The 144,179-nt window shown below is 42.7% G+C and overlaps 1 protein-coding gene across 11 annotated transcripts; it reads left to right on the forward strand.

Moving 5' to 3' along the window:
* Positions 1-24,194: 24,194 nt before the first annotated feature.
* LOC147623684 (uncharacterized) lies at positions 24,195-110,504 on the forward strand. Of its 11 annotated transcripts, XR_015269192.1 has the most exons (24): positions 24,195-24,454; positions 24,569-24,636; positions 24,769-25,049; positions 25,277-25,361; positions 25,671-25,881; positions 27,274-27,327; positions 27,459-27,566; positions 27,738-27,920; positions 73,605-73,676; positions 73,793-73,954; positions 74,097-74,225; positions 74,477-74,605; positions 74,719-74,784; positions 74,913-74,987; positions 75,460-75,554; positions 75,696-75,800; positions 76,085-76,202; positions 76,283-76,462; positions 76,563-76,720; positions 76,832-76,990; positions 77,144-77,300; positions 87,763-87,855; positions 109,867-110,051; positions 110,146-110,504. XR_015269192.1 is itself a non-coding variant. In XM_086820275.1 (22 exons), the coding sequence occupies exons 1-22, from the start codon at positions 24,395-24,397 to the stop codon at positions 109,987-109,989; spliced, it is 2,808 nt and encodes a 935-aa protein (XP_086676401.1). In that variant the 5' UTR covers positions 24,195-24,394; the 3' UTR covers positions 109,990-110,504. The 11 variants fall into 11 exon arrangements, 5 of the variants coding, with proteins under 5 accessions (XP_086676401.1, XP_086676402.1, XP_086676404.1 ...); XR_015269187.1 differs by lacking the exon at positions 24,569-24,636 and having other exon boundaries at positions 25,671-25,886; XR_015269189.1 differs by lacking the exon at positions 24,569-24,636 and having other exon boundaries at positions 25,671-25,886; positions 76,878-76,990.
* Positions 110,505-144,179: the final 33,675 nt, after the last annotated feature.

Consider the following 144,179-nt stretch of genomic DNA (forward strand, 5'->3'; position numbering starts at 1 on the left):
AAGATACTAGAATTCGTATATGGTGAGGCATTAATCTCCTTTGCTTGCAATAAGCAAACATGAAACTGAGGTCAATTGCTTATCTATGCAGGAGGGATATTACATAATGTCCACTCTTTAGCTAAACGGGGACGCTCGGATGCTAGTGTGTCATCCTAGTGAATTGGTATTGTGGGTAACCCCGCATTAAATATTGGTTACCTAGTGTTATTGTTATAGCTTGAGACCATACTTAATGGGTGTATGTTGTTGAGGTGTAACACATAGTGCCATGCTTGACGACTATATTGTGGTCAAAGTGAAACAAGTGGACTATGCTAGATAACTGCACACAATGGAAGCGTAACAAAACTGGTTTATGCAATTGATGTGCCATGCTAATTGAAATGTAACAAGTGGTAACACATGTCATGCTAGATAATGTGTATGATGATAATCTCATCATAGTGAAACAAGTGGTGAGTGTATGTTGTGTTTGTGCCTATCAATGTTTCATATATTGGGATTAATTGTAGAGAAGTCAATTAATTGGATCAACTAATGTGTTTATATTTGTGAGATAGATGAAGAGTAGTGCGCGTGTCGCACATGGAGGATCTTGTCTATATTATATCATCTCGGATTATTAATATTTTGTATTATTTTGTTAGCCACATGCCAAATGATTGTACAAATTATTTATGTACGCTTGTGCATGGCATTGCTATATTACTAGTACATATGTTAGAAGAATTTTGGTTATTTACGCTTACTGTGTGAACAAGCTCTAGTGCTTGAGCTATTTTTGTAAAAGTGGAAAGCAAGCCCAAATTTGTATGTGTAACAATTATTAGCTCCTTGGGCTATATATTGAATACAATTCTCAAAATACTCATGTCGTGGAAGTGAGAGCTACATGCATGAGGGGGGAGATTGCACCCAATAGTTTGTTGATGGCGGGTGATGTCTACTCTATCTCATGTTTTATTTTATGCTTAAACTTGTCAATTTGATTCAAGAATATGGTTTATTCCTTGATGTATTTGTGAATTTAATTAATTTCTTCAAGAAGTACATGAGGTCCTATGACACATGGACCCCCATTGAGTGTACTTGTACATCATGTTGCATGCATTTAAATCATAGGTCTAGGGGTGTCCACACATCTAGGCACTAATCCACTGTTGAGACCCATGCACTGAGAAGAAGCACAAAAACAAAAACAAAAACAAAGAAAAGATTCTAATTGTTAATCAAGAGGCTCAATCGGGCGATCCTACTCTTCAACTTATCATCGATCCCACTACTAAATCACCGATTCAATACCCCCATTGCCAATTGCCAAGATAGATCGCATGGCCTCCAATCATCAGCACATTCCACTTGTTAAATCGGATGACCAATCGTCGATCATGGTGGACATCAATCTTGTCAAAACTTCAATCCACTGATTGCCTTCTTAAGTCTAATAGTCAAATCTAACATGCAAGCATCTGATTACTAGTTAAGCTAAACGATCTTATCGTGTGACTTTAGAGTCTAATCGATAAGCAACCGAAAAACTTCAATCCACTGATTGCCTTCTTAAGTCTAATAGTCAAATCTAACATGCAAGCATTTGATTACTAGTTAAGCTAAACGATCTTATCGTGTGACTTTAGAGTCTAATCGATAAGCAACCGATTGTCTTCCAATCATCACGATTGCACAAACACTTATGCCATGTCATCAGCCAAGTATAAATACCCAAGCGCCAATTGCACAATCCTTTTTGTAATTAAAGTGATAAGAGAATGTAGAGAAGAGCTTCCCCAATCGTGACTGCATCATCGTTGCTAACATGTCGGGTAATTGTCGATTCTGTATACATTGAATCAACCTAAGGCATTGGTTAGATTTGTGTCTAGGCTATGTGCTATCCGAACATGGGAGCATGGATGCGATAGGGTCCTTATTTGTTGTTGTAGATATAGGGTGTAGGTATGGTTTTCTCAATGTGGTGCAGTATGCTCTAATTGAGGGATTTGATAGCATAGATTATGCCTAGTAAGGGGGGGAGCTCCTTCATTCTTTATTATCTTAATCTCTTCTTTATTCTTACATGCTTTCATGTTTATGTTATCATAAGAAATGGAATCTTTTTGAGTTGCTTGCTTACATGTGTGAATGCTTGAGTGTGAGTGTGAGTGTGTGTGTGTGTGTGTGTGTGTGCACGCGCGCTTGAGGTAAGATTACTTGATTCTTGCTTATGATTAACTAGGTGTGGAGTGGGATTGTGTGTGTGTGTGTGTGTGTGTGTGTGTGTGTGTGTGTGTGTGAGAGAGAGAGAGAGAGAGAGAGAGGAAGCTTTGTATCATCTTGCTCATGAGTAATAAGGTTACGAAGGTCCAAGAATTGGATTGATAGAGCTTGAGGGCTCGACCACCCGTGAGGTTTTCATTCAAAAAATATATTCTTGTTAAGAAAAAGTAGCGATTGGATCTAGAAGATAGGTTATCCCACAAGAAGAGGCAAAGACATGCTAGTGTCATGCATCTTCAAACTCCGATAGTGAACAAATTTAGAGAACCATGCAAACTACTCTTAGAGCTCAAGAGTCTATGAAAGAAAAGAAGATTAGCTGTGCAAAGATTTTACTTTAGGAAGATTAGCCGTGTAAAGATTTTACTTTTCATAATTTTGATGGCAAGCTTGGGGGGTTCACTCTAAAGAAACCCTAGGTATCGCATACGTTCAAGGGGTATTTAACAAATCCCTTACCTATGAATTTTTCATAAATAAAATGACCCCTTTTTCTTTGTAGACTTACGGGTTTTTTAAAAATCAATTTAAAAACCCCTTTTGTAAATTTACCTTCAAATTTTGAATTAAAAAACCCCTTCATTTAAACTCATGTGTTGTATTTATATATTTTTGGGTGAACCCCCTGAGATGGCAAGAAAGATGCTCACACAATACTTGCTTGGCTTATGCAACTTGATGATTACTTTTAAGGGGAGAAATTCTATAAGAATGGCAAAATCAAGTGTGCTACCAATCATTTGGTGGATAATGCAGCTTTATGGTGGAACATGATTAGAACCAGCAAGCACAAACCAAAATCTTGGAAGAGATTTAAGAAACTCATCTCAAGAATCTTACAAGTGGTGAGTGTATGTTATGTTTGTGCCTATCAATGTTTCATATATTGGGATTAATTGTAGAGAAGTCAATTGATTGGATCAACTAATGTGTTTACATTTGTGAGATAGATGAAGAGTAGTGCACATGTTGCACATGGAGGATCTTGTCTATATTATATCATCTCAGATTATTAATATTATTTTGTATTTTTTTGTTAGCCACGTGCCAAATGATTGTACAAATTATTTATGTTTGCTTGTGCGTGGCATTGCTATATTACTAGTACATATGTTAGAAGAATTTTGGTTATTTATGTCGCTTACTGCTCTAGTGCTTGAGCTATTTTTGTAAAAGTGGAAAAGCAAGTCCAAATTTGTATGTGTAACTATTATTAGCTCCTTGGGCTATATATTGAATACAATTCTCAAAATACTCATGTCGTGGAAGTGGGAGCTACACGCATAGGGGGAAGATTGCACCCAATAGTTTGTTGATGGTGGGTGATGTCTACTCTATCTCATGTTTTATTTTATGCTTAAACTTGTCAATTTGATTCAAGAATATGGTTTATTCCTTGATGTATTTGTGAATTTGATTAATTTCTTCAAGAAGTACATGAGGTCTTGTGACACATGGACCCCCATTGAGTGTACTTGTACATCATGTTGCATGCATTTAAATCATAGGTCTAGGGGTGTCCACACATCTAGGCACTAATCCACTGTTGAGACCCATGCACTGAGAAGAAGCACAAAAACAAAAACAAAAACAAAAACAAAGAAAAGAGTCTAATTGTTGATCGAGAGGCTCAATCGGGCGATCCTACTCTTCAACTTATCATCGATCCCACTACTAAATCATCGATTCAATACCCCCATTGCCAATTGCCAAGGTAGATCGCATGGCCTCCAATCATCAGCACATTCCACTTGTTAAATTGGATGACCAATCGTCGATCATGGTGGACATCAATCTTATCAAAACTTCAATCAACTGATTGCCTTCTTAAGCCTAATAGTCAAATCTAACATGCAAAAAGCTAAACGATCTTATCGTGTGACTTCAGAGTCCAATCGATAAGCAACCGATTGTCTTCCAATCATCACGATTGCACAAACACTTATGCCATGTCATCAGCAAAGTATAAATACCCAAGCCCCAATTGCACAATCCTTTTTGTAATTGAAGCGATAAGAGAATGTAGAGAAGAGCTTCCCCAATCACGACTGCATCATCATTGCTAACATGTCGGGTAATTGTTGATTCTGTATATATTGAATCAACCTAAGGCATTGGTTAGATTTGTGTATAGGCTATGTTCTATCCGAACATGGGAGCATGGATGCGATAGGGTCCTTATTTGTTGTTGTAGATATAGGGTGTAGGTATGGTTTTCTCAATGTGTGCACTATGCTCTAATTGAGGGATTTGATAGCACAAATTATGCCTAGTAAGGGGGGGAGCTCCTTTATTCTTTATTATCTTAATCTCTTCTTAATTCTTACATACTTTCATGTTTATGTTATCATAAGATATGGAATCTTTTTTGAGTTGCTTGCTTACATGTGTGAATGCTTGAGTGTGAGTGTGTGTGTGTGTGCGCGCACTTGAGGTAAGATTACTTGATTCTTGCTTATGATTAACTAGGTGTGGAGTGGGATTGTGTGTGTGTGTGTGTGTGTGTGTGTGTGTGTGTGAGAGAGAGAGAGAGAGAGAGAGAGAGAGAGAGAGAGGAAGCTTTCTATCATCTTGCTCATGATGATGAGAGAGAGAGAGAGAGAGAGAGAGAGAGAGAGAGAGGAAGCTTTCTATCATCTTGCTCATGATGATGAGCAATTGGGTTACTAAGGTCCAAGCATTAGATTGATAGAGCTTGAGGGCTCTACCATCCTTGAGGTTTTCATTCAAAAATCATATTCTTGTTGAGAAAAAGTAGCAATTGGATCTAGAAGATAGGTTATCTCGCAAGAAGAGGCAAAGACATGCTAGTGTCATGCATCTTCAAACTCTGATAGTGAACAAATTTAGAGAACCGTGCAAACTACTCTTAGAGCTCATGAGTCTATGAAAGAAAAGAAGATTTGCCGCGCAAAAATTTTACTTTTCATAATTTTGATGGCAAGCTTGGGGGGTTCACTCCTAAGAAACCCTAGGTATCGCATACGTTCAAGGGGTATTTAAAAAATCCCTTATCTATGAATTTTTCATAAATAAAATGATCCCTTTTTCTTTGTAGACTTACAGGTTTTTTAAAAATCAATTTAAAAACCCCTTTTGTAAATGTATTTTTGTAAATTTACCTTCAAATTTTGAATTAAAAAACCCCTTCATTTGAACTCATGTGTTGTACTTATATATTTTTAGGTGAACCCGCCGAGATGGCAAGAAAGATGCTCGCACAATATTTTCTTGGCTTATGCAACTTGATGATTACTTTTAGGGGGGAGAAATTCTATGAGAATGACAAAATCAAGTGTGCTACCAATCATTTGGTGGACAATGCAGCTTTATGGTGGAACATGATTAGAACCAGCAAGCACAAACCAAAATCTTGGAAGAGATTTAAGAAACTCATCAAGAATCTTACAAGTGGTGAGTGTATGTTATGTTTGTGCCTATCAATGTTTCATATATTGGGATTAATTGTAGAGAAGTCAATTAATTGGATCAACTAATGTGTTTACATTTGTGAGATAGATGAAGAGTAGTGCGCGTGTTGCACATGGAGGATCTTGTCTATATTATATCATCTCATATTATTAATATTTTGTATTATTTGTTAGCCACCACCTGCCAAATGATTGTATAAATTATTTATGTATGCTTGTGCGTGGCATTGCTATATTACTAGTACATATGTTAGAAGAATTTTGGTTATTTACGCCGCTTACTGTGTGAACAAGCTCTAGTGCTTGAGCTATTTTTGTAAAAGTGGAAAGCAAGCCCAAATTTGTATGTGTAACTATTATTAGCTCCTTGGGCTATATATTGAATACAATTCTCAAAATACTCATGTCGTGGAAGTGGGAGCTACACGCATGAGGGGGGAGATTGCACCCAATAGTTTGTTGATGGGTGATGTCTACTCTATCTCATGTTTTATTTTATGCTTAAACTTGTCAATTTGATTCAAGAACATGGTTTATTCCTTGATGTATTTGTGAGTTTAATTAATTTCTTCAAGAACATGGTTTATTCCTTGATGTATTTGTGAGTTTAATTAATTTCTTCAAGAAGTACATGAGGTCCTGTGACACATGGACCCCCATTGAGTGTACTTGTACATCATGTTGCATGCATTTAAATCATAGGTCTAGGGGTGTCCACACATCTAGGCACTAATCCACTGTTGAGACCCATGCACTGAGAAGAAGCACAAAAACAAAAACAAAAACAAAGAAAAGATTCTAATTGTTAATCAAGAGGCTCAATCGGGCGATCCTACTCTTCAACTTATCATCGATCCCACTACTAAATTACCGATTCAATACCCCCATTGCCAATTGCCAAGATAGATCGCATGGCCTCTAATCATCAGCACATTTCACTTGTTAAATTGGATGACCAATCGTCGATCATGGTGGACACTTCAATCTTGTCAAAACTTCAACTGATCGCCTTCTTAAGCCTAATAGGGTCAAATCTAACATGCAAGCATCTGATTACTAGTTAAGCTAAACGATCTTATCGTGTGACTTTAGAGTCCAATTGATAAGCAACCGATTGTCTTCCAATCATCAAACGATTGCACAAACACTTATGCCATGTCATCCGCCAAGTATAAATACCCAAGCCCCAATTGCACAATCCTTTTTGTAATTGAAGCGATAAGAGAATGTAGAGAAGAGCTTCCCCAATCACGACTGCATCATCGTTGCTAACATGTCGGGTAATTGTCGATTCTATATACATTGAATCAACCTAAGGCATTGGTTAGATTTGTGTCTAGGCTATGTGCTATCCGAACATGGGAGCATGGATGCGATAGGGTCCTTATTTGTTGTTGTAGATATAGGGTGTAGGTATGGTTTTCTCAATGTGTGCACTATGCTCTCATTGAGGGATTTGATAGCACAGATTATGCCCAGTAAGGGGGGGAGCTCCTTTATTCTTTATTATCTTAATCTCTTCTTAATTCTTACATGCTTTCATGTTTATGTTATCATAAGAAATGGAATCTTTTTGAGTTGCTTGCTTACATGTGTGAATGCTTGAGTGTGAGTGCGAGTGTGTGTGTGTGTGTGTGTGCGCGCGCGCGCGCACTTGAGGTAAGATTACTTGATTCTTGTTTATGATTAACTAGGTGTGGAGTGGGATTGTGTGTGTGTGTGTGTGTGTGTGTGTGTGTGTGTGTGTGTATGAGAGAGAGAGAGAGAGAGGGGGGAAGTTTTCTATCATCTTGCTCATGAGCAATTGGGTTATGAAGGTCCAAGCATTGGATTGATAGAGCTTGAGGGCTTAACCACCCTTGAGGTTTTCATTCACATGTTCAATGTGCTTTCATGCTCTAGATGGGTTGTACTTCCCTGAATAAGAGTTTCTTGCTTGTCTTAATCTCTTCTTAATTCTTGCATTAATGTTTATGTTATTAGTAGATATGGAATTTGGTTGATTTTCTTGCTTGAATGTGTGTGTGCTTGAGGTAAGCGCGCTTGATTCTTGCTTAGGATTAACTAGGTGTGGCGTGTGACTAAGAGAGAGAGAGAGAGAGAGAGGAAGTGAGAAGAGAGAAAGCTTGCTAGCTTCTCCCTCATGAGTGAATTTGGTTACGAAGGTCCACGCATTGGATCGGTAGAGCTTGAGGGCTTGACCTTTCTTGAGGTTTCCATTTCATAGATAAAAATTGACACAATAAAAAAATTAAAAAATGATCCACCAAGGCGTTACTTTCTCTTGAGTAGAAGCACCAATCCATAGCCTCATCCACATATATGGCAAGTTAAAGATATACTACAGAGTTTTCCCAAAAAAGATAAAAAATAGTGTAATGACGCAAACAACATGAGGTCCACATCATCGTCTCCTCAACTATCGAGGCATAACAAACTAAATTTTCTCAAAAAATAAAATGAAATTACCAAACCAAACCATGTCATTAATGACTCATCAGCCCTATCATCAATGTAGTGCAAATACTGCCTCTCCTTCTTAACAACATCAATGTAGTGCAAATACTGCCTCTCCTTCTTAACAACATCATAGTCAAAGAGACTAGGTTGCCACTCCATAAAAGAAGCCATGTCCTGAGCATAAGAGGGCATAAAACTGTAACCATCATGAGCACCATGATTATTAATTGAATGACACTTTCCAAAAAACACAAATAAGATATCCACAACCTCCTGTTAGTATGAGTACAACACAACAGCAACAACTCAAAAAAGAGGGAAAGTAGTAACTCACTAAGCAGCACAGACATGTTGTTCAAACCTCATCGCGATATCAAGATCAAGCACACTACAATGCGAGGAGGGAACCTCATCCAAATAAGCACCATCAGCCACTCCCTTAAGGTGGGAGTTAAATATCTTCTTCTTAGCCTCCACTACCAAGCAAGGACGTCCAGAGTGCAATGCCGCCCTCAAACATGGCCCCGTTCCTGCACCCAACTCCAAGATAGAACCATGTGCTGAACAAAATAACTCCATTAACATGAGCATAAATGATGCACTCTTCTCCATAGGCCCACACCAAGATCCACCTCCCCCCTTACGCTTAGAGTGAGAGTAAGTTGGCAAGTAATGTGTGATCAAGTAGTTGTCAAGCTGTATCTTGATGCCACAGCTTTTGTTGCATTCAAATAGTGAGGTGTAATCTCTCCTTGTCTCTTAAAAGCAAGGATATGAAAGGCACAAACCTATGACAAAACAATGGTTTCAAGTGTACTTGCATAGAGACACATATATGAAACACAAAGCATAGCATAAGTGTAACAGGAAGACTCACCCTCACACTAACTGAAAGGGGCCTACTATATCCAACCGTATCTGTGGTATGAGCAATCCACCTATAAGCCATGATGAATGTTTTTGGAAGCAAAAAAGTATTTTGCAATCTCTTCCTAGTCGGGTACAAGGAAAAAGCATGTATAATCTCAACAAAGAAAAAGAAAATTGAACATACCTGCGCACCACCTACAACATAGTGTGAGTAGCAATGTGCTCAACCAAGCCAATCTGGAGAGGGGAGGATAGAACTAAGGTCCACGTGGCATCATCTATGATGGCAAAGGTGATGTGGACAATGAGCTGGTGACATGACCATGATGAATGAGATTCCAAGAGGCGATACTAGAACTACCCACACAAGCACTCATAGGAAGGTCTACCACACAAAAGTCAACACTCCGTCCCACTACTTCCCATTACATTGTCTACTAGCTTGCTTGAGGTTAGAGAAGTACTCTTGCAGCTCCTTGAATCCCTCCCTGAGCTTGCTTGACATTATCTCTCTTCCCAAAGCAATGTAATCATACACCCAAACATTCACATGGTCTCGCAATGGTGGTCCCTTCTTGCACTGGCCCATGGATGCCAAGGGAGCCCAAACAAAGGTGAATGTTTGTGTCTTGGAGGTCTCTAATGTAGTGACAAAATCATTTAATCACACAAGTCAAAATAAGCCCACATACGAACAAAAATAGTAGAGATGTGACATGGGCACATACCTAAATCATTGATTTGTTGATTCTTTGGCCTGCCTATGCGGGATGGATCAGGTTTTCCAACAGCCGCGCTGCATGCTTGTCAGCTAGCTTCTTCTCTTTTTACTCCAAATTGTTTATTTGCTCTTAATCCACCATGGGAACTTCTATCTCTCCCACTTTGAAAGTACTATGGTGCCTTTTGTTGCCTTTCCCTCATGAAAAATTGAGCATGTGTACATGCAGAACTATTGATCTTTAAGCATTGTCCATGCTTTGCATATTTGTGCTAGATAGAGGATGTAAATACCTAGCCAAAAATGAGCCTATGCACATTTCTCTAAACTCGAACGACAAACACAACAAGCAAGAAAGTTGTCTCAAGACTAAAGAGTTAATTATCTATAAACTAGCCAACAACTCGCATTAATCAAATCCACTTGCTTTGAAGGTGGGGTCACCACTAAGAGAGATCCCTCGAATGGCTCATATGCATCTTTCCTATGTCTAACTATCACATCCTCATAATGCTCAGCCAATGTGGGAAGGTCGAGTAGCTGAAGAAGTGCATCACCAGTAGTTTTCTTCACTACCTATTGCAGCAACCTAGTAGCATCACCAAGTATCTAATCAATAAAAACTTCCACACACACACACACACACACACACTACTTCCACCCCTCTTTGTAGATCCATGCAACATGGTATGTATGATGACCTCACACACTTTTTTATATAGTAACAATGACTACACACACATGTGCGTGTGCTCACTTCGACACTACTTCCAACCCTCCTTATGGATCCATGCGGTATGATGACGAGTACAAGACCACTCTCTCTCTCTCTCTCTCTCTCTCTCTCTCTCTCTCTCTCTCTCTCTCTCTCTCTCTCTCTCTCTCTCTCTCTCTCTCTCTCTCTCTCTCTCTCTCTCTCTCTCTCTCACACACACACACACACACTCAAACACTACATCCAATGCTCCTTGTGGATCCATGCCTATAGTTGGTATGATGACGACTACAAGACCACAGTCGTACACACGGAAAGATGATGACATGGCACTATAGTTGATGGAGGCGCTCTGAAATTAGAGGGCAATGATAAAAAAACCCATGATTTGGTTCATAGATGATGATGAAGAAGATGATATCCACGCTTCAACAAAGATGGCAATGTGATGAAGAGATTCTTCTTCAACTTAATGCTCAAGAGAGGCTCGTGCTTCTTTTATACTTGGGAAAGCCTTGCTTTTTGCCAACAAACTGATGCTTTTGCCTTTTACTTTGCTCTTGGTATGTGTGAGAAATATGGGAAAGAGTTGAACTAGGACCCTATCTCATTTAATTATTTATTGGATTGTGTAAGAAAGTGTGGTCAGATTTTAAGTTAATGATATAGTTGTAGTTCAAAACGGCTATAATCCCTAGCTAAGTGGAGGATAAATAGTGAGAGTTATAGAGTGAATTAAAGGAAATTTGCTGAATATAAATTACATTTTTTATTGTGTTATAAGCGCCTACAAATTTTGAGTTTGATATGAGTTAATTCGACCATAGTTGCTTTGTAAATTTGCCTCATTTTGAGCATAGTGAAGGGCTAGTTAAAGTACCCTTGGGTGTATAAGTGTGATACAATGAGAGGGGTTTGTTGGTTATGCTTCTAAAGAGTATGTGTAGACCTTAGATGTTGAGAATAACTAAGGAGTGGTATTGGAACTCTTTAGAATATAGCATGAGTTAGACCAGGAGTGGTTTACTTAGGAGACTACAAGAACTAGTTAGACTACATTGGCCAGAGCCTTATTCCACCTTAACTCTTATATTGTGAGAATTTAAATACCACTTACGCAACATAATAGCCTAATACTTGGCTAGCTAGAAACCTGATTTATGGATATATTGAGGGAAGAGTATTCGTGGGTCATTTTTGGTGTGTTCGTCTCGGGAGATCTAGCAACGCTACAATAAGGGTAGAATAGATGACCGATATAGATTTGTTATGACTCGATGAGATCTTTCCCAAGGACATTAAGAGGAACATCATAGTAAAGCTTCTCAATGAAACAAATACAGATTGTTTTAAAAGTAAAGAGGAGGCAGCTCTACAAGCAAGCCTACAAAATGAGAGGGGGGAAGGGATCAGCCAAGAAAAGGAAAATAAAGAGCCCAATTGGACCTTGTGCATTGATGTTTTTGAGTTAGAATATGTGAATTATCATCACCCTAGTTATCTAGCAATACAACTAGCGACTTATTGGGTATTAGTGATGATAAGTTAGAATTTAAGACAATCAATTTTTCTAGTTGTTCAGGCTATTGGAGAGGACCTAGGCCCTCAGTATTAATTCCTAACTACGTGCACTTTGAGGACTTTAAGAAATACCTTCCCTTGTGTAGTGGTATGAAAGTAAAATTCTGTTCAAACACTAAAAAGTAACTAGAAGATCTAAAGCGTGTGTGGGAGGAGCAACCTTACTTAGAATAAAGGAAATTGTTTGAGTACTTAGGAGGGTTAAATTCCTGGACATATTACTAAAAGGGAATTTAGGTGGGTGTTATTTCCAATCAAAGAGGAAGGTGAGAGCAGTGCTAAAAAGAGTGAAAGTCGTGTCCACACTCATATTCCAAGTGTGCAAAAGAATCTTGGAAAATTATGGGATACCCTAGAATTTGGACTGAGAAAACTCTTTAAATTACCTAAAAGCAAGGCCTTAAACTTCCTTGATGAGGAAGACTTTAGTCTTAATCTTCTATTTTCAATGGCTTAACCTACACAAAGAATGACAGTACGTCTCATAGACTTTACTCAGTATAGTGGATTATGGGATGAGGATCCCGATGCTCATACGCAATGATTTGAAGTCACATGTGTGGCTAAAGAGGTCGTGGTGGATGATGATAGAAAGTTGCATATCTTCCTAGCTACATTAAAAGATGAAGCTGCTAGTTGGTATGGGAATCTTGACCTAGCTTTAAGAGCAACGTATCAAGACCTGATACATGCCTTCCTTATACAAAATTTAGAAGACAAGGTTTCCAAGATTGATTAGCACAACAATTAAACTATTTACTCCAAGGCATTAATGAGAGTATTGACCTTATATTGAGAAGATGGAGACAATTGTAAGGGAGATGGGAGTTAATGCCCCGAATAATGAGACACAAAAGCATCAATTCATAGATGGACTTAGAAATATAGAAGCCCAAACTCATGTGTGCCTTAAACATCCTGCGACATTAGTGGATGCTAAACAAGAAGCCAGATATTGGGAAGAAGTTCAACAAAGATGACAAGAATTATAGCAAGACCCTAGGTCACACAACCATCTTACATGGCACCGGTGAGGCCAGTGGAGCCATCACAATCTTATGGGATGCCTCAAAGGCCAGGAAATAGTATGCAAGGAAAAAGTATGATGAGTCTTCACCCATTAACGTATGTCCCATACAATCCTTATGTGTCAGCACCTACTTATATGGTTCAAACGAGCACATCTCAAGTATCTTTAAGTGAGGCTAAAGTCACTAAGATAGTGGCAAAATCATTAGAAAAGTTTAAAGAAGAGATTCTAAGTGCGGTATGCCCACAAGAGAAAGAGGTATATGTTGTAGCACCGTAGGGTACGAAAAATACTCAGAACCCACCTAGATCAAATATTTGGTGTGGGGAATGTCTTGGGTATGGTCATTTGGCAACGGAGTGTCCAACAACATCTAGGATTGTTCTAGACCAACCCTAAACCCTTTTTTGCAACACTACTGGTTGTGAAAAAATCACACTGAGGAATAATGTTATATAAAGCATAATCATCAGCAAACAACAAGCTCAAGGATTGCGAACTAACTATAACTTTATGGATAGATCAAATGCAACTCATGAGATAGGCCCGCCACCCCATGGCTGTTTATGCAAAGAGGATATCTTGTAGGGCAACCTCTGTTACCCACAGGACCTCAATGTTAGCATAACTCTTTTTCAATCATAAAATGAATTAATATGATTTTTCTTAATCATAAACAAGTTTAAAAGAATTAATCATTATTTTTATCTAGATTAAAATCATAAAAATACTTAATCTTCTTCTACAGCTTGTCAAGCCTAGAGTTTTGATTAAGATAATGAGATTAGCACTAAGTTCCATCCTTCTAACAAGGATCCATCCAAAAAGATTAGCACTAAGTTCCATCCTTCTAACAAGGATCCATCCAAAAAGATGATTAATCTTTCAAAAAGAGAGATTTACTAATCAAAAACATTAAATTGAAGCATAAAAGATTAGCATTAATCCAATTAAACATTATGAATCACTAAAAGCTTGATTTCAAGAAAAAACCATTTATTGAAAAGCTTCCCAAGCATTAGAGAAGTTGGGAAGAAGATAACCATTGAGAAAGGTAGAAAAAACACCATGGATTAAGGCTTACCGTTGGTTTTTGGCTTGATTCTTTTAAAAAGAAGTGAAGCCGACAAGGAAAGCTTAGCCACCAAGATGGGGAGGGTAATCTCCAAGGGAGGATGGAGATTTGTGAAGCTCTAAAGCTTCCCAAAGTAGAGGCAAAATAGAGGGATAATAAAATTACACTAAAATGAAGATAATACTGGCATGTAAATACACAAAGATGAAAATACAAAGGAATGAGGGTCTATTTAAAGGTGAGGGAGGCCACTAACCAAGTCCAATTGGGATCTAGAGGCTTCCAGCTTCAGTTTGATCCAATTATTTGGACAAGTTTTGGACCAGTTTGGCTCACTTTTTGATCCAATTTTGGACCAGCTTCAATTTGGACAAGTTTTGGACCAGTTTGGCTCACTTTTTGATCCAGTTTGGACAAGTTTTGGAGGACCAGTTTGGCTCACTTTTTGATCCAGTTTTGCAGGAGGAGAGAGGAGAGATGAAATATCTCAATTTTCTTGAATTAAAAATGCAAGTGATGATGTGAAATAGGAGCCTCCTTCATGAGCCCCTCCCTCACTGAGGTGTCAAAAATTTATTTTTTTACTAATAAACCTCATTTTTTAAACTGATAAACCTAGTACTTGGTCAACTCTTGATCTTATGTGAGCATTTACTCATTTTTTGGGGATTTTCTTTTATTCTTTGCATTTTTCTTATTGAAACACTTGGATTAATACTATTGGCCCTTTAGAACCTTATTTGGACCTTAATCAAATTTTTTTGAAAATGTGGACCCTTAAGCTAAGGTCTCTAATTCACATATTCAGTTAATTTCTAATGCACATTGGAAAATTCTTTTTGAACTTAGGTTTCAGGGGAATTCATCTTAAACATAAGAAAAAACTTTGTATCCAAAAATATCTCAAAATTAAATTATCTCTCACTAGAACATTATCTCTCTCCAGGTCAAAAATAATTGAAAATAATATTTTCTTGCATTGTGAAATAGGGGATGATTATAGGGGAGTGACAGGAGAGCTTATACATCTTTTAGGAGTTGAGGAGGAACCTTACATGTTCCCTAGATATGATGAGTTCATACACCTAGCAGAAGAGATTACTGAGCTCTGCTCTATATCTACGATGACAAGAGGAAGATTTACTTAGATGATAGTTTTTCTTTTCTTTTCATTATTAGCATTCTCTTAATTTTTATCTTGAAAAAAAACCTTAAAAAAGATTACTAAGCTCTGCTCTGTATTTACGATGACGGAGGAAGATTTACTTAGATGATGGAGGAAGATTTACTTAGATGATAGTTTTTCTTTTCTTTTCATGATTAGCATTCTCTTACTTTTTATCTTGAAAAAAAAACAACCTGAAAAAAAAACAAGCTAAAATTTAAAACAAACAAACAAAAAAACACTCGAAAAAAATTAAATTAGGACAATGCTATGTAGAGGTGGTGTTGTGGTTAGAACAAGTACCCCTAAGAATGACAATTGACTAGTGATGGAAGATTTGAGCGAGTGATGGATGAGAAGCAATGAAGACATGAGGGTGAAACTATTCAACCATTGATCAGGTGTATTCAAACCCTCTATAGTTACGTTAATTTGTTATTAAATGAAATCTATTCAAATTAAAAGGAAATGAACGAGTGAGATTAAATGAAGTGTAAAGAGTATAAAAGGGAGAAAAGACACTATGGGAGGATGATTGGTCTTATGATCCATATAGTTTTGCTATCTAGATGAGTCTTAAAGCTTTAACCTTGTTTAGAGGCTGGTGTTAGTCCCTTTATGTTTAGATATTCCTTGCATTGTGTTGATGGAGTATGCTGAGATACTTGTGCACTGTATTTTTAATGGACTATTTAAGATTATGTCCTAGCTTTATAAATATACTATGAGTGAAAGGGTGCACTAGAAATGTAGAAAAGGAAAGAAGGGAAAAATAAAGAGTTGGAGACTGAAAAAAAAAGGAATATAACTATTGCCCTGTGAGATTCTTGGTAGGTTTCTGTGACTTGACTTAGAGTTAAATGCTTACCTAATGGCATTCCTCTGCTATTGCTATACTTTAAGCAACGAGGTATTTAGCTTTGTTATCCGAGTTAAGGGTGTCTACATCATCTTAATGAGCTTGACTTCTACCCTGGTTAAGATTGGGTTTGTTTATGCTGGGACAATAATGAGCTTGACTTCTACCCAGGTTAAGATTGGGTTTGTTTGTGTTGGGACAGTATTGACACTATGTTTTTCAAAGGGTTCAATGGGTAGGGATGCTGGGATTTCATGTAGAGTTGAAGAAGGGGGTAGTTCTTGGATTTTCTTTTAAAGCTATTTCTACTCTTCCACAATCCACGCGTGCTCTATCTTAGCTTCCCCTTATCTTTCTTCTTGGGCATCCATACCTACTTTGGTGGTGTGACATGTCTATGCAAGGTCCTTGAGCATAATGATGATTTTGTTAACTTTCTTTTGTCACTCTAGGAGGGTTACATTTTCCTGTAAGAATGCTTTATCATAGTCATTGGCTAATGATACTATATACTTATGAGAACTTGGGACTTGAGGCAACTTAAGTTTCTTAACCAAGTAGATTGGGGTAATACGATTGCAAGTATTAGTTTACTGGCCTCTGGTTTCTCTTGTGGTGTCTCCTCAGTTTTTGATAAAGTTTTTCGTCTTTTGGTTGGACTTTTATCTCCTTGGCTTTTGGTTATACAAGGTTGACTGGACGAGGTTCTAAGTTTATGGATAATTGCACTTACCATCTCGATGGGGATTGCTTTTAATAGTGTTGTGACAACTTTTGGATCTCAATAGAGATCTGTCCTGGCTCATCTTCAGAGTGAGAAGAATATTTATTGCTCGTTGCACAAGCTTGATTGTGATTGTTCTCGTTGTCCAATTGCAGTCATGTTTGGCTATCCATCCCCTTCCAAGGACGATCTCTTTCGGCAGTATACTTGTAGTCATAACATAGAAGCTACCTTCCCACAGGGTAAGAATTGATGTGTGCATAGGCCTGATATTGTTTGTACCAGAGCGTGAGCAGGATTAAGGGTAGGTTTTCATAATGAGATCCAAAACTCATATGACATTAAGCTTCTTCCTACTTCTATATCCAATAAGGTAAGTTTGGATATTGGTTGTGTGTTTACGAGGAAGTGTACGGTCCGTCCCAAGCCATGTACGTGTCTCTTTTAATATAGATTTCAAGAAGGAAAGAGAGTGCACTTAGAGAAGAGTGAGACAATAAGGCTAGAAACATTAGGAAAGTGATAGAATAAAAATATTGGCTCCAAAAATCCTAAAAGAAATAAGAAGACAAGAATAGTTCTATTAAGAGATAAGTATCTCCAAAAATAGAAATTTGAATTTAGGTGATAGGAGGTCATATTAAGGGTAATTTTACATATTTAGAGCCCATGCATACTAAAAATGTGGAAAAGCAATGCATTTCTAAAGATGGTGCGTTTGTGGCTATATATAGACTTTTTCACCTATTCTACTCGCTTAGGCTTGTAAACCAGATGCGTTCCGGTTCTTTTCAGTGATTACATGACCATATTCTGAGTTTTTGTCAGAGAGTTATGGCTGAAACAATTCGCTGGTTCTATCAAGGTCTCTATACAGGGAAATTGTAAGAATGCAGCTACTAGTAGCCACAAGGTGATTCTATAGACCCTAATATGCATATATCCCTTCATTCTTATCTAATCCTTGAAAAAGAAAGCTAGCTTGCTATGGCCTTTATGAGGAAGAGACTACTACTCCATAGCTTTTCTTTTAATGAAAGAATAGTATGCCGTAGCCCTGCAAGAGAAGGCTACTTTGCCATAGACCTTCGAAAGACAGAAAAGTCAAAGTAAAAGTAAGAGGAGATAAAGCTTGGGGATGATCGGATGATTTCAATCGTAAGAGAAGGTATTAGAAGACTCTTTATTTTCATATATCAAGTTCTGAAACTCTTATTAACAAGCAAAGATAACGATAAACGATAAATTTCTATAAGGTATATATATATTTTTTGTTTTTCAATTATATATCATTATTAGGGGTTGAGGTATGGCCTCGGCTTCTCTATTAATTGTTTAATAATGATCTATTTGATTGATTTACTAGTTAAAGTTTTTATTCTTTTAAACAACGGCATATGCCTTAAATAAAGAATGTCTTATCGTCGCAATCTCAAGTTGAAATGTCAAAATCTTTGTGAAAGGGTTGTTTTCTTAAGAAGGTAACGTGGATTCTAATCCTATGGTTTAGTTGAGTAAATGGATTGTTATTTTGGTTAAATTAAGGTACAGGTACAACTTCTCCCTGCCTTGACGCTGCCTCGTTCTTGTGTTTGTGTAGCCGGACGGCGGAGACGTTAGTAAGGCTCGGAGTCGACCCATGGTATCCCTCATACCATTGGGAGAACGAGGTTCGCCGATTGAGGCACGTGATTGTGATGCTGTCTAGTTATGAGGGCCCAAGCTAGTGCGGTGAATAAGCCTACCCTAGCAAGTAAACATCCTTATGAGGAGCGGGAGGATCGAGTGAGACGGAGCCTGAGGGTGCAGCACGCCGGCTTGAGTCCTCGTACGCCAGCGATCGACTATGAGGTGTATGGCCCCGTAGGGTTTTACCTAGCATGTAGAGGCTGGAAGGCCAAATTCTAGATCATCGGCAGTATAAAGGAAAAGAAAAAGAGAGCCGGTTTGGCTTGTATGGATTTGATTCTTGTATAAACTTTTTTTCTATAAATCTTATCTTTGGCATTATTATATTGTGGAAAGAGGATGTTTTAAAACGAACCTTATGAAAGGGTATTATCTAAGGAACATGTTTATCTTTGGCATTATTATATTGTGGAAAGAGAATGTTTTTTAACGAACCTTGTGAAAGGGTATTATCTAAGGAACATGTTTATTTATGTCAAACAGTGTGGTAGGATTAATTAGAAAACAAATTATTATGTGAGTAGGGTGGAAAGTGGGAGGATGGAATGCCCCGATGGCACCATTCTACAGACGGGTGGATCCGATTAGTCGGGTAGCTTTCCGACAGATTAAGTGAAAGCCCTACGCTAGATAAATAGGTTCTCGAGCAACTCTATTCTAGAAGACTAGGTTAGTGGCTTTGTCTTGTATGGATGAGGAAAAAAGCGTTATCTCTACTAGGAATCAAGATTAGTAGTTACCCAAGTTATGATCAATTACCCTATGGATGATTTGATTTTTAGAAGACCATCCCCTTGTGGAATAGGACTAGGTCTTACCTACAAATCGTATCCTTTAATCTCTGCATGGTCAAGGTGTCGAGTAGGAAATTTTCTCCAAGTTAAGACTTAGTAGACTATCTTAAGTGTTTCCTCTATTTTGGAAGGGGGGAACCTTACAATTGGTATCAAAGCAAAGGCTAACTATCAAGGGATTAAAACAAGTGATTGTTTGTCATATGAGGATGAATCAATCATCTCTACTGGCCATAGAAATGGTTTGAATATCCTCACATGTTGAGTGAGACAATCATCCTATGAAATTGTGCTTGTATCTTGGGGGTGCACACTCAAGATATTTGTACAATAAATTTGAGAAATAAGATTGGGGAGGAAACCTTTTGAGGAAAAACATAAGGTGATCAAATTAAGAAACTAGTGAGAGACTGAATCACTAGAAGGATAGACATAAACTTTGTCTAAATAAATTTTCAGGATATATCTCATTAATTTGCATATTATAAATTATTAAGATCATAACTTCATTAAGGTTTGAATAGTTGATGTGTAAATGCCATCCATTGGATGCTTTACACTAGGACGATCATCCAAGATCTTGAATCCATCTCAGATAAACATGGGTCTAACTTCGGATATGTAATTTTTAGAAAACTAATCATCTCAGACGTGTTAATCTTGATAATCTTTGGATGTGTCAATCCCAAGGTACCAAATGTGTAATTCTAAAAAAATGAAGATCTCAGACGTATTAATCCTAAGTGCCTTCAGATGTGGTGCTATGATAAGTATTTGATAGTTTTTTGAACTTTTCATGGATACAATGAAAGAAGCAAGTTCACCGTTGCTTGTCTAAAAATCGTAAGAAATGCCGAATTAGTTGGAAGCACTATTGTCAATCCAACCACTGGAACCAGAATCAGTTATGGGATGCCATGAAAGTACACCTTCGTGAAAGGTTTTGTCCTCGAGGATTTCGAGAGAATAAAATGAATGAATTTTTGGAGCTAACCCAAGAAGGGAAGACCCTGGAAGAATACCACCAAAATCTTGCTAAACTTCTCCAATTAGCTCCAAAGATGGATGAGGTAACTCTTCTCCATCGATTCATTTGGAAGCTTAATCTACCTTTGAATAATCTCGTCAAGAATGCAAAACCATCCTCTATTTCAGAAGCCATAATTATAGCCAGAGACTATGATAAAGTTTTTTTTATATGGAAAGTGTCGAGAAGGACATGAGTCCTTCCATGTTAATCAAGAAGAGGTCCCCTAATTCTAGAGGAACATCAAGCCCACCCTTGGCTACAAGGGATCACGAGCTAGAGCAAAATTAGGTCAAGAAATGAGGATAGCAGGGTTAAATATAACCGAATTCAACAAGTATTTCTATGAGTAAATGAGGATAGCAGGGTTAAAGATAACCGAATTCAACAAGTATTTCTATGAGTAAATGAGGATAGCAGGGTTAAAGATAACCGAATTCAACAAGTATTTCTATGAGTAAATAGAAGAGGATTGGTGCAAGATTCATGTGAAGTAATGTACATGATGAATATAGGTATTCTAGAAGACGATACTAAGATTATGAAATTGCTATCACAGGTTAGATTACGTAAAGGATTGATTTCTTTACGTTTCTCCATGACAAATTGTTAAGTATTATATTACATGGGGGTATAGAATAAAGAATTCGTAAGGAAGGATTATATATTTTTTTTAAAGGGTTCATATCGTATGAGAGGTATATGGATGCATGAACTTAGGATAATAAGGCCAATTAAATTTAGAATAATGAAGATCTTTTGGGGGCAAAACAAAACGAGCCAAACACATGAAATAAGGGACTCTTTAGGAACAATGTGTAGATAAAAAAATATTTCTATCTAGTGGGGACACCACTTTGGAAGAGACAGGAGGATTTACTTAGATACTACCCCAGCTCGTGAGATGAGGACATCTCGAATCTTTTAAGTGGGGGAGACTGTAAGGTCTCTCCCAAGCCATGTATGTGTCTCTTTTAATATAGATTTCAAGAAGGAAAGAGAGTGCACTTAGAGAAGAGTGAGACAATAAGGCTAGAAACACTAGGAAAGAGAGTGCACTTAGAGAAGAGTGAGACAATAAGGCTAAAAACATTAGGAAAGTGATAGAATAAAAATATTAGCTCCAAAAATCCTAAAAGAAATAAGAAGTTCTATTAAGAGATAAGTATCTCCAAAAATAAAAATTCGAATTTAGGTGATAGGAGGTTATATTTAGAGTAATTTTACATATTTAGAGTCCATGCACACTAAAAATGTGGAAAAGCAACACGTTTCTAAAGCTGGCATGTTTACGGCTATATACAGACTTTTTCACCTATTCTACGCAAGCTTGTAGACCAGATGTGTTTCCGGTTCTTTTGAGTGGCTACATGATTATATTCTGAGTTTTTATCAGAGAGTTATAGCCAAAACAATTCGCTGGTTCTGTCAAGTTCTCTATACAAGGAAACTGTAAGAATGCAGCTAGTACCACAATGTGATTCTAGACCCTAAGATGCATATATCCCTTCATTCTTATCTAATCCCTTGGAAAAGAAAGCTAGCTTGCTATGACCTTTATGAGGAAGAGACTACTACTCCATAGCTTTTCTTTTAAAGAAAGAATAGTATGCCGTAGCCCTACAAGGGAAGGCTACTTTGCCATAGAGAAAAGTCAAAGTATGAGTAAGAGGAGATAAAGCTTGGGGATGATCAGATGATTTCAATTGTAAGAGAAGGTATTAGAAGACTCTGTATTCGCATATATCAAGTTCTGAAACTCTTATTAACGAGACGAGCAAAGATAACGATAAACGATAAATTTCTATAAGGTATATATATATTTTTTGTTTTTCAATTATATATCATTCTTAGGGGTTGAGGTATGGCCCCGGCTTCTATATTAATTGTTAATAATGATCTATTTGATTGATTTACTAGTTAAAGTTTTTATTCTTTTAAACAACAGCATATGCCTTAAATAAAGAATGTCTTATCGCAATCTCAAGTTGAAATGTCAAAATCTTTGTGAAAGGGTTGCTTTCTTAAGAAGGTAACGTGGATTCTTTAGTTGAGTAAATGGATTGTTATCTTGGTTAAATTAAGGTACAGGTACAACTTCTCCCTACCTTAACACTACCCCGTTGTTATGGTTGTGTAGCCAGACGGCAGAGACATTAGTAAGGCTCGAAGTTGACCCTCGGTACCCCTCATACCATTGGGAGAATGAGGTTCGCCGATTGAGGTGAGTGATTGTGATGCTGTCTAGTTTTGAGGGCCCATGCTAGTGCGGTGAATAAGCCCACCCTAGCGCATAGACATCCCTCTGAGGAGCGGGAGGATCGAGCGAGACGGAGCCTGAGGGGGCGACAGGCCGGCTTGAGTCCTCGCCACCACTAGCGAGACCGACGATGAGGTGTATGGTCCCGTAGGATTTTACCCAGCATGTAAAGGCTGGAAGGCCAAATTCTAGATCATCGTCAGTATAAAGGAAAAGAATAAGAGAGCCGGTTTGGCTTGTATGGAATTGATTCTTGTATAAACTTTTTTTCTATAAATCTTGTCTTTGGCATTATTATATTGTGGAAAGATGCTGTTTTAACTTGTGAAAGGATCTTAATTAAGGAACATGTTTATTTATTTCAAACAGTGTGGTAGGATTAATTAGAAAACAAATTGATGCGTGAGTAGGGTGGAACGTGGGAGGATGGAATGCCTTGACAGCACCATCCTAAGGACGGGTGGACCCGATTAGTTGGGTAGCTTTCCAACAGATTAAGTGAAAGCCCTACGCTAGATAAATAGGTTCTCGGGCAACTCTATTCTAGAAGCCCATCCAACGCAACTTTAATTTCCTTTTGTTTTTCTCGAGGTTATAATGTAAGACCAAGTTCGCTTCCTTGAACCTCTTGGTTTTGATGTTGGCATTAAACCAACTTTTTCTCGGCATACATGCCCACCGCTAAGTGTAGCTTTGCTTCATTAAGTTTCTCAAGTTCTACAAGTCGTTCTGACAACTTATTGCCTATTCATTTAATTTGTTTTGCTACCCTCAAAGTTGGGACCATGAATTCTATTGAGAGTTTAGCACCAAGTTAGAAGACTAGGTTATATGGAGTAGTCCTAGTTCGAAGACTAGGTTGTATGGAGTAGTCCCAGTTAAACTTTTGTAAGTGGTTCTATAAGCCCATAATGTGGATGAAAGCTTTTGCTCATAATCTATTTGATGCATTGACTGTCTTTGTAAGCACAGTGTGCATAGGGACCTTGTTTGTGGATAGTGACTTGTGGTGCACTACCATTAGTTCTTCTAAGAGAAACTCTACCATGCCACTTAAGAAATTGGTCCCTTGGTCGTTAATTAGCTCCAGAGGACATCCGAATCTAGTGATGATGTGCTCATAAATGAACTTCGCGGTCGTTCTGCATTAGTTATTACTGTGGCTTAGCCACACCCCACTTGGTCACATAATAAGTTGGGATGATGATGTATCACACTTGTGGTTCTTGTGGCAGGGCTAATGGGTCCCACAAAGTCAATGCGCCATTTAGCAAAAGGTCTTATGGACATGATTGGATGTAATTGCATTCTATCCTTTTGTTGGGGAATGGTGAAGTCATCGTAATGTCTGGCATATTCCATTGCATTATCAAAGCGCTAGCACTCATCGCAAAACGGGACATATTCAATTGCATAATCGAAGAGTGGCGACCACCATAGGCATGCGCACAAGACTTTTCTAGCAGTGATGTGTGCTCCGGAGTTGGGACATCAACGAAACATATGAAGAGAGAATGGGGTTTGAGAGAGAGAGAGAGAGAGATCTCCATGGCAGGAAGATATGTTAAAACAAAAACCTTTGGGAATACACTGGCTGCGGGGATGTTTTTAACGTTGTCCGGACAAGTACGACGAGCGGCCTTATGTCTTCCAACTGTAATTTCTTCCCATGGTTAAGAACGCTCACACGAGCAGTGGCGCTCTCACTTCACCATGGTTCGTATTTCAGAACAAAGCAAGCCTCAGCAAGCCCGCGACCACTCCAAGATCACCGTAAGTCCATCTCTCTCTCTCTCTCTCTCTCTCTCTCTCTCACACACACACACACACGAAGGTTGTTTTGTGATCTTGTTGTCTTATGGGTTTACGATGATTTTTCTATGGTAGGTCTTAATCATTTCTTGAGGGTTCCGTTCCCTCCCTCCTCCTCATGGGTCTTTCCTGTTTTATGACGAGTTTGTCTTCCTCTCTCATGGTCTTTGCTTGTTTTGTGATGGTCTTTCCGTTTTTTTTATGACGGGTCTTGCTTGTTTTGTTATGGGCTGTTATATGATGGGTCTTCCTTGGCCTGTGATGGGTTCTTTCAGCTCACAACAGAGAGATACAGAGCGACTTTGCACAAGGGAAGAATTGAATTGAAAAGCTTGCCTGAAGGCAAGGGCAAGATCTCCAACAATGGAGGGCAATCATCAATCACACACATATTTCCTGAGAAGAGCTACTCAGTGGCAGATGTAACCTGCATTGGCTTGACACCTCATTTTCTGGTTTATGGTAACAAAACCGGAAGCATTTTCTACTTCTCTCTTCAGGAGCAAGGTCCCCTCCCAGTCACAGAGTATTGCCATGTTCACTGTGGGATTTTAAGGTACATGCTGCACCGTTTGCCTTCACATCTCTTTCTTTTTGTGTTTGTGTATTATATATTTAGGTGTTGAGGATCAAAATCATGGCCCCTTGTGGGCAGCATGGCCCGATAGCTTATTGGGCAGTTGGTTGGGTATTGGCCCGCTGCATTTGTATTTCTATGAGAGTATATGTGAAGATGGACTGTAATTTTTTCAATCTGATGGTTCTCTTCAATTATCTTGACAGACTCTGGCTCAATTCATTTGGTTCCCGGTTGATTTTTGAAGATGATCGTCATTCTGTCTTTATTTACAACCCTTTGGATGATCAGGTGTGGCTATCTTGACATCATTGGTAATGATTCATGTTGTATACTACTTTTCACCAGCTCCATTGGTCTTTTCATGGCTGTCAACCTTAGTCTGACTCCTACACACTAGGCTGGTCACAAACCCTGGGTGGAGAAACACTTGGATTCATAGCCATGGGTGGGTTTAAGATGCTTTTTAGAGCGAGATTTGTGAGCATGAACGAGTATCGTACTCTTAGCCTGATTGTCTGTTTTCATTCATACTCAATAAAGATATCTTTGTTTTGGATAAAGTTATGAAGGTCATAGTAAGGAGCTTAGTATATGCAGGTACTGCTCATACCAGGGTTTACTGGAGCCTTGGAGGCGGCCCTTTGGGATGTAAATGACAACCAAATCTTCATTCTTGCAGAAAGCAGCCAAAACTTTGTGTATCTTTATTCTCACACAAACATATGGTGTCCAAGTGTGACTTTCTTGGGAGCATCTGCAAGACCCTTGGGCTTTCAAGCAATAGCTCTACACAATGGGGTACTCCACTGTAAGGCAGGCAATCTTGCTTTCAACATTAACTATGTATTTAGATGTGCTAACTCAAATCAACCCATAAAGATTGCTATTGTTTTAAATACCTTAAAAAAAAAGTAATGCTGGTATCATCTTAGTCTGTATCTGCATCCACAGCACCGAACACATGCATGCATGCACATAGAGAACATATGGAAAAAGCGGTTGATGGACTCACCAACCCAACCATAAGCGCAACAGCTTTGGACCACCCTCAAGCATTGGAAATTTAGATTAGCTGAATTGAGACTTGGGGTGTGAAATAAGACCAGACCATAAACCACCTTGTCACTGGATGCGTCCCATATCATACCCAACAACCACTTTAGAGTTTGACAGTCTACTATTAACCGCTAGGGCTAGACTGGATCTAGATCCAAACCCAATTGTCTCAACACTCAGTTATGAGCACGTCACTCATAGGTAGAGGCCCCAGGCACTATTAATAATCTTGCTCTTATGGGACTATTTGTTATGTCCCCGACCACCCTAGGGCTAGGGTAACCTGAGGTTAGGGGCATGTACTAACCTAGGATTAGGGTTAAGATTAATCCAGGATCAGGGTTAAGGATTTGCAGGGTGTGGGGTCCTAGAGGGTTCAAGCATAGGCTAAGGGCGCTAGCTGGATGAGGTTTGGATTGGCCGTGGGTCCTAGAGGGTTCACGCATAGGCTAAGGGCGCTAGCTGGATGAGGTTTGGATTGGCCGCGGGTCAATAAGTAATAACAAGGGGCTAGTTATAGCTAAAGGCTATAAATAAAGCAGGAAAGCTTATAAATAAAGCAAGGGCCAGTTATTGCTATATAAGTGACCTTGGGGACACTTGAGTTATTAAAGGTGTCCACAGGGTAGGTAGGAGAGCTGTGCGTGCAGGACTTAAGGCCATGGAGGTGCGAGGCTAAGCTTGGTGGTATGGGATGCTAGGTTGAGGTCATCTAGGCTTGGCAGGCTTGAGGCAATTAGACATTGGGCTTGGGGTTGCTTGAGGTACTGAACCAATAGTTGGGTGGTGTGTTGCTAGTAACAATCCATCACGGTCAGATGTGTACACGACGTCGGGTCTATGAAACCCCTGATAGGGTTTCTCAGGTATGTGGGTCTAAGCCTAATCCTCTGTGGTTCTATGTCAGATAATCCTTGGTTAGGTTTGTGTAGACCTTATATTTTTAACGAACTTTCCAATAGCCAATTGCTAACCCATGCTACACCTGGCATGACCCATAGGGTATTACCATATTCCATAGCCAATGCATGCCAAAGATGTAATACATACCAACTTGCCTTTTTTTTTCCACATGTAAGTTTCTCTATATACTTAGCTTTCTGGTTTCATTTTTGAGATCACCTTGTTGCCTCATACACAACAGGTGGAGACTAGCGAAACAAAGAACTTGATTCTTCCAACACATCAATGGAAACATGTAAGATCTATTGCAATGTTGTTCATGCGATCATGGTTCCTAATTTCCTTTGCATAGTAATGGACAGAGATGTTGCTTTTAGTTATTGCCTTGTTCAGGCAAGTACTAATAAGTTTATCCGTGAGTTTCAGAAAGGTGCTCAAGGTATAGAACAACTTATAGAAAGATTTAAAGAAAGTCTCACCCTACTCCATTTTAAAGAAGCTTGGAATGATGCCATTGTCTTGAAATCTACAGAGGTAATGGCAAACAAGTAGACAACAACCCTTTTGTTTTGTAAGAGAGTAACTTAGAAGTAGGTTTTAATGTACGCAAAGGTAGAAATACATGCACATTTAGGTGTATCATAAATAATGCCATAGACTTTTATTGAATGCACGTGATAATACCCGCTCTCATATATGAATTAGATTTGGGATAAGTTCACGCAAAAGGCTCTTGAGCACTTAGAAGTGGAAATAGCAATAAAGTCATGCCAGCAATCAAAGAACATCAAAATACTGCCATACCTTCATCACATAGAGCAAGTGGAGGACCGTGCTCTCCTCGCTGGACATATATTTATCCTTTTCGGTGATCATGATGTTGCTCAGGTTCTTTTCCTTCCTTTCTATTGAATTTTGACATTGTTTGAAATTCTTCTCTTGTCAGATACTTTAATGGTACACAATTGATTGCAATGCGCAAAGCACATTTAGAGTGATGATCGTAGTCACAAGAAACATTTCGTTCGTTTCGCCGTTTTGTCGTTTCTAAAGGTTTTTGTTTCATTTCGTTTTGTCTCTTTCTAAGAAACCGACAGGTTTCGAAGTGACACTTGTTATATAAGCATGCTTGTAACTGATACAAGTCACATTCAAGTCTATAACATAGAAAGAGAAACATTCAAGAAGACACATTCTCCACAAAATTTGCAAACGATACATTTTATGCTGAAAGTCCCATACTTGCTAATCCTCGCATATGTCATATTGATTAGGGGATTTGTGGAAAAGCATGATGAAAGAGAGGTTGGGATTTACAATGTGAGGTGAAAATTTGGGAAAGTAAGAAATTGGGCTCCTAGTGCAGAATTTCAATAGTTGGGTGTGCAATTGCTTGAAATTGAAAGCTAAATAAATAATATCAAGTGAAATCAGTTATTATTTGATTACAATTTTAAACATTTATATGTATCCATGTGTATGCAAGGTTCAAACCTAAGGTTTGGGGGAAAAAACCTTCAAAAAAAATTCTATATATGTATCTATGTGTATGCAAAGTTCAAACCTAAGGTTTGGGGGAAAAAACCTTTAACAAAAATGTAACCTAAAAAACGTTTTTTGGGCGAAACATCATTTTGGCCAAGAGGTTTTGTTCTATTTCGAGATGTTCCGTCATAAAAACATTTCGTCCCGAAGGAATGAAACATGTTTTCATGTGACTATGATTATGATTATTTCTGAGTTTGTCGAGGCATAAGTTGCCAGTGGACCGTTTATCAATCCTTAAATGACCGCCACCAAATTTGGAAGTCCTTAACTAATAGTGATGGTGTGATGATGATGGGGCCATCCTTACACACGATTCGGTGCTTAAAATTAAGTTTGGTGCATGTAACGGTGTCACTATAAATGCATGTTTATTTGTCTAGTGCATCTTGAGTTTAATACTATGTTCTTTTGAGTTTCTGTAACCACCTCTTAGAAAAGCATTTTCTAGATTGTGTACTTATTCTGGTAGTTAACTTGCCAGTCGTGAAACTGTGTTTGGGAACCACATAAATCTCCAAGTTACCTGAACGTTGTCACTAGCCATTAAAAATGAGTAAGCTTATATCTAGTTGTTGGAAATTAAATTGATGGATACATACCATGAAGGTCCACTGTATCTGGAAGTCCTTGACAAATAATGATGGGGTCGTACTCATGCACAAATTTCTTTTTATCCTTTTAGTTAAAAAGAAACATCTCCATAATGTAGATTAAAACCATCAATTAGAGGCAATAAGATACGAATGGTCCCTCATTGGAGGTGTTGAGAAACCCTAAGAGCATAGGAGGGAGGGGCTCTTTGTTGCATGCATGGAAGCCTTTGCTGTATTGATCCAAAGCCCTAAGCTTGATTAAGAACAAGGTGTTGATTTAAATTTTATACATGATTAAGACAGAGGAGAGAGGAGAAGAGAGAAATGAAATGAAACGTCTTCAAAAGGCCAAAGTGACCTATGAGACCAAAGTTACAACCATGTGACATCTGATACATTGTCTGGAAAAGAAAAGAAAGAATTGAAGGTAAGTATCTAGCCCTACAATACATCAGTAGGGAGCATCCGGAAGCAGCAACTAGGGAGAGTGGGAAGCTAATGTTACTAGTCAAAATGGGGTACATGAGTACATGGATACATGAAGACATGAATATGGGGGAGTATAAAAGTGACAGTGAGTACAACAGTATATGGCTGGAGTGGTAATCACCTCTAGCATGGGTCTCTGCCGGATGGCGTGGATATCTGCCATAGTGAGATGCTTGGTCGGACGAGGTCGATGCCTCGCAATGATGCTCTGAATCCTCCGGTGGAGGCTCCGTCTCCGATGTGAGGATCCGCGAGCCCTCGGGCGTCTGGATCTGCCCAACTGGATAGCTCTCTCAACTAGAGTCCCACAGGGTGCCCACTGTTGGGCTGTTGGCTGTGTCCCCTCCCGGGTAGTCCCTCTAAAGAAGTCAGTAATCTGTCTCTATGTGGACTCCCTGCCAGTCGGGCGTCCGCTCCTGATAATGGACTCTCTGGGCCTGCGGATCTCCAGGAGATAAAAACCCAAGCATCGTTGATCACAATAGTCCATGACTCTAGCCAGTGGTCCAAATCCCTCTCTGAAAAGGCAATGGTGTCAGGGTTTTTCTTTGTATTATATGGTACAAAAAGGTTGCATAAATGCTGTTGGCATGTTGTGTGGACAATAATTCACATAAAATGCTGAAATGCTGCGCTTTTGCCTTGTTGCTCTTGCCACACCTACTGCCCATTGTATGAGCACCTAGCCGCCTGCTGTAGAAGGTCCTGTTGCCAACCAACAGGCCCTGTGCTTTCCCATGATGTTGCTAATGATGCTGATGTTGATTTTGATGATGATGATGACACCTATATGCTTTCCTAAACTGTTGGATTAGTGAGGGATTAAGACTGTTCATGTAGATGATTAGCCATGGCACAAGCGTGCGCGTCACATCCGCTAAACTTGATGACAGGGTGGACACTCTGTCATCCTTCCTCCCTGGAGTGCTATTGACTTTGAATTGCTACTGACTTTGACCTTCTACTTTAACTGACTGATATTTTTGTCTGGACACCTTCACTCCTCATATCCACTTCCAAGTCTTGCTGAAGAACTGAGCATCTGTTCCACTGCTGTCCCCATGCTTGCTTTCCCTTACTCTTAACATAGAGGTGCTAGGCCTTTGGATTTGATCTGAGAGCTTAATGATGTACTAGCTCTACGTACATACCCTTAGGCAATACTTCCTTCGGCTTTGCCTGTTGTTGGCAGACCACTCCATCTACTATCCTGCTGCATCATTTTTGCTAGAATTGTGCACCTTCCTTGGGACTTTGCTTAGTTGGCTAAGCCTGAATGCTCTAATACCAATGTTGCATGCGCGGAAGCCTTTGCTGTACTGTATTGATCGACAGTCATCAGCCTGATTAAGAACAAGATGTTGATTTATACATGATTAAGACAGAGGAGAGAGGAGAAGAGAGAGATAGGTGTCAGGGTTCTTCTTTGTATTATATGGTACAAAAAGGTTGCATAAATGCTTGTACATGATGCAAGCCCTTGGTCACCCTGGAGGTATACATAACTTCTGCTAACGGATGAATGATGAGAATGACTTGATGGACTTGATGATTGCTAAATTATGGATTGGATACTTATATATATGCTTGGGATGTAGATAAGCCAATTGCTAATGCTGTCGGCTTGTTGTGTGGACAATAATTGACATAAAATACTGAAATGTTGCACTTTTTCCTTGTTCCTCTTGCCACACATGCTGCCCATTGTATGAGCACGTAGCCGCGCGTTGTAGAAGGTCTTGCTGCCAGCCGGCAGCAGGATCTGCCAGCCGGCAGGCGCCTGTGCTTTCCCATGATGTTGCTAATGATGATGTTGATTTTGATGTTAGTATACACTCAATGCCCGCCTCTTAGCATGTATCTCACTTTGATGTATAATGCACATTTGTTAGGCCCCCATTATGAGGAGTACCCATGGTGCATATATCTTTAGTGGGAACCCCGGCTTAGACACCGATGGGGTCATTATTGTAACCATTGACGGTGGTTAGGAGATGATCAGGGCACGAGCGTTAGCTGGGGTCTGGGAGGTCCCAGAGGGGCTAGCAGCCCCCCTAGCGGGGGTTCGGGGGCAGGAGTCTCCGAGGCGACGGTATGAGGAATATTTCCTCGGATACCAGGTCCATCATTAGTGGTCGGTGGTCGGTGGGCCGCGTTCTTGATATGCGGGCGGTGACCGTGTCTATGCAGTGTAATCGCCCTCGTTGTATACGCGTCTACCACACCATCTATAGTACTATATATGGACATGGTTGCCACGAGCTAAGGTATCCAATGCTTGTGAGTATCCTGTTAGAAGTTATCTCCTGTCTATACCTATACACCAGGGCCTCTGTTGTGGGTGTGCCCGCCCTTATTAGGTGTTTTCTCATTTTTCCCCACTCTTTGTATTTTTTTTCATTTTTTTCCTATTTTTCTATGGCTTGGGTGGTTGCCCTGTGGTGGCTAGAGTACACAGATGCTAGCCAACTGATGCTTCAGGTCGACGACTACACCTATGAGCTGGCCGACTGGGTGCTTTCAGCAAGTCGTGGAGATACAGGCCTTGTCGGCTGTCCTTGAAGCAGGCTGACTGCTTCTTTGGGGCTGCGTTCTTGATACGCGGGCGGTGACCATGTCTATGCAGAGTAATCGCCCTCGTTGTATACGCGTCTACCACATCGTCTATAGTACTATATATGGACATGGTTGCCACGAGCTAAGGTATCCAATGCTTGTGAGTATCCTGTTAGAAGTTATCTCCTGTCTATACCTATACACCAGGGCCTCTGTTGTGGGTGTGCCCGCCCTTATTAGATGTTTTCTCATTTTTCCCCACTCTCCGTATTTTTCCCCATTTTTTTCCTATTTTTCTATGGCTTGGGTGGTTGCCCTGTGGTGGCTAGAGTACACAGATGCTAGCCAACTGATGCTTCAGGTCGACGACTACACCTGTGAGCTGGCCGACTGGGTGCTTTCAGCAAGTCGTGGAGATACAGGCCTTGTCGGCTGTCCTTGAAGTAGGCTGACTGCTTCTTTGGGGCCATATAAAATGGCCCCATAGCCCCTTGTCATGTTCATCTCGTATTTTCCGGGATCTTGTGTATATAGAGCAGAGTTACACGCCTCTCTCTCTCCTTCTCTTGTGTTGTTTATTTTCTGCACTATTCTTGCTCTAGTGTTCTCAGATTTGGTTATCATCTCTGTTGCATATTTTGACATGGTATCAGAGCCCTAGACTCTTGATAGATCTTGGGAGTTGTGTGAGCAAGAGGGGGACTGTTGCGTTGCTGATTGGTGGACTGTTTGGGAAGAGGAGAAGCAAGAGGACGGTGGGCTGATTTGCTGGACAGCCACTTGCAGGTGTAAGTTTTTTTTCCCACCTAGCCACCCTTTTCAGTTACATCCCCGCAGTGGCAGATTTATTAGAGATGGCTGAGAAGCATGTGAAGATCCCAACACTCCCCACGTTCCCGGTGGACCGTCAGGTGGACGGAAACAACTATGGCATATGGAAAGTTATGATGGAATCTGTTCTGGAGTCATATGACCTTGTTGATTTCATCGTTGTTGGGGTTCCACGGCCGGAGGTAGAGGAAGGGGAGTTATTGTCGATTCGTAAAGGACTGGGAGGCACAGGCACAGTTGTGGGATCGTGTCAATGCCAGGGTCTGCTCGTTTATCTTCCTCAACTGCACACCGCAGGTAATCAATCATGTAAAGCATATGACGCTGGCCAGAGGTATATGGCAGCATTTGGCTTCTCTTTATAACAGGGTATCGCCCATGAAGAGGATTTCCTCGGAAGTATAGATGCGGGTTATGAGTCCTGCAAAGTCGTCGATGATGCAGGAGCACATTAATAAGCTGTAGGCTCTTCAGCAGGAAATTCTTCAGGCCGGGAAGGAGATATCATCAGAGGATATGGCCATAACATTGCTGTCGCATTTGCCCTCTCAGTACTCAGCATTTTACTCGTCTTTGATTACCAGTGGCAGGCTCAGCACCATCACGTGGGAGGAGCTTGTGCCCATGGTCTTGCACCAGGCGGAGGTTCAGAGGCCTTAACTGGCCAATGGTCGAAAGGCCTTAACAAGGGCAAAGGGAAGGCTTCACCGGAGAAGTCTTCTGAGAAGAAGTCTGACGTTGACCTCAAGAAACTAAAGGTAGAGAGGACCTGTAATGATTGTGGTGAGAAAGGCCACTATTGGAGGCAGTGTCCCAAGTGGAACACCGAGAAGGGTGAAGACTCCTCAACAGCAATCATGAAGACTAGCTTTTGTGCACCTGGAGGTGATGGACATAGATGTTTCGTTTTCTTCAAGCAGGGAGGAGGTTGGAGGACTCGCCGCTACGGATACTCGGGAGTGGATTCTAGACAGTGGTGCTTCCAGGCACATGACTCCTTCCCATTCAGATTTACAGGATCTCTATAGGTATTCTGGTCACATTCTTACTGGGGATATATCCACTATCCGAGTTTACAGTGAGGGCAGGTTGGAGATAGTTCCCGATGGCAGGGGGGGGAAGCATTCCTCCCAGGTGTTGTATATTCCCACACTTGGTTTTCAAGTGTTGCTAGTGCAAGACTGGCGTACGCGTGGAGTTTGATGAGCATTTTGTTGCTCTTTGGGACAAGGCAATAGGCCAGGTAGTTTGGGAAGGCGGAGTGGAGAATGGAGTTTACAAACTTTAAGCACTCTCTCTCCCAGGTCCTCAGTTTTGTGATGAGTGGCAGTCTGGTAATGACCGCTTAAGTGTGGATACGCTATAGATGCAGGTTTTCTGGGACCAGATGGTGGATAGCTTGCCAGTTGATGGCAGCAGTTGGCAGGAACTTTCCAGTACAGATGTTGGTAGTTCTGGTGATCGTCAGTCAGAGGAAACTTTACAGGTAACTTATGCTCTGATGTCTTGTAGTATTCGGGACAAAGAAACTCCTGTAGATGAGGAAGTTCTTTCCACGGGGACCTATTGGAAAGCCAGGCAAGTGGCAGTTGATTACTTGTAGAAGGAGGTGGATGTTGCACATTCTCCAGGCTTTGTGGCCTTGCCTGGTCTTCAGCAGGTTTCCAGGACTTGGTTTCCCACCGTAACAGGTATTGATCCTTGTGAGCAGTATGATGCCTCTTTGACTCGGAAGCAGAATGGTTCATTGATTTGGTTGATGGATACCAGATTGGACGGGAGCTTCCTGATGAGGCTGTTGAGCTCGTGTTTGCAGATGACTCTTTGGGAGGCAGGATTGCATATCTTGTGGTTTTTGCAGCATGCGAAGGATCATGGACTCTTTTACACAGGAGGGGGATTGATGGATGGAGTCCGACTCCAAGGTTGGAGTGACTCAGATTGAGGAGGAGATCCAGACACAAGGAGATCTACTTCACGTTACAGTTTTAACCTCGGCTCAAGAGCTGTTTCTTGGAGCAGTAAAAGGCAACCAACTATTGCCTTATCTTCGACAGAGGCAGAGTACCGGGCTGCTTGTGGTGCTGCTTGCGAGGTGGTGTGGCTACGGAGGTTGCTTGGCGAGATTGGGTTTCCATAGAAGGAGCCCACAGTCATCCAGTGCGATAACCAGAGTTGTATAGCTATTGCTTGGAACCCGGTCTTCCATGCCCGGACCAAGCACATAGAGATACAGTATCACTTTGTACGTGAGAAGATCTTGGCTGGTGACATCTTGCTACTTTGTTATTCGAAGGAGGACAATGCGGCGGACCTCTTCACGAAGTCTCTACCTCAGGCTATGCTCAGGCAGCACTCCAGCTCCCTGGGATTGGTTTCACAGCCAAGAGCTGAGAGGGGGTGTTAGAAGTCATCTCCTGTCTATACCTATACACCAGGGCCTCTGTTGTGGGTGTGCCCGCCCCTATTAGGTGTTTTCTCATTTTTCCCCACTCTCCGTATTCTTCCCCATTTTTTTCCTATTTTTCTATGGCTTGGGTGGCTGCCTTGTGGTGGCTGGAGTACACAGATGCTGGCCAACTGATGCTTCAGGTCCACGACTACACCTATGAGCTGGCTGACTGGGTGCTTTCAGCAAGTCGTGGAGATACAGGCCCTGTTGGCTGTCCCTGAAGCAGGCCGACTGCTTCTTTGGGGCCATATAAAATGGCCCCATAGCCCCTTGCCATATTCATCTTGTATTTTCTTGGATCTTGTGTATATAGAGCAGATTTACACGCCTCTCTCTCTCTCCTTCTCTTGTGATGTTTATTTTCTGCACTGTTCTTGCTCTAGTGCTCTCAGATTTGGTTATCATCTCCGCTGCATATTCTGACAAATTTATCCCCTTCTACACTTCGTACATACTCCATCCAGAGTCTCTCTAGATCGCCATCTAAGCTCTACTTGAGAGCGCACGGGTGGTGAGCACCATCACTTGTACCTCTTTGGTATAATCAGAATTTTAAATTCTCTCCATTGTGTATCTATTGTATTGTGTATTGTGCTTTGTCTTGCTCTCTCTTTTTGCTGTGCCATATTCTTATAGATGACACCTATATGTTGTCCTAAACTCTTGGATTAGTTAGGGATTAAGACTGTTCATGGAGATGATTAGCCATGGCACAGGTTTATATTGCGATCACACCATGCCTTTCTTTGTTTTTGCATAGCTGCTAAACTTTGAAGAGCTATCAACATGTCCTCATCTAATTTTACTAACTCCATTAGGCGGTCATTTAGTGAAGCATGGTCACCTAACTGCATTGCTAGAGCAACTCTTAAAGTTGGAATTTCTTGGTTAATAGGGAATATTGCATCTGTCCCATATACCAAATTAAATGGCATATTTTGTGTTGTAACTCTATAGGTTGTTCGATAAGCCCATAACACTTCATATAATCGGTCATCCCAATCTCGTCTGTTTTTTTTTTCCGGGAAAATGATCCTTCTATTAGTTAACAAGAAACCAGCCTCGAAGGGCTAAATACAACCACGAAGGGCTAGATACAAACTCGCCTCCATGTATGGGGCGGGGATCAAAGAATCAAAAGGTGGAGAAAGGTGGACTTCTCCTCTGGCTAGCTGCTCCATGAGGAGAAGGCTATCTCATGCAGGGGGAGGGGGAGGGGGAAGGAATAACCACACAAGTGGTCTGTATTGCTAAGTGGGATCACCACCTCTATCTGTGAGAAAAGGGCCAATGCCATGTGCAAGGCATGTGTAGGGCTGATTGCAAGGCTAATCCTGAAGGGAAACAAGTTAAAGATCTAGATTAGAATCAGATTCTGGAGCATATGTTGCTGATATTCGCAGGAAAGGATTGGTGGTGTACAAGAGAGGCTGTCGACCAGTGCATGTATGAGAAGACACCTGTTGGCTGCAGCAAATTCATTGGAATTTTTCCACGACCTGGCCGACCAGCAGTCGGCCAGTCCACTAGGATATTCCCAAGGCCTAAATAAGGCAAAGTTGCTCATTGTTTTTGGTATTCAGCCTCTCATAGGCTGGGTCATAGACTAGGGGTAGTTAGGTGATTTCTACCTTTTCCAAGACAACCTATGGCTTTAGGACTTGTACTTCCTTTTTGTACATTATAATATACTGAATACTGAGCTATCTCTTCTCTCTCTTCTTTCTCTTCTGTATGCGTTTTGCATCAAGGATGTACCATGATGGTGTTTAGGGCTGAAAGAAGACTCCTAGAGCTTCCGCATGTGATATTCATAGGGATGTCATGTGCAAGACATGTAGAGGGCTGATCCCAGGGCTAATCCTGAAGGGCAACAAGTTAAAAAACTAGATTAGAATCAGATTGTGGAGCATATGCTGCTGATATTGCCAGGGAAGGACTGGTGGTGGACAAGGGAGGCTGTCGGCCAGCGCATGCATGAGAAGACACATGTCGGCTACAGCAAATTCATTGGAATTTTGTCCAGGACCTGGCCGACCAGCAGTCGGCCAGTCCACTGGGATATTCCCAAAGCTTACATGATGCAAAGTTGCTCATCGTTTTTGGTATTCAGCCTCTCATAGGCTGGGTCATAGACTAGGGGTAGTTAGGTGATTTCTACCTTTTCCAAGATTGCCTATGGCTGTGGCACTTGTACTTCCTTTTTGTACATTATAATATACTGAATACTCAGCTCTCTCTCTCTCTCTCTTCTCTCTCTTCCGTATGCGTTTTGCATCAGGCATGTTCCACGATGGTGTTTAGGGTTGAAAGAAGGCTCCGAGAGCTTCCACATGTGACATTGGTATTAGAGCATCAGGTTTTCAGTGAAAAGGTTGCCAAGAAGGGAAGGATGACAGGTTGGGACTCCGTGAATAGACAATGAAATGATGACAGTCATCCAAGAACAGAGATTGGAATCCCGTCATCAAGTTTAGCAGAGGGGGATGTCATGTGCATGGCTTATCCTAGGGCTAATCCTGAAGGGCAACAAGTTAAAGAACTAGATTAGAATCAGATTCTAGAGCATATGTTGCTGATATTGGTAGGGAAGAACTGGTGGTGCACAAGAGAGGCTGTTGGCCAGCGCATGTATGAGAAGACACCTATCGTCTGCAGCAAATTCATTGGAATTTGTTGAGGACTTGGCTGACCAGCAGTTGGCCAGTCCACTAGGATATTCCCAAGGCCTATATAAGGCAAAGTTGCTCATCATTTTTGGTCTCTTCTCTCTCTTCTGTATGCATTTTGCATTAGGCATGTTCCACGATGGTGTTTAGGGCTGAAAGAAGACTCCTAGAGCTTCCGCATGTGACATTGGTATCAGAGAAGAGGGGGATGTCATGTGCAAGATATGTGCAGGGCTGATCCCAGGGCTAATCCTGAAGGGCATCAAATTAAAGAACTAGATTAGAATCAGATTTTGGAGTATATGTTGCTGATATTGGCAAGGAAGGGCTGGTGGTGGACAAGAGAGGCTGTCGGCCAGCGCATGTATGAGAAGACACCTTTCCGCTGCAGCAAGTTCATTGGATTTTGTCCAGGACCTCACCGACTAGCAGTCAGCCAATCCACTAGGATATTCCCAAGGCCTATATAAGGCAAAGTTGCTCATCGTTTTTGGTCTGCCTCATAGGCTGATTCATAGATTAGGGGTAGTTAGGTGATTTCTACCTTTTCCAAGACAGCCTATGGCTGTAGGACTTGTACTTCCTTTTTGTACATTATAGTAGGGTTTTTATCTCCTGGAGATCCGCAGACTCAGAGAGTCCATCATTAGGAGTAGACGCTCGACTGGCAGGGAGTCCACACAGAGACAGATTACTGACTTCTTTAGAGGGACTACCGGGAGGACAAACAGCCGACAGCCCATCAGCGAGCACCCCGTGGGACTCTAGTTGAGAGAGCTATCCAGTTGGGCAGATCTAGACGCCCGAGGGTTTGCGGATCCTCATATCGGAGACGGTGCCTACACCGGAGGATTCAGAGCATCATTGCGAGGCATCGGGCTCGCCCGACCAGGCATCTCACTATGGCAGATATCCAGGCCATCCGACAGAGACCCATGCTAGAGCTCCTAGGATGATTACGACTCCAGCCACATACTGTTGTACTCACTGTCACTTTTGTACTCCCCCATATTCATGTATTCATGTATCCATGTACTCATGTACCCCATTTTGACTAGTAGCATTAGCTTCCCACTCTCCCTAGTTGCTGCTTCCGAATGCCCCCCCTACTGATGTATTGTGGGGCTAGATACTTAGTTCTTTCTTTTCTTTTCCAGACAGTGTATCAGATGTCACATGGTTGTAACTTTGGTCTCATAGGTCACTTTGGCCTTTTGAAGACGTTAATATAACATTTCATTTCATTTCATTTCTCTCTTCTCTTTCTTCTATATGTGTTTTGCATCAAGCATGTTTCACGATGGTGTTTAGGGCTGAAAAAAGACTCTTAGAGATTCCACATGTGATAGCTAGGCCATCAGAGCCTCAAGAAGGCTTCCTGCTGCTTTTGCATGAGGTGAGAGCCACATTCCAACTTCCCCCACTGACCGCTGAGGGTGTGAATGATGTCGAGCCAAATGCTCCTGATAGACTCCGAATTGGGAGTGTGGGTGCCTTCGATGGCTTCGTTGCATCGAGCTCTCCAGGTGTGCAGGTTGCAATGCTGCTACGAATCTCCCATCTCTGGCACGAACCCGCAGTCCAACGATCAGTAGAAGGGGTTGGGATTGGTACCGTCGAAATGCGAAGGTGAGAGACCTGAAGGGCTAGTCCCCCCACCTTCCTCCTCATAAGCCATACAACCTCAGCCTCTGCGGCCCAAGCGACAATGCTCCATGAAATGATATGGGTCGAGGTCCTGTCCATCATGAAAATGCGGAGAATCTGTTGCCAAACTTGTTGAGCCTTTGGGCAATCCCAAAGACAATGTCGCTAAGGCTCTTGAGGGTGGCTGCACCTCGGACAAGCTGGTGGTCGACTTGCCAATGGCCAACCATGTGGCAACCGCCAAACTCTTGTGTGCCAGCTCCCAAAGAAAGAGGGTGATCTTTCGAGGCTGAAAATTGTCCCAGAGCCTCTTCCAAAAATCTGAGAGAAACCGTTGTAGAGGCCCTGTGAGACTGCCAGTGTATTGTTGTTGCCAAGGTGCCCTCAACCTCGGGAATTTGGATCTTGTGGCCTAGCTGTGCGGTGTATGCGACGAACGGGGTACCTAGATTCTCCTCCCTATCATTAGGATCACGCCAAGTCCACTCCCCCGGGTCCTACTAGAGGTGCGTGAGGGGACGGCTCTCCCAATACCATAAATGCCAGAGTCTCTCCCTGGCCACCTTGGCCAGTGGGGGGTCAATGTGCCACTCGTGCCTGAAATCCAATCACCCTCACCCTCTGTAAGGTGCATCCATTGAAGTCATCCAAAGGGGGCTCTAATCTCTCTAATTTGTCATGGGATCCAATCGAAAAAGTGAGCAAAGCATAGCTCTCATCCGCGCCATGAACTGCCAAGAGAATATCATGCCTAGTAAAAACGCCCAACCACTGCGGGGGGACCTAGTCTAGGATAGGGGTCAACCACTCCCGAGCTTTCTACCCTTGATCTCAACGAGGCCTCTCTCTTGAGCCTCAGGGGGAAGTTGTTTGAATACAAGCCAATCTCCAAGGGATCTGGCAGGTCCTATGCTCAACGCTCCCTGGGATGGATCACGGGGGTTCCAGATCAGAGGTTGCTTAAGACGCTCCTTCAAGGCTACCGGAACTGACTGTTGGAGGGCCAGCTTGACGTGATCCCAAGCTCAGAGTAGGTTGGTGGCAAATAAATCCTCAAAAGGTGGGCTAAAGCTGTCAGCCCGCATCTCTGTGAAGATCTATTTGGTGCTCTGCAGCCAAGGGCTCCCGAGGCTCAGAGTATGGGCTGAAATCCTGGCCAAGAGGAAGTCCTTCCAAGGCTCACCACCTGGGAGAAGTCCTCTAACAATCAATTTTTCCTCTGAATGGTAGGGGCAATGATGCCTAGGCCCCCTTTGTGTCGTGGCGGAATGATCACTCTCTAGGCCACCTTGGCCCGAGCAAGCCTCCCATCACTGTTGGCCCACAAAAAGTTGCAGATCAACCGCTGTACCTGACCAATGCAAGCTTGGGAGAAGGCCCAACAAGAGGTAATATACCACATGGTGGTCAGAAGGACCTGGTTCGCCACCACCACTTGGCTGGCTAGGGAAAGCCTCATAGAACTCTGATATAAAGCTTCTTGTGAATGCTTAGAAGAAGAGGGGTGAGCTGTTGCTCCAGGGAAATGTCGATGCCCACATGGCATCCAAGATAGCAGACTTGAGTGCCCTTCGGGATCCACTGGAAAGCCTCAACTGGATGCCAAGTTGGGGCAGGTGTAGAGCCTACCCAAAAACCACACGACTTGTGCTAGTTGATTTGTTCTCCTGATGCACGACAAAAGATCTCTATCGCCTCTGTGAATCTCTGGAGATTCCCCACATCTCCGGATAAGTATGCTGTTGTGTCATCTGCAAACTCTATGTCCAATAGCTCCTCGTGAGTACGGATGGGGAGACGCAATCCTTGGAGCCCCTCTCCTGAGTTGAGGGAAAACAGCTCGTGTCCTTAGCAACAAATAGGAAGCCCTACCGGACCAAGCGAGAAAGGGGGCATCTATCACCTCGGGCTCCCTGAATGAGAACCTGAGTAGAGGCTTGAAACACCGCGGATCCACTCCATTGGGAACCCCATCTGGTACATCGTTACCAGCTACCATAAGCTTTCTCAAAATTCAGAAGAGGTCTTGCTGCCACATCCTAGCCGAAGTTGTCACCCCTCAAAATGTGAAGATGTTGTCTAGAATGCTCCGATCTTGAACAAAACTTGTCTGAGTGTCATGGATCAGTAGGGGAGGAAAGTATGAAGTCTCCGGCTGATGGTCTTGGCCAAAATCTTGTAGGCGGTCCCATTGGGAACCCCATTTGGTACATCGTTACCAGCTACCATAAGCTTTCTCAAAATCCAGAAGAGGTCTTGCTGCCACATCCTAGCCGAAGTTGTCACCCCTCAAAATGTGAAGATGTTGTCTAGAATGCTCCGATCTTGAACAAAACTTGTCTGAGTGTCATGGATCAGTAGGGGAGGAAAGTATGAAGTCTCCGGCTGATGGTCTTGGCCAAAATCTTGTAGGCGGTCCCATGGAGGGTGATGGGTCTCCATTGCCGAATCTCCGATCTGTCACCACCCTCCTTAGGAATCAAGTGAATCAGACCCTCTGAGAGCCTCTCTGGCATGGCGCGTGTAGTCATAATCTCATTGAAGGCTGCTCGAAGGCTGCCTTCCATCATGAGATGCCAGTGGTGGTGAAGAAAGAAGGAAACTGGAAGCCCGTCTACCCTCGGGCATTTTCCCCTAGGAAGAGCCATCAAGGCCTACGCTAGGTGCTCTGCTGTGAAGGGAGTCAATAAGAAGGTCCAGAGAGCAAGGGGAACCACCTCTCGTGTGGCACCAGGCCCTCTCTCGTGCATCCACCACGTGTGAGGATAATGGGGCACTCGTGAGGAGGGATCTGAAAAACTCCGTGGCAATGGCTGTTGCATGGGGGGGTCAGAAATGATTGCTCCATTTTGGCCTCGCAATGTGCGAATACCATCTCTCCGTCTGTGAGGGCCTGCAATCTCAAAGAAATTCCTAATGACTCTATCTCTAGCCTGGGTCCAGAAGGAAGCTCTAGCATGGTATCTGTACTCCACCGTCCTCTAATCTATGGATATGATCTCTATACGGGCGGCAGTAAGCTGACTCTCAATCCACGGGCTATCAGGGGAACTCTCCTGGAGACGCTAGAGAGAGGCAAGATCCCTACGAATGCTCCTCTCTTGCTCATGGAATCCTGCCAATCTGCTCTATGCTGCCTCTTGCAAAAACTGCTGATCTCGCTGAGGCCCACATCCAAGGTGCGTGCGGCAGAACATGAGATAAAATCCAGTCCCTCCCATGTTTGCTCTATCCTTCTACTGCAGATCTCAGGGGCCTGTATGAGGTTCTCCAGAATCCTAGTGCTCAAGTGCCTAGGGGTCCTCCAAGGATAGAATAACTGGAGCATGATTAGAGAAGGTAGTGCCCACTAAGGTAACAATCATGCCCTCGCAACCGCAAGCCCACTCATCCACAGAATCTATCAAGTCGAGAGAGATTGGGGCCGGTGCTCCTCCTATCAGACTGTGAGAAGCACAAATTCCCGAGGCTGTACCCAAACTCTAGCAGGTGCCATAGTCCTGTCCCTTGAGTGCCAGGATCAACTCCTCCCAATCTTGTCTGTTTTCTGCCACTGTTTTGGTTAAAATCCCTCATAGAATCCTATTGCTAACTTCCACTTGATGTTAGCGCTTGGATAATATAGTATTGATTTACGATGCTTAATCTTATACAGCTTAGTTAATTCATTGATCGTCTCATTCAAAAAACTAGTGGTTTGACCTGTCCATGACGGGCAAGAGTATTCTTGCATGTATAAAGCGAAGGGCTTGTCCTTGTCGACATTCGAATTTGCTTCGCCACATTAATGAAGGTGGCTCACCCTGCAACCTGCGAGCCCGTGGGCCTGCAAGTGCAAGGGAGGAGAGCCAGCCTTGGCAAGTGTAAGAGCATAGAGGCGGCCCTGCAACGAAAGTGGCGCAGCATGCAATGGTGGTCAGACAAAAAAGGCGCCGCATGGTGAGACCCATCTTCGACAGGTTGAGCTAAGCACACCATTAAAAAAGACAACTTTGTGAAGAAGACAACTCGTCCTCCAGACGTGAGAGGTTTGGATACCATGGAGTAGGCCTGAAATTTGAAGACCATTTTGGCAGTCATGGACACATCTCTCTCTCTCTCTCTCTCTCTCTCTCTCTGAGACCTGTACGCTCGCTGAGAAGTGCACCTGCTGAGATGCTGTGCGCCTCTGCTCTATGCGCACCCACCTGCACGCCTCTGCCCTCCTCCGTGCGCACCTCTGTAGGCCCCGGCTGAGTGGACGATGCACACTATTGTACCGATCCACAAAGCTGGGGACATGTTGGACCCTGGTAATTACAGGACTATCATGATTGGTCATACCTTGGCCAAACTCTATGGGGCTATCCTGGAGGCAGAATTGAGCACACGCGCTGAGAGGGAGGGGCTTCGTGCCCCTCGTCAGGCAGGTTTTCGGGGAGCCTTCTCTACTATTGATCACATTTTCACCTTGAGATACCTGATTGACCAAACTCGGGCACGGAGACAGAGACTCTATTGCTGTTTTGTGGACTTCCGCAAAGCCTTCGACACAGTCCCGAGAGAGCGCCTCTTCCACCGCTTACAGACACTGGGCATACCCCCCGACATGATGTGGGGGGGTTTACAGATTATATGAGCAAGTGTTTGGATGAGTTAGATGCCCAGGGGGACTATCAGATATGATTGCCAGGACCATTGGTGTGAAGCAGGGCTGCCCTCTCTCCCCGACACTCTTTGGCTTATACATCGACGAGGTAGCAGACTACATCATACACGGAGGAGGCTCTGGGATTGACATCTCAGGTACGACTGTACACATTCTATTATATGCTGATGATATCATTCTTGTGTCGGATACTCAGACAGGGCTACAAAGGCATCTACAGGCCTTGGATACTTTCTGTGCGGAGCGAGGACTCACAGTGAACCCTGGGAAAACCAAGGTTATGGTCTTTCATACATCAGCAGCAGTCAGATGCCAGACTATCCTTACACTACCCCGGGGACAGGTAGAGGTGGTGGGCTCATATGTATACCTTGGGGTCACATTTACCAGCTCATCAGGGAGATTCTCTATGGCACAGGCAGCCAGAGACAGAGTGACACGAGGGTACGCAGCACTAGCAATTTTGGAACGCCAGTGTCACCAGGCACACTTCCAGGAGCCCCGTACTAAGGGGTGGCTATTTGATACACTAGTTACTCCAGCATTGATGTATGCAGCAGCAATATGGGCACCAGGTTTGGCTACATCCTCATGGACACAGATAGAGCACCCTCAAATTTTGATGCTCTCACGGATGATCTGCAACAAACCTTCAGTACCACATGATATCCTTCGAGCGGAGTTTGCTGTACCACCTATGTTAGTAGAGGCCATGTTCCAGACTATATCTTTTATACACACGATGTGGGAGCTCCCACTAAATCGGGTATCTCGGGCTGCTTTTGAGGCATCCAGATAGCTTGCTGAGGAGGGACATACCTGGTCATGGTACTCCCAGGTGGTACAGTGGATATCATCACACAGGATTGATATTGACAGATTACCACCCTTACAGTATGACCTAGCTGCACCACACAGACGCCTCTCTCAGACAGAGAGGAACAGAGTCATGAGACATGACATTTGGCAGGGCCACATACAGGAGACTTGGCTATCTCCCAGTCAGCCACTTCCGACGAAGATGCTCTACTACAGAGACCACTTCTTGAGCACCTCCACAGACGGTTTCATCCAGTGACCACGATACTTGGAGGTCCACTTATCACATGGAGCCAGAGTAGCCATTGGGCGACTAAGGGTCTCATCACACCAACCGAGCGGAGGAGATTCGAGCTAGGCGACGACCCAGACTAGCCGGCTACCAGACACCACGGCTACACCACACACAGAGAGATCGCGGCCATCCGGTCTCGACACCAGCAGGAGGTCCAGGAGCAGCTGGCACATTTTCGCTCTGATCCAGGACGCATGTTCCAGACTTTTACGGCATCCTCAGATCGGATGTATGACATATTGTACCCAGACTATGGGACTAGATGGAGTTAGGAGTAGATAACATATCATACTTGTATCACCCCTTCAGCATATAGAGATGCATTAGTAGCCCTAGTACTCCATCCGCACCCTCTCGTTTGTACACCACTATTGAGTCCCCTATGGTCGTGTTGTCATACTTGTACATTTTATTCTTACTCCACATTTTCCTCTTGATGACTGGAGGAACATCATTGTACTAGTTTGTCTCATAGGCCAATTTTGGCCTTTTGCAGACGTTAAGATATCTTTCTTTCTTTCTTTCTTTCTCTCTCTCTCTCTCTCTCTCTCTCTCACACACACACACACACACAATACACACATGTTCTGAGGATTACTCAAAGAGGTTGGTGCACTCAAACTGGTGGTTTTACCCGCATCATTTCTGTTATTGTAACTTTGCAAATGTTGGCATGTATTCTCCAAGCATCCGCGGAGATGCCAAGGAGCCCTTTTTTGCTAAAACCCGCAAAAAACACACCATCTTTGCCTTTCCAACCACCCTTGCAAGCCTTATTCAAGCACTTCGCCTCTACCTGCACTTCGGGCAAGGGGCTGTGGGGCCATTTTATATGGCCCCCATACAGCAGTCGGCCAGCTAAATGACAGCCGACAGGGCTGACCTGCTCGCGCTGTACACAAGTGCACTTCCACTGCGTGTTCCGCCTTCCCTTTTCCCACCTGCCCTTGCTCAGGCCCCCAAGGCAGCAACTAGGGGAAATAACACAATGAACCTACAGGAGCTGGAGGCATACATCAAGACAGTGGAGGACAACACCAAGAAATTACTGGGTGAACAAAAGAAGGTGCTGAACAGGGTCCTGAATCAACATGAAAAACAGTTGGAAGGCCTCCGCAAGGAGGTATAAGGAAAGAACAACAAGATTGAAGAACTGACAGCCCAGGTGAACCACCAGGAAGAGGTGATTCAGATGTTGAAAGAGACCCAGCTGTAACAAACAGGAATGCCAGAAGCTGCCCCAATGATAGGGGAACTCCGGGCAAAAATGGAAGCCCTGAAGGCTACGGTCAAGGACCACACAGTGGAGGAAGGGGAACTGAATATTCAGGAGGGTTTAAGGACTGACTTGGAGCAGTTGAAAGCTGCGAGTGATAAGCTGCGGGAAGAACTGCAGACAATGAAGAAAGATTGGGTGGAGGTGGTGAAGAAGCACAAACCTCCACAGAGCATCATACATGAGACTCTCGAGGAAGAGAAACGCAGGAAGGATAGGGCCCTCCATGTGCGAGTACGGGGGCTACAGGCGGGGGCTCCCCAAAGGAGGATGCCATGACACTTTGCCAGATGCTAGGAGTGGACAAGATCGCCCCCCCCTTTGCAGACACATGGAGGGCAGGAAAGGATATGACACGAGAGCGACCCCTCATCATTAGATTCCCTGATGCCAACGGCAGACAAGCCTTCTTAGACAGGCGGGCTGCCCTCAAGGGCACACAGGTGTACATGGGAGATGATCTCACTCCAGCAGGTGGCACACCAGCGTGAGGCGATGGTGACTGTTCATGAGGCTTGCAGAGCAAGCAAGTGGGCTATCTACAGGGATGGTAGAGTCATTATCATTGAGCGCCATCCCAAATAGGGACGCGGGGTCTATGAGACCAAACACCTGGGGTTGGCAGTATGGAACTGCAATGGCATGCTGTGGTCGAATCCAGGAGGCTTGAGCAAGATTCTCACAGGCCGGGATGTCATTTTTTTTTACAGAGACTCATTAGAACCCTGAGAGGGGCTTACCATACATAGCCGGGTATGAGTGGGAGTCAGCTTTTCGAGGCGAGACCCGCACATTAGGAGGAGTACGTGGCTCTGGGGGGTAGCTGTCCTTTTTAGATCCCATCTTCGACAGATTCTCAGCATCGTCCGAAAGGACGAGGATGCACGATATCTTTGGGTGCAGCTATACAGCTTAGCAGTGACAGAGTCATCCACATTGCTGTGTGTTATTTTGCACCACGCCACTCCCCTTACGCTGCACAGCATGGCCAGTCACCGTACTTACCATTATATGAGGATATCATGGAGTTCTCACAACTGGGGAAGTCGTCCTACTCGGGGATTTCAATGCCAGGACGGGAAGTCAACAGGCCCTACTACTCGATCTAGACGACCCTATCAGACTACAAGAGCTGGACATCACTGACATAGGGTTGCAACGATCATCACAGGACCGTGAGGTCACAGTGTCCGGGAGATATTTCTTAGAGCTGGGAGCTGCACATGGTCTCGTTATCTATAAGGGGATGTCCCGATGGCCCTCCTCCGGTGCCCTCGCCTCCTTCCCTCGCTCAGGAGGTACTAGCACTGTGGACTACCTTATGGGATCTCCGGCTTTGGCACACCTTATACCCAACTTCTCCATTCCGCCACCCCCTTTTGAAGCTGACCATGCCTACCTCTCTTTCACTCTTACCTGCACACCACCCGGCCCTCCACCACCTCCCCCCATCTCACATTACACTGAGGTCCTCTTTGATCACGAGCTTGACCTTGTTTACTCCAACCACATCTACCGCCAACTCCAGGATGTGGAACCTGCTGTCCCCCTATCCACCCTCACAACACAACTCACCACCATACTCCACACATCCACCACAGCTTCTTTCATATGCACACGGCAGTCTACTGCAAAGCCACCTTGCAGTTCCATGCCCCAGAATTGTTGGTATGATGACGAATGTCGGGCCACACGCTCCCGTCTTAAGCATGAGGTACGGATTGGGCAAATCACGAAGCGCCAAGCGCAACGGATTTCTCAACGGCTCACCCGATGCAAGAAACGGGAGTTCTATGCTTGGAAAGAGGATGAGTTATACCAACTTTTCTTAGGGCCGAATTGCAAAGAGGCATGGAGGAAACTCCGAGAACATCGCCCTCTCACACCTATCACCTGCCCAGACACATGGCACTCCAATGCATGCTCCCTCTATCATATCCCCCATCAGCCACCCCTACCCCCACGACCAGACCCCCGCCCCACCACCTCCACCTTCTTCACAAAGGGCATGGTCCTCAAGGCCATTCGTAGAATACGCAATGGACGAGACCAAGATCATGAGGGACTCACTGCCGAGTACATCTCGCATGCCCATGATACCCTAGCGCCCCTACTAGCCTACATGTTCAATAGAGCCCTTTGTGAAGGATTTCCACCCTCTTGGTCCACCAACACCATCACCCCCATCCTCAAAGCCGGAGATCCACTTGATCCTAATAACTATAGGACGATCATGATTGGCCACACATTGACCAAGCTCTATGGATCAGTGCTAGAGGCGGAGCTCAGTTCATTTGCAGAGAGCGAGGGATGCAGAGCCTCAGGGCAGGCTGGCTTTCGGAGGAGCTACTCTACCCTTGACCACATCTTCACCCTCCGTGCCATCATCGAGGAGGGTAGAGCACGACACTAGAGGATTTAGTGCTGCTTTGTGGATTTCCGCAAAGCTTTTGATACTGTACCCCGAGCCCGCCTCTTACACCCTCTATAGGAGATCGGAGTCCCATCTGACATGGTTTGGAGCATCATTGCCCTCTATGAGTCCGTCACTGGACGAGTGAGAGCCCCAGGAGGTACATCTTAGGAGATTTCCAGCACCATTGGGGTGAAACAGGGCTGCCCTCTATCACCCACTCTTTTCGGCCTCTACATTGACGAGATCTCGAGCTTCATTGATGGATTAGGCGGGGCTGGTCCCACACTGGTAGGCATATTGATCCCCATACTACTTTATGCAGATGGCATCGTCCTCCTCTCGAACTCAGCCGAAGGGCTTCAGAGACAGTTGGATGCCTTACATGACTTTTGCACTCAGCGGGACCTCTCTGTTAACCTTGGTAAAACCAAGGTAATGGTCTTCAATACCTCCCGCACCGTCACATCCAAATTGAGCTTCACATATAGAGGGGATCTTGTGGAGATTGTCTCATCCTATGTCTACCTTGGTGTCACTTTCAGTGGCCCACGCTTTACCATGCTTCTCACAGCACATGCCAGAGTGATGCGGGGATATGCAGCCTTGAGCGTACTTGAGCGGCAGTGCTTCCAGGTACATTTCTAGGAGCCCAAGACGAAGGGCTGGCTTTTTGACACCCTTGTCACACCAGCCTTGATGTATGGAGCAGCTTTCTGGGGGCCAGATTTATCCGATGAGGATTGGCAGCGAGTTGAGAGGCCCTAGGTCATGATGTTCTCCCGTATGATCCGCAGCAAACCATCAGCCCCACACCAGATTATCCAGGCAGAGTTTGCTGTAGCCCCGATGGTAGTGGACGCACTCTTCCAGACCTACACATACCTTCATCGCATCAGTCACATGGATCCCCACAGGTACTCGAGGCTTGCCTTGGAGTCCTTCAGATAGCTAGCACTTGAGGGGCACTCTGGAGTATGGTATGCACTGGTTTCCACTTGGTTCTCAGTATACGGGCTCTGCATGGACCGCCTACCCCCCCCTTCAGTACAATTTGGACTCCCCTTTTTTCCGACTGTCTCACGAGGATACCAACTGGGTTATCCGGTCAGATCTTCTTAGCCTCTATACACATTGCACATGGATGACACCCCCCGAGCTCCCCACGAAGATGCACTTTTACAGAGACCACTTCCTCACACTCACTGAGGATGGATTCATCCAGCAGCCGGGCTACTTGAGTGTTCACACGTCCCATGCCATGCGGATTGCGATTGGCCAGATACGGGTTTCTTCCCACTGCCTCAGAGTGGAGACAGGTAGAGTTGAGCGAATCTTCAGAGCCGGGAAGCTCGTATGGACACCCAGAGAGGAGAGGATCTGCTGACCATGCCACACAGAGGTTGAGACGGAGGAGCATTACATATGCCACTGCCCAGTATACTATGAGATCCGCGGGAGGTTTCACTGTCTATTTCGTGAGGTATTCGCTCCAAGATCATTGACTTCTAGGACTAGCGTTGCCTGGGCCTCTTCCTGCGTGAGCTCCGCAGACACAGGGGACACCTTCTTGAGACACAGGCCCCAGCCACCCCGCCCCCTCCCTCGGCAGCCAACCATCACCAGTTTCTTCCAGACCGGGGAGGTGGAGGAAACCGACATAGTGGATCTTGTGGACCCTCCACGAGCTGCTCTGGGCCTACCTCGCCTGAGAGGAGTTACCTCGGACCCAGCCTTTGCACTCCAGCGTGCCTCACGCCCTCGACCCCCCCCTCGGCCAGCGTGCCTCACGCCCTCGACCCCCCCCCCCCCCCCCCCCCGGCCACGATCACCTAATTAGCTCTAGATCCAGGACATGCTCCACCGCCATCGAGCTACCTTTCCACGTGACATAGCTGAGGGAGATCTCTCGGCCATACTCGTCAACCCCATGCTTGACATTTTGGAGAGTGGTATATCATCTACTCGGAGCTGATGTTGCTCCCATGTTTTTATGTTCTTAGTTTTCCATGACGAGTTTCCAAGACAGTTTTGTATCACCCCAGTGAGATAGCTATATTTATATTTTCATTCTGTTTTATTTTCCATTCCATGATGAGATATGCCATGGACATTATTGTACCACTTTGGTCTCATAGGCCCATTGGGTCTTTAGAGACGCTTAATATATCTTTCTTTCTTTCTTTCTTTCTCACTCACTTTTGGTCTCATAGGCCCTTGGGGTCTTCCGTAGACGTTAATATAACTCTCTCAGGCACTCACTCGATCAGTCTCCCTTATACATAGCACTTGGGCTCTCCCTAGAGACAAATATGCTCGCTTAGCCCTGGAGTCTTCACGACAGTTGGCATCACAGGGAGACGGATCATGTTGGTATGCACAAATGACAGCTTGGTTCCAGCTGCATGGCTTTAGTATGGACATGCTACCTCCATTTCATTACTCCCTGAATGCACCCTCCCTCTCTCTCACACGGGCAGAGATTACCAGACTTATCAGGCAGGACTTGACTCAGTTGGACACACTGAGGACATGGATACAGCCGACACACGAGCTTGGTACGAAGATGGCTTTTTATAGAGATCATCTTCTCTAGCTCACGGAGGATGGGTTTGTGATTAGACCCAGCTACATGGATACTCATCTTTCTCATGGGGTACGGTGTGCTATTGGTCAGATGCGCACATCCTCACACCAGCTAGAGATTGAGACTGGCAGATTCAGAGGAGTACCAGTTGAGGCCAGGATTTGTCAGTTGTGCCAGATGGAGCCAGAGACAGAGTTACATTACATATGTCACTGTCCAGTATATTATGAGATATGAGGCCGTTTTCACTGCCTGTTTAGAGAGGGTTTCGGACCACTTTCCAGAGTCATGAGATACCAGGATCAGAGATGCCTCGGATTATACTTGCTGGAGATGCGTAGACATAGAGAGGGTCTTTTGAGAGGGTTGTACTTATTGCACACCCAGATTCAGCTTTTTTTTTGTTCAGTACTTTTTCATTTTGTTGGGATGACAGAGGATACCCCATACAGGTACTCCGATTTGTCTCATAGGCCGAGTTCGGTCTTTTGGAAGACGTTAATAAAATCTTTCTTTCTTTCTTTCTCTCTCTCTCTCTCTCTCTCTCTCTCTCTCTCTCTATGGCAGATACCCAAGCCATCCGGCAGAGACCCATGCTAGAGCTCCTAGGATGATTACCACTCCAGCCATATACTGTTGTACTCACTGTCACTTTTGTACTCCCCCATATTCATGTATTCATGTATTAGCCTCCCACTCTCCCTAGTTGCTGCTTCCGGATGCTCCCTACTGATGTATTGTAGGGCTAGATACTTACCTTCAGTTCTTTCTTTTCTTTTCCAGACAGTGTATCAGATGTCACATGGTTGTAACTTTGGTGTCATAGGTCACTTTAGCCTTTTGAAGACGTTAATATAACATTTCATTTCATTTCATTTCTCTCTATACATTACAATCTTTTGAGAGAAGGGAAACATCATGGAGTAATCAACTCTCCATGCCCTTACACAAGTTCATGATAAAATTCTACTAGAATATTTTCTCTTGTTAAACATGTAAGAAACATCACAAACAAATTTATCTACACATTTTAAATATCTATAAAGACAAGATGATTTCTTCCATGGTTCTAGCTTGTCCTAGGCCTTCCCATCACTTTAATTTCGCATTTCATAAACCAATAATTTTTACTAGATTATACTTGATTTCTATTCACTATAAGATAGCCAATAACTACTTAAGTTTCACAACTAGAGTCTCTAAACAAGCTTTTAAAGAAAATACCCTGATCTTACCTGTGTTTAATTCATCATTAAGGGAAAAATTGAGGTATAATGATTTAACTTAAGATAATGCTACATCATCATTATTAGGATCATAAGTTGATAACTCACTTTCACTTATTAATATTATATCAACTTCTTAATCAAATAGAGCCTAGACATCTTTGTGAATAGTCAAAGCATCATAGACTAATGGAATTTAAGCTTCGAAAAACCATAATTTCAACAAGAGCTAGAGATGGATGATTACCTTGTTATCTTCTTGGTTTATATCATGGTCACCATGAAACTCGTTTCAGTGGCTTTGAAACTCGTTTCGCGTTTCAGTGTTGAAACGTTTCATTTGCACATTGAAACCATATCGTTTCATGTGGAGAAAAGGTTGTGATTTTGTGTGCTTTTTAGCTTTTATAATTCTTTCTCTTTCCTTCTTTCAACCTATTTGTTCCTTTCTTTTCTCTTTTATATGTCTTCTTTGTTTACTCATGATAAATATGCTAATATCATCTTATAACTATTGGCCAATACCTTCACATTTTATGTATATGATCGTTTCGGTCTAACGTTTCATTATCCACCTACGTAGTGTTGAAACGTTTTGTTCCAAAATAAACCGTTTCAGCATCGTTTTGTTTCGATAGTGAAGCATTTCGCGGTGACCTTGGTTTATATTGATGTAGATAAAATGTGCTTGCCTTGAGAGATTGAATAGCGCTGTCCAATTTCCTCCAAGTCCTTGAGATCTTGAAGAGGATTGTCCACCACTTCAAAGTCCACCAATGAAGGTTCTAAAATCTTTTCCAAGTTGAGGAGACAAAATCACCTTAGCCATAACACGTAATGCTCTCACCAATCCCTAGTATCAAGGAAAGCTATGGGAGAGTTGAGCAAGGCGAGGCATTCTCTCTAATGTGGACTGAATTTGGGACTAAGTTAAAGCCTTTGATCTCTGATATTTTAAGAGTTCACAAACATGGGGATTGAAATTTATCCTATGAACACTTGATTAAGCAAGACATGAAGCAAGGCATTGTTAAATTGGGCTGGACCATTGTAGAGGGAAGGGCAGGACAGAATGCGCTGATTTTTGGCTTCTTTAGGGCTGTCCAAAACATTCACAAATATGATAATAAGCTTCAAATCAACTAAGGTTTGATTAGCTGGGTTATAAACTATGGATTTGGCAAGGGATAGGACCAATCGATTGCTTAAGAAGTTACATCATAACAAACATTTCTTTGCTCCTCACGGCCCATTATATACCCCATGCTCCTCCCCCTTTGCTGCCTGCCCCCTGTCTTTTTCAGTCCCCGCCTGCCCCTCTGCTGCCCCCGCCTGCCCCTTTGCCCTTGCTTCCCCAGCTGCTCCTCCCCGCCTTTGCCCCCCTTCCTCTGCTCCCGTTTTCCTAGCAGCTATTTTATCTGGATTCAAGTCGGCCGCCCACTTTTCTTGATTGGTCTTATGGCTTTTTTTGCTGCAGCCAATCTCTCATCACCCCCACTGGCCGAGAGAATCATCCATTTTTCACAAGACGAGCTCACCTCTCTTCAGCACGACATTGACCTTGAGGTCCAGACTACCCTTGTTGCGAGAGTTTATGGTTCCCACCCTTCTTGTTCACAGGCCCGTGAATGGCTTCTAGCATCTCTCTCGGAGCTGATTGTGCACTTTTAGGATACTCGTTTACTTGGTCGAGGCTTCTTCCAGGTGGACTTTCATTCTTCAGAAGCTCCTTCTCAGGCTTTGGCTAGCAGCCCCTTTCCTCTTGGTCCTAGGAAGATTTTCTTCTTTCAGTACCAGGTGGGCTTTGATCCAGTGGTGGAGGATCAGCGCCTTACCCCGGTCTCACTACGGTTCCCTGCTCTTCCTCGGTCCTATTGGAAGCTTTTAGCTTCCATAGGGGCATCCTTTGGCCAGGTTCTAGAGGTACCAATCCTCCCGAGCTCTCCCGCCTTAGCTTCCACGGTCGTTACCGCCACTCTTGATGGTGTACCCCGGGTCCTTGTGCTTATTCCTGATCCATCGATTACTAATGATCATGTTATGCTTCAGAGACCTGACGGATCTCATTTCCGCCAGAGGATGGAGATTGTAGGTAGACCTGACCAGTGTCGGATTTGTCGTTGACAGGGTCACATTGCTAGAGATTGTCCCAGATCGAGGGGCCATGCTAGGAGGCGGCGTGGTCCTGCCCATCAGAGGCCTTCTGTAGATGTCGAGACTCCAGCTGCTCCTTTGCCACAGCAGACCACACAGCGTTGGGTTGTGGTTAGGGATGGCAGGCACCCTCGGATCCCCGTACCTGCCCCTTCACCCCACTCCCTGTGGAGCACCCTAACCCCTATGCAGCTCTTGCCTCACAGGATGTTGATCCTTTTTTGGAGGACGAGGCCTTGCAGGCACATGATCTGGATCCCTCACACAGGAGGATACTACATTACAGTTACAGGATGATTGCACCCTTGAGGATGATGTTGCACATTCGCATTGTCATGGTACCTCTCCAGTTCTGAGGACTAGCCCTGGCTTTTCCCCGGAGTGGGAGAGAGGTAAGGTTTACATCGTCAGATTTTCCTTCCCTTACCTATGCGAGAAGTACTTCCGCCTCTAAAGGGGGTCGTTTGTCGACCACGAGATCTGGTCGTTCCTACTCTGAGTCTTTATGAGGATTGTCTCTTGGAACATTCAGGGTTTTGGGGGTTTTTTCCGCGTCGAGACGGAAACAAATTGTAAAAACCCAGCTTCATTGTGCAGTCACAGGTGGACCTATGGATATATTGCTCTTGCAAGAGCATAAACTGGATGGTAGTCAGTGTGGGAGATCAGGCAAGCTTCTCTTGGGACACACCTTTTGGTCACCGGCTGTTGGTACGAAGGGTGGTGTTTGTATCTCTGTTTCAGCTTTGATCTTGCCTTGCATCATTGGACATGGTGTCATTTTGCCTGCGAGAGCGCAGTGGATCCTTCTTATGCAGGGTACTACACGCATTGGTATTCTCAACCTCTATGCTTCTAACCATAGAGGTGAGAGGATTGCCTTTTGGAAATCTCTCACTACATTGATGCCTCTTGCCGACCATTGCATTATTGGTGGTGGGGATTTTAACATGGTTGAGATGCCAACGGATAAAAGAGGTGGACATGAGGGCTTGGTGCATCCTCTTGAAAGAGCGTCTTGGGAGAGGTTTATACTCTTCATTCATGGTAGAGATTGTTGGCATGAGGATGACATTTTGAGGAGTCCATCCACTCTTCTTTATTCATGGTCTAACAGGAGAAGAGATGTAGGATGTATCTATGCATGGTTAGACAGATTTTATGTGGATGATTGGGTGCTTGACAGAGGTGGACATAATTTGATTGCTACAGGCACCTCCAAATCGGATCATTGCCCAGTGGTTTTATGTATTAGAGATCCAAATTGCCATGGATCAGCACCCCATGTACGCATCCCTGATCATTTGTTTTCAGATGCAGAACTATCGCGTCGTATGCTTGATATTTGGAGATCTCATGACTTCTTACAGGCCTCTCAAAGCCTAGCCTCTGCTCTTTGTGATATTAGTGACTTTTATCACACATGTGCCCTGTCTAAGAGGCAAGAGGCCTTGGACTTAGAAAGGGCTATTAGACGTAGATTGGCTGCCTTGCAGAAAGAGCACGAGAAACATCCTCATGCTCAATGGGTTGCAGATTCTTTATGTACTATTAGAGCAGAACTTCATCACTCTCTTGAGCGGCGCGCGGAGTATCGTTTCCATGCCCAGGAATCCTTTTGGACACAGATGGTGGGTGGCAGATGTAACAAACATTTCTTTGCTTCTCACGGCCCATCTCATGCTAGAGATAGTGTTAGGCAGTTGCAGGATTTACATGGCAGGATGTTCCTCACTCTGATTATACACCCCCTAGACAGAGGATTGACACCAGTTGGGAGATTATTGCCAGTATTACAGCATGGCAGATCTGGAGAGCTAGATGCACGGAGGCTATTGAGGGTGTCCAGATTTTTGGGTCTCAGTGCATTAGTACTATATGGTGTGATATCATCCACACTCTTATGGCTACTTGGGCTCGCATTCAGGGGCCCTCTCGTTCTGCGCAGGCGAAGCTTGTGATATTTATGCGGGAATGGGACCATGGCATCTTCTTTTCCTCTAGTACCACAGGTCTCACATGGCATCATGATGCTCCTCAGTGGTTGAAATCACCTTACATATTGGGGTGATTCTATTCTCTTTCGGCTTATAGTTGTGATTGTTGTATGTTTTTCTCATACTTAATAGAAGTCTCTTTCTGGAGAAAAAAAAAAGTATTTTCTAGAGTGCACACATTTGAGAAATCACAACTTCTATTTCTAAGTGTAAATCATTCTTGACGACATTGGCAAGATCTCAAATTGACAAGTTTACAACTCTAAACCAACACAAATCCCAAACAATGGCTACCAGTCCTTAGCATCCTACCCCATTATAGGTGCCACATATTGAAAAGTTAACTACATATAGACAACTCTAGCTTATTCAAATTTCACCCAAGTCCAACACCTATAGAGCGTCTAGGTTGTTGGAATATGTACAATTGTTTGTTTGTGTATCCATATGTGTGTATGTGAACATCCATAAAAAGGGTGTACACACTCATTTATATGGTTGTGTGTTTATGTGTGTGTGAACCACCTCTTATGGGTGGATAAGTGTGCATTTAATAAGGCTTGTACTTCATATTATGCATCAATCAAACAAATCCATTTCAGTCGTGTACTTCTTCTTAGCCTTGCGTTTCCTCTCTCCTCTCTCTATCTCATTGTCAAATCCAACACCATAGCCATGTTTCTCTTCGAACCTCCTTAGGTTATGTGAACCCTAACCCTAAAATGCCAACAGTGGTATCAGAGCTTGTGCATCCCTAGTGCCCGCCATCAGCAAACCTGTTATTTCCATCCACATAGCTTCCATCCATGTGTACACCCATCAAACTACCACATAGCCAAGTACAAAAGATGGCCATCATCAATTACATGAGCATGATAAGGTGGAGTCAGGATTGAGTAATCGTGTTACCAAACCATCTTCTCCCTACTGCACCAAGTTGGGTCTAACCCTCCGTCCCCTTGGCTCCTAAGCTAAGGCACCAAGAGCGGGTGGCACCCTCTGCCCTCTTGGCTCCTACTAGTTTCTCATACAAGCATACTTGACTTTGGAATTGAACCCAACCTTGCAAGCATCAAAACCATGTACACATGATGAAAAGCTACACAATTGTAAGAATGAAAACCACACCCAGGAAGTGGAAGTGTCATCCCAGAAAACTGTCCATGATCTGCTCACACTGAAATTCAGATATAGCTTGAAACCAACATGACACAATAAAGTTCCTTTTGACATTAGCAAATGACTTGCTGCTGTGTCCCAGAGCGATCACCACACAAAGGCAAATAATGCAAAAGCTTGAACACAACGAATACCTCTTTGTTTGCAGGTGGCCAGACAACGAGCTGGCCCCATCACACCCCCCCCCTCCCCCCTCCCCCTTCCTTCTCCCCCAACCCCAACTCCTCCACCTCATCGATGCTCTGCAGTCATCAGTACCTTTTGTTGCATGTTCGCTGGGCATGCCCACTTTACACGCTGTTGCTTGTCAGCAACTTGATCTTGAGGAGGCACTCGGGGGCGAGAATGGCAGGTACACGGTTGAGCAGAGAATGAATAATAGCGAGAATGAATGGCGGGTACACCATTGAGCAAGAGGCCAGCATTGTGGTTGGAGGGTAGGTGACTAGCAGGTGGGGCAAGAGGAGTGATTAGCGGTGCAGGAGTGGCAGATAGGCACTGGGGACACGGAGATGGTGTGAAATGGGAGGTGCCCAATTGGCGGCCAAGACCCAGTGCTGCATCAGCAAGCCCAAAAAAAAAACTGACCAAAAGTGAATGGAATGGCGGGAAGAAAATGAAACAAAGTCCGGCGAGTTGGCAAGAAGATCGTGGGCGTGGTAATAAGCAGACAACAACAGCGACGATGAACTATGAAGAAGGTCATGGGCAGACAACAATGACAAGCTACAAAGAAGGCTGAAGCAAGGTAGGGGTGAAACAGAAGTGACGGGGATTGAGGGGGGGGGGGTACGTGGGAGTCGAGGAGAGGCGGTGGGTGGGGGTTGAGTAGAGGGGAGTTGTAACATGTAGCGGAAGTATTCGTAATTAAGGATCCTGTCACACAAGTCTCACATCGCCTTCTGTATCCTGAGTTTCGCGAGTTTTGCAATCCACTTTTATGACTTCAAACTTTAAGAGATTTAGAGAGAGAGCGAGAGAGATAAATTGTACATTGTATGGGGTCCCGAATTACCCACTGAAGGGCCCCCTATCCTGTTACTGGAATAGTATTTGCTTTATTACTTTGAAGAGAAATGACTTTGGACTGACAATAAGCCAAATGCAAGATCTCGGAGGACCAACAGTCGGGCTGAACTATACATGACTGTAGAAGCACCAATGATGACCAATCTCGAGCCTATGCACTCTTCCCAATGGAATGAGGGAAGGCTACAAATCTGAGGCTGAGGTATGGACTGTTTGGGACTGTTCTAGGCTTATGTATGAATGCTGAAAATGAATGTATGCATATGTGCTACCTTCACCAAAGGGGCTGTAGCAAAGGCGGATGCCATGCAATGCTGAAAACTCCTTCAGGGCTGAAAATGCAAGGCTAAGAATGCTCTGATGCTGGCCGGCTGTTGAATGGGCTGAAAACACAAGGATGAAGATGACCTGATGCTGGCCGGCTGCTGAATATGCTGCGTTTTGCTGTTGGGTGGCTGATGATGCAAGCGATGATGCTCCAGGGACTGAGGACTGCAACGCTTGGCTGAAGTATGATATGATTGATGGAATGGTGCAAAAGCATGCCTATTTATATGCTCCCAAGTGTTGCTCGGTTGGCTTCAAGCTGGCCGATTGTAGCTATTTTGCTACACGACTTGTTCATGATCAATAATTGGTATTTAATGCTGTAAAATATGGGAAAACTGCTAGATAAATGCTAATAAATATCTTGAAAATACTACATGCTATTTCAAGGCTTCAGCAATGGTCTATATGCAATGGATGAATGATATGCAATATAGAGAGTGCTTCCTCATCAAACCCTAAGGTTTCTACTGACTCTACATGCATGAATGATTCTCTCCAAGTGGGTTAAGGGACTTGACTGACTGACTGGCTTACTCACTATGGCTGAGGAATGACCTACGTAGCTTGTGCTTGACATATCTTGGACCGAGGATTACAATGGGGTCACGACGTACGACAATTATCATCCTAAAGGGTACTAATATTGTACAATGTTGCACTGATGATGATGAGCCATCTTGTCACCATGCACTACAGTGCAGAGTGCATGTGACAGGAGTAAGGACACTAGGATGGTGGCGAGGGTAGGAGAGGCAAGTTAAGAGCCAAACTAGTGCATGTACCCATGCGAATCACCTTGAAACCGGCCTCTGGTAGAAACCAAAGTGCGGTAGACTAGCAGTCACCCTTCCACTTGTAGTCTAAATAAATAACAAAATTAACAGGAGCTAGAATGCCCCAGAACTGAAAGGAAATCGACACCTGTTGGCCCCAAAGCTTGGCGCCCCTTTCGGTATTTCTTTATTCAAATTCAATGAAATGTATAACTGAGTACAACAAAGCCAGTCCGGGAGAGTAAACTTGCATGTCCAATCTGGCAACCCTCAAGACCTCTTAGCACAGAGGATTCACACACAGATCTGTGTCCCACAAAAGCAACACACTGTGCTTCCCTCTAATCAACCAAGACAATTCAACAGAGCAGCCTTGAGCACACATCTGGCTGTTCCATGAACATGGTTTCAACTCAGTTCAAATACACATCCACTGTCCAATCTCTGTTTCCACCCTTCAAACAACCCCTCCTCTCACAAGGGGCCAGATGACACAATGCTGCAGCAGACATAAGCCAGTGGATGGAAAGAAAGATTGATATGTTCAGAGCTTACCAATTTTAATGCGTGGTTCTGCACTAGAGGGACAGGTCGTACCAGTCTGTACTTGCAACAGCCTGTCTGTACTTTTCTCCTTGCAGCCGCCTGACTGATGCACCAACTATGCTCTAATAAAGCGCCGCCTGCAGCTGAAGATGCGCCGCCTGCAACTGTTCAGGACTGTACATGACTGTACCTGTCCATACAGGCATGCAGTACCCGATTGTACCTGTCCGTACAGGACTGTACTTGCAGTTGCGTGAACCTGCAGTCGCCTGCTGTCCGTACCTTGGTCATCAGCGTCGCCTGAACCAATCCGTGTGCAGCAGCTTGTACCTGCTGTCGTGCAGCAGCCGCCGCCGCCTGCACTAGCTGTACGGAACTGCAACCACAAGCTCTATCCGTACAGTACTGTTTGTATTGTTTCCGCCGCCTGTACCTGCTGGACAGGGTTGTCCTTGTCAGCTTGCTCTGTACGGCCTGCAACCACCAGCTCTGTACAACCTGCAGCCACGTGGTCTGTACGGCCTATTCTGTACGCAGCAAAACCAGCAGCCACTCTCCTCAACGCAGCTAGCTTCCACGATTGCTCCAAAAGCAAGAGAGAGAGAGAAGAGAGAGGCGTGTAACTCCCAAAGTGGAGTTGCCCCTTTTTCCCAAAAATATCCTAGTGACCCCTTTCTCAAGTTATTAAACTTCCTAAGGGTCACTTATGCGTAGGGGCCACCCAAGGTTAAAACATTAAAAATATTAATGTCCTTGGTCCCACTTCACATTTGAGGATGTCCACACATCATACCATTTGTCCGGGCACCCCAAATATGAATCATTTAATATTTATCTTGCTCACCAACCACCATGCCCACACTTGTGCTGTTCCACTTTCACAGGGTCATGACATACCCCCCTCTTGAAAAATGGCAAGCGTCCTCGATTGCAATCTGGTGATACAGCAAAATATCCAAAGTGAAATGTACAGTATGGCAAGATCAGCGTCCCAATCTCTCTAAGCCATGCATATGTAACAACATTCACTGCAAGCCAATGGTGGTGTAGTAGTCCAAGTTGTATACCATTGTGAACCATACACAACCACAACATCCAATGTGACTAGTACACATATATCATAAAAGTCCCATAAACAGATGTATTGTCAGCCATCAGTACCTTCGGGTGAGACAAAAGCTGCACCAAGCGACCTCTAGATGTCGTCTGAGCCTGTTTGTATCAAGGGAGTGGAGGTGCTACCCCCCTCTTGAGCATCAGGCAATGCTCCAGACCCATGCTTAGCTGAACCTGAATGAGCCGTAACAAGAGTCGGCTCCAACTCAAAGGCATCGAGATAAAGCTGCAAAACCTGAGGTGAATCTGTTAAGTCACCTTCCTCCATCCACTTCGCATCCATCGGTGAATAGTTCTTGAACTTCACAAGATAGTGACGGGAAACTTTACCTCATACCTTTAATTCCTTATGTGCCAGTATCTGCTCTGGAATAAGAACCTCATCAAGTTCCTCAACTTCCGGCTGAGCCTCATCTGATACATCCTCAGGCACATCCCCACGGAAAGGTCTAAGTAGACTCACATGAAATGCATTGTGAATCCTCCAGTGATCTGGTAGCTTCAAGCGATAGGCCACCTCACCAATCTTTTCCAATACCTGAAAAGGTCCATAATAACGCATTCTCAACTTAGGGAATAAGCGCTCTTTACCCTTCATCTTCTTGAGCCTAGCCTTTTCAAATCGCAAAAGAACCCAATCACCCAATGCAAACTCTAATGCACGTCTGTGACGGTCTGCTGCTTTCTTTTGCTTTTGCCGAGTTTTTTGGAGTGCCAACTTAACTCTCCGATAAGCTTCATCCATGTTCTCCACATACTGATCAGCCTCAAAGATCTTATCCTTTGTGTGCAAAATGGGTGGTACCTTCTTCCCTCCTTTCACAATCTCAAAAGGCGCCTTGCCCGTCGAGGTATGGACAGTGTTGTTATAAGCAAACTCCACCAAAGGAAGATACTTTTCCCATTGTTGCTTGTGCTCTGACACATAACACTTAAGAAGATCTAACACTGTAGAATTAGCCTCTTCTGATTGACCATCTGTTTGTGGATGAAATGAAGATGAAAACTTGAGAGTTGTATCCATGTTGTCAAACAACCCTCTCCAGAATAAACTCGTCATCCGTGGATCACGCTCAATAATGATAGACGTAGGCAAGCCATGATACTTGAAGATGTTCGCCACCATGAACAACTTCACCATATGATCAACTTTGATCGTCTTACGCACGGGAATGAAATGAGCCTGCTTACTGAACCTGCATACGATAGTCCAAATGCCATCATTCCCCGTTTGTGTCCGTGAAAGATCAAATATAAAATCCATGGCAATGCTCTCCCATGGTCTATCTGGAATAGGTAAAGGCTGAAGTAACCCTGGTGTCTTTTGACGGTCAAACTTCACCTTCTGACAAATGATGCATTGCCTAACAAAAGCATCAACATCTCTTCTCAAGGGTGGCCAATAAAAGAAAGTCTCAACTACTTTTACCGTGGCGTTAATACCTCTATGACCTGCATACGGTGGAGCATGACTTTCAATCATAACCTTGAGTCGAAGTTGCCTGGTAACACACAATCTACCATGCATCAACAAAAACCCATCTCTGAGAGTATAATGATCATGCCGTTGACCCTCAAACATCTGATCATAAAACCTTCCAAAGTCCTCATCATGGGCATACTGCTGTTTCATTTCATCATTCGACTCTCATAGGCTATCACATGTCCTTCCTGCATGAGAACTGCCCCAGTGCTGTTTCCACATGCATCACATTGGACAACAAAAGCCTTTCGGAGGTCCGGTAATACCAATACTGGATCCGAAGTAAGCTTTTATTTAAGCTTTTTAAAGGCTGTAATTTCCTGATCAGCCCACCTAAATGGAGTTGCCTTCTTTGTTAAAAGCATGAAGGGGCGAAGCAATTTCAGCAAAATACCGTATGTACCGCCTGTAATAGGAACACAATCCCAAAAAGCTGCGTACATCATGCATGGTCCTCAAATCTGGCCAATTAAGAATTGTTTCCACCTTCGATGGATCCATACGGACTCCATGCTCAGACACAATATGCCCCAAGAAGTGTATCTCTTGCAAGAAGAACTCACTCTTCTTGCCATTAATGACCAGCCTATGCTTTCGGAGTTCGTCAAACACAATGGCCAAATGCCTTCTATGCTCCTCCTCAGTGTGTGAATACACAATCATATCATCAAAGAATGTGCCCACAAACGCTCTATGAGGCCGGAAAATCCTGTCCATCATTCTGTTAAATGTGGCAGGTGCATTTGTCAAACCAAAGGGCATAACCAAGAACTCATATAACCCAAAAGTGGTTCGAAATGCTGTCTTATGCACATCCTCGGGTCTAATACGTATCTGATGATACCCGCTTTTCAAGTCTATCCGACTAAAGACTGTGGAGCCCTGTAAGCGGTCCAAAATGTCATCGATCCTCGGAATGGGAAATCGATTCTTGATGGTATTCTTGTTTAGCGCCCTGTAATCAATACACATGGGCCAAGAACCATCTTTCTTTTGCACTAACAGTACAGGTGAGCAAAAGGGTGATGAGCTAGGCTGTATCAGCCCTTTATTCAACAGCTCCTGTACCTGACTCATAATTTCTTCTTGTTGGGTGCACTAACACGGTACGGCGGTCTAGTTGGTGGAGTACTCCTTGGGATTAGATCAATAGCATGATCTTCTAGCCTTTCCGGAGGAAGTTCTCCTGGCAATGACTCGGAAAAACAATCTTGGAACTCACATAAGAAATCAGTCCTGTCCTTCTCTAATGTAGACAAATTAGATTTAGACTCATCATCTTTTGCATCCTTTACATAAATCAAGTACGCGGAAAGATGCTTTTTCATTACTGATGAAATTGCCGAAGCTGATATAATAGGAACAGATTCCCCTTTTAGCTTTACATCCAAAATATGTTCTTTCCCTCTATGAGTCAAAGTAATCTTCCTATTGTATGTATCCACCACCGCATGTACTCTATGACACCATGGCATACCCAACAAAACATCACATCCATCAAGTGGCATGATGAAAAACTCTTCGCTGTCCACATAACCCTGCACGTGAAGCCTGAGCTTCCCAATAATAGGAGTGACGGGTTCGGCATACCCAGGACAAGCCATATTAGCCTCATACAACAGGCCCCATCTCCTCTGCACGGATCCCCAATCGGCCAGCCAAATCCGGTGAAATAAAGTTGGCTCTAGCACCTGTGTCAAAGAAAATCAAGGCATTTTGATCTCTCACTTTGCCCCATGCCCTGCACAACTCAGTCTCTTCACCACCTGGCTGTTCCCCAACAAGATCAGGAACTAACCCTGCAGAAGGTTTTGGTTTCTTTGACTTGGGCTCCCCTTTAGTGTCAGAGTCCTTTTGGGACTTACGCTTGGGACAATTAAAAGACATATGTCCCTCCTCTGTACAGTAAAAACATTTCCGAGCATCCATCAAAGCCCGTCTCTCATCTCCTCAGGAGTTCTCTTGGGCATTGGTAACTTATACCGCTTCTCTGTAGACCCTTTTGCATCACGCGAAGCATGCCCTGACTTTCAGATTTCTTGCTTGAGCTTTTACTTCCTTTAAATCCAGATGAGACTCCAGTGAGTAACGCATTTGCTGTCATAGCATTCTCTATCATCTATGATATATTTGTTACTCGAGTCTTTATGCAATAGTCACGCACTTCCTTGGGCAGCCCACAACAATACTTCTCCACCTGCTTAGACAAAGGCAGTGCACGATAAGAAGTAACTGGGAGTGAAGCTTCCCAAAACTTCTTATTATAATCTTCAAGATTTTCACACTTTGATGCATCCAACTTGTGCCATGCTGTCATTACATCCACCTCAAAAGTAGATGTGAGCCATACGGAAGAGAACACTTGCTTAAACTGTACCCAAGTGGATGGTGCTATGCCCTGCAAAAGAAGAGTGGACCACCATTGCAATGCATTGCCCTTGAGAAAGGTCACAGCTTTTCTCACCTTAGAGGATTCCGTGTAATTACCACCAGAAAAAGCAACATCAAACTGTTGTAAAAAGGTAAGTGCCTTTAGCTTATCTTTGGCCCCACTGAATCCGTCAAATTTCACAGTAGCTCCCCCTTCCTTATAATCCTTCACCTTACCCATAGGCGTTAGATTATCGTAAGGAAGTGGCTTCACAAGATTGCTACCCCCAGCATTCATGCCCATCATAGGGTCAACATTACCAATTCCCACACCTGGCATTCCATACATTCCAGCCATGTTTCCAAACATACCATTATGCATACCATGCTGCATGCCCCCATACATGTTTCCTTGCATTCCAAGCTGCATGCCCCCAAACATGTTTCCTTGCATTCTGGACTGGATACCACCATACATATTCCCTTGCATACCAGGCTGAAAACTAGCTCCAAAATTCCCTGGAATACCCATGCCTCCATGAGGATAACCCCCAGTCATGGATTGGAACACAGAGCCACCACCAAAATAACCTGGATGCATAGACTGTTGAGGAATAGATGGCTGTCCGAAAAAGGAACTCTGTGAGTTGGCACCAAAAGCATGTTGCATGTTCGGAAACTGTCCAAAAGAAGGATCCTATGGGAAGGCACCACTATTGCCCTGAGGTGGGTTCTTAGAACGCACTTTGTTCTTCTTCTTTTTAGGCTCAGAACGGGATCTCATAAATTCAGCAAACTTCTCACTTTGAGTGAGCTGCATAAACACATCCATTACACCTGCCAAACGATTTTTAAACTGAGCATCATCTTCCTCTTTACTAGGCATATCTTCTGGCTGTGTTACATCCTCATATTGTGCATCATCTGTAGCCTGTTCTCCTGCAAGAATATCCTCAGATTCATTTCTCTCAAGAGAAGTCTCTTGCTCTTCCTCTTCATCATAAAAATATTCGTCTCCTGTGTCAAACATGTTGCTGAATTTTTCAGCAATAGCTTACCTCGAGTCAACCACGAGCTCACCCCCTTAAGAAAGTTGATGATGGGTCCCGGCAACGGAACCTTGAAACCGGCCTCTGGTAGAAACCAAAGTGCGGTAGACTAGCAGTCACCCTTCCACTTGTAGTCTAAATAAATAACAAAATTAACAGGAGCTAGAATGCCCCAAAATTGAAAGGAAATCGACACCTGTTGGCCCCAAAGCTTGGCGCCCCTTTCGGTATTTCTTTATTCAAATTCAATGAAATGTATAACTGAGTACAACAAAGCCAGTCCAGGAGAGTAAACTTGCATGTCCAATCTGGCAGCCCTCAAGACCTCTTAGCACAGAGGATTCACACACAGATCTGTGTCCCACAAAAGCAACACACTGTGCTTCCCTCTAATCAACCAAGACAATTCAACAGAGCAGCCTTGAGCACACATCTGGCTGTTCCATGAACATGGTTTCAACTCAGTTCAAATACACATCCACTGTCCAATCTCTGTTTCCACCCTTCAAACTGCCATACCCCTCCTCTCACAAGGGGCCAGATGACACAACTCTGCATAGACATAAGCCAGTGGAAAGAAAGAAAGATTGATATGTTCAGAGCTTACCAATTTTAATGCGTGGTTCTACACCAGAGGGACTGATCGTACCAGTCTGTACTTGCAATAACATGTCTGTACTTTTCTCCTTGCAGCCGCCTGACTGATGCACCAACTATACTCTGATAAAGCGCCGCCTGCAGCTGAAGATGCGCCGCCTGCAATTGTTCAGGATTGTACTTGTCCGTACAGGTCTACAGTACCCGACTGTACATGACCGTACAGGACTGTACTTGCAGTTGCCTGAACCTGCAGCCTCCTGCTGTCCGTACCCTGGTCGCCTGCGCCGTTGAACCAATCGGTGTGCAGCAGCCTGTACCTGCTGTCGTACAGCAGCCGTCGCCTGCACTAGCTGTACGGAACTGCAGCCACCTGCTCTGTCCGTACAGTACTGTTTGTACTGTTTCCGTCGCCTGTACCTGTTGGACAGGGTTGTCCTTGTCAGCCTGCTCTGTACGGCCTGAAACAACCAGCTCTGTACAGCTCTGTACAGCCTGCAACCACGTGGTCTGTACGGCCAGTTCTGTATGGCCAGTTCTGTACGTAGCAAAACCAGCAGCCACTCTCCTCAACGCAGCTAGCTTCCACGATTCCTCCAAAAGCAAGAGAGAAGAGAAGAGAGAGGCGTGTAACTCCCAAAGTGGAGTTGCCCCTTTTTCCCAAAAATATCCTAGTGACCCCTTTCTCAAGTTATTAAACTTCCTAAGGGTCACTTATGCCTAGGGGCCACCCAAGGTTAAAACATTAAAAATATTAATGTCCTTGGTCCCACTTCACATTTGAGGATGTCCACACATCATACCATTTGTCCGGGCACCCCAAATATGAATCATTTAATATTTATCTTGCTCACCAACCACCATGCTCACACTTGTGCTGTTCCACTTTCACAGGGTCATGACAATTAACGTCTACTAGAGGCCGAATTCGACCTATGAGATAAATCAATGTACAACTGTCAATGTCTTCTGGAGGTCCAGAAAAAAAGAGGACAAAATGAACATGAAATAAACTATGAAAGTACTGAGCTAGTGGGGGGGTGTGATGGATGGAGCACTACTGCTAGAGGCTCAGTATGCAACCTATATGCGTAGGGTATACAAGAATGTGAAATGCAGATCCGTCTAGCTCCAACTAGTACCATAATGGGGGTGTACTATGTGATACATAGGCGATGGCGAGGCAAAAATACCTCAGAGCATGATCTCCGGGTGTGAGTGTAAGTGAGCTAGCCGCTCCTAGATATGGTGTTGATGTCGAGCCCGTATCTCTGTTAGAGAGAGAGAGAGAGAGAGAGAGAGAGAGAGAGAGAGAGAGAGAGAGAGAGAGAGATTGAATTCATTGCCTCAATCAATGGCAATGTCCCCTTTTAGACATTTTCATGGCTCCAAGGCCCTTGTTACAATCCTTTTGCATGTGGGATAAATCACAACACTTTACTCCACTTCCACTTGTCCATGGACAGCCTACCCCTCTACAACAGATAAGCACATAAAATCATTAAAATTGTAAGGTTACCCTTACCCCCCCAACCATCAAGAGATCAAGCTTTGTTGAATTTTATTTTTCACACTTTTAGAATGTAGGCCAAGCTTACAACCAAATGGTGTTGTTGACAAATCTTTTCGTGTGCAACAAGATCTCCCCTGAAGGGATAGGGCCCTTGACCTATGTTGGTATTTTAGGGTTAGGGTTCACATAACCTAAGGAGGTTGGACGAGAAACATGGCTATGGTGTTGGATTTGACAATGAGATAGAGAGAGGAGAGAGGAAACACAAGGCTAAGAAGAAGTACACGACTGAAATGGATTTGTTTGATTGATGCATAATATGAAGTACAAGCCTTTCTCTATATAGGCATTTCCACATATCAAACCCTTTGACGCTTATTAAATGCACACTTATCCACCCATAAGAGGTGGTTCACACACACATAAACACACAACCATATAAATGAGTGTGTACACCCTTTTTATGGATGTTCACACACACACACACATATGGATACACAAACACACAATTGCACATATTCCAACACCCCCCTCAATTGTGAGTTGGGACACATATACATGCACATAGGCAATACCTTGATTCCAACACTCCCCCTCAAGGGATTACCACACTCTAGTCAAGGATTAATCTTAGGCCCATAGCCTAGTTTCTCATGCTAGTAGGTGGTTCCCAAGGGTAGGAACAAACAAGGAATAGGTTGCACACTCATAACATAGACAAGACCTTGTTCCCAACAAACAACCCCTCAAGGGCTATCTCTCCTATTGTGTCAAGGATAAATCTTGGACTCATGGTCGAGTTTCTCAAGCCAGTTAGGGGTGCCACTTGGGTAGAGACACAACACGGGAATTAGGTCACAACCACATGACAACAATAGTAACAACACATAACTTGGACTTTAATAAGCCAGACATACACACATTTGACACATGATTATTACATATCCTTTTAGGGGACATCTTGGGCAGAGGATCCACAATATACATAAATGATTGCTTTTAGGAGGAGAAACTCCCCGTCGATGAAGCTCTTGGTGTGCTACTTCTCTTACGGCGTCGTTTCCAAGCCATGAATAATTGGGGCTCACATACTGGTGATGATGATCTTGTTGATGAAGGCCACCACTTGAATATGGGTGCTTGAAGAAGATTGCCCATGCAACCCCAACACATAGTAGTCGAAGCACCCATGTGAACAAGAGCTTAGTAAAAAAAAAAAAAACTTTTATTAAAACCTGATCCAAACTATTTTTTTAAACGCGTTACCCTGTTCAATGTGGCAGGAAAGGTCGTCGCTCGCAGATGCAAGTAGACGTGATGGACCTGCCGGCAGAGCAGCAACAGTCGCATGGGCAGAAGCCTCCCTGGAAGCTAGTTGCAAGCGACATGAAGAAGAAGAAGCCGGTTGCAGGTGCTGCAGATGCGGAAGAGAGTCATGTTACGTGTCGGAGGCAGAGGCGTGGAAGATGGGCAGTAGCTGCGAATCCAAGGGCTGCAAAGGGATGTCAGATGCACTGCAGACGGAGAGCTGTGCTACAGGACTGTCTGAGATGAGCGACTGGTAGTAGCTGGTCGTCGTGGATGTCAGCAGCGACAATTCGGTGGTGGTAGCTGGTGTGACTGGGCACTGGGCAGCCCGATTGGTGTAGGCTGTCAGATCTGAGGTAAGCGTCAGAAGGAGCAGTGCCGAGCTGGTGAGATTCTGCGCAAGACACAAGGGCAAAGGCTGAATGGTGAATTGGGCAACGAGCAGCTATTCACAGGGTGTACTGATGTAGGCGGCTACTGCTTGGTAGATGCACAGGGGGTGTGCATAAGAGGTGCTTGCATCGGGCTTAAGAGAGGTGGCTTGACACAGGCGGCTGCTGTGCTGCAGCAATTGGCAGCCATCAAGGACACCTAAGCAATGTTGTGCATAGGAGCAGGAGTAGCATGTACTTGTTTTTAATGCTTGTTCACCAGGACGGTGAACTCTTAACACCTGCTGGGGCACTTGTAGAGGGGTAGGCTGTCCATAGACAAGTGGAAGTGGAGTCAAATGTTGTGATTTATCCCACATGCAAAGGGACTGTAGAAAAGGGCCTTGGAGCCATGAAAATGTATAAAAAGGGGCAGGGGCTTTCCCATTAATCAAGGGAATGAATTCAATCTCTCTCCTTTATGTTCTTCATTGGCATTCAGTTTAGCTACATCTCTGGCATTCTCTGCTGGGCGACAGCATTTTTGCTGCAGGTTTATTCATAGGAGCCTATAAATAGCAAGTCATAGTCAGTCATTAGACCATCTGATTCCCGCCATGGGGCCGGTCTTAGTTAGTCCATAGAGGTCTTAGGTAGCCCTTTTGGAAGGCCAAGAGCCATGGAAATTGTAAAAATACAGTTCATCTCTCGCTTCTCGCTCTATCTATTCATTGTATGTTCCTAATAGGCTTAGGGCTGGGTCAAGTATACCAAGGCTTCTGCATGCAACAGTGGCCCTACTGTCGACAGACACGGCACTGGTCTGGCCTACTGGCAATCTCAATCCCATGTTTGAATAAGGAGCCATCTGGTCCTGGCACTATCACATGATCATCTGTAAAATAGGGGTCAGTGACGAGTATTCATCAACACTGGTCGTGACAACTGCTGGTCTCTCTGGAAGGGTGGGGAATTCCAGAACTTGTCCAAAGGCTGACACTACGGAAGCCAAAACTTCCAATAGATTCGTGAAAGCCCGGGGATCATGAGGAAGATCGGACAAAAGTTGTGGTCCTTTATCATTGGGTAGAAGTTCTAGTGGTGTCGAAAGAAGAATAGTTTCCTCGGGCTGATAGGAACTGGGCTGCACTCAGGAGACTGTGAGGTTGCCTCCACCGAATCGAAAGCTGCTTGGAAGAAGCGCCTGCTAGGTAAGTGGGCATCAGTAAAATGCAAGGCAAGGTCTGTGGGAAGTGCTGCCAGGATCCAATCCCTAGCCTGAGAGTGAGAAGGATGAGACCCAAAAATCTTACCAATGAATGTGGTCTTGACTTCTTTATCAAAATCTGATTGTAAGGTCGTAAGCTCGTCTTTGGAGAAAAGAATTGTTCTCCTGGCTGGGGGGGGTGGAGGATGATTGGCTTCGGCAGAAGCCATAATACCAATCAAAGGGTGGGCGGCCGACTTGAAAACGTTCTTTTTTTCTGTATGTTGATGCAGGCAAAAAACTGGGAGAGGCAGGAGGAGGGGCTTATCTGCATAGGAGTGGGGAGAAGAAGGCGAGATGCAGAGAGGAAGGCGGGCAAATAGAGAGGAGGGGGTGAGGTGAATGGTGGGCAGGAGGGAAATGCGCAGAGAGGGGTATGACGGGCAGACGAGATGCAGGTAAAGGAGTGAATGGTGGGCAGGAGGGAAATGCACAGAACAGAAGGGGAATGTGGCAGAAGGAGAAGGGGATGAGTGGCGGGCAGGAGGAGAAGAGAGGTGTGCAGGTCAGGACATACAGGGAACTCTGGGTTCAGCTTGCAGATTATTTGATTCATTTACATGAGAATGTGAAAGCACAAGGCAGACACGGCTGATGTTCTATAAACATTTACCTCACTGTGCTCTCAAAATACCAGCTGGGAATTGAGCAAAACTCAGTGGTCTTCTCCCCAGCTCTACTGCTGATCTGCTGATTGTCAAAGCTCTGCAGATGCTTGTGTTTGCTGCTCGTTTCTTGCTGGTTTTGGATCCTAACTGGAACCTTTCGCTGGCTGCTCTGATGGGGCTGAGGGCCGAGGAGACTGAATGAGGAAACAAGGGGATTGGGGGACTATTGATTACAAAATCCTACCCCTGCTCTGTCTGTGGGGCCAGGAATAGAGGACTTATTTCATTCATAAAATGCATCTTTGTGAGACTGGGGCTTAAAGGCTCTCAACCCTTGGGTAACTTCCTGGGGTGGTTTTGCCATTTAACAGGCTGTAAACATCCCTGCAATGCTGCCCAAACCCCACACTTTATACCCACCTTTTTTACGCAAATTTCCTGGCTGTCAATTTTGCTCAAAATGGTCCCACTGTGCACATTCTGATAGGCCTTTCCTCATGGGCACTCGTTAACTCTTACAGGGGTGCAACTCATTCTAACGTGGTGCATCCCAATCTATTTGTATACTCGTCCTTCAACAAATAAGGATCACAATGGCATGTAGCTCTCCTAATCTACCCTGTGCATGGCCTCGGTAGACAAGGCACATGAATCTAAAGCCTTATGCGTGTGTCATTTTTGTTTGATTAGGGTTTTACATTAGTTCAAAGTTTCTATTAGAGCAAGACCATTTTTTGCCTTGTCTGCACCATAAACAAATTGGAAATTAGAAGTTGATTATCGTAGCTGTGGAGTGCTAGCATTTTTCATAACTGAGTGTGCCCTGTGTGCAGGATGCTTTTTTGAAGTCTTCCTGTCCAGAGGCAGCATTAGAGATGAGAAGTAACTTGCAGCAATGGGATAAGGTGTAAAATATAGAGAGCGATTGTACTATCTTTCTTGATTTTAGCAGGGCTTCACAAACTTTTCCACCATTTTGCACAGAGCATCAAAGAGATCAAGCTTCCTTTGTATTATGTAGGCACTTGTATTGGCTATTGAATTGGGAACTTCGTCTGTATTGGAGGTTAAAAGGGAGTATGCTCAGCTTCTGGAAAGGCGTGGAGAACAGCGGCATGCCCTCGCACAGTATGAAAGTCTCCTGAAGCCTGGGCTCAATGCCAAACAGCTATTCACTATTAGAGTAAATCCAATTTTGCAGCGATTCTTGTTTCTTTTTTGATCTTAAGCTTGGTTTGGACACCTCACTATCATATTCTTTTGAAATGCTATATTTCTGCTACTATGTTGTAACCTCATTCTCACACTGTTTGCCCATTGCTCAGGCAGGAATAGCACGGACATCAATTCACTGTGGTGATCCTTGGAAGGGGCGGCAGATGGCTATGCAGTGTGATGATTTTTCCCTCTATATTGAATGTGCTCATATTTTTGAGAGCATGAAGTTGTTTGAGGTACATGTCTTTTCAAAAAATTTTTTTAGTAGAAAATACAGATATGCATTTGCACCCATGCACACATGCCCAAGGAGGAAACTTCTACAAGTAAAACATATCATACAAGGATTGAGCAAGTTTTCAGACATGCAATAACACTGTGTTCAATCATTTTAATGCATTTCAATTCGCCCAAGATGCCGCAGAATAATTTTTCCGGATTTGCAATAACACCACCATTTTAAAGCATTTCAATCCCACCTGCCCAGGATGCTGCGGACTTTTTTGAATTGGGAGGCCAGTTGGAAAAGTCAATCTCATGTTATATTGCTATAAGGAACTTTGCCAAAGCGTTTCCTCTTCTGGAACGTTTGTCTAGTCCTAAATTCTATGTTGAGGTTTGCTCAAGTTGCCATTCAATAAAGGGTTGAATTTATCCTGGATAGTTCTTCAAGTGTGACTTCTTATCTGCAACATTAAGATGGGAATTTTGTGAATGTCTTGTTTCAAGTATGCAAAAGCCTTGGAAGCAGAGGGAAATTTCACCGATGCTGCTGTGGCATTGGAGTCAGCAGAGGTATTTTGTTTGGATGATGAAGCAACTGATCCCCCCTCTTCCTCCCCTTCCCTTTTCCTTCCTCTCCTTTACCATGAAAAGAGTTTTGGAAAAGATGTTGTGAATGCATACTTTGAATGTGCTTGCAGGATTATGAAAATGTCGTGAGACTACTCTTAGGGCCTCTACAAAGTCCATCAAAAGCATATTCAGTTGTCCGTGCGGTGAGAAAATTTATGATGCATTCTCACATTTTTTGACATAAGCGTTGCCCTTTCAAATAACGATCATAATTATGGGAAATGGGGAAATGGAAACAGAAGTGCAAACGGAATTTTAGGGGGCTGAAATGGCTAAGCACTATGTCAGAAAAGGAGGTACGGTTTGGGAGAAGAAATGAAAAGAGGAGAGAGGAAAGCAAGCGATTCAAGAGGAAATGGAAGAGGGAAGGAAGTGGCAGGAGGAGGATGAAATGGGGGGCTTCTGGAGTGCATTTCTCTTAATATATTAAATAACCTCCCCTTTTTAAATAAAAAAACAATGTGTACCCTTTAAAAAAGGAATTGTGGAGTGCATTTTTCTCAATATATTAAATTAATTAAAAAAAACAATACATACCCTTTAGAAAAGGAGTGGAAGGGTTACATTCTTTTCTTACATATTGATGTCTCCGACTGGGATGTCCTCAACTTTCAGACAAAGTCAGTTTCAGGTGCACTTCTTGCAGCAAGGTTTTGCAAAAACACAGGAGACTATGCAAAAGCAATAGAGTTTTTTATCCTCTCAAGAAGGTCTCTAAGTGTTTTCACTTAATAGAGGATCCCATTAAGACGTGCCTCATGAACTGTAATTGCCTTTTTGGTTGAAAACACTACAATTTTTTCTAGTGTAGCGGTGCCCTATCATGCAAAAATTTTTGCTTTTGGCATCAGGTCTCAAGAAGCCAAGGAGCTTGCGGAACAACATGACAACATGGACGTTTACACGGAACTGGTTGTTGACATCACGTCAAAGGATGAATGTCTTCAACTGGCCAGGTTGTATATCTTATGTGCCTTGGAAACATAGTTTTTTGCACTGGGGCTTGGATAACTTGTAAGAAGATGAGAATTTACATGTGTACCTACTAAAATTGAAGATATATGTCGGTGAGTCCTTGCCTGAGTATGGTTACCATACCATGCTGCTGAAGGGAGTGTCAAACCTTGACACTTACAATATGACATATAACCCACCGCAAAGAATAACATATAACCCACCGCAAAGAATAACATATAACCCACCGCAAAGAATAACTTCTTGATATTTTAATATTGGGTAGGTATTATGAAACTATGGGAGAATACAGTAAAGCCGGGACTCTTCTGGAACGCTGTGGGCAAACTGATAAGGCCCTTAAACTTTATTTATGCTGGGGAAGCAATGGTGGGATAGAGCAGGTATTTTTGGGACTTCTTGTGAAGATTGTGTGCTGTTTTTGGAAGGAATTCTACTCATCTGATTGACTTACGTGGACTAGGCAATCGATCTGGTGGGAAGAGAAAAGAGTGATGCCCTTACGAGTCAGTTATTTGATTATCTGAGTAAAGAGAAGCAAGGTGCAGAGGGGAATACACTTCATCTCTACATGCTTCAGAAGGCTCTTGGAAACTATGAGGAAGCTGCCAACTTGGTTTCTCTTCTCTCGGCTGAAGAGCAGGTTGATAGTTTACTGCATTAACAATAAAACCATGCACAAACATACCATAATCCTGCAGGTTAAAATTTAGGTGTCTAAGTAGTTTATAAACTGGAGACAGGAGAAAGGAAACTACAAGAAAACACATCAGCTCTTATTAGACTTCTGCTTCGTACTTCAAGCTCAAGGGAAGGCTATCCCTTCGGAAATACTAAACCGATTGATGCTGCTGCACTCTTATGTGCTTGGAAAGACTCATATACGTCTCGGTGATCACAGGTGAATGAGAACTTGTTGTTGAGCAAGCTTTCTGCTTTTCCTATATTTGGTGTAGCGTGCTTGTCATGTCATGTTTTAAGCCTTCCAACTGCTTGTTTTTTTGGTCTCCAGCACTGGTTCACGACTCCTGATTAGAGTTGCTCGTAATATCTCAAAGTTTCCCACCCACGTGGTACCAATACTGACATCCACAGTCATTGAATGCCATCGTTCGGGCTTAAAATCTACGGCTTTTGAGTTTGCATCCATGCTAATGCGTCCAGAATACAGGTCAAACTATTTAGCTATAAATGTTGAAGTCTTTGGTATTCATGCCATCAAACATATTCACATCTGTCACTTGAACTAGGACAAGAACACAAGTTTTAGTGAGAGATGAGAAGTTTAAATAATTCATTTGTGAAAATCTTTTGTTGTACACAGAAACTTGATTTCTTCAGCTTATAAGCGGAAAGTGGAGAAGATTGTCAGGAAGTGTGAGAAAGTGGAGGAAAAGGAACCAGCAACACCATGCCCTATTTGTGCATCATTATTGCCAAACATGCAGCTGGACTGTGGCAATTGCAACAGCATTATCCCTGTAAGTTAAGCCTTTAATATCCGCTTCTCATCATTGTCATCCTATTTTCTCTAAAACCCGCTCAAAATCAGTGCTTTCCTTCTCAGACTTTGTGAAGCACATGTTTATGGGAGGACAAAGTCACATATGGACATTGGTCTCCAGAACGATTGATTGGCTGGTCGGGAATGAAAAGGATGAGAGAGGGAAAAATGTGCATGGTGAGGCTTGAAAAACTGGGGTTGCAACATGAGCTACACAGATCAAGGTGGTATCTCAACAGGAGTAACAGCTCGTCGAGAACCTCGGTCGATGTCGAGAGGCTTCTCATTCTTGCAAGCTGCTCTGGCCTCCTCCTTGACGACAAATGGTGTGCTGGGTTGGGGGGGGCTGTCAACCTGAAGACCCCCTTTTGGTTTACCACGTCCTTGCCTCTTGCACTAAACTTGGCAACATATGTGACTAATTTCTCACCCCTCTGGGAATACGCAACTCTGTGATCGACATAATGTTGCCAATGACTTATGTGACTGTAGCTAACACCGTTATGGGATGGAAGGCTTGCAGCTTGAAAATACTTCAACTGAGTGTCTGCTTGCCCACATTTGATGCCTTGGTCACTCAATTCCTTTTTGGGTGTAGCAGGGCTGGCTGCCCGGCACACTACATGGTGGCTCTTCTTTGGACAGTATGTCCGGACTCCGGAGTCCGGAGTCCTTGATGCTCATGGCACAACACAGAAGACACTGTAGCAGAACACAACATGAGGAGAGACGAGACTGCGGAAGGAACAAGAACACTTGCACTACTCAGAGATCACTGATACATGTCCTTCACTGTACGGTGCACACTCAGCAGAGGTCACAGTGAAGAGGACGGCACAGCTCAAGCTGACGACAGAACACAGGGTACAAGTGGTATGAAGGATAATAAGGATGTCCTCCAAGGTGAGATAAGGATGTAGGATCAGGATCTTCTCCAAGATGGGATAAGGATCAAAAGGATGTCCTCCAAGAAGATGAAGAATGAAGGATGTCGGATCTCCTTCAGGATGAGTCGAGGGACCATATATTCCTGAGGTTCAGTTGGTGGCATCTCTTATCTTTGGTGGATGCCATGAGGTGGCAGTGTAGCCTTTGGTAGAATCTCCTATCTCTAGGAGATCCGTTGGAGTCTTCAATGCTGCGGATGATCCCAATGGTTGACGCCACTGTTGCGGTGGACAGTCTGTGTAGGGTGGACAGTCCGTGTGGGCACCCTTGGTGGCTACAGGTCGCCCACCACTAGAGTGCTCACCGTCCTCGGTGAGGAAGATAGAAGTATGTTGCCAGGAGAAGGACCCTTTGGGTTTTTTAAAAATAAAAATAAATTATCCCCAGACAATAAGCAACACCATCTCTTGTACTAATCAAGGACAGCTACACTCACTCACAGATACAAGATTGTGGGTTCTCACAAGAGCAGGCAACTCAGTAAGAGGAGAAACTAGGAGGAATCTGACACAATGCTTGCCTTGAGGCCTAACGCCCTCTCAAGTGCCTTTTAGAGATAGGAGGTGGCACTTGCCTACCAAAGTGGCCAATGGTGCTAGAGGTTGTAAGATGGTTGGGAAGATAGCCAAGAGATGGGTAAGTATGCGTGGCAAGGATCAAGGGCATCCGTGATGGCGTGATCATAAGGGGAGGAAGATTCATGGTTGGCCCTTGTGTGTGGGTAGAAGAGGAGGTAAGGTTGAGGATGACCAAGATGAAATAAGGTGACGATGGAATTGATGGTGCAGAGCATAAGGGTAACTAGGCTTGCTTAGTTGTGAAGTAGACGGGACAAGGGAAGGGTGCCAGTAGGAACGTTGATGTCGGCGAGGAAGTGAGGGTTGCAAGGGTGGTGGAACCATCAATAGTTGGGAGTGGGGCAATGGTGTGGAGGCCAGATAAATTTTCTTCTTCCTGCAGCGATGCTTGGCTTGATTTTAGATGGGTCCTTCCAAGTTGGGGACTTGGGTGGGCTTGTTTGGCCCTTCTTCTTGGGGGCTCTCCGCATTGACTTCCACCATGTAGGATGTGAGGGTTTCCATTGCCTGAAGCCAGTCCAAGAGTTCGGACTCATCACCATGGGGAACAAGGCCTTCTTCTTCCGTAGGCCAAGAAGTGAGCGGCTGTGAAGTGGGGGAAGAGATTGGGGCCACTGTGGCACCACGGATCCCTTGGTCCAGACCTTCTTCCAATTTGAGTTCTTGTGGACCATGCTCTTGAGGAATCCACAATCTGTTAGAGCCCCAATCGTGCAGTACACCTGTACTTCGAAGCCATGGTCGACCAATGAGTAATGAGTTGGGCCCTCTGACTTCAAGAAGCCGGATTACCACAAAGTCCGGTAGGAATGGTATCCCCTGGATAACTACAGTGACACCTTTCAGTAGGCCGATGGGGGTCACCTCCCATTGGCCGGCCATCTGAACACAGAAGTTGGCTGGCCGTGTGACCTTGAGGCCTATTGCATGGAGTGTGAATTCCGGCATGAGGTTTACCCCAGAGTCGCTGCCGTCGATGATTGTCCTATATAGTGGGGTACCGCGAATCTCCACAGAGAGGTGGGGCTCCGGTAGTCTGTAAGGGAGGGATTGGTACGGCTAATACCCATGCAACTGGTAACACTAGAGGGAAGGGGAAACCCACCATACTGCCCACCACTAAAATTGGTGGTCGTACCATTGAGTTGCTCCAATAGTGTACTGAGACATTGTTGGACGTTTGGGCTTGTGTTCTGTCATCCGCTTGAGCTGTGCCGTCCTCTTCACTGTGACCTCTGTTGAGTGTCACGGTACAGTGAAGGACATGTATCAGTGTTCTCTAAGTGGTGCAAGTGTTCTCGTTCCTTCCGCAGTCTCGCCTCTCCTCGTGTTGTGTTCCGCTACATAGTGTCTTCTGTGTTGCGCCATGAGCATCGAGGACTCTGGACATACTGTCCAGAGAAGAACCACCATGTAGTGTGCTGGGAAACCAACCCTGCTACAAGTACACTAAAATTTGGGGGTACAAGTGGTATGAAGGATAAGGATGTCCTCCCAGGTGAGATAAGGATGTAGGATCAGGATCTCCTCCAAGATGGGATAAGGATCAAAAGCATGTCCTCCAAGAAGATGAGTGAGATGAAGAATGAAGGATGTCGGATCTCCTTCAGGATGAGTCGAGGGACCATATATGCCTCAGGTTCAGTCAGTGGCATCTCCTATCTTTGGTGGATGCCATGAGGTGGCAGCGTAGCCTTCGGTAGAATCTCCTATCTCTAGGAGATCCATTGGAGTGTCAGTCGCTGCCGTTGCAGCCTTCAATGCTGCGGATGATCCCAATGCTTGAAGGCCTTGGACTGTTAGGGTTAGGGTTTGGAGGTGCTGCAAGCACAGGCGTGGAGAAGCAGAGAGAGAACACGACTCTTTGTGTGTATTCAGATTATGATGTGAAGTACAAAAGCCTCCCTATGCACAATGTTGTACCTGTGTATCAAAAAACCCAATAGCAAGAACCCTGAAAGCAACTGTACTCCACTGAATACAGTTCACCCAAATATGCCTGCACTCTCAATCCTCTGAATGTGCAGCTCGATGCACCAGTGACTGAGTAGAGCAGCAAAAATGGCTTACACAGTGCCAAAATGCCCAAAAATTGCCCAAAGTTATTGCACCCAAAACCTTGCAAAAAACCTGTAGATTTCTTTGCAAGAAAGTCTGCCTGTATCTGCCTGTAGATTTTCACAGAGAAAATAAAAATGCCCAATATTCAAAATTTGTAATGCTTACCACAGTTGAGATTTCAACAAGTACAAGTTGACTGCAGTGTGCAGGTATGGATGACTAGACTGTTGTACTGTGCAGGTACAGATGACTGTACGGAGCAGACTGTAGATACGATGAATGTACGGTGGATGTACTCAGCTGGTACTGTACGGAGCACTGTACTGAGCAGTGCAAACAGGTACACAGCAGATACTCGTTGCAAGTACAGTCGAGTGTATGCAGGTACAGTACGGAAGCAGGAGGCGACTGTAGATAGATGTGCGTAGCAGGTACTGTGCAGGTAGGTTGACTGTAATGAGCACTGTACGGAGCAGGGCGACCAGGTACACAGCTGGTACACGTCGTAGGTAGTTGCAGTCGACTGTATGCAGGCAGGTACAGTACGGTACTAAAGACGGCTGACAGGTGCAATATGGTACTGAAGGCGGCGCAAACTGTGTACGGGCAGGACAGTACGTGAAGGCGGCGCTGACAGGTGCAGTACGGAAGGACAGTACCAGTACGGGCAGGGCAATGCAGCCCAACCTGGAGGCTCTAATACCAAATGAAGGCCTTGGACTGTTAGGGTTAGGGTTTGGAGGTGCTGCAAACACAGGCGTGGAGAAGCAGAGAGAGAACACGACTCTTTGTGTGTATTCAGATTATGATGTGAAGTACAATAGCCACATAATAAAGTGACCTAAAAGGATGTGTTCACATGTCCGGCCATAAAATGTGCCGGGTGGACCAAAACACTTATAAACTTCTTATAAGTGATACTAAGCTAAACTGGGGGAAAAAACCTCCACTAACTGAAGTAAAAAGTGCCCCAGTAATTTACCGATGATCACTAGCACTCCTCTGGGTGCATACACAGCATAAAACCCAACAATGCTTGGCGCCACTCTTGCGGTGGACAGTCCGTGTGGGCACCCTTGGTGGCTACATTGGGGAGGAAATTTCTAAGTATTAGAGGAAGCACTACACACTGAATAGACCGGATCCCACTGAGAAATGAAAACATTTTCCCCTATGTCCCTTGATGACCTACAACAAAATCTTGGACTGTGCAGAGCAAGCCCCTGAAGGATGGAATTGCTTCCTGGAAGGGTACAAAGAGGAGGGGCGAATCATAATGCCTGGTGGTACCCTTGTAGCAGGACATGTGCGGAGAGTATGACAGCTCATGCACTGAGTACCCGTGAGGTCGTGGTGCCTCTAGTAAGTGGGTTGTAGCTACACTGCTCAAAGCAAAGAGGGAGTTTGTCCCTATGAGTTATGGGAATGGCAGGGTAGATGTCTCCCTGTTTCAGTTTTATTAAGGGAAACACTACTCAAACTTAGGAGACTTGCCTGAAGGGCTCTCACCACCACTGTTAGTAAGAAAGGGACCGTGATGCCAAATCCTCAGGAAGGCCTCTCGGCGCTTCCGCATGTGGTCGGAGCTACCTTGAAGCTTCCCCCACTGTCTAGAGAGGGTATGAATGACATCAAGCTAGATGCTCCGGATGGACTCCACTGACGGGGTAAGGGTGCCGTCAATAGTCTTTCTACAGTAATCTCTCCAAATATGCCACGCCGCAATATTGCTGTGCAAATCTCCCGTCTTTGGTAGGAAACGGGAGTCCAATGATTAGTGGAGTGGAGCTGGAACTCCACAGATACGGAGATGAGAGACTTGCAAGGCAAGGCTCCCCACCACCATTCTCATATGCCATCGTAGCCTTAGCCTCATTGGCCCAAGCAACTATGCCGTAAGTAACTGTGCGAGAGGGGGGCCCGCGTTCCGTAGTGAAAATGTGGAGAATCCTCTGCCAAACTTGCTGAGCTTGGTATATTTGGAAGGCTTGATGCGCTGAGGCCATGGAGGGCACTTTGGTTTATGATACATAGTGCATTTGCAAGATTTGGTTTGATATTATCCGCATGCTCATGGGCACTTGGGCTAGGATTTGGAGATTTTCGAGGGTTGTAGAGAGAAAACACGATCAATTCATGAGAGAATGGGATCATGGCATCTTTTTCACACTCTCATATGGGACCTTGCTGGCAGCACAAGGCACTAGATTGGTTGAGATTTCCCCCTTGCTTGGTTTGAAATCTCTCTTCTTGTAAATTTTTTTCTTACTTAATATAAGTCTCTTTTCTAGGGGGGAAAAAACCTGCTGAGCCTTCGGGCAATCCCAAAGGCAAAGTCATTGGAACTCTTGAAGGTGGCCACACGTCAAACAAACTGTTGGCCTACCTCCGATGGCGAGCCAACTGCCAACAGCCGAGCTCCGATGTGCCAGCGTGCTCTTTCTTCTGAGAGAACCTGAGGAGGGAGGCCATGAGATTGCATGTGCTCTGCTGTTGCCTTTTGATAGCCTCTCTAGCATGAAGCCCGTGGTGTGGTCATAATCTCGTTGAAGGCAGCTTTGAAGCCGCCTTCCATGAGATCCCAATCCCAAAGAAATGGGGAAAGCAGAAGCTCATCTTCGCCAAGGGATTTTCCCCTGGGAGTGCCACTAGAGCCTCCGCAAGATCCTCTGAAGTAAAGGGTGTCAGCTGGAAAGTCCAGAGAGCGGGGGGGGGGGGACCACCTCTCTTGTGTGCTGCCAGACCGGTTCACGCGCATCCAGCACTTGAGAGGATAGGGGGCACCCGTTGGAGAAGAGAACATAAGAAATCTGTGGCAATGGCTCGCACCTACTGTGGGGCAGGGGGATCTGCAATTATGGAACAACCTAGCTTTGCAACCTGCAGATACCATCCCTTCGCCTGTGTGGACTTGAAATCTCAAAGAAATCTCGGATGACCCAAGGCTCTAGCATGGTATCTATATTCCACCCTCTGCTCCTCAATGGGGAGCTCCGCTTTGTATGCACTGTAACCAACTGGGCCTCAATCCACGGGCTATCCGGGTTATTCCCTTGAAGCCGTTGCAAGGAGGCAAGGCTCCGACAGATGCTCCTCTCCTACTGTCTGAAGCCAGCTAGTCTGCTCTGCGCGGCCTCTTGTAAACACCTCCACTCCTCAATGGAGCTGAGCTCTGTGCGGGCTGCAACCAATTGGGCCTCAATCCATGGGCTATCCGGGGTATTCCCTTGCATCAACTGCAACGGAATATTCCCTTATGAGACGGGTCGTGTGAACCTGTTGCCGTGTTTTGACCCATTTGCGCTGTGGTGCAAAGATTCTTCTTGGACATGAGTTGCCCATGATCTGTCACCTTTGGAAACTGCGACTCTGTATACATGTGAGCCTTGGCGCGTAGAAGCTTAAGGACACAAGTACCTTAGCAAGCTAATCCCAAGTTACTTGATTGAGTTGTCTTCCAGCTTTGAGTACATGTCATTGCATTCTGTTTGCCCTCTACGGCTAAGTATAGATGCTTCAACAAAACCAAGTGTTGCCTTATACTTCAGTGAACACTCTGCCACTAAGCATCCACCCATACATAGCACATTTACCACTTTGTGCACATGCTGTTTCCATCTTCAACTTCATCTGGCTCAATTCTCACCATCTGAATTCGATGAGAGCAATTGCCACCTTGCTACCACCATCCAACCACAAGTACATTGTCACCTGCACTCTTGGCTGTTTGTATCCTTCAAGTTCCTCTTGATATTCAAGTGTGCCTTCATGGTCCTACTTTGACCTCATGCAGTACGATGTAGTATAGAGATGTTTGCCCTCTCCGGATTTCTCCAGTTCGGGCCGCCATGGACTCCAAAGTGTTTGTGACTCCTGGGAGTCCATTGTTGCTTTCATGGTTTGTGTGACCCTGTGTGGGTCCTCCTATTGACTACACGGTCACTTTGATTGGACCACTTTGTTGGGTCCTCGTCTGCTCTTTGATCTGAGAAGGGGATTGTTGGTGCCATGCTTGGACTTACCCTCACTCGAAGGCTGTGTATGAAAGGGGAATGTTGGTGTCATCTTTGGACTTAACCCTCACCCGAATACTGATTGTGAGCATGGCTCCCGCATCCCAATAGCTTCCAACGTCTCCATGGATTGCCACATGCTTGGGCTTGGAGTATCATTAGACTCATCACAACCTGGGCCTCTTTTGTTGTTGGCTCCAAAGTTGGTTTGTAATTGTACAACTCCGATTAGCTGGGGGGTGCATCCCTCCCGGGGCTACTCACTCTCTTTGCCAGCTTTACTTGCTCTGCTATCGACCTTGTTAAGGACACTCCCTCATCGACACAATGATAGCAAGAATTTCAAGTCGTCCTGCTCCGACTCTTCGATCGGGTTCATTCACATGCCCGTCGGGTTACACTGCAGACTCCACCTGTGCTCAATTTCCAAGTTGGGGACCAAGCCCCTTGCATATTTTCTCCAAGTTGGGGGTTAAGCCCCTTGTGTCTTCAATCCTTTGCGCAGCTTCATTGTTTTCCTTTCTTCAACTGATACCTGTTCCATGTGTTCTTGAAAAGAAAGAGATCACTCCACTACCACAAGGCTCATCATGGCCTTAGTAGACGCATTGCCACATAGCGGACACATTGCCGCCTAACATTCTCCCAAATGATTTCGGCTTGGTGGCCTACATTCTTTGCTCCTTTCTGTTTAAATTCTCTTGTTACCATGCCCAGCACGACTGTCCCATACCTGCTGCATCGTCTTTCTTAAGATTAGGGCCCTAGCCTCAGAACCAGTTGCTTCAACTACATGCATGGCCCCTTCATTGCTTCTCTGTTTTCTGTATGCATTTCCTTTGTCTTTCAACCTTTGATCGATCTTGCAGGTATCATCCACATGCCGTTTCTTCTAGGAGTAGTACATTCCGTGCCCCTCAGACTACTGTATGCTGGTGTCGTCAGCCACATGCAAACTTATTCCATGCGTCTACACACGAACAAGTCTTCTCCACTCTGCGGTCCATCATACTTGCCTCATGCTAGTCTCCAGCTTCACAACTACAAGCCTTCACCTCCATGGGTCCTTCAAATGTGCATCATGTTACTTTCAACCCTTTTCTTTTGCATCCTTGTAGCTTCACAGCTCCTTCAGTGCAACGGGGCTCAGTTACATGACTCTGTCCGATGCTGCTGGCGAATCAAACTCAACTTGGTAGTATCCACGCCCCAAAGGATGAATATCAGTGATCTTGCCCGGCTCGCCGATGAGGCTAGCTAGCAAAAGATCCCTGAGATTGTGGACGTCTACCCACAATCTTGCAAACCAAGGTGGAGGCCTCCAAAGAGGTGACTGTTGAAGCGAGGAGCTGGAGGTCTGCTTCAAAAAAGGAGAGGCAAGGGACGGCGACCTTGTTCGACAGACCGGCTGCCATGGAGTCCTCTAGGAGGTGAAAGGACCAGAAGACACCAACGCTCGCTGAAGAAAAAACTGCCCGAAAGCTGAAAACACCTGATGAAGGGGATGAACACGATAAGGCTCGGGTGGGGGGGGGGGGGGGGGGTCAGGATGATGGGAGCAGGCTGGTGAAGAACACGCGGGAGGGAGGAATGTGGGACTGGCAGACAACAAAGGGAAGCAATGAGGTGGAAGAGGCGAGGAGGAGGAACCAGAGGGGGTGGGGCGGCACGAGGGAAGCAGGCAGAGAGGAGCATGAAGGCGAGGGGCGCACACAGAAAGGGATGCAAGGAAGGCAGCGGGTCAAGGCAAAGGCTGGAGGTTGGAGGGAGCAGAAAGGAGAGGCAGAGTGAGAAGGATGCGAAGGTGCACGAGAGGTAAAAAAGGGAAGACGCTGGAGGCGGGGTGCACAGCAGCGAAGGCAGATGATGAAGGGCTCAGAGGGGCGCAAGATGGGAGGAGAGGACGACAACTGGCAGAAACACAGGAGGATGGAGGTTGGGCAGCGTGAAGGAGGAAGGGGGGGCAGATTCAGATGCGCAGATGGGGGGAAGCTCCAGCTCCAGCTCACACCGATCTAGTATGGACATTTATGGCATTTGTACTTCTGTTTTGGTGGACATTTATTGAGAGAAAGTGCCTTGCTACTAAAGGTAAGAGGGAGAGGAGCTATAAAGGGAATCTTACAGCTGGGATGAGTCTATTGTGGCATGTCAGCTAGGCAAGAGGTGAGCGCATAACAGAAACATTTTAATTACTTCATTGTAAAATAAGCAATAAAAATCGTCAATGGAAATACATGTATATGAACATGTTAGAGCATGAATAGACCTTCTAAGGTTTACATGCCATTGGACAGATGGACCCTTCCAAATCATCCTGGAAACCTTTTGGTTATCCACAGCATTAGATATGATACTGCACTAGAGATGAATGCCCAAAAACTGCTCTGTTTGGTTACCAAAGGTTGCTGCATATGGTGCACAATATAGTGGGCAGCAACAGGGCTCTATGGGTGCTATTCAAATTAGTTCACCATGCATTATACGGAAGTGTGGTTCTCCAAATTATCAGTAGAGAGGTATGGGGTCTAGGATGGGCGTCTTCATTAACAAATTGGCTCTATGGTTGCTATTCAAATTGATTCAATTTGCATTATATGGAAGTGTGGTTCTCCAAATTATTATTAGGGAGGTATGGGATCTAGAACGGGCATCTTCATTAACATAAAGGTCATGGAAAAGCATGGAAAAGTTTCTCATGGTTATTTTTTTACCAAATTTAAAGCAGCACTTTTTAATACAAGATTTTTGTAAGCATTGAGAGCACATTGGATCGCTGCTGAGGTTTTATAGAGAAGTTGAATCAACCATAAGATTTTCCTGTGTGTTTTGATGCCAGTTCTGCATTGTCTCCGGGCGCCATATGGTACTTGGAGATTGGAGTGCTTGCCCCCACTGCAAGTTTCCTGCCCTTGCTACTGAATTTATGAAGGTAATTATGAGACTTATGCTTAAGCTAATGACAGATTTATCCTTATAATTAGAAAAAAAACTGTACATGGGTTTTAGAAATCAAACTGGATTCTATGTCTCAACAAAAGATCATACAATTTTTGTTTCAGCATGAGGCTGCATGCTGCATGTGCTGCTGTTGTTCCAGCATGGCTTTACCCTCCTTTTTTTTTTGTAATACGATATATTACTAGTGGGAAACCTCCAAATGGGGGAGAAATCCCACAATCAGAATACAGGAAACATGAGGGAAGCTACAAGCCTAGTTGTCCAACTATGGTGCACCTAAAGCTCAAAAGCAATCAAGGAACACTTGTAGCGGTGCAAGGGAAGATCTCCAAGGTCAAAAGAATCCTGAAGAGATAAAAGAGGGGATCTCCTGAAGAAAGCAAAACATGGAATATCTTGTGTGGCAAAGACCAGCTGATTTCTTGCATGATAGATGGACCATAGGGCCCAAAATCTAGTCCACGTATATAATAAAGTATCAAATTCTGGCAAAGTGGAGGAAATGCTGCCATATAGCCAAATTTTTTGCCAAAAGACCTCTCACACGAAGGTGTCCTGACAATCTGTCTAGAAGTGCATGGGAATGGGGGCAAGACCATAGAAGATGATAGACCGTCATGAACATCTTCTACAAGATGCGGGAGCAATACATCTTTCGGCCAGAAAACTGCCAACCCGTAAAGCACCAACGAGACATCTCCAGAAAACTTTTTGTTTGAGGGGTAATTTACTCTTTCAGATCTTCGAGAGAGACACCCTCCACCACCGAGAAGGCTTGTTAATGTGGCATAGTGAGTTTCCATGAGCCTGTTTTCAAGGAGGAAGAAGCAATTTGTATGCACTGGCTGCAGGTAGATTACGAAGGGGCACCGTAGGGCAGCCTACATTTTGACCCACCAATATCCAATCATCCAGGGTATGACTCAATTCTAGAAGAGATACAGGCTGAAAATCATGCAATATAGGAGCTATGGTTCGTCATATTGGTCTATGATATAAACCTAGATTGTAAAGTGTCATAGCTTGTGGAAAAAAAAGAACATAGCCACTATCATTCACCACATTCTCAACATGTTGACTACTTTGATAGAAAGGAAATAAGCCTTTCTTGGTTGTAAAAGAGCAAGAGGCCGCTGAAATGCACGACTCCAATGAATGCTCTCTCTGCGAAGGGAGTTGCCTTGATTAGGTGGTCTATCAGACCATTTTATTAGAGCCATCAGAGTTTGCCAGCCTTGAATTAATTTTGTGGAAAATGGGCATCCAAGAATGCACCCCTCTAACACCACAAACATGCTAACGTTGCAGGCATGAAACTATCCAAATCGGCCGAAGATCAGGGAACAAGAGGCAAGTGAAACTCAATATAAGCCATTAAAATGGATTGCACAATTCTCAATCTAACATGCAATTGCCAGGTAGATAATTTCCAATATTGAAGTTTGAAATTTAGCTTGTCCAACACCCATTATCGTTCTCTCTTCATTGTCATTCTCTCTTTAGAAAGACATTCCAGCCTAGAGAATACCCAAGTTATCTGACCATCTATTCTGGTTCATTTGGCCTGGCCAAAGAATAGAGTGCCAATCACAATGCTTAAGCACAAGAAGCTCGGACTTAGCAAAATTAATTTTCAAGCCTGCCGCAAGACCAAACAGATCCAGAGCATCCATAATTATTTTAACATCATCTTGAGTGTTCCTTGGAAAGAAAAATGAGGCATCTGCAAAAGCTTGGCTATTAAAGTGATTTACATCCCAAATCCGTATGCCATGTAGCTTGTTCTCTGCAAGTAGTTTGTCCATTAATAAGAGCATGGGATGAGTGGCTATTGCATAAAGCAATGCATTGGCGGGGCAACCTTGTCGCACCGATTTGCCTAGAGACCAGAAATCTGAAAGACCCTTATGTAATATACATCGAGCAGTTCCTCTTTCATAGAGCTAGTAAATGATATTTCTGATCTTAGGCCCAAAGCCCATATTTTCCATGACATTGGCAATAAACTGCCATTGTATATATATATATACCTATGTCAATCTGCATTGTACTATATCCAATGCTTTTCAATGTCAATCTGCATTGATACCCTACAAAAGAGCCTTCCTTGCCAGCAAAAGCATGTTGGTTGTGTTCTTGTCGCAAACCATATGAGGCTGATTTTTGTTTATGTTGTCCCATAAAAGCTTCCATTTGTCTAACCTACAGAAGCCTTGGATATTATAGGTAAAGCATTTGAGAGGTATATACATATTTACAATGACAGGGTTGTGATGTCAGGCCATCAAGAATCCATTTGCATGTGAGAGATTGGTGCTCGATTCCTTGCATGCCCTCCACTATCTGGAAATTGAGAAACATCATTGTCAGAATGTTCATCTATATTTGAAGCAAAAGTCTCAAAGATTGCATCTGTCTGCTCTTGAAGAGAGTGACCATTCATAACTACATTCCACACTTTGACCACTCTCGAGACATCATGCATGAAACGAGGACCAGACGAGGATGTACTAGCAACATTAGACCTTTTTTCCAATTTCGAGCTACCAGAGTTCTTGGTTTCACCGCTTTTTAGGTGTCTGCCAAGATCTCAAATCTTGCTTTTTTGTCTTTTTGAGGTAAGGAAGCAAGTGTTACGTTGGGTTTATCCTTATTAGTGCACTATATTTTTTTCCTTTTTTTGTTGTGCATTCAAAGCTGATTGAGGTGATTGCAAAGGCATAGCCACTTTAGGGGTTTGGTATCAAACTGAAGGACAATGAGATTGCATGTCCAAAATTACGACATGCAAAATATGAACCAGCAAATTTTCCCCATTTTAGCTAGAAAAAATCCTCTTGGGTTGGCATCCCTTGCATATGAATATCCAAAGCCACACATTCTGGAGTAGGTCTATCTGTGTCCCATAAAATGCAGAATTTATGGACATTACCATACGAGCGGGGTGGACATACCACTTTTAACAGATTCTAGACACATAGTTATGATAACATTTCACTTAGGATAGAGGGGTGACCACCACAAGTAGGCTGGCGGTGGTTGGTTTAGTAAGCCACTAGAGGAGTTCTGTTTGGCAGCAGGGGCACTCATTAATTCGCACAAATCTGTTGGTTTTTGGGTTAGTGATTCACCGAGAGTTATTTGGGGTGCAGAGCTTGGTTTTACTTGGACCAGTAGAGGATGCACTGCTAGATATTTGGGATGCCATGTTGGGATTGATATTTCTCCTGCACAGCAATTTGCTCCGGTACTTATGAGTATCCGGAAGAAGCTCCTCCATTGGAGCTCCAGGAGATTAGATTTAGCTTCCAAAGCGTTGGTGGCTAATCAGGTATTGCTTGCCTCATCTTGGTTTATTGCCTCTTGTTGGTGCTTCTCTCATGCGTGCATTGGCCAATTGCGGAGATTGATCCGCAATTTTCTCTAGTCGGGTTTGGATGGCACCTCAGACACTCGTGCCAGGGTAGCTTGGCTCACAGTTATTCAGTCCAAATGAGAGGGGGGCTTGAATATTATTGATCCGGATGTTTAGTGCAGGGCGTTGCTTTGCAAACTTGTGGTCAGAGGTTTCTTACCAGGCACTGAGCCTTGGAAGGACTTTTTCTTGTCTCAGATTTTTGGATGTACACCCAGGGTCAGGAGAGACTGGATGCCCAGCACACGTTTTTTGTTCATAGAGGCTGATATCAGGGCACCATCTTCCTCTCTTATTGCAGCCATTGTCAGAGCATGGAGAAGCATGAGATCTTTTTTTGCGACAAAGGCTTCCTAGGTCTATATGCAGTGGTCAAGATGGGAGATATGTGTATACAAAGGTCTTGCTTGGAAGACCTTTAAGAGTCTTCCGGAGGATCGGAGAGCTGCATCCATTCATCTTAGGGTCTCTTGCATTCGTATTGATGAGATTGATGTAGCTATTCCGCATGAGTGGCTTTCTGGGACCTTTCATGGAGACTATCATCCGAGTTGGCTAGGAGTTTTTTTCGAGGATAGGCATACCTCTGCAGGTCATTGGTCTCCCGGGCTAGGAGGCTACAGATTGTATCATTTACTCTATCATGCCTGGAGGGAGATTGAGGAGATGTAGTATGGAGGAGATTATCCCAGATACTAGGCTTAGTCCAGCGAGGATTGTTGGTCGTTCGGGGAAGCATTGGTTCATTGACCCTTCTCCTCAGATAGTGACTCATGGCTCTTGGTGTTTGTGGTTATATGGTGGCAATCCTATCAAATATCTTTAGTGGGATCCAGGAGAGTAGGAGTGGATTGATGCCTTCGATCCTTTGAAAAGCCTTTCTTTTTTCAGTTTCACCGTCTGGAATGCCAAGCTTCTCCTCACTCGACAGATGCATAGGATCCCTACTCTCAGGCCTCAATGGGAGAGCTATGATATTTCTCTAGTGAAACAGCGCAGATATTGGCATAGACTTTGGCACTCATACAGAAGGAGCCAGATCTCTCATTTCTTTTGGTTATTCTTACATGGTGGTCTCCCCACCAATTAGTGGAGATCCGTTTTTGGTGTAGCACCTTCCTGTCCTAGGTGTGCGGCAAATTCTGAGACTACAACATTGTTTATGGGGATGCAACAGTGCACATCAAATTTGGGGTTCTGTAGTCCAACTTATGGGAAAATTGAGTGGCCAAGCCATGCATGTGACTTGGGGAGTAGTTGCTTGGCTCTCCCAGTCCGGTCCGCATCTTTTTTTATGAGGGCAGTGGTACAGATTCTGCTATTCTCATTCGTAGAGGTATTGCCCAGCATGGTTTATTGCAGCATAACCCTCACTCTGATTATACACCCCCCAGACAGAGGATTGACACCAGTTGGGAGATTGTTGCCAGTATTACAACATGGCAGATCTAGAGAGCTAGATGCATGGAGGCTATTGAGGGTGTCCAGATTTTTGGGTATCAGTGCATTAGTACTATATGGGGTGATATCATCCATACTCTTATGGCTACTTGGGCTCGCATTCATGGGTCCTCTCGTTCTGCGCACGCGAAGCGTGTGATATTTATGCGGGAGTGGGACCATGGCATTTTCTTTTCCTCTAGTACCACAGGTCTTACATGGCATCATGATGCTCCTCAATGGTTGAAATCACCTTACATATTGGGGTGATTCTATTCTTTTCTAGCTTATAGCTGTGATTATTATATGTTTTTTTCATACTTAATAGAAGTCTCTTTCTGAAAAAAAAAATGGAGGTTGATTTGAAGCTGTCCATTGAAGAAACCTTCGACCTTGTGGATGAGACCTTATACAAGAAAGTGTTTGGTAGTCCTATCTTCTTGTGTAATACTAGATCTGACATTAGTTTTGGTGTTGGTGTTTTGAGTAGGTTCTCCAACAAGCCCGAGAGAATCATTAGAACGCAAGTATTGTGGGTGTTGCGATACATCCAAGATACTCGGGAGTAATTCATCACGTATGCTATGGGCAAGACCCTCAGTCGCTTTTGTGATTCAGATTGGGTGGGTGACACGGTGCACAGTAACAGGGAGGGTATGCTTTTTCTCTTGGTTCAAGATGCATTTCTTAGATGAGAAACATCAGATTGTTGCTATCTCATCGATAAAGACTGAGTACAAATTTGCATGCTTTGCATCATGTGAAGCATTGTGATTGAGGAGGATTCTACACGATACATGAGTGGTGCGGAAGCAGTCTACAACATTGCAATGTGACAACCAGAGTTCATGTCTATTGCTGGGAATCCTGTGTTTCATGTTTGCACGAAACACAGGATTCATTATCACTAGTTTAATGCTCGCACGAAACACATTGATATTCATTATCACTTTGATATTCATTATCACTTTGTGCACGAGGTGATCATGTTTAGGGAGGTCAAGATGGTTTATTGCCCGACGACGATAGATAACCATCTTTGCAGTAGGAACCAAATGGAGCAACGGACCACAGAGGTAGTTTCAATGTTCCACCCTCATATTGTATTGTCTAGACACTGGCTAGCTCATGTTTGTATGGCCCCCATTATGAGTACCCATGGTTGAGCAGCTTGGATGCTTGACATCCTCGTATTCACACACGAGAAGGTGGCCTAGGAGGCCAGATGATTTAGAGACAGCTTGGATTAGATTTGACACACTGCCAAATAGGCTACATGCTACACTGGGTGCCATCTCATAACGGTCCACACATGGAGTAGGTAGACTTTACTCAGACTTTGTCTTGTCCTGACATTGCAAGGCCAAATCGGGGCCCAAGATGAGCCCATATGGCCGTCAGAGGTGGACTACTTAGCAGTCTCCCCACCATCTTTATGGGCCAAGTCTACACTGCGGACGGTGGCAATAACTATGACCGCGGTCATGTCATGGATGCCCTGTGTATATATAGGCCTATATAGATACACGACCAACCTCTTCTCACACAATTCATAAGTCATCATTGTGAGTTAACTCCCTAGCTTCTACTAGCGTACAACATCTGTCTTTGCAGTTCCATATCAGCCATCGAAGCTCCCTTCACAGGAGCACATGGGTGTGGGGTTTTGCCATTTATTGTATTACTTAGGGACCCTGTTTTTCTTTTCCATGATGAGACATACCATGGATAGCATTGTATCACTTTGGTCTCATAGACCCATTGGGTCTTTAGGAGACGCTTAATATAACTTTCTTTCTTTCTATCTTCTTTCCCCGCTCTCCCTTATGCGACAACAAGAAAATCAAACACACAGAAAGAAGCATTTTGATGGTCATCTATTACAGCGTGAACAAACACAAATCAAAGGATGATATGTGTATGCTTAATTATCTTTTTTGCATTATGTTCTCTATGCCATGCTCTACAAAAAAACTTCGGACATGATTGAAAGATCCTTCATAATCCATCCCTCTCCATCTTTCTCTTCTCTCTCTCTCCCTTTGTTCTCTTCAAGAGCCATCGCCATAGCCCTACTACTGTGGCCTTGAGCAATGGCCCTACTGCTGTGCAGCATGATGACCCTACTGCAGTGGCTTTCAGCCATAGCCCTACTCCTGTGCAACTCCTTAGCCTCATGTATGCCCTCTTGAGACCCCTTTTTCTACATAGCCCTCTTGCTACATATTTGAAGAGCATAGCCCACATTGGGCACCTCCTTGGGCCTCATGAATGGCCTTGAGCCCCCTCCTTTGAGCCATGGGCATCGGGCTTACCCTTGTTCACCATGAAAGGCCTTGAGCCATGGCCATTGACCCCGTGCTCACAATTGGGCTTATCCTTAGCCATTAGGAGATCATGGAGACGAAATCAAATGCGATACATTGCCCTCTTCTTTTGAAGAAGAAAACCCTCATTTGGCAGCTCGTTGGCCCCATGTATGGCCCTGATCCATGGCTGTTGAACCCTTGAGATAAGGCCCTAAATAATGGAGATAAGATGCTTGCATTGGGCTTCTCCTTGGCCCCCAAACAATGGAGATAAGACCCTCATGGACCTGTGAATTCATTGCACGATATCATGCCGTTCTTTTGAGGAAGAAAGCCCTCATAAGGCAGCTCCTTGGTCCCATGTATGGCCTAAGCCATAGGCCATTTAACCATGGCCTTTATGCACCACATAGGCCCACATGTATGCCCATGTTAAACATGCCTTCTAGTGCGCGATATCGCGCATCGCATTGAATGCAGTATAGTAGTGTAGGGCCACCTTACAAGCTTGGAATGATGCAACAGCAAAAGATTAAAAGCTTTTTAAGTACTAAAAAGGAAAGAGCTTTTATTATTAAAAAGATGTTTTTTTTTGGGGGAAAAGATCCTTCTTTTAGTTACTGGAAAACAACCACGAAGGGCTAGATACAAACTCACCTCATGTACAGGGTGGGAATCAAGTAATCAAAGGAGGGGAAAGAAACGCTTCTCCTCCGGTTGGCCGCTATCTGAGGAGGAGAAGGCTATCTCATGTGTGGGGGGGGGACAGCCACACAGGTGGTCTCTAATGCAAAGTGGGATCACCACCTCTATCAGTGAGAAAAGGGCCTGTCCGCTAGAGCCTGAAGAAAGCTTCCTGCCACTTCCGCATGCAGTTAGATCCACCATGCAACTTCCCCCACTGACTATGTAGGGTATGTATGATACCATCCGGGATGTCCTTTCACTTCTTCTCTCATTATTGATTGGAAGGAAGTTACTTCACATATGATATGGCATGGTTCCCGATCTTTGATGGGCAATTCCCTGCGGCTAGAGAGTTTGCATTGGAGTCGTGTATTTTCTTCCACTTTGGTTGACCGTTCACCTCGTCAGGCATATTTTCTATCTCAAAAAGGAATTTGTCAGATACATCAGGTGGTGGATGACACTGGTCAGGTTCTTTCCTTCTCTGTTGCGGCGGATCGTTTTCAATTGGGATCCCATTATTCTCATCTTTGGACAGAAATTCAGCGGATGATTGCTGATATTTCTCCTTTACCTCGCTTGAATGTGGATTCCCGTCTATCTGATTGGAATCTTGGAACCACTGCTATGAAATGTATTTCAGCTGGGACAGTTTATGCCCTCTTGCAATCGGATGCATGGATAGTCAGACATGGTAATCAGCTATGGTCTCTCTCCAAATCTTCAATGTGGTGGAAACATACATTGTTTCGCATTTGGAAAAGTCATCTGCCTCTTAAAGAACGCCTGTTCTTGTGGCGCTGTTTGGTTGGTGCTCTTCCTGTTGGTAGCTTGTTACATGCACGTCATATTGCGCCTTCACGTTGTGTCCGATGTAAAGCTACTGAGGAGACTGTCCCACATTTACTATGGGGTTGCGTATGCTCCAGATCGTTCATTCGCCGGGTCTCGACTGCTCTTCGCCTTTGTTTCCCTTCGGGCATTTTTCACAGATGCTTTTGGCTTTTTGGGGTGTTACAAGCATCACAGTCTCAGTTTGCAGTATTTTTCAGCTGGGTCCGATTCTGGGTCTTTTGGACCATATGGCATGTTCGGAACAACCTCATGTTCCAAGCCAATGACATTGTTCCCTTCCATTACTTCAAGTTCTCGCTTGGTCACGCGCTTCATTTTGCTTATGATGCCGGGGACATCACTCTTGATGCTTATAGGATTTACTTTGATTGCTTCTAGGTGGTGAAGCCTATAGTTACTCCTCTTTTTCTGGGTTTTCCTCGCTTAGAGGTTTCCCACTTGTAAATAAAAAGTGTGATCTTTTTGGTGGGTTTTCCTCGTTTTGAGGTTTCCCACCTGTAATTAATGACATTAAGCTTTACAAAAAAAAAAGTATGTATGATACCAAGCCAAATGCTCCTGATAGACTCTGCTAGCAGAGTGTGGGTACCCTCAATGGCTTCGTTGCATCTAGCTTGCCATATGTGCCATGCTGCAATGCTATTGCAAATCTCCCATCTCTGGCTTGAGCCTGGGTCGCCAGTGATTAGACTGGTACTGCTAAAATGCGGGCGTGATCTGAAAAAGTAGTGCCAGCCAAGATACCAATCATGCCCCCACAGCTGCAAGCCCACTCATCAACATAAAACTTGTCAAGGCTATAGAGAGGTTGAGGCCGGTGCTCCTCCTATCTGATCACGAGAAGCTAAGGCTCCCAGGGGGCTGCGCCCAAACTTTGGAAGATGCCAACGGTCCTGTCCCCTAAGAGCCATTATCATCTCCTCCGAGGCACAATACTCTGCTCCTGAGACTGTGGCCATGCCTCCTCCAAGTTTGTCCTCAGCTAGCTCTATCATGTTAAAGTCACCACCCATGCACCAAAAGCCAGCTTGGGGAAGGGCCTGCTGGACTGTGCTCCAAAAGAGGGCTCTACCTGCAGCGGCGTTAGGGGCATAGACATGAAGGAAGGCAATGCTATCCTCTCCAATCAAAATGGTAACCCACTGTGCTCGCCCAGGAACTATGACCCTTGAAACTGTCACTGTCGACAAAAGCTGCTCATTTACAGAAATACAAAGTCCTCCGTGTGTTCCTGAAGGGCCGAAGGATGGAGACCAGAAAGTGTGATTCTTGCCTGGTAAAATCTTTCCACATCGGCGGGTGTGCCCCTCAGAAAGGTGATGCTCCTGGAGGAAAAGAATGTCGATAGGTCCCCGAATTGTAGCTCTCTGAAGCTCTCCTCTGAGGACGCCTCATCTCTGAAACCCTGAATGTTCCATGAGACTATCCGCATATCAATCTTTGTGAGGCGGAACTAGCGGACCTGCCCTCCACTCGAAGAGTCTTGGGCGAGGGTTTAGACGGGGAATAATCACAATCCGTCCTTGGACAAAGGCGGGCCAAGTGGGTGCAGATCCTGTCTTCCATGTGATGCCACTTTGTCCGAGCGTGAGAGTATGCATACTCTGAACTCTATCTATCACAATGGAAGTACCTGTAAGAAGGGGGGAGAGGTACTGCGACTGAAATATGCATGAACACGCCTGAATATTCCACTCGCTGAATGATGGGGTTGCCCCAAAGGAATGGAATAGATATAACATGAGGCATTGAATCCGGCGAGGCAACACAGATGCGAAGGGATGTAATCCCGGCTGCCTGTGGGAGGGCTGAGGCAGCAGTGGGTGGGGGTTCCACCACTCTCCCGATGGCACCACCAATCACCGGGATTTAAAAGATGCTTTTTGGGCTAGAAGTGAGTTTTAAGGCGCTTTTCTCAAGTGCTTTTGGGCAAGAACTATAAATTCAGCAATTCTCTCATTGTTGAGACATGTAAAAGGGCGAGAGCTCTCTAGCTCTTAGAACTTGTACTCAAGACTCCTCCAAGGGGTTTTATCTAATATAACTCTGAGGGGGGGATCGACATAAAGCTATTCCGACCCCTAGTGTAGTGTCTTCTCTCTCTACTCTCACTCTTTTGTTTATTTTCAGATTTTCTCAAGGTTTTACACTTGAATTTGTTGTTTTCTTGAAGGTAAGCTAAGTACCTGTGCCACAACCCTTATGAAGGCCTGTTTTAGTGGTATCAAAGCCAAGGTTATATCTCTTTCCTATGAGGGATAACGATCTTTGCACGCGGGGCTTTTTGTGTTTTCTTCAAGCAATGGCAAGCACTCACCACTAAGAAGAGGACTAAGCCACCAAAAGTGGAAAGAGATTCCATCATCAACAAGAGCAACTACTTAAAAATCAAGAAATAATATATAAAGCATGCTAGCAGCCTGCAGGCAAGATCTACATAGTCAACTGAGCACTCAAAGTGATCACAAAAAGTTTGAATCTTGAGGTGATACAAAAAAAGAAAACTGAAGTCTGAAATACATGAAGTAAAGCATGCTGATAGATACAATCATGCATGACAAACAATAAATTAGAGAAGCTTGATAGCCCCAAACAATCTGGAGTTTGGGCACTCAATCCTCGATGTCCGCATCAGTAGCCTTCTCGGTAGATTCAACGTCACTCTCAAAAGAGGACAATATTGCCTCAGCTACCGCACTCATCTCAGTTGCTGCACTAGTAGTAGCACCTCTTGATAATGCTGGTGTTGATGCTCGTGTGGCATGAGCAGGTGCCATCAACTCCTCATACAACATGGCATTTATGTCGCGCTCCTCCTGAGGAATCTCTAGGATATCTTTATCTTCTCAATGTCAATTTTATTGACATTGAGATGGCGAGGCTCTATCGGAGGGCTTTAGAAGCTCAAGGTCACTATTGACACGATACATTGCCAAGACCTTGGGCCTCTTGGTAACAAACTTCACCAAGCTATGCGCAGTGTCAAAGATGTCAGCAATCCACCTAATCATTGCAAGATCTTCAATGAGCAAGTCTAGGCTATGGGATACACATGGAGTCCATACAAGCTGCGGGAACTCATTCTCTAGCATCCCTCCCATAGAGAGACAGTTGCTACCATTGTCAGTGACCACCTGCACTATGTTTTGTGGGACTATCTCCATGATAGCCTCTCGGAGGTGTGACCATATAAACTCTCTTGTCACCGCTGTCCTAGGCACAGATGCATCAATGGCATGCAAACACATAGTGCCCTTGCAAGAGGACACCAAAACATTGTACACATTCCTCTTGCGTGTATCTGACCACCCATCACATAACAATGTGCAACCATACTTGGTCCAAGTGGCTTTTAATGGCTCCATCTCCACCTCCACTGCTTGTTGCTCTCTTTTGAGCTCTTTGGTGCACAAGGTCTGTTGCATGACGAATGAAGATCGATACAAGGATGCAACAAAAAAGACACTTAGGGCTTTTGAAAAGAGTTCCAAGTTGTAGATGAATGTGGGAGAGGGCTTGACAATAATCCCACATGGGAACTTTTGGGGGTTCTAGAATTTTTGTATAAAAGGTGGCCCATTTGAGAGCTAGAGAGGACTCTTTGGTCATTTGGTTGAGAGGCTCATAGAGAGAGCTTGCTCCATAGCTCCATCTCAAGTGCTCTCCCAAGGCTCTCCATCTCCATTCATGCTTCAATCTTGTACTCTCTATTCTTTACATTTTCAATGATATGAGGTTATGGTCTACTCACTTGCTAATCTAGATTTCTTAATGATGTTTTGATGCTAAAATCTGATTTGTAGAGTGCATGTGATGAAGCTTGTGCATGAAATGATGTGTAGTTGAGGCTTGTGTGATAGCTCTTTGCATGTTAGGTTCTTTGCATAAGTTGCATTTTTGTGCTTAAGTGTAGCCTAATCTTGATGCGTTGATTGTGTTAGATTGATTGCTTGAGTGTTGAAGAAGGATTGAGTAGGACTAGAAGTCATTAGTATGTGGTTAACTAATCTTCTCCCATTCGGGATAGCCTCTATGCGCTAACCGGGTTGCATTCACGGATTGACAAGTGTGTGGGTTGGAGTGTAGTCTCCGCTATGCTATGATGTCCCAAACAATGGCGCCGCTGCCGGGGAACGCACACCTAAGTTAGTGAAGGGTGTTAACCATTACTTCTTACTAAGTGCTCCATTGATTACAAAATCGTGGATTAGGGTAGATTAGAGTAGAGTTTGCAAGGGCATTGAGTGTGTGATCTCAAGGGTGCCTTGTGTGTTTTCGGTTTTTTGATTAGAAGCAAAAAAAAAACAAAATTAATTAAAACTCCAATGCGGTAGAGAAATCCCGCCATTAATCAGATTTATGCACTTTCTGTTTTTGCATCTTTAACGGGGTTGGCGAGTGGTAGATAGGAAGTGTTGGAGGCGGCCTTTCTTTTATTGTTTTATTGTGTTGTTATTGTGTGGGGAGTCAACGCATCAAGCGCAGCAAAGATATATATATATATATATATATGTGTGTGTGTGTGTGTATATATATATATATATATATATGTGTCTATATATATATATACTTGCAGTTGTGGAGGCGGCCAGTTGAAAGCCTGTGTTGCTAGGCGGCTTTTAAAAAATATATACATATATAAATATATACTTTTATAATGACAAGGTAGAAACGCCAACGTTGGCTGCATCAAGACGGCGTAGAAAGGAGTAGACGGCGCCTGCTGCTGCTGCAGAGGAGAAGACGGCGGTTGGTGCGAAGGAAGCGTTGATCGGCGGAGAGCTGGGGTGCCTGAGATCAAGAAGCGTAGAAGGCGGCCTTAAAAAAAATATAAATATAAATATATATAAATATATAAATATATAAATATATATATTTATTTTTACAGTGACGTGAGCGATGCATCGTGGAGGGGGCCGTCGGCATCGAGCGCTGCATCGAGAGTAACGTGGAAGAGTTGGCGTCGAGATTAACGTGGAAGAGTCGGCGTCGAGCGCTACTGTGGAGGGAACGTCTAAATGGAGGCGGTGGAAGGCTGAAAGCTGAGAAAGAGCAGCTAGAAGCACTGGGAGGCGGCTGAAGCGCCAGTAGCTGCAAGAGGTGGAGGCGCAGCAGCGAAGTTGGAGTGGAAAGAGATGGCTGCATTGAGCGCTGCATCGAGCGGTGCAAGTGCAGAAGGCTGGTAGAAAGAGCGCCGGCGGAAAGCGAAGTGGACGGTGTGTAGGCTGTCGACAGTGTGCGGGCGGCCAGTTGTGAAGAGAAAAGGCGTCGTCTGCAACCGACGCATCAGTTGGAGTGAAAGAGCGCAGCATTGAAGACGAGCGTGGAGGGCGTCTGAAGAATCGGCGAGAAATCCGGAGCGGTGAGCGGTGGAGCGGCGGAGGATAAGGTTAGTAATTTCTTATTTTTTTTATTTTTTTTAATTTTAGTTATTTTTCAGGTTTTTGTATTTTTTAAATTAAAAAAATCATAATAAATATAAAAAATAAAAAAATAATAATATTTTTTTTAAAAAAAAGAGAGAAAAAGAGATAGAAAAAAAAGAGAAAAAAGAAAAAAAACCCATAAAAAAATAAATTTATTTTTTAAAAAAAAAAAGAAAAAACAATAATTTTTATTTTTTTGAATCCATTGTTCATTATTTAAATTTTTGCATAATTAAAGTAGCTTGTATTTTTTATTTTTTATTTTTTTAGAATTTTTGTAATTGCGTGCATAATTAGTAGATTTATATTTTTTGTAATTAGGCACGAAATTTATTAGTTAAAAAAAAAAACCAAACAAACAAACAAACAAAAAACAACAACAATAAAAGAAAAAAAAACAAAAGAAAATAAAATAAAAAATTTCTATAAATTAAGTGTTTTTTAGGAGTCTATTTTTTTTTGCATATTTTGTAATTCTTCATTTTTTTAATTTTTTGCATAATTAGTGTAACCTGTATTTTTAAATTTTTGTAACTTTGTGCATAATTAGTATTTTTTTAGTGTGATTCATAATTTTTGTGTAAATTAAAAAAAAAAGTAAAAACATAAAAATCATAAAATCATTCAAAAAAAATCATTTAAAAAAAAAATAAAAAAAAAAAGATAGATAGTTACGCCACACATACTCATTTTAGTTGCATTTAGTGATTAGGTAGGTTAAAAAATATAAATATATATATATACATATATATGTATATATTTATAAAAAAAAACAAAAAACAAAAAAACAAAAAACAAAACAAAAACACATAAAAAACCAAAAAAATTTGACCTTATGCACTTGCGGTCGGGACGTCTTATAGATTCTGCCATAGGGCCTAGGGCACCTTCTAGAGTACCTACGCAGGAAAGTGGGACCCAATCGGTAGGCAATTTGACAGATATTGCTGAAACCCTTTCTGAATCCCAATCCGATACGCTTTCCTCCAGAACAACTAGTTCATTGTCTATGGACAATCTAGGGCCGACAAATAGTCATCCCGTAGCCCCAAATAGAACACCCACAAGATCCTTTAATCCATTTGAAGCCGACACCATGGGGTTAACACTTAATGTGAGACTCCAATATGTCTACACGAATGCTCAAGGAGCTGAGATCTTTAGGAATCCGCAACAACGGTATCTTGTTAAGATCGCAGACATTTTCTCAGAACTTGATAGAGCACCTCTAGTCAATGACCAGGGTAACATGTACATGGGTGGAGATGGTGTTCGCTACGAAGTCACCTACCATCCAGAAAATGTAGACAAATTAGGGGAGCTCTCTAAAACCGAGTTCTTAGACTTATCAAAACTTTCCAGAGCAAGGGAGTCTAGAGATGACTGGCTCATTGAGCCGGACATGCCTGGACCCTCCAATGCCCAGTCCTCAAAGCCATCCATAGATGATTTACTTCTTGTAGATCTAAATTTGGAAAGGGATAGGAAAGACAAGAGCAAAATGGATCAGGGGGTTGAGAACCAATGGGAGTTTGTACGACAAATTCCAGTGACAAAGGTCTTACAGGATGACCCACTTCAAGAGATCTATAAAGACTCGTTAGAGGGATATTATGCCACAACTAGATTGCCACGGCTAGATCTTCCTCTAGCTCATGTGGTGGTAGTTGAGAAGCTTGCAGGACACATGAACATAATAATTGATAAATGGGCCAATGAATACCGAACCTTAGATTGGAAAGAGATTCGAGAACTCACGTGGAAAGGACAACCATTATTCATGGAAGCGTTCTCAACAAATACAGCCAAACCAGGAGAGACAGCCTTTCTTGGAGAAACTGTTGCTCCTCCCCTACGAGAGTTCACTAGAGAGGGACCCTCAACATCCAAGTGGGCCACAGCTAGTAGCCCAACTCTAGCACCAAGATATCGTCCTACACCAAATGTGCGACCACCGGTCACACCACACCAACATCTTTCTCACTATGACAATCGGAGGAGAGGGGAGCCAACTCAGCCTCCCATAAATGCACCTCCTGAAATGCGGGTGACAAGATCTTTGGAGGGGTTTGGTGAGGCTGGTAATAGGGTACCCACACCAAATTTGGAAACATGTGGACCATCTTACCAAAGAGAGGAACAATTCCCACTGAGAGTAAGAGGCCGTAGGCCCTATGATGAGTATTCAAGACAAGTAAGGCCATCAACTCTTCAGAAACTGGTAAAGAAGTATGAAGGGTCGGGAGATCCATACGACCATGTAGCAGCATTTAGGCAAGCAGTTCGAGCTGAGCAAGTGGCCGATAAGCATACTCAAATTGAAGGATTTGGACTCACTCTTGAGGGAAAAGCCCTTGCTTGGTTTCAGGCATTAGAGGCTTCAGACAAATCTTCTTTACGAGTTTTGGAAGAGAGATTCATTGCTGCTTTTTCCTTGATGGGAATTCAACATGACACGGTAAGCAAGGCGAGAATGAGAGTGTTAGAGACTGTGTAAATAGAATGAAGCAGTACATTAATCGTTGCCCAGAAGATGAGAAGCCCGCCCAAAGTCGATTAATTTCTCTCTTCTTAAAAGGACTCAAAAATTCAACACTGCATACACATCTCTATGCGAAGAAGCATACAAATTTCAATGAGTCTTGCCATGATGCTATGGATTTCACCGATAACTTCAAATTCCAAGATGGTTCTGGCCCAGAGGTGAAACCTAGAGATCAGTGGGGTGATGACCAAAGTTCAGGGTCTAGCGCGCTAGTAAATCCAGACCAAATAGCTAACCTAGTACTACGGAGATTGGGACAGACCTATCGTCCACCCATGCAGCCACAACAACAGCAGCAGAGAATGAGGAGTGTACTTCCTACAGGTTCTCATCTTTGTGGAGCATGTGGCGGTAACCATAAAACAGAGGATTGTAATACCTTTTTTCCTCTAGTCACAAACCAACCCACAAAAAAGTGGTGCCAAGCCTGTGCTTGGAACTTTACCCATACCACACAGGAATGTACTCGCATTGCGAGAATGAGACAGGAACGTGAGCAGCCAAGGAGTGGAGTGGCTCCACAAATGTATCAACAGTATACTAATTTTGAACGTAAGCCACCGATGGCACAAGAGCAAGCACGATCTGTTCTTGGTGCTCAACCTCCTGCTCCTGGGACTGCTCCTGTGAGGGTTGTCGACTACGACAATTCAAATATGTGTAGAGAATTGGTAAACCCAGGCTATGTGGAGGAGGAATATGTATCATATTCATCCAAAGAAAATATCTTTGAAAGTCCCGCATACCCAAGCCCAGCACTGGACACTCAACCAGGGGAACAAAACTCTTTAATGCTGCTAGGCGGCTACCAACCTAGGACTCCAGGCCCCTCAGGTCAATGGCAGCCAAGGAAAGTAGAGGCCAAACCAATGGGCCCCTATTATGAGTGCGGAGAACCCCATTGGGCTCGTGATTGTCCACAGCGCTCAAGGCAAGCATCTCGATCCAATACAACAGTACAACAGTTTCCACCAATTGAAAGATATTGTCTAGGGTGTTGTGTAGAACACTTCCCAAAAGATTGTCTGCTGAAACCACATGAGGAGGGCACCTCTCAACCAAAGGTCTCACTCAACCTTGTAGGCATAATTCCATCACCACCTTCATCTGAGAATGAGGATGTCGTGCCACTTAGAGTCATGACTAGATCACAGACACGAAATGCCGAAATACAGACTGATGAGACACCTCGAACTAGGGATGCAAAGACAAATCTAGTGGACAAGACCCTACAGTCCAATAGAACAAAGACCGCTAGGAGGAAGAAGAACCGAAACAAGCAAACTAAAAGTGTATCCACTAGTTCTCAAGAAGCCTCTAAACAAAACATGGGGGATAAAACTTTTACATCCCAAGAAGTGCATGAGGAACATCAACCTCAACCTGGGCCTAGTGCTAAACAAGATGAGGCTAGTACGACTGAGGATAGTTCTGGGGGTTCTATTTTTGTGGATAAAGTGAATGAGACTCTAGAGGCCATCATTGATGCTCATAGAAGTCGCATTGCAGCTTTATCTGAGCTACCCAAGAAGCTTCAAGAATACCCAAACCCTCGTGAGGAGAAGATCAATCTAGCTGTACATCAGCAACTCATTAGGGAAGCTCAGTCAATACTTGAGGGACCACCACCACCTATTCCTCGGGGCCCAACCTCTCTTAAGCCAACATTAGAAACCATACCAGAAGTGTCATCGAGTCGGGAAATGAAAAGTGAGCTCATTTCACAAGCTCATAGCGAAAGGTCTGCACCAATTGACACCCAATTGAAAGGGGGTAATCTGCCACCACCTAGCCTTGTCTTCCCATGCAATGATGAAGTTATTGATGCTAATGAGGACATGGCAAATGAGATGTGGGTTGCAGTTCATGAGAAAGTTAATGAGAACATGTCTTCTATTAGTTCGCCTCCCTTCTCTGAGGTGGATTTTACCAGGGGCACGGAAAACAACTTTAGACGCCCAAGCATCCAGGAGGAAGTCCAAACAATTGTTTCTCCTAGAAGTAAGCAGACAATGAAAACCTTACCATCATATCTGGGAGGATGTGAGAACTGTTCTCAAACCTTGAGAATACCCTCCATGCATAAAAGGTTGACAAAGGAGAAGGATATGAGTATGGTGCAAGCTATTTTGTCAGCACAAGTGGCTTGTACCTTACCTTTGCTTGATTTAATAAAAATTCGACCTGAGTTGTGGAATGATATTGCCACATGAATTTTAAGAGCAAGTATTGCTACAAAAGGGTCACCATGAGTGTACTATACACCCTGAGACAAAGCATGTTATGCCAGTTCCTATCAACAAAGTAGGAAAATTTTGTGAGGACGATCAGGGAAATGCTACCCTCCCATTAGCAGTGCGAAAAGTATCTTCAACTGCAATACTTGATAGTGGCGCAGGAGTGGGCATTGTGACAAGGTCCATTTGGGAAAGTGGGACAAACCAGCTATTAGGAGTACCAGGATGCGCTTGCAGCTAGCAGATGGAAGCTTAGAACATCCCCTTGGGCTGCTTGAGAACATATTGGTCACCACATGTGGGATTGAATACGAGCACACCTTTGCAGTAGTGGATTTTGGAAAACATCCAAACTATGAAGTGATATTGGGTAGACCATTCATGCGACAATTTCAAATGATTCAAGATTGGGGATACAATTATTTGTACCTCCGACATGATTCTGTCATCACAAGGGTCAACCTAAGGAATCACTCATATCGTGATGTAACAAGGTCTCCAATAGATGAGTTTGATTCTGCTTCATCTGAGGGCTCAAAAGTTACATTGTCAGACGGACGAGAAGATCTGTGGATGTGTGGAGCCTCATGTAGGGATTTCAACACTGAGAGACTTAAAGGTAATCGAAGTGTATCAGACGAGGCATACATTCCACAACCCTTCCCTGAGCATTTAATTGATCCATTAGAATGGAGTCATGTCCTGGCAACATTATCGACCTGTGCTTTACCTAAGCCAATTCAATTCTGTGACTCAGATGGATATGACATTATTCCTATACGAATGAGTGCTATTATCCAGTTCCCAAGAGGACCATTTCTTTTAAGCATAATAATAAGGATATCACTATTGTAGTAACAAAGAAGAAGGGAGATACCATCCCTATTGTATCCCATGTATCTATTTCCAAAGCAATAAAGTCTTCTATCTTTGCATATATGATCTTTGTAAAGGATAAGAGTCAAGACTCAGTGGAAAGAAGGGGATCACATGGAAAGACTACTAGAAAGTACCTTATTAGAAGCCAAGGGGATGTCACTGGCCTTTGTATTTTGACATCCAAGGAACTAGGAACAAAGGAGATTTCTCAAGGTTTATATTCCACTGCAGGGAATTGAGTAGAACTCGAGGGTTGTTGTCCACGTTGTATCCAAAAGGAGCAACTTTGAGATTGAACAACACTAAATCTTTTTTACAAGAGTCATGGGACGAGTCATCTCATGGAGGCACTTTTTACCAGTGAAGAAAATCAAAACTGAGTACATGGATATGAATACTGTTAGTCTACCATAGTCAGAGACATTGACATGGGTAGTTGGACTACAGTAAGAAGTGATTTAAAAACCAAGAAATTGGTGTTAAAACCAAGGAACTATTTGTGCATTCATTTGTTCACTTGATTTATGCTTGTGAGCATATTTGTGTATGCATGCCAAGGGTCGGGGATGCCCGGTCAAACCCAAGGACGAGCATGTGTGCATGTGTTTGTGTCTTGTGACATATAACGCGTGCGTGTTGATCTTGACAGGAAAAGAATCATGTTGGGAAATTCTTGCCGGAGGGCGACTCTAGAGGTGTAAGGGGTGGGAGTATCTGTCAGAGAGGTCAAACCTAAGGTCACTTTATGTGAGGGGTGAAGACCGTGAGGGCAAGATGCTCCCTGAAGCCAAGCACAAGAGAAGAGGAGGACATTCCACATGAAGAATCATGTCTCAAGTGTGAGAGAGAGAAGAGCTAGACCCACGGCAAGAGAAAAGCCAAGACAAAACTAGACATATCAATTGAGGACAATTGTTTAATAAGTTGGGGGGATGTCACCAAAGCATCAAAATATAGGTTGCTGATATGCAAAAATGCAATGCAACGCAAACAAACCTTCCCCGCCCCGCCCCGCCCCCCCTCCACGGCCAAAAAAAAGGGGGAAATTTTTTTGGGGAAAAAAGGTGACGTGGCATTGATGATGTGGCGATGCTGACTTGGCATTGCCATGTGGCATAATAGCAGTGCAGGGCCACCTTACAAGCTTGGAATGATGCGACTAGCTTTTGGAAAGAAAAAGATTAAAAGCTTTTTAAATACTAAAAAGAGGAGAGCTTTTATTATATAAAAGATGCTTTTTGGACTATAAGTGAATTTTAAATCGCTTTTCTCAAGTGCTTTTGGGCAAGAACTATAAATTAAGCTATTCTCTCATTGTTAAGACATGTAAAAAGACAAGAGAGCTCTCTAGCTCGAAGAACTTGTACTCAAGACTCCTCCAAGTGGTTTTATCTAATATAACTCGGAGGGGGGGATCAGCTTAAGGCTATTACAACCCCTAGTGTGGTGTCTTCTCTCTCTACTCTCTCTCTTTTGTTTATTTTCAGATTTTCTCAAGGTTTGTTGTTTCCTTGAAGATAAGCTAAGTACTTGTGCCACAACTGTTACGAGGGCCTGTTTCAGTTCCGATACAGCCCAAGCAGAGGGAGCTGCAGGTGGGAGAGTCTGAGCAGGTGGCGGGGGAGGGAGGGGGCGGGCGAGGATGGGGGATGGGCAAAGGCTGAGAAGGGGGGCCATGGGGGAAAGGGTTTGCCTGCAGTTGGGGGGGGGAGGGAGGTGGGGGAGAGTCTCGGGAAATTGAAAGCCTGGAGAGGGATCTTGACGGGTTTGTCTTAGCACTGGTGTTTCAGTCTGTATCAAATTAGTTATAACATAATCAATACAAAATAACGAAGTAGATATTACATGAGAAGAAGATATTGCACGTAAGGATTTTTTAATTCAGTTTCAACTACTGTCATGGCGCTAGGTGCGGCTGACCAATGTGTCCAATGATTGAGATATGCCTTAAATCTTTGCCATCAAGTGGCCGATCATAATGGTGGGGTAGCTCTGTAGATTCTTAGGGTCCCTTGCCTCCTGAATGGGTTGAATGATATTCTCTGGCTAAAATGAATGAGTGCGCCCGCGCACGCGCGCGTGTATGTGTGTGTGTGTGTGTGTGTGTGAGAGAGAGAGAGAGAGAGAGAGAGAGAGAGAGAGAGAGAGATCTGCTTGGGATATCATTCAGTGAGGCCACAATTATGCAGGTTGTTGAAAGTGATTCTTTATGCCCTATGTGCTCGCAAAAGTTATCAGCAGCTGAAATTGTGTGTATTGATGATCCCTTTGGGCAAAAAGATGATGCAAGTGTTGCAAAACTGCTTTTGTAACTTTTGAGTGTGGGGAGAATATCAAGGCCTTCAAGTCTGGAAAAGTAGCATATGAAAGGAAGGTAGAGCATAATGCTGAATCTCCTTTTTATATCAAAAGATTACTTTGTAGAAATTGGTGTAATGAAGGCTAAATCATCTATTGAACTTTCCTAGGTACATGGAACGAATACAAGGATATGCCTCGTGTGGTTCTTCTTCAATATAGAGTTTTTGAGTTGCATATGATTATGGATCATTGGATGTCTAATGCTATAACAGTGTAAAATTCTCACAGAGAGAGGGTGTTTTTTTTCTTCTTCTTTTTGGCTTCATGAAAAATAAATGGAAGTGCCCATGCACTGCCCTGTGCCGTAGCACTTAAAAATTATGAGAAAGTCTACATGTTTCAGAAAAGAAGTTTCCTGAACACTGCCCTGTGCCATGGCACACAATTTCTTGAAAGCTAGCAATCTCTAGTACAACACCAATGTTCTTTCCTAGATGTATAAACATAAATGAAGCTTTGATATGAGTTTGCTATGCTCCATAAGCACTTCAATCCGGAGACAAAGCAGTGCACTTGTCTAAGGCTTGATCAATGCATGCCAATGAAAAGAATTTGGAGTGTTGCACTTGACTTATTCGTCATTTAAGCGTATTGCACAGGTAGCATGTCACTTCTTCTCACTGCCCCCTGCTTCTCTCTGCTGCTTCGGACTACTCTCCCCCCTCTTGTGCGTGGCTGCTCTTCTTCCGTCCCTGCCTTTTCTGCTGTTTTCTGCCCCTTTCCTCTCCTTTTCTCCTTCCTCTTTTCCCATTGTTTATTCTCTTCCTCCCTTCTTTTTTTTTTTTTTTTGTATCCTTGGTCTCCTGCCTTTTCTCGCCTGTTTCTGGCTGCTCTTTATTAGCTTGTGCCCCCCTTTTGTCAGTTGGTTGGTGGACCTGGTCTTTCCCCTGTCGAAGGACTCCATGGCAATGGCCCCATCGACCCATAGCAAGGCCGCATGCAAATGCTTGTTTTCCGAAGTGGACTTCTCCCTCCTCTCCAGCTTGGTGGCTTCATTAGCAGCCATGGCCTTGGTTTGCAAGCAAACCTCTTGGCACAACATTGACATCCAGTTCCTCGATAATAGGTACATCTGGATTGAGTTGGACCATGACCTTGTTTTCCAAGTTTGTTGATAGTAGGCCGGCCTACGAACAGGGTCACATGATTGACATCCAGTTCCTCGATAATACCATGGTGTTGAGCTCCATTGCAGAATAGGGCACCCATGTGTACTTCACTAGATGGAGGCACGGTTTCTCTCTGGACTTTAATCCACCATGGAACGCGATTGGCTCCTTGTTACAGTTTGTTTCCCTGGCCTTCCCAAGGAATACTTCGAGCTTTTATTGGCGATTGGGAGGGAGGGGGCTATTGGATGTCAATGCTCCACCCTCATATTGTATTGTCGAGGCATCGGCTAGCTCATGTTTGTATGGCCCCCATCATGAGGGGTAGCCATGCTTGAGCAGCTTGGGCACCCAACATCCTTTTATTCACATGGGAAAGTGGCCTAAGTGGCTAGATGGTTTAGAGACGACCTGGATTAGATTTGGCGCACTGCCAAATAGGCTGCATGCTTCACTGGACTATTATCTTATAATAGTTTGCACATGGAGCAGGTAGACTTTACTCTTGGACACCTTGTCTTGACATTGTGGCACCCGAATGGGGCTGTGGAGACTGCTATGCAAAGTCTAGTACATCTTTATGGGCTGAGTTTACACCGTGGACGATGGCACCCACTATGACCACGGACCTAGGTGGTCATGTCATGGCCGTCTTGCATGTGGAGGTACAGTCTCTGTCTTAGCAGTTCTAGATCAGCCATCGAAGCTCCCTTCACAGGAGCACACGAGTATGGGGCTTTGCTATCTATTGTATCACTCCAGTAATACAGTAATACAATATTCTTCTCTCTCTCTGTTATTGTGCAATTTGAGTTTTAAAGTTTTGTGCTGTGAAAGATGCTACTTCCTGTGAGTGTTCTCTTGTACTGCACGTTGTATCCTCTTACATGGTATCAGGGTTCCGGCTCAGTACAAAACTTCTTATCTAGCAATCTTAGAGAGAAATGACATTTTTTGCAAGATCCTGTCCCCTCAAACCATTATGGAGAACCAAAACCTCATCGATGAAGACAAAGACCACCCCCCAAATAATAACCTCAATAGGCTCTAGGGGAGGTCAATCACCAAGAAGGAATGAGTACCCAAGGGTACCCTAGCTAGCTAAGAAAAGTACGATGCCTGAGAAAAAGACTTAGAAGCTACCATTTGGACTTAGGAAACTTAGGCCCAACCATGAGCGGAGATCTGCCAAGTGAGAGCCCCATACAATAGAGTTCTATCCAAAACATGAGCCTTGTTGGATCATCCCCATCAAGAAATTATAAACTTAAGGGTTCTACAATGAAAACCCTTCTATTTTGGGGTCCCAAAAACCTCATGGAACACACTCCAAACTCCATAGTCAAAGAGAGTTAGGTGACCACTCTTGTGAGATCCCTATCCCCACCACGCAACGAATTTAGGGGTGCTGGCAGCGGAAGTAGCACTTCTTGCGCGGGCCAAGGTCCCACACTCGGGGCCTCGCCCACGGATATCCGGACAAGAGACCAATCCATCGGTTCTTCCAAAACTGACCCGAAAAAAACTTCCCTTGCCCGGAAAGCACGGGCGAATCCTCCAAGATAATTTTTCTCTAACGTAGTCAAAAGCCTTAACTAACTAAACTAATCTGACCAAACCCGTAAGTCCCATAGTGAGATCAGGGAAAAGATTGCACTTGGATCATAGAGACCAACGTTCTTTTCCTCATTGAGAGAGGCACAGCCGTTGATTCTTTTCCATAGAACAATTTTTGTTCGGGATTCACTTCATCTATCGTACCATAACAGAATTGAGTCTCAATTTAGGGATCCATCAGTCCAGCCAGTCCCGTGGGTTAGCCAACGGCCCAACCACTGTAGTGATGGGATCCAATTAAGAATTTGGTTAGGTTTTGTCCTGGGTACCAGGGAAAAGAGTTCCCAGGCTCCCTAGCCGGGTGTTCATGCAAACTTCAAACTAGTCACACCACTTACACACCCAATATAAAATTACCTTTTTCACAGAATCAACTACCTTTAAAAAACAATCATTTAATGAAACCATTGTGTCACTGATCATAATCCTCAAAATCTCCGGTTGAATCTTTATTTCCAATCATTCTTTCATCGGTGTATCTATGGCATCATTGGTAACTAGAATGCTCACCACCTGTCCACTCAAGGGCCTTTTCGATAGTTCCTAGCTCATAGGTAACCGGCAATATATTCACATATCAAAAATGGAATCTCCGTTGAAGATCAGCAAGATCAACCAACGGATCTATATAACAGAGCCATGGATCCGTTGTTGAGGACCAGTAAGTTTAATCAACCAGATCCATACCCGAATTCAGAAAACAACTCTTACTCCTTGTTCCAATATCTTCCACAATGCACGTGTGGGTATCGTCGGCAAGACCCAGAGCCCGAGCACCGTATGGTCAGCACCCTCTAGGATCCTTTGCAGGTGAGCTAGCGCTTCACTCATAGGCCGCTTCCTTGGTCCCTCATCCACCGTACCGAAAGCTCACCATTTTAATCGAATCAAGGCTGGTCAAGACCTCAGCCGACCTTGCTACGCGAGACGTCCTCCAATGACTCTCCGTCAGCTGTTGCAACTTTATCAGATTAGGTCTCCACGACCTCATTCACAAGACGGTCGAAATGCTTCTCCAGCATCCTTGACATAAAACAGTCATTTCAAAACAGTTCAAAAATATAGTTTCTATAACGAACTCTCGTCTTTCCACATTGCTCCACATCGAACCACATTAATTAATTCCACAAACATTTCATAAGTATTCTTATTCTCATTATTTTCATCTCATCACATCTTTCCTCAATTTATCCTCATCAGATCTCATCCAGTCGCATCTACCCATATCCACATCTCATCTCATCACATCCTCATTCACATCTCATCCATTCAGACCACATCACATTCACTCACATCTCATCCATTTAGACCACATCACATTCACTCACATCACATCTCATTCATTTTACCTCACATCTAATTCATTCACATCTATCCTGATTCACATCCCATCACATCACATTCATTCATATCCATCACATTCACTTTCATTCATATCCATCACATTCATTCTCATCATCATTATATCACATCACTTCTATCCACATCATATCTCATTCATACACATCTCATCTCATTTATCCACATGCATCCAATCATTCATATGTATGAGTACTCGCATCTATCCATACATTCATATCTATCACTTCACACATCTACATATATTCATGTCACATCTCATCTGTTTACATCACATCACATTCTTTCACAACCACATCTATATCCATTCTTTCACATACATCCACATCCATTCTTTCACATACTCATTCACATCCATTCTTCTCGTACACATCCTTATCCATTCTTTCACATACTCATTCACATCCATTCCTCACATACACATTCACATCCATTCTTCTCATACACATCCTTATCCCTTCTTTCATATACTCATTCACATCCATTCCTCACATACATTCACTCACATCCCATATTATTCATTTACATTCTGGTTCACATGACATCACATCTCATATATTCATTCATCATCTATCTGATTCACATCTTATCTCATCACATCTATTCACCTCTATTCACATCACATCCATCTATCCATTCTTCTCATCTATCTAATTTCCATCACATCTCATCACATCTATTCACCTCATATTTACATCACTTTTATTCACATCACATCCATCTCCATCCATTCACATCTATCTGATTCGCATCACATCTCATCACATCTATTCACCTCATATTCTCATCACTTCTATTCACATCACATCCATCCATCCATTCACATCTATCTGATTCGCATCACATCTTATCACATCTATTCGCCTCATATTCTCATCACTTCTATTCACATCACATCACATCCATCCATCCATCCACATCTATCTGATTTGCATCATGTCTCATCACATCTATTCGCCTCTCTCTAGGTCAAAACAGGGTAAAACAAGATTTTTCTTTTAATTTAGAGAGGAATAATTATAGGATCAAAAGGGGAGGTTCTTACACTTGTACACGTCAAAAGCTGGAGGGAGGAATCTTACATCCTATCCCACTTAAAAAGCACGAGATGTCCTCATCTCGTAAAATTAGAGGATAACTCTTTTCCTTAAGATCCAACTGATTCTGGGGTTCCTTATAGTCTGGTGAACCCAACAGAGTCCTGGGATAAAGATTCCTTATATAGAACTCATCATTAGATAACAATTCACTCAGATCATAACATTCAAATTCTTATCACAATAATGGTCCATTAGATCGAACTTTCTATGTAAACGGTCTTCCATGGAAATTTTCAATTATACAGATTTTTAATTTGACATCCCTTAACTTAATCTACTGGGTCAAGTGTTAACAGCATCAGCAATCTGTTAGCACAATCCACTAATCTCATAGTGATTTGCTGAAGTTATTAACGTCATTCTTCCAGTTATGAACATTATCACAGGGACTCGTCCCATTCATCCTCATTATGGTTTTGCTCAGCTTATTACATTTCAATCAAAATTTAAGAATCATTATTTTTCAATCAGAATCCAATTCAACTCATCAGTTCTCAACCAGAATTGAAAAATCATATCAACCACATTCGAATTCATCATCTGGATAGCATTTATGCTTAAAATTTCAAGTCTTAGATTTACTTGTATATACTGTCAGTAAAGAGCTGCAGTTATACCCTCGGTATATATGGGTAGTTACAATCCTTGGAATTATAAGGTAAATACCATCATGTCTAGGTCTCAAGCAAGTCAGGGATTCCATGCAATTGAGGTAGTTCCATTTGAAGACCCAATTACTAATTTATGAATTTTAGTCTGAATAACAATTTGTATGAATTTTATCACGCAATTACAATCTTTTACTGTTTCTTCATAAATTTTTGACATTTTTGGCTTCTCGGTTGATCCTCATCAGCCAATTCGCTCTGATACCAGCTGTGAGATCCCTGTCCCCATCGTGCAACGAATTCAGGGGTGCTAGCAGCGGAAGTAGCACTTCTTGCGTGGGTCAGGGTCCCACACTCGGGGCCTCGTCCATCGATATCCGGACAAGAGACTAATCCATCCGTTCTTCCAAAACTGATCCGGAAAAAACTTTCCTTGTCCGGAAAGCACGGGCGATTCCTCCAGGATAACTTTTCTCTAACGTAGTCAAAAGCCTTAACTAACAAAACTAATCTGACCGAACCCGTAAGTCACATCCATCTATCTATCCATTCTTCTCATCTATCTAATTTCCATCACATCTCATCACATCTATTCACCTCATATTTACATCACTTTTATTCACATCACATCCATCTCCATCCATTCACATCTATCTGATTCGCATCACATCTCATCACATCTATTCAACTCTTACTCCTTATTCCAATATCTTTCACGACGCACATGTGGGTATCGTCGACGACCCAGAGCCCGAGCACCGTATGGTCAGCACCCTCTAGGATCCTTCTCGTAGGTGACCTAGCGCTTCACTCATAGGCCGCTTCCTTGGTTCCTCATCCACCGTACCGGAAGCTCACCATTTTAATCGAACCGAGGCTGGTCTCGGCGACCTTGCTACGCGAGACGTCCTCCAATGACTCTCCGTTAGCTGTTGCAACTTTATCAGATTAGGTCTCCACGACCTCATTCACAAGACGGTCGAAATGCTTCTCCAGCATCCTTGACATAAAACAGTCATTTCAAAACAGTTTAAAAATATAGTTTCTATAACGAACTCTCGTCTTTCCACATTACTCCACATCAAACCACATTAATTAATTCCAAAACCATTTCATAAGTATTCATATTCTCATCCAATCACATCATTTTCATCTCATCACATCTTTCCTCAATTTATCCTCATCAGATCTCATCCACTCGCATCTACCCATATCCACATCTCATCACATCACATTCATTCACATCTCATCCATTCAGACCACATCACATTCACTCACATCTTATTCATTCATACCACATCACATTCACTCACATCTTATTCATTCATACCACATCACATTCACTTACATCACATCTCATTCATTTTACCTCACATCTCATTCATTTGTATCTATACCGATTCATATCCCATCACATCACATTCATTCATATCCATCAAATTCACTTTCATTCATATCCATCACAATCATTCTTATCACCATTATATCACATCACTTCTATCCACATCATATCTCATTCATACACATCTTATCTCATTCATCCACATGCATCCAATCGTTCATATGTATGAGTACTCGCATCTATCCATACATTCATATCTATCACTTCACACATCTACGTATATTCATGTCACATCTCATCTCTTTACATCACATCACATTCTTTCACATACACATCTATATCCATTCTTTCACATACATCCACATCCATTCTTTCACATACTCATTCACATCCATTCTTCACATACACATTCACATCCATTCTTCTCAGACACATCCTTATCCATTCTTTCACATACTCATTCACATCCATTCCTCACATACACATTCACATTCACATCCATTCTTCTCATACACATCCTTGTCCCTTCTTTCATACTCATTCACATCCATTCCTCACATACACATTCACATTCATTATCATCACATACATTCACTCACATCCCATATCATTCATTTACATTCTGATTCACAAGACATCACATCTCATATATTCATTCATCATCTATCTGATTCACATCTTATCTCATCACATCTTATCTCATCACATCTATTCATATCATATCCATCCATCCATTCTTCTCATCTATCTAATTTCCATCACATCTCATCACATCTATTCTCCTCATATTCTCATCACTTCTATTCACATCACATCCATCCCCATCCATTCACATCTATCTGATTCGCATCACACCTCATCACATCTATTCACCTCATATTCTCATCACTTCTATTCACATCACATCCATCCATCCATTCACATCTATCTAATTCGCATCATATCTCATCACATCTATTCGCCTCATATTCTCATCACTTCTATTCACATCACATCCATCCATCCATTTACATCTATCTGATTTGCATCATGTCTCATCACATCTATTCGTCTCTCTAGGCCAAAACAGGGTAAAATAGGATTTTTATTTTATTTCAGATAGGGGAATAATTATAAGATCAAAAGGGGAGGTTCTTACACCTGTACACCTCAAAAGTTGGAGGGAGGAATCTTACATCCTACTCCACTTAAAAAGCACGAGATGTCCTCATCTCGTAAAATTAGAGGATAACTCTTTTCCTTAAGATCCAATTGATTCTGGGGTTCCTTATAGTCTGGTGAACCCAACAGAATCCTGAGATCAAGATCCCTTATATAGAACTCATCATTAGATAACAATTTACTCAGATCATAACATTCAAAATCCTTATCACAATAATGGTCCATTAGACTAAACTTTTTATCTGAACAGTCCTCCATGGGAATTTTCAATTATATAGATTTTTAATTTGATATCCCTTAACTTGATCTACTGGGTCAAGTGTTAACAGCAGAGCAGCAATCTGTCAGCACAATCCACTAATCTCATAGTGATTTGCTGAAGTCATTAACTTCATTCTTCCAGCTATGAACATTATCACAGGGACTCGTCCCATTCATCCTCATTATGGTTTTGCTCAGCTTATTACATTTCAATCAATTTAGGAATCATTATTTTTCAATCAAAATCTAATTCAACTCGTCAGTTCTCAACCAGAATTAAAAAATCATATCAACCACATTCGAATTCATCATCTGGATAGCATTTATGCTTATAATTTCAAGTCTTAGATTTACTTGTATATACTGCTAGTAAAGAGCTGCAGTTATACCCTCGGTATATAGAGTAGTCACAATCCTTGGAATTATAAGGTAAATACCGTCATGTCTAGGTCTCAAGTAAGTCAGGGATTCTTCCATTTGAAGACCTAATTACTAATTTATGAATTTCAGTCTGAATAACAATTTGTATGAATTTTATCACGCAATTACAATCTTTTACTGTTTCTTCATAAATTTTTGACATTTTTGGCTTCTCGGTTGATCCTCATAAGCCAATTCGCTCTGATATCAGTTGTGAGATCCCTGTCCCCATCGTGCAGCGAATTCAGGGGTGCTAGCAGCGGAAGTAGCACTTCTTGCGCGGGTTAGGGTCCCACACTCGGGGCCTCGCCCATCGATATCCAGACAAGAGACTAATCCATCGATTCTTTCAAAACTGACCCGGAAAAACTTTCCTTGTCCGGAAAGCACGGGTGATTCCTCCAGGATAACTTTTCTCTAACGTAGTTAAAAGCCTTAACTAACTGAACAAATCTGACTGAACCCGTAAGTCCCATAGTCAGATCAGGGAAAAGATTGCACTTGGATCATAGAGACCAACGCTTTTTTCTTCATTGAGAGACACAACCGTTGATTCTTTTCCATAGAACAGTTTTTGTCTGGAATTTACTTCATCTATCGTACCATAACAGAATTGAGTCTCAAATTAGGAATCCATCCGTCCAGCCTAACCCCATCCAGTCCGGTGGGTTAGCCAACCGCCCAAACACTGTAGTGATGGGATCCAATTAAGAATTTGGTTAGGTTTTATCTTGTGTATTAGGAAAAAGAGTTCCCAGGTCCCTTAGCCGGGTGTTCATGCAAACTTCAAGCTAGTCACACCACTTACATACCCAATATGAAATTACCTTTTTCACATAATCAACTACCTTTAAAAAACAATCGTTTAATGAAACCATTGTGTCACTGATCATAATTCTCAAAATCTTCGGTTGAATCTTTATTTCCAATCATTCCTTCATTGGTATACCTATGGCATCATTGGTAAAACCAAAACGCTCACCATCTGTTCACTCAGGGGCCTTTTCGATAGTTCCTAGCTCATTAGTAATCGACAAAATGGAATCTCCATTGAAGATCAGCAAGATCAACAAAACGGATCCATATAACAGAGCCATAGACTCATCCGTTGAGGACCAGCAAGATCAATCAACCAGATCCATATCTGAATTTAGAAAACAACTCTTACTCCTTATTCCAATATCTTCCACGACGACGCACGTGTGGGAATCATCGGTGACCCAGAGCCCGAGCACAGTATGGTCAACGCCCTCTAGGATCCTTCGCAGGTGACCTCGCGCTTCACTCTCATAGGCCGCTTCCTTGGTCCCTTATCCACCGTACCGGAAGCTCACCATTTTAATCGAACCGAGGCTGGTCAAGACCTTGGCGATCTTGCTACGCGAGACGTCCTCCAATGACTCTCCCCGTTAGCTGTTGCAACTTTATCAGATTAGGTCTCCACGACCTCATTCACAAGACGGTCAAAACGCTTCTCCAGCATCCTTGACATAAAACAGTCATTTCAAAACAGTTCAAAAATATAGTTTTTATAACGAACTCTCGTCTTTCCACATTGCTCCACATCAAACCACATTAATTAATTTCAAAACCATTTCATAAGTATTCCTATTCTCATCCAATCACATCATTTTCATCTCATCACATCTTTCCTCAATTTATCCTCATTAGATCTCATCCACTCGCATCTATCCATATCCACATCTCATCACATCACATTCATTCACATCTCATCCATTCAGATGACATCACATTTACTCACATCTCATCCATTCAGACCACATCACATGCACTCACATCATATCTCATTCATTTTACCTCACATCTCATTCATTTGCATCTATACCGATTCACATCCCATCACATCACATTCATTCATATCCATCAAATTCACTTTCATTCATATCCATCTCATTCTCATCACCATTATATCACATCACTTCTATCCACATCATATCTCATTCATACACATCTTATCTCATTCATCCACAATCGTTCATATGTATGACTACTCGCATCTATCCATACATTCATATCTATCACTTTACACATCCACATATATTCATGTCACATCGCATCTCTTTACATCACATCACATTCTTTCACATACACATCTATATCCATTCTTTCTTATACATCCACATCCATTCTCACATACTCATTTACATCCATTCTTCACACACACATTCACATCCATTCTTCTCAGACACATCCTTATCCATTCTTTTTCATACTCATTCACATCCATTCCTCACACATTCATATCCATTCTTCTCATACACATCCTTATCCCTTCTTTCACATACTCATTCACATCCATTCCTCACATACACATTCACATTCATTATCATCACCACATACATTCACTCACATTCCATATCATTCATTTACATTCTGATTCACATGATATCACATCTCATATATTCATTCATCATCTATCTGATTCACATCTTATCTCATCACATCTATTTACCTCTATTCACATCCATCCATCCATCCATTCTTCTCATCTATCTAATTTCCATCACATCTCATCACATCTATTCATCTCATATTCTCATCACTTCTATTCACATCACATCCATCCCCATCTATTCACATCTATCTAATTCGCATCACATCTCATCACATCTATTCATCTCATATTCTCATCACTTCTATTCACATCACATCCATCCATCCATTTACATCTATCTGATTTGCATCACATCACATCCATCCATTCATTCGCATCTATCTAATTCACATCACATCCATCCATCCAATCATGATCTATCTGATTCACATCTTATCTCATCACATCTATTCATCTCATATTCTCATCACTTCTATTCACATCACATCCATCCATCATCTATCAGATTCACATGTTATCTCATCACATCTATTCACCTCTCATCTCATCACCTCTATTCACATCACACCCATACATCCAATCATCTATCTGATTCACATCTTATCGCCTCATATTTTCATCACTTCTATTCACAAAATTTTAACATAGAATTTAAGAGGATTCTATCTTATCTCATCACATCTATTCGCCTCATATTTTCATCACTTCTATTCACAAAATTTTAACATAGAATTTAAGAGGATTCTAATTTTTGATATAAAGATTATACATCTATTTATGCATAATTCAATTTTATGAAAAATAACGCTTTTGAAATAAAATTAAATCTTTTATGCATCTTTTTATGCATAAATTCAAATTTAATGAGAATAACTCTTTTAAAATAAAAATAAATCTTTTATGCATCTTTTTATGCATAAATTTAATTTTATTGAGAATGATACTTTTGAAATAAAAATTAATCTTTTATGCATCCTTCTATGCATAAATTCAATTTTAATGAGAATTGAAATAAAAATAAATCTTTTATGCATCCTTCTATGCATAAATTCAATTTTACTGAGAATAACACTTTTGAAATAAAAATAAATCTTTTATGCATCTTTTTATGCATAAATTCAATTTTTATGAGTGACACTTTTGAAAATAAATCTTTTATGCATCCTTTTATTATGTATAAATTCAATTTTGATGAGAATGACACTTTTGAAATAAAAGTAAATCTTTTAAAATGCACAAACGGAGGAAATTACTCTTTTAGAATAACCTAATGATAAACTTGAGTTTCATAAAATTTAAGAAAATTTTATCATAATCTCCTTTGTATGGTTGATCATTTCTCAATTTTAATATTCAATTCATGACAACTTTCTAGGATTAAGAAGGACTGAATTGTAATAAAGAAGAGAATGGGGTGATCTTTTCATCAAGACATAGTATCAAATTTTAATGCAATATTTATAAAGCATAAAATTTGAAAAAATCATAGATTTAAAAATTCACAATAAAGCTTACATGGAGCTTTCCTTTAGCTTGAGGGATTGAGGGTTCTACTCTTGTTTGCAGTAAGAGTGGCACCAAATTCATTTGGAGAGGATTAGGTCAAAAAATAATTGAATTATCAATTCAAGAAATTCAACGTTAAATGGCTTATGAGACAGAAGCAGAGTAACAGTGCATAAACACAATTAAGCTTTTACAAAGGAGGAGGCTTCTATTTATAGGAAATAGTGAGCCTCTAATCAAGCAAATTGATTCTAGAATTTTTCAGATCAGTTTGGTCATTTTTGACCATTTTTAAGTCAATTTAGCTCACTTTTTGAATCTAGTTGAAACAAGAGATGAGAGATAAAAATATCTCATTATTTGTGAGTTTAAAACTCATCCATACATGTGAAATAGGTGTCTCTTTCATGAGGAGAATTCTCCACACTGAGGTGTCAAAAATGCATCATTTCTTCTAAATATCTTTTCTTTTTTAACTAATAACCTTGTCCTTAGTCAACTCTTCATCTTATGTAAGTATTTACTCATTTTTGAATTTTTTTTAAATTCTTCAATTTATCTCCTCCTTACATTTGGTTAATCTTATTGGTCCATAGGAACCTTAATTTAAAATTTTTAAAAAATCTGGACCCTCAGGCTAAGGTCTTTTTTACCTATTTTTAATTAATTTCAATTGCACATTGAAAAGTTCTTTTTGAATTTTTGTTTGAGGAAAAATCATTTTAAATACTAGGAGGATTTTTATATCCAAAAATATCTCAATTTTGAATTACCTCTCTAGATATTTTCTTTCTCTAGACCAAAACAGGGTAAAACAAGATTTTTCTTTTATTTCAGAGAGGGGAGTAATTATAAGATCAGAAGGGGAGGTTCTTACACCTGTACACCTCAAAAGCTGGAGGGAGGAATCTTATATCCTACCCCACTTAAAAAGCGCGAGATGTCCTCATCTCACAAAATTAGAGGATAACTCTTTTCCTTAAGATCCAACTGATTCTTGGATTCCTTATAGTCTGGTGAACCCAACAGAATCCTGGGATAAAGATCCCTTCTATAGAACTCATCATTAGATAACAATTCACTCAGATCATAACATTCAAATCTTTATTACAATAATAGTTCATTAGATCGAACTTTCTATCTGAACAGTCTTCCATGGAAATTTTTAATTATACATATTTTTAATTTGACATCTCTTAGCTTAATCTACTGGGTTAAGTGTTAACAGCAGCAGCAGCAATCTGTTAGTACAATCCACTAATCTCATAGTGATTTGCTGAAGTCATTAACGTCATTCTTCCAGTTATGAACATTATCACAAGGACTCATCCCATTCATCCTTATTATGATTTTGCTCAGCTTATTACATTTCAATCAAAATTTAGGAATCATTATTTTTCAATCAGAATCCAATTCAACTCATCAGTTCTCAATCAGAATTGAAAAATCATATCAACCACATTCGAATTCATCATCTGGATAGCATTTATGCTTATAATTTCAAGTCTTAGATTTACTTGTATATACTGCCAGTAAAGAGCTGCAGTTATACTCTCGATATCCTCATCAGCCAATTCGCTCTAATACCAGTTGTGAGATCCCTGTCCCCACCGTGCAACGAATTGAGGGATGCTAACAGCGGAAGTAGCACTTCTTGCACAGACCACAGTCCCACACTCGGGGCCTCGTCCACCGATATCCGGACAAGAGACTAATCCATTGGTTCTTCTAAAACTGACTCGGAAAAAACTTTCCTTGCCCGAAAAGCACGGGCGATTCCTCTAGGATAACTTTTCTCTAACGTAGTCAAAAGCCTTAACTAACTGAACTAATCTGACCGAACCCGTAAGTCCTATAGTCAGGTCAGGGAAAAGATTGCACTTGGATCATAGAGACCAACGCTTTTTTCCTCATTGAGAGGCACAACCGTTGATTCTTTTTCATAGAACAATTTTTGTTTGGGATTTACTTCATCTATCGTACCATAACAGAATTGAGTCTCAATTTAGGGATCCATCAGTCCAGCCTAACCCCATCCAGTCCCATGGATTAGCCGACCGCCCACCAACCAATTAAGATTTAGGTTTTGTCCCGAGTACCAGGGAAAAGAGTTTCAAGATTCCCTAGCCGGGTGTTCATGCAAACTTCAAACTAGTCACACCACTTACACACCCAATATGAAATTACCTTTTTCACATAATCAACTACCTTTAAAAAACAATCGTTTGATGAAACCATTGTGTCACTGATCATAATCCTCAAAATCTCCGGTTGAATCTTTATTTCCAATCATTCCTTCATTGGTGTACCTATGGCATCATTGGTAAAACCAGAACGCTCACCACCTATCCACTTAGGGACCTTTTCGATAGTTCCTAGCTCATTAGTAACCGGCAATATATTCACATATTAAAAATGAAATCTCCGTTAATGAAGATCAGCAAGATCAACCAATGGATCCATATAACAGAGCCATGGACTCATCCCTTGAGGACCAGCAAGGTCAATCAACCAGATCCATATCTGAATTTAGAAAACAACTCTTACTCCTTATTCCAATATCTTCCACGACGTACGTGTGGGTATCGGCGGTGACCCAGAGCCCAAGCACCGTATGGTCAGCACCCTCTAGGATCCTTCTCGTAGGTGACCTAGCACTTCACTTATAGGCCGCTTCCTTGGTCCCTCATCCACAGTACCAGAAGCTCACCATTTTAATCGAACTGAGGCTCGTCAAAACCTCGGCGACCTTGCTACGCGAGACGTCCTCCAATGACTCCGTCAGCTGTTGCAACTTTATCAGATTAGGTCTCCACGACCTCATTCACAAGACGATCAAAATGCTTCTCCAGCATTCTTGACATAAAACAGTCATTTCAAAACAGTTCAAAAATACAATTTCTATAACGAACTCTCGTCTTTCCACATTGCTCCACATCAAACCATATTAATTAATTCCAAAACCATTCCATAAGTATTCCTATTCTCATCCAATCACATCATTTTCATCTCATCATATCTTTTCTCAATTTATCCTCATCAGATCTCATCCACTCGTATCTACCCATATCCACATCTCATCACATCACATTCATTCACATCTCATCCATTCAGACATCACATTTACTCACATCTCATCCATTCAGACCACATCACATTCACTCACATTACATCTCATTCATTTTACCTCGCATCTCATTCATTCACATCTATCCCGATTCACATCCCATCCCATCATCCCATCACATCACATTCATTCATATCCATCACATTCAATTTCATTCATATCCATCACATTCATTCTCATCATCATTATATCACATCACTTCTTGCCACATCATATCTCATTCATACACATCTCATCTCATTCATCCACATACATCCAATCGTTCATATGTATGACTACTCGCATCTATCCATACATTCATATCTATCACTTCACGCATCCACATATATTCATGTCACATCTTATCTCTTTACATCACATCACATTCTTTCACATTCTTTCACATACATCCACATCCATTCTTTCACATACTCATTCACATCCATTCTTCACATACACATTCACATCCATTCTTCTCAGACACATCCTTATCCATTCTTTTACATACTCACTCACATCCATTCCTCACATACATTCACATCCATTCTTCTCATACACATCCTTATCCCTTCTTTCACATACTCATTTACATCCATTCCTCACATACATTTATCATCACATACATTCACTCACATCCCATATCATTCATTTGCATTCTGATTCACATTTCATATATTCATTCATCATCTATCTGATTCACATCTTATCTCATCACATCTATTTACCTCTATTCACATCACATCCATTCATCCATTCTTTTCATCTATCTAATTCTCATCACATCTCATCACATCTATTCACCTCATATTCTCATCACTTCTATTCACATCCATCCATCCATCCATCCATTCATATCTATCAGATTCGCATCACATCTCATCACATCTGATTCGCATCACATCTCATCACATCTATTCGCCTCATATTCTCATCACTTCTATTCACATCACATCCATCCATCCATTCACATCTATCTGATTTGTATCACGTCTCATCACATTTATTCGCCTCATATTCTGATCACTTCGATTCACATTACATCCATCCATCCATTCCATTCATTCTCATCTATATGATTCACATCACATCTCATCGTATCTATTCACCTCTCATTCTCATCACCTCTATTCACATCACATCCATCCATTCATTCGCATCTATCTAATTCACATCATATCCATCCATCCAATCATTATCTATCTCATTCACATCTATTCACCTCATATTCTCATCACTTCTATTCACATCACATCCATCCATCATCTATCAGATTCACATCTTATCTCATCACATCTATTCACCTCTCATCTCATCATCTCTATTCGCATCACACCCATCAATCCAATCATCTATCTGATTCACATCTTATCTCATCACATCTATTCGCCTCATATTCTCATTACTTCTATTCACAGAATTTAAACATAAAATTTAAGAGGATTCTAATTTTTGATGTAAAGATTCTTTACGCATCTATTTATACATAATTCAATTTTTATAAAAAATAACACTTTTGAAATAAAATTAAATCCTTTATGCATCTTTCTATGCATAAATTCAATTTTAATGGGAATAACTCTTTTGAAATAAAAATAAATCTTTTATGCATCTTTCTATGCATAAATTCAATTTTAATGAGAATGACACTTTTGAAATAAAGATAAATCTTTTATGCATCCTTCTATGCATAAATTTAATTTTAATGAGAATTGAAATAAAAATAAATCTTTTATGCATCCTTCTATGCATAAATTCAATTTTAATGAGAATGACACTTTTGAAATAAAAATAAATCTTTTATGCATCCTTCTATGCATAAATTTAATTTTAATGAGAATGACACTTGAAATAAAATTAAATCTTTTATGCATCCTTCTATTATGCATAAATTTAATTTTAATGAGAATGATACTTTTGAAATAAAAATAAATCTTTTAGAATGCACAAACGGAGGGAATTACTCTTTTAGAATAACCTAATGATAAACTTGAGTTTCACAAAATTTAAGAAAATTTTGTCATAACCTTCTTTGTATGGCTGACTATTTCTCAATTTTAACATTCAATTCATGACTTGAACTAATCCAATTTGAATTCTAATATCTCTAATCTATTTTATTTTCTAAAAATCAAGAGTAAACAATGAAAAGAGTTTAATCAATCTTTTAATTAAACTTTCTAGGATTAAGAAGGACTGAATTGTAATAAAGAAGAGAAGGGGGTGGCCTTTCTATCAAGGCATAGCATCAGATTTTAATTCAATATTTACAAAGCATAAAATTTGAAAAAATCATAGATTTAAAAATTCACAACAATAAGTAAGAATTAAGATTACATGGAGCTTGTAAGCTTTTCTTTGGCTTGAGGGATTGAGGATTCTACTCTTATTTTCAGCTAGAGTAGTCATCAAATTCACTTGGAGAGGATTAGGTCAAAAAACAATTGAATTATCAAGAAATTCAATGTTAAATGGCTCATGATGATGACAGAAGCAAAGTAACAGTGCATAAACACCATTAAGCTTTTACAAAGAGGAAGGTTTTTATTTATAAGAAAAAGTGAGCCTCTAACCAAGCAAACTGATTCTAGAATTTTTCAGATCAGTTTGGTCACTTTTTGACCATTTTTAGGTCAGTTTAGCTTACTTTTTGGATCTAGTTGAAACAGAAGAGATGAGAGATGAAAATATCTCATTATTTTTGAGTTTAAAACTCATCCACACATGTGAAATAGACGTCTCCTTCATGAGGAAAATTTTTCACACTGAGGTGGTAAAAATGCATCATTTTCTCTAAATATCTCTTCTTTTTTAACTAATAACCTTGTCCTCCTTAGTCAACTTTTCATCTTATGTATTCTTCAATTTATCTCCTCTCTACATTTGGATTAATCTTATTGGTCCATATAGGAATCTTAATCCAAAATTTTCAAAAAATTTAGACCCTCAAGATAAGGTCTTTTTTTTACCTATTTTCAATTAATTCCAATTGTACATTGGAAAGTTCTTTTTGAAAATTTTTGTTTCAAGGGAAACCATTTTAAACACTAGGAGAATTTTTATATCCAAAAATATCTCAATTTTGAATTACCTCCCTCTAGATATTTTCTCTCTAAGCCAAAATAAGGTAAAACAAGATTTTTCTTTTATTTCAGAGGGGAATAATTATAAAATCAAAAGGGGAGGTTCTTATACCTATACACCTCAAAAGCTGGAGGGAGGAATCTTACATCCTACCCCACTTAAAAAGCGCGAGATGTCCTCATCTTGCAAAATTAGAGGATAACTCTTTTCCTTAAGATCTAACTGATTCTGGGGTTCCTTATAGTCTAGTGAACCCAACAGAATGCTGAGATTAAGATCCCTTATATATAACTCATCATTAGATAACAATTCACTCAGATCATAACATTTAAATCCTTATCACAATAATGGTCCATTAGACCAAACTTTCTATCTGAACAGTCCTCCATGGGAATTTTCAATTATATAGATTTTTAATTTGACATCCCTTAACTTAATCTACTGGGTCAAGTGTTAACAGCAGCAGCAGCAATCTGTCAGCACAATCCACTAATCTCATAGTGATTTGCTGAAGTTATTAACGTCATTCTTCCAGTTATAAACATTATCACAGGGACTCATTCCATTCATCCTCATTATGGTTTTGCTCAGCTTATTACATTTCAATCAAAATTTAAGAATCATTATTTTTCAATCAGAATTCAATTCAACTCATCAGTTCTCAACCAGAATTGAAAAATCATATCAACCACATTCGAATTCATCATCTGGATAGCATTTATGCTTATAATTTCAAGTCTTAGATTTACTTGTATATACTGCTAGTAAAGACCTACAGTTATATCCTCGGTATATACGGGTAGTCATAATCCTTGGAATTATAAGGTAAATACCATCATGTCTAGGCCTCAAGCAAGTCAGGGATTCCATGCAATTACGGTACTTCCATTTGAAGACCCAATTACTAATTTATGAATTTCAGCCTGAATAACAATTTGTACGAATTTTATCATGCAATTACAATCTTTTACTGCTTCTTCATAAATTTTTGACATTTTTGGCTTCTCGGTTGATCCTCATCAGCCAATTCGCTCTGATACCAACTGTGAGATCCCCGTCCTCCCCACCGTGCAACGAATTCAAGGGTGTCAGCAGCGGAAGTAGTACTTCTTGCACGGGCCAGGGTCCCACACTCGGGGCCTTGCCCATCGATATCTGGACAAGAGACTAATCCGTCGGTTCTTCCAAAACTGACCCGGAAAAAACTTCCCTTGCCTGGAAAGCACGGGCGATTCCTTCAGGATAACTTTTCTCTAATGTAGTCAAAAACCTTAACTAACTGAACTAATCTGACCGAACCCGTAAGTCCCATAGTCAGGTTAGGGAAAAGATTGCATCATAGAGACGAATGCTTTTTTCCTCATTGAGAGGCACAGCCGTTGATTCTTTTCCATAGAACAATTTTTGTCTGGGATTTACTTCATCTATCGTACCATAACAGAATTGAATCTCAATTTAGGGATCCATCAGTCCAGCCCTAACCCCATCCAGTCCCATGGGTTAGCCAAACGCCCACCAACCACTGTAGTGATGGGATCCAATTAAGAATTTGGTTAGGTTTTGTCCTGGGTACCAGGGAAAATAGTTTTCATGTCCCCTAGCCGGGTGTTCATGCAAACTTCAAACTAGTCAAACTAGTCACACCACTTACACACCCAATATGAAATTGCCTTTTTTACATAATCAACTACCTTTAAAAAACAATCGTTTAATGAAACCATTGTGTCACTGATCATAATCCTCAAAATCTCCGATTGAATCTTTATTTCCAATCATTCCTTCATTGGTGTACCTATGGCATCATTGGTAAAACCAGAACGCTCACCACCTGTCCACTCAGGGGTCTTTTCGATAGTTTCTAGCTCATTAGTAACCGGCAATATATTCACATATCAAAAATGAAATCTCCATTAAAGATCAGCAAGATCAACCAACGAATGCATATAACAGAGCCATGGACTCATCCGTTGAGGACTAGCAAGGTCAATCAACCAGATCCATACCTGAATTTAGAAAACAACTCTTACTCCTTATTCCAATATCTTCCACGACGCACGTGTGGGTATCGGCGCGGCGACCCAGAGCCCGAGTATCATATGGTCAGCACCCTCTAGGATCCTTCGTAGGTGATCTAGTGCTTCACTCATAAGCCGCTTCCTTGGTCCCTCATCCACCGTACCGGAAGCTCACCATTTTAATCAAACCGAGGCTGGTCAAGACCTCGGCCGCGACCTTGCTACGCGAGACGTCCTCCAATGACTCTCCGTCAGCTGTTACAACTTTATCAGATTAGGTCTCCACGACCTCATTCACAAGATGGTCAAAATGCTTCTCCAGCATCCTTGACATAAAACAGTCATTTCAAAATAGTTCAAAAATACAGTTTCTATAACGAACTCTCGTCTTTCCACATTGCTCCACATCAAACCACATTAATTAATTCCAAAACCATTTTATAAGTATTCCTATTCTCATCCAATCACATCATTTTCATCTCATCACATCTTTCCTCAATTTATCCTCATCAGATCTCATCCACTCACATCTACCCATATCCACATCTCATCCCATCACATTCATTCACATCTCATCCATTCAGACCACATCACATTCACTCACATCTCATCCATTCAGACCATATCACATTCACTCACATCACATCTCATTCATTTTACCTCATATCTCATTCATTCACATCTATCCCGATTCACATCCCATCACATCACATCCATTCACATTCACATCCATCTATCCCGATTCACATCCCATCACATCACATTCATTCATATCCATCACATCACATTCATTCATATCCATCACATTCACTTATATTCATATCCATCACATTCATTCTTATCACCATTATATCACCACTTCTATCCACATCATATCTCAATTATACACATCTCATCTCATTCATACACATGCATCCAATCGTTCATATGTATGACTACTCGCATCTATCCATACATTCATATCTATCACTTCACACATTCACATATATTCATGTCACATCTCATCTCTTTACATCACATCACATTCTTTCACATACACATCTATATCCATTCTTTCACATACATCCACATCCATTCTTTCACATACTCATTCACATCCATTCTTCACATACACATTCACATCCATTCTTCACATACACATTCACATCCATTCTTCTCATACACATCCTTATCCATTCTTTCACATACTCATTCACATCCATTCCTCACATACACATTCACATCCATTCTTCTCATACACATCCTTATCCCTTCTTTCACATACTCATTCACATCCATTCCTCACATACACATTCACATTCATTATCATCACATACATTCACTCACATCCCATATCATTCATTGACATTCTGATTCACATGACATCACATCTCATATATTCATTCATCATCTATTTGATTTACATCTTATCTCATCACATCTATTCGCCTCTATTCACATCACATCCATCCATTCTTCTCATCACATCCATCCATTCTTCTCATCTATCTAATTTTTATCACATCTATTCACCTCATATTCTCATCACTTCTATTCACATCACATCCATCCCCATCCATTCACATCTATCTGATTCGCATCACATCTCATCATATCTATTCATCTCATATTCTCATCACTTCTATTCACATCACATCCATCCATCCATTCACATCTATCTGATTCGCATCACATCTCATCATATCTATTCATCTCATATTCTCATCACTTCTATTCACATCACATCCATCCATCCATTCACATCTATCTGATTTGCATCACGTCTCATCACATCTATTTGCCTCATATTCTCATCACTTCTATTCACATCATATCCATCCATCCATTCATTCTCATCTATCTCATTCACATCACATCTCATCGTATCTATTCACCTCTCATTCTCATCACCTCTATTCACATCACATCCATCCATCCATTCGCATCTATCTAATTCACATCACATCATCCATCCATCCAATCATCATCTATCTGATGCACATCTTATCTCATCACATCTATTCACCTCATATTCTCATCACTTCTATTCACATCACTTCTATTCACATCACATCCATCCATCATCTTATCTCATCACATCTATTCACCTCATATTCTCATCACTTCTATTCACATCACATCCATCCATCATCTATCAGATTCACATCTTATCTCATCACATCTATTCACCTATCATCTCATCACCTCTATTCACATTACACCCATCCATCCAATCATCTATCTGATTCACATCTTATCTCATCACATCTATTCACCTCATATTCTCATCACTTCTATTCATAGAATTTAAACATAGAATTTAAGAGGATTCTAATTTTTGATATAAAGATTCTTTACGCATCTATTTATGCATAATTCAATTTTAAGAAAAATAACACTTTGGAAGTAAAATTAAATCCTTTATGCATCTTTCTATGCATAAATTCATATTTAATGAGAATAACTCTTTTAAAATAAAAATAAATCTTTTATGCATCTTTCTATGCATAAATTCGATTTTAATAAGAATGACACTTTTGAAAAAATAAATGTTTTACGTATCTTTCTATACATAAATTCAATTTTAATGAGAATGACACTTTTGAAATAAAAATAAATCTTTTATGCATCCTTCTATGCATAAATTCAATTTTAATGAGAATTGAAATAAAAATAAATCTTTTATGCATCCTTCTATGCATAAATTCAATTTTAATGAGAATGACACTTTTGAAATAAAAATAAATCTTTTATGCATCTTTTTATGCATAAATTTAATTTTAATAAAAATAACACTTTTAAAATTAAAATAAATTTTTTATGCATTCTTCTATCATGCATAAATTCAATTTTAGTGAGAATGACACTTTTGAAATAAAAATAAATCTTTTAGAATGCACAAATGGAGGGAATTATTCTTTTAGAATAACCTAATAAACTTTAGTTCCATAAAATTTAAGAAAATTTTATCATAACCTCCTTTGTATGGCTGACCATTTCTCAATTTTAACATTCAATTCATGACTTGAACTAATCCAATTTGAATTCTAATATCTCTAATCTATTCTATTTTCTAAAAATAAAGAGAGTAAACAATGAAAAGAGTTTAATCAATCTTTTAATTAAACTTTCTAAGATTAATAAGGGCTGCATTGTAATAAAGAAGAGAAGGGGGTGGCCTTTCCATCAAGGCATAGCATCAGATTTTAATTCAATATTTACAAAGCATAAAATTTGAGAAAACCATAGATTTAAAAATTCACATAAGTAAGAATTAAGCTTACATGGAGCTTGTAAGCTTTCCTTTGGCTTGAGAGATTGAGGGTTCTACTCTTGTTTGCATCTCGGGTCATAATACAAGGCGTTTAAGACGTCTATTCAGACTCGGGAAAACATTCCCAACTTTACAGATTTGGTGTCTATGCTGATTATAGAAGAGAAGAGCTTGGGTGAAGACCAACAGTCTTCACAAAGCAAAAACAGTTCAGGCCTTCTACACAAGTTCAGGAAGAGGACAAGGTAGAGGAGGCCATGGACGCAGTCAAGGAGGTGGCCGAACAGGTAATCAGAATTATGGCCAGCAGAGCAGCAACAACAACAGTCCCAGAATACATAACAACAACAACAACAACACGTAGGTGGAAGAGGCAGATTCAGAGGCAGGGGGAGTCAAAGAGGCCGTGGAAATTGGCAAAGGCAGTATAATGATGCACGTGAATGCTATTATTGTGGTAAGCCTGGACATGTGTAGGCAGAATGTTATAAGAAGCAGGCTGACATGCAAAATGGAAAAGTGCAGCAAAACAACTATGCATCCTCAAGCAGAAATAATGAGGACAATGAAAGGTAATTTGTTATGCAGCATGTCGTGAATGCCATGTCTGAAAATGTTGAAGCAGCACAAAAAGATGATGTGTGGTATGTGGATTCAGGTGCTTCGAACCACATGACAAGTCATGGGGAGTGGTTCAAGGAGATGAAAAACCCAGAAAGACCAGGTTTTGTGGAAACAGGGGATGACACTGCTCATCCAATTGCCCATGTTGGAGATGTGCCATTGTCTATGCAGGATGGCAAAGTGAAGTACCTTGCAGATGTACTTCACGTTCCGAACATAACAAAGAATTTGGTTTCAGTTGGCTAGATGATTGAGCAAGGTTTGTAGGTTCGGTTTAACCCTGATGGTTGTTATGTTGAAGACTTTAAAGACAAGTGCAGGTTGGTTGTAAAAAAGGCAACAGAGTGGACAGAATGTTTATGTTGAATGTAGACATGCCTGAAATGAGTGCTGCAATGTTTGCAAATGGTTCAGGAATTGTTGTAGACACATACATTTGGCATAAAAGAATTGGACATGTGAATGTGCAGAGAATGAAGTCTATACAGACTAAAGGAATTGTGACAGGGCTGCCAAAGTTTAAAGTGGAAGGTATGCAGAAAATATGTGAAGCATGCCAATTTGGAAAGCAAACAAAGCATGTATTTCCACGTAACAGATATGTGAGCAGAAATGCACTAGATGTTGTGCATTCAGATGTATGGGGTCCTATGAAGACCATGTCTATGGGAGGCTGCAGGTATTATGTGACTTTCATTGATGACCACACAAGGAAAGTGTGGGTATATTTCATGAAGGAGAAGAGTGAGGTGTTCACTCACTTTCAGAATTTCAGAGTTTTGGTTGAAAAGCAAACAGGGAAATATGTAAAGTGCCTAAGGTCAGATGGAGGGGGAGAGTACTTCTCTAATGAGTTCTCTGAATTTTTGAAGAAGAATGGTATTCGGAGACAATTTACATGCAGATACACTCCGCAGCAAAATGGAGTTGCTGAGCGGAAAAACAGGCACATTACTGAGATTACGCAAGCATTGATAGAAGAGAAGAATATGCCGCATAGCTATTGGGCTGAGGATCTTTCTACAGCAATATACATCATGAACAGGACTCCAACTGCAGCCATACATGATGTAACTCCAGAGGAGAGATTTACTGCCAGAAAACCAGATTTGTCTCATCTGAAAGTCTTTGGATGCATTGCATATGTGCATGTGTCAGATGAGCTGAGAACTAAGCTGGATCCGAAAACTGAAAAATGTGTGTTTATTGGATATTCCCTTGACCAAAAGGGATACATGTGTTATAACCCTGCTACACGTGAGTTGAGGGTAAGCAGGGATGTTGTCTTTGATGAGATGAGCAGCTGGTATGCTGCTGAAAAAGAAGATGTTGGGGCTGATGTGAGTGGAAGTGTGGTTGCACAGAATGTAGGTCAGCAATCACAGTCTTTGAGTGGACCAGGAGAGTCCTCATCTAGTGGGTCTATTGATAGACCATGGAGTGGCAGGCTGCGTCATAATACCAATCCTGCAAATGTGATTAGTACATCACGTAAAGGAAAAGAGAAAGTGGTTGAGCCCCTTGGTATGCCTGACATTTCTGCAGGGCATTCTCATGTTGATGGAGAGTCTAGTGGCTCAGATATGAGCCTTGATGAGGAGCTTGGGATCCTAGCTATGAGAACACCTGGTGTAAAGAAGGCTATGGAAGCCATGAATGAAAAGCTACGAAGATCTGGGAGAGTGAAAAATCCTGTGCAGAGATTTACTTATGATGGTTATGTGGCACATCACTATGCATATATGGCAAAGGTTGTGCAGGTTGTTGAGCCCACATGCATTGAAGAGGCTGTTGGAAATGTGTGTTGGGAGAAATCTATGGATGAGGAGATGAATGCACTATATGGAAATGAAACTTGGGACTTAGTGCAATTGCCTGAAGGCAAGAAAGCCATTGGATGCAAGCGGGTGTACAAAGTAAAACATAACAGTGATGGAAGCATAAACAGGTATAAGGCTAGGTTGGTAGCCAAAGGGTATGCGCAGACATATGGCATTGATTATGAGGAAACTTTCAGTCCAGTTGCTAAGATGGCAACAGTGAGAGTTGTGATAGCAGTGGCTGCATCAAAGCAATGGTCTTTACATCAGATGGATGTAAAGAATGCATTCTTGCATGGGGATTTGCAAGAAGAGGTGTATATGTTGCAGCCACCTGGTTATGAGGATGTGGGTCACCCCGAGCATGTTTGCAGGTTGAAGAAAGCCTTGTATGGCTTGAAACAAGCACCAAGAGCATGGTCTGACAAGATTTCTGAATATCTTGTCACTATTGGCTTTCATGTAGCCAATGTAGATTTCTCGTTGTATGTGAGACATGGTGATAGAGGGGTTGTGCTTGTTGTCATCTATGTAGATGACTTGATCATTACGGGGGACCATGATGTAGAGATCTTTGATGTAAAGATCTTGCTTAGATAGAAGTTCGAGATGAAGGATCTGGGGGAGCTCAGATATTTCTTGGGCATTGAGGTGATTAGGTCACCACATGGTATTGGATTACTGCAGAGGCAGTATGGCTTGGACATGTTGTCCAAGTATGGTATGACAGGCTGTAAGCCTATCTTAGTGCCATTGGATCAGAATGGCAAGTTGAGTGCAGATTCAGGAGAGATTTTGGAGGATCATACTATGTATAAGTGCATAGTAGGAAGCTTGATATACATGATGATCACCAGGTCGCCAGATTTGCTGTTGGGTTGGTGAGTCAGTTTATGCAGGTTCCACGGAAACCGCATTTGGATGCATTGAGATGCATACTGAGGTATGTGAGGTCTACTTTGCATTGTGGATTATTCTATGAGACTGGGACAGAGATATGTGTACATGGGGTACACAGATGCTGATTGGGCTAGTAGTATCTCAGATAGAAGATCTATAAGTGGATTCATGTTTTCTTTGGGGAGTGCTGCTGTGACTTGGAGCAGCAAGAAGCAGACTACGGTTGCTCTATCCAGTACAGAGGCCGAGTACAGAGGAGCTGCTATGACAGCATGTGAGGTAGCTTGGTTGAGAAAGCTACTTGGAGATTTGGGTCTATCAGTGGATAGACAAGTTGTCATTTTCTTTGACAACATTAGCAATATACAGTTGGCCAGGAACCCAGTCTTTCATGCTCGCACGAAGCATATAGAGGTCCACTACCATTTTGTCAGAGAGAAGGTCTTGGCAGGAGACCTTGACCTTGTTTATGTCAGCACAGAGGATCAGGTAGCTGACATCTTCACCAAAGCATTGGGTACAGAGAAGCTCCGCAGATTCAGGGCTTCGCTTGGTGTACATGAGATGGAGTTGAGCTCGAGGGGGAGTGTTGAGATATCGAGCTCGTCTAGTGAGGCGATGGACACACTGATGACCCGCCCTCGGAGATAGGCCCCACACTTACACCACTGGCATAGTTGGTGAGATCATGGGTGATATGCAGCCAGTGGAATGACAGGCTGTGTGACAGCCATTCTAGAGACTGGCATAGTTATAGCGCCAGCTCATTTAGTTGGGTTCACACTATAGAGAACCCGTGTATGTATTGGTTGAGTACCTTTCATATTAGTGTGTACTCTGATCTTGTATATGGTGTGTTGAGTGTTGAGTGAAGAAAAAGAAGATTTTCAGCCTTTCACCTTGTGTGTTCTCTATTAGGGTTTTGTGAGTGTGTGTGTGCTTGCAAGAGCTCAAGCTCTCTTCCCCCTTGCATCTTTTCATACACCACATTGGGCAAGATGAAGAACTACATCACCTACATGCACACCACCTACCATATATACACGGGCTCTGCATATAATAGACACATAGACATAGTTCTTTCATGAACATGCATTGAGCCTCATCACCAACAACACAATAGTTGTCTAAGTACATTGGCACAATTCTTTCATATGAACATGCATTGAGCCTCATCACTAACAACTACCATCAAGGTATAATTTTGGATGGGGGGAACATGGCGACGACGAATGCAAGCATGGCCCATGGTATGACCCATCGCTTGGTCCTTCCTTAAATTAGTAGGCACCTTCCATGTCCTTATCTTTGATGACACCACCCATTTGATCCACACTACCTCCGATGAGCTTTCATGTATGTAACCTCTGCTTTGACACCACTTTCACACCACCACAACCTTGCCCTGGCTGGATGTTTTTGCCATGAAGAAGCCTCACCTCTCAGTATCACACTGTGAGCTTGGTACATACTCTCATATTGTGCCATGAAGATCTAGACCACCATCTACCTATTAAAATCATTACATGGTGGTCGTAGCACTCATTCCACTAATCATAGGGCGTGGACCGCTTCTACTAACTACCTCATGCTGGTCTACGTCACTTCCACAACCAATAGAGTTATGGCATGAAGAACCTCTACATAGCCTATCACTTTCCATCCCGCCTCTCAACATGTTGCGTGCCATTTGGGTTACCCAAAGCTTTCCATCGGTCTTCAACTATACCACTTAATCTCAGCCTCCAAGTTCATGGTGTATCCTTCATTGTACACACCTTTTCCACCCCCCACGCATGGCAGCACATTCACCCACTAACTTAGGTGATGCAAGGACATGGTCGCCATTAGGAAGGAGGGTCCACTTCTTAGGTGGACATAGTTTTAGCTACCTGACTCATTGTGTAAGGTGCTTTGCCATCTTACCTGCTCCCTCCTCCTCTAATAACAGGCACTTACCTTTTGTAAGATGATGCTAGAACATATAAATCAGCCTTATCTTGTGCTTAATGTCAAATATAGAAAGTCCATGCACTTACTTTTTGTAAGATGCTAGAACATATAAATCAGCCTTATCTTGTGCTTAATTTCAAATATAGAAAGTCTAAGAACTTTGTGTACATACTTGCTTAAGATTAGTAATAGAGGTTAGACCATTTTATGCCTAAGAGAAAGTATGTAGGAAAATAGGAAAAGTCCAAAGACTTTATACGTATACCTTATCGGACCTCATAAACTTATCTTGTACTTAATGGCAAATAGGGAAAGTCTAAATACTTTGCATACATACTTGCTTAAGACTAGTAGTATATACATAAGGACTTTTTCTACATACTCACTTAAGACTAGTAATAGAGGTCATACCATTTTTAAGTTTAGTCGACCTAGTGTGAAAACTAGTCACTTGTATGTAAGTCATTTTTTACAATAAGCAATACACAATAATTCCCTTGTAATAGTTTACTTGTGGGATCTCCTTTTCCCTCTTCTTTCTTTGTATGCCATTAAATCTTGCTTGCTTGATGGATGCATGCTAGATAGGGGTGGTTGTAGGTTATCTTCTTGCATAGCTTCCACTTCACTCCCCCCATTATGAGAGAGAACAATTGTTAAGTTAATCTCACCACACTCTCAAGACAACACAAGCAAAGGTGTTGGAAATATCACCCAAATCCATTCAAAGGTTAAAAGGGGCTGTATTACCTTGACAACTTTACTCAAGAAGCATCTTCAAATGGGCGCCTATTTCAAATGGCCTAGGAGGGCATCTAGCTCATTTATGAGAAGCCCACATGGGGGGGAGATGGCATCTTATGCCTGTCTTACATCATTGATGATGTCAACTATATCTTGTACTCTTTGCCTATATAAGAGGCCACTCCTAATGAAGAAGAACACGATTCTCTTTGATTAGTCCACATTATGTTTGTTTAGCCTCTCTTTGATTAGCATTAAGCTCTCTTCTAATCATGTCTTAATCATGGGCCTAATTACTTTTGATCCTCCATAGCCTTGTTCAATCTCTTCAAAACCATCATTTGGTATCAGAGCGAGGTTAATACAACCTAATTCCCCATCATTAAGCCATCATTAGTCCCACTATTAATATTTAATTAGCTTAATCCTAATATTATCCCCTCCACTTTCATAGCCTAAAATATAGGTTGGCCTTGGAGCATCCACAGCTCACCATTGTCTCCACGAAATCGTACGAGCTTCAATCTGCAGATTCTCAACACACTGACAACGCGGCAGCTCGGCGGAGAACGCTCGCAGAGACGCCGACATTGCAGAAGAAAACGGTGCTACTTATTTTGGGAAAAATCAGTCTACCAACGCCATCTGTGCAAGATTTACTAATTCCTCTCGGCTTTGGGGGTTTTCACAAGCTGCAAACACGCCTGTGCAGTCAATTTTTTGAATGGTTCAGTGGTTTGGTGGCTACAGGTCTGACATAACCTCTGCAAGTTCATTTGATAACAGTAAAAGCATGAATGATTAGCCCACTTAATCATTGATATTTTGTGCTTAATCTGGCCTCAAGTCACTGCTATTGAAGGTGCTTAAGGCATTTGGTGTTTAGACCAAGGCTTCTACTTCATTCAAGGACACCTAGTGACACAATTTTTAGAAATTGTTGGAGCATCATGTATGTGGTGATATTACTTTATGTTGATGATGTTATAATTTACATCATTTGCTGAATCATCAAATATTCAACATTTGAAGCCTAAGAAGAAAAGCAGAAAGCCGAGGAGACGGGTAAGAAACAATGTCTACAACCCAAGAGCAAACAATGTTTCAAGAGGGTATATGACTGGTTTGAATTTTTCATAAATAATCTTCATCTATTTGGTGAAGGTATCTAATCTTGTAAAAGCATTAGACACTGCCCTTGAGTGATACTCAAGTGGTAAGACCTTGCTTTATCATCATGTCTACATCCTCATTTCATGTTGATAAGTTTAATGGGGTAGGCTTTCATACCTGGCAAGTTAGAGTAAGATTTATTCTCATGAAGAAAGGTCTTTGGGGGGTTGCTAGTGGAAAGGGAAAAAAACCTACCACCACTAGAGATGGTGAGCAAGGATGGGTACCTAGGGATGAGAAGGCTTTTGCCATAATTGCATTAGGTCTAAGTGACAACTACATACATCATATCTCTAATGCAAATAACTCCGCTGAAGCATGGGAAATCCTAGAGAAATTATTTGGGGCAAAAGGGAAGCATTCCAAGATAGGGCTGAAAATCCAATTTTTTAAACTTGAAATGAAAGCTTCTGAGTCTTTACCTTCTCATCTTAATTATATGAAAAGCCTAATGTCACAACTTGCAACAATAGGAGCACCAATAGATGAGGAAGATGCCATTGCAGTTTTGTTGAAAAGCATGCCTTATGTGATGAGTATGGACATTTAGTGTCAACTCTCATGAATCTTCTGGACCCTACTTTAGAAGCCGTTGAAGCTGCACTCCTTGAGGAGTACAAGAAGAAGCAAGAGAAGATAGGGATAATTGAAGGGGCATACTTCTCCAACAACAAGTCACACTTCAAGAAGAAGAACTTCATCGACACAAAAGGAAAGAAGAAGGCTTGTGGATTCTGCGGCGGCAAGGACAATCACATTGAAGAAACTTGTTTCTTCAAACAAAAGGTACAAAAGGCATTCCTCGCAAGTCAAGACAAAGAAGAGCTTCAAGACGAGGCCTCCGAAGAGGCCAATTTTATCCAAGATGAATGGGCCTTTTGAGTAAAATCAAGGGATTGCCCGTACCATGTTTAAAACCTCTCCATCCTAAACATAACTATCTCATTGTAAGCTTTACTATGGTATTCTAGCATCATCCATCATTACTAGCATTGTAAACCTAACTGGAATAAGACCTATGGGCACTAGCATGGTCATCATAACTAGTTTTTGTAAGTTGTAACTAGAGCCTAGAATTGCCATCATAAAGGTAGCATTGTCATGGATTTGGTTGAAGGAGGGTTTGTTGGAAATATCACCCAAATCCATTCAAAGGTTAAAAGGGGTTGTATTACCTTGACAACTTTACTCAAGAAGCATCTTCAAATGGGCGCCTATTTCAAATGGCCTAGGAGGGCATCTAGCTCATTTATGAGAAGCCCACATGGGGGGGAGATGGCATCTTATGCCTATCTTACATCATTGATGATGTCAACTACATCTTGTACTCTTTGCCTATATAAGAGGCCACTCCTAATGAAGAAGAGCACGATTCTCTTTGATTAGTCCACATTATGTTTGTTTAGCCTCTCTTTGATTAGCATTAAGCTCTCTTCTAATCATGTCTTAATCATGGACCTAATTACTTTTGATCCTCCATAGCCTTGTTCAATCTCTTCCAAACCATCAAAGGGCATTATGCACACACCAATGAAGGTTTAACAAGAGAGAAAGCGATGAAACTGCTTACTTGTATTTGGGGATGCAAAGCAAATCCATTTAGAGCTAATGTCATCTTACCTTCCACCGCTTGTTACTGAACGGTATTGGAGCACCAGCTCGCCATACAAGAAAGAAGTCAGTGGTTAGAACCCAACGAAGATTTTCGTCTACTCCTTGAGCACGCCTATGAGTTGGGACACTTGCCAGTAACTCCTACCATATTCATGGGAATTTTACGAGGTAACTTAGTATTGACTAATCCTAAGGATATCTTTTTCTATCCTCTACACCCTATAGTGTTAAACCTTTGTAGTTGGTGTCGCATACTCCAAAACTCAGAAATTTTGGACAACAGTGTCAAAAAATTAGACCTGTTTGTCCTAGATGACATTCCACAGACGCCCGCTAACTACGAAGTCGTAGCACATAGTTATCAATCACGGCTAGTTAAAAGTGTATAACACTCACCAACATCTAAACCTTTGTGCGTCCACTCTCTATCACCCTTATGGCATTCTAAAACCCTACATGAATATTTATAAACATTTAGAGGCCATGCTGACCACTGTACAATATAATTTCGATGCTACGCATATAGAGTATCCAACTATAAATGAAGAGGAAATTCCAGACTTAAGGGAATGTATTAAGTCCCATAAGCCTAGTCACCCACCACCTAGAACAGGATAGGGTCAAGAAGAAACGTCTTCTTCATTTTCAAAATCCACTTACCCTATCTATGCTAATGTCGCTAGTAAACTACTTAACCCATATCCTAACTCGCAACCTACTAACACCTCTTAGGTAGAATGCATCTTCTCATCTTTTAATCCTCCTGAGATAGATTTTCCCACTAACACTCTCACCCCCGAGGAGGTACTGGCACCTACCTCATCTCCAACGAGGCACGCTCATGAGGTAAGACAAACTGTCCTGCAAGATAATCTTGAAATGTTTACTGATGAAACAATCTTGGATTCTTTGTCAGCTACTACTGCAGAATATGAGGGACTCATAAGAGTAGGCGATCCTCTTTTGAAGACCAAATTAATGTTCAAGGTACTAATGCAGATTATTCCCTTTGAGCCTAC

The sequence above is a fragment of the Cibotium barometz genome, chromosome 26 (genome assembly GCF_041138505.1).
Source record: "Cibotium barometz isolate CiBa-2024 chromosome 26, ASM4113850v1, whole genome shotgun sequence".
Taxonomy (NCBI): domain Eukaryota; kingdom Viridiplantae; phylum Streptophyta; class Polypodiopsida; order Cyatheales; family Cibotiaceae; genus Cibotium; species Cibotium barometz.

Excerpts from the sequence above, each read along its gene's own strand:
- LOC147623684 (XM_086820275.1), top strand. The coding sequence starts at position 24,395 with ATGGTTCGTATTTCAGAACAAAGCAAGCCTCAGCAAGCCCGCGACCAC. Across the intron at positions 76,721-76,831 it reads ATACGTCTCGGTGATCACAG|CACTGGTTCACGACTCCTGA; the intron begins GTGAATGAGAAC and ends TTTGGTCTCCAG. Across the intron at positions 76,991-77,143 it reads CTAATGCGTCCAGAATACAG|AAACTTGATTTCTTCAGCTT; the intron begins GTCAAACTATTT and ends TGTTGTACACAG.